Raw genomic sequence first — 144179 nt, 5'->3', positions numbered from 1 at the left:
AGGCCTGGCTGGCAGGGCCACAGCAAGCAGCACTGCAGAGAGATTCCTGGCTGTCCCAGGAGGCTGCGATAACTTAGGGTATGTCTACACTACAGACAGTACAGCTACAGTGCTGCACCTGTGCCTCTATAGCACCATATTACAGATATTTGCTCCAGCAATGCAGGTGGGGGGTTCTGTCACTGTAATTAATCTACCCTTTGAGAGGCAGTAGTTAGGTTTATGGAAGAATTCCTCCATTGACCTATCACTTACGATAGTGAATTACATCTCTTGGGAGTGTCAGTTTTCGACACTGCTAAGGAACACAGCTAGATCGACCTAAGTTTTAGCTGTAGACCAGGACTTAGGAGCATGTCTACACTACAAACTTTTGCTAACACAAGTTATGTTAGCATATAGCCACCCCAGTTATTATATTGCTTGTGCATGTGTGTACTTGACTCCTTGCATCAGCCCTATGCATACTCTCCAACAGTGCTTGTTTTGATGTACAATACGGTGCACCCTGGGAAGGTATCCCACTGTGCAATTCGCCACCTTCCAGCACACTATCTTTTGGGAAGTTTGGGGAAAGCATAGTGGGGCAGAAATGAGTTGTGTAGAGGTGACTGGGATTGCAGGGATAAAGTTCCATCATGCTACTTCCTCCATCCCAGAATACCATCTTTATCCCATAATTTTCATGCCTATTTTGAAAATCCCACAAACCCGCACAGGAATCGTCTCTGTCCGCCATCTCTGGCGGAAGCATGGAGCCTTCACAGCTCTGCACTAGTGTCATGTCCATTGCAAGCACAGGACACACAGAATCACAAGAGCCATGGGGAACATCATGATTTACTGGAGGCCAAATTGCTGAGAGATGTAGCAAGAACCGATACAAGGTTGTTAGCCTTCACTGAGTAGCTGCAAATGCTGCTTCTGGGCCCAAGAAATGAGCACTGACTGGTGGGATCCCATCGTAATGCAGGCTTGGGATGAGAGTGGTGGCTACAGAACTTTCAGATGCGCCAGGCTACATCCCTGGAGCTGTTTTCCGAGCTCTCCCCAGCCCTCCAGCACAGGGACACCAGAATGAGAGCTGCACTGGCAGTGGAGAAGTGAGTGGTGATCTCATCATGGAAGCTTGCAACACTGGATTGCTACCAATTAATGGAAAATCCATTGTGGGAACCACTCTTGTGCAAGTGTCCAAAGCCTTTAGTCATCTGCTGTGCAGATCTTCGACTCTCAGCAATGTGCAGGACATAATGGATGGATTTTGAGCAATGGGGTTCCTGAACTGCAGTGGAGCAATAGACAGCATGCTTATACCTATTTCAGCTCCAGACCACCTTGCCACAGAGTACATCAACAGGAAGGGCTACTTTTCTATGGTTATGCAAGTGCTGATGAATAACTGGTGATGCTTCACCAGCATCAGCATTGGCTGGTCCAGGAAGGTGCATGACACTCACATCTTTAAGAACACAGGATTGTTCAGAAAGCTAGAAGCAGGGACCGTCTTTCCTGACTGGCAGATTACTATTCGCGATGTTGAAATGTCAATAGTGATCCCTGGGGGACCCAGCCTGCCCCTTAATCCTCTGGCTCACGAAGCCATACATCAGCCAGCTCAACAGCACCAAGGAAAGATTTAGCTACAGGCTCAGCAGATGCAGAATAATAGCTGAATGAGCTTTTGGTAGATTGAAGGGGCACTGGTGTAGTTTCCTCACAAGATTGGATCTCGGTGAGAAAAATATCCCTGCCTACTGTGTCCTGCATAATATTGTGAAGCAAAGGGGAAAAGTTGCTGCCGGGGTGGAGGTGGAGCAGCAAAGAATTCAATGCAGAGCTGTATGCCTCAGGGAGGCTTTGAAAGAGCACTTTAACAGTGAGCCACAGTAATGCATCGTGGTGTGCCGTGCTCTACCCAGCCCTGCAGTTTGGGGGCCTGTTAGGAATTGTTTGGTGCTTGTGTACATTTATGATTATAACACTGTGTTTGTCCCTGATCCTCTAAGCTATATCACAGTATACAATAACTACCACCACCAGGCATTCTGCAGCATATGTTGGGAACTAATAAAGATGAATTGTTTTCCAAACAACAGAGTTTTATTGAATAATAATAATTAATGGAGATATCCCATCTCCTAGAACTGGAAGGGACCTTGACAGGTCATTGAGTCCAGTCCAGCCCCCTGCCTTCACTAGCAGGACCAAGTACTGATTTTGCCCCAGATCCCCAAGTGGCCCCCTCAAGGATTGAACTCATAACCCTGGGTTTAGCAGGCCAATGCTCAAACCACTGAGCTATCCCTCCCCCCAACAAAAATACCTAAAAATGTGCAAGTTAAAAGCTAATATATTAAAGCCTTAACCAATTTATGGAAGAGAGCTTAAAGAAGGGGAAGGAACATTCATGTCTATTTTAGCTACACATGCATCAACCATGGGTCTCACATGTCAGTGTATGTGAAACTGTGGTTGTTCTTAATGTCCCCCTGGCGTGGAGTGGTAGAGACAGGGATGCAGCCCCTGATGCCATATGGAGCTTTGAGGGAGGGTCTAGGGAGGTGATATCCTAGAGTTCTTCATGAACTGAGAAGGGTGAGCCCGAGACTGTTGAATCTGGAGGTCCACAAAAGTCTGCAGCATCTGTCTTTGCTGCCAGAGAAGGCCCATTATGTCCTGATGCATCTCCCGCTCCTGCTTCTGGGCCTTTCTCCATAGTTTGCACTATTCATTCTCCAGGCCCTTTGTTTATTGTCTGATAAAGCACTTGTTTGCAGGATCTTGCTGACCATGTCATCCTGAGTCTGCTTCTTTCTCTCATTTGGCTCAAGCATTCTGCGGGGATGGAGCGGGAACCTGTCAAGGCCACAATGGCAGCAGCTACAGATAAAAACACAGAGATATCATTGTCCATTCAATCAAGCTGAAAAGCTAAAGTTAAGATTCAGAATTCTCTTCCCTTGCAGAATACCTCCATGAAAGTTTCATTGAGATCTCTCAGGAGGATTCAAGGGACAGCTCTGTGTACATAAAGGAACTGCTCTCTTGCCCTCCCCCCACCCCGCACCAAATTCTACAGGGAATGAAAAGCAGATAACTCTACCTCTTTGTAGTATCATGGCAGTTCCTTTGCTTTCATGCAGCACAGCTGCTGGTCCCTGTCGTACCCCTGCTCCTGCATCCCTCATGCAATCTGCTCACAGATGTCCACATTTCTAGAGTTGGTCTGTAGCTGTACCTACACAACTTCCTCTCCCCAAAGGCCCAGGAGATCCAATGTCATCTGTCTACTCCAGACCTGAGTGTGACATCAACATGGTCAGCTGGGCAGTTGCACACAAAAATGGAGAGTTGCAGGTGCGCCCACCAAGATGGACAATCAGGCAAGGGCATGTCAAAAATTTACAGGGTTTTAACAGGGGTGGCTTCTGGTCTCTATGGCCCAGCTTGAGAAGGGGACCTAGGAGGGCTTATCTTCTTCAGACCCACCACCAGGGTTTCATATGTCAGTTGGTTCCCTTGAACAGCTTCCCAACAACTCCGGCCCACAGAGTGAGTCGCTTTTTATCTTCTTAGTTTCCTGGGCTTGGACTCTGGTGCTCAAAACCAATCTGATAAAACTCCATGGGCGACTGAGCCAGCCCCTTCCAAACCAGTTGTTCTTCCTTTGTATTGTAAGAATCCTGCAAGTGTTCGTTGAGGGATGTCTTATCCCAAGTCATTGGTCTGCTTCCTCTTTGTTTCTCCAGTATAGCCATACAGTGAACTGCCAATAACTAAGACACAATGCAATATCCATAAGTTACAGAGCAGCTCTACGTCCTTCACAGTATATATATCCCACACTCACCAGCCTGATTCTGATCTCACAAGTATAAAGCAGGAGAAACTGTGTTAAAGTCAATAGAGTTACACCAGGGTAAACTGATATAAGTGAGATCTGTGTCAAACTCTGTAAATAAGCCTGCGGATGTAGAGATGCATAGCTCCCGAATCGCCAGTCCACAGGCGCGGCAAACTGCTCCCATGGCTACGAGGCAGGAGTGACCTTCAATCCAGCGTTTGTGTTTGGGAAACTTATTTGGCTGATTTGATTGTACCCTCGCAGCTGGTGTTCACGCGCTCAAGAGATGGGTTCGTTATCTTATGTGCATGTATACTGCCTGGCTCTTCTATGCGCAAGAATGTAACCACTAAGAAGAGTTGTAAACAAAGTAAGGAGAGAAATAAAAACCCCAGGAAAAGTTTTCCTGGGAGGCTTTTTGCAAGAGGCTTGTAAAGCTCTCTAGCTACCACAGACCTGGCGTTCTGTTTCCTTTCCTGCGTCGTCACCACAGCTGGTGACCCCGACGTGATACCCCTCTACTCACTGGCTGGATACGCCGAGCGCGCCCGCGGCTGTTTGCCGCCCCTTATTCGTGAGTATGGGGGGGAAACTTTCCAGTGCCCAGAAGGAGCACGCAAGAGAGTTACAAGAGATTATACGACAGCGATCATGTGTCGCTGTCCCGGTCGCTCATATTGAGGACCTCCTAAGGGAAATAGATCGCCAGTGCCCCTGGTATCCAGACTGCGGGTCATTGCAGCTTTTTGATTGGATACAGATTGGGATCACCTTGTATAGTAAACCCCGTGCCCCAGTTCAGTGCCTGCTGCTCTGGCAGCGTTGTAAGGAGGCACTGGAGGGGATCGGCCCCAACAGCCCCAAGCCGGTCCCCCTTTTGCCCCCAGGTGATGGGCCACCCCCCTCCTGCCCACAGCTGACCCTCCCTGCGCCGCCGCCCGTGGCGGCGCCCCCCTGCCTACCGGTCGGGCAGGGGGGCTCTGTCGCCGCGGCGGTGCGGCAAGCGCGTGAGGCCGGTCTCTTGACCGATGAGGAATCCAAGTGTGGGTTCGAGGTGTTTCCCGTCTCTTGGCGGGATAATGGAAATGGGGGGCAGATAGTGGACTGGGAGGCTCTCCCCTACTCAGTTCTGCGCGAGCTCCGCAAGGCAGTTCGTGAGACCGGGGTGCGGTCCACTTTCACCCTGGGGATCTTGGAAGGTGTGTCAAACGGTTACTTCTTGCTCCCCCAAGATTGGAAAGACATGTGTCGCATGGTGCTGTCTCCCGCGCAATACGTTGTGTGGGATAGCGAGTACCAGCGAGAGGCGCTTGCAGCAGCAGCGCAAGGTGGGGGGGCTTATCTTGCTGAGCAGTTATATGGCACAGGGCAGTTTTCGAGCATCCCCGAGCAGGCGGCGGGCACGCCCCGGGTAGCTTTTCCCATCATTGGCCAGTGTGTCCGTCGCGCGTTCCGCAGGGTCCCCGCTGCAGGCGAGTCCTCTAAGTCCTTTGCGGTTACTCGGCAGGGTGCCACCGAACCATTCCACCAGTTTATTGACCGCCTCCAAGAGGCAGTCCAGAGGCAGATTGATAACCCGCAAGCCCAGACTGAACTAATGATAAAATTGGCTTACGAAAATGCCAATGCAGACTGCCGCCGTGCCATGCAGGCAGTGGTCGGGCGCCCCGGGTATACCCTGGCAGAATTGCTGCAGGCGTGTGCTGACGTAGGCACTCAGACCCATCAGATGGCCCTGCTGGCAGCTGCCCTGCACAAGGGGCAGAAGCCTCAGGGGAACTGCTTTAACTGCCAGAAGCCCGGACATTTTTGGCGGGAGTGTCGGGCCCCTGCGGGGGGCATGTGTAAAAACAAACCCAAGCCCCGGACAGACCAGAGGCCCCGCACGCTGTGTCCGAAATGCAAAAAGGGCTACCATTGGGCTGCGCAGTGTCGCTTGGCCGGGGGTGACAGCCGGGTCTTGGCTGCTAACCGAGACAACCCCCCGGGAAACTAGTAGGCGGGCCTGCGACCAGCCCGAGACCCAAGGCCGCGCCCCTCTCCGTGCACGACGCCCCCGCCGCCACAAGGGGCAGTGCGGGGATTGACCTTGTTAATCAGGAAAATATGGATATCACTCTCCCCGGGGAGGTCCTCCTCATGCCGTCCCAGATTCAGGGCCCGCTGCCGGAGGGCATGGTGGGCCTTGTCCTACCCCGCTCGTCCGCCAGCAAGCAGGGCCTGTTTGTGGTGTCTGGGGTGGTGGATTCGGACTATGGTGGAATTATCCATGTTCAACTGTGGAGTCATCTCCCGAAACGGCTGTTTCAGGGAGATGCCTGGGCGCAACTCATACTTGTGCCCTACTCCCTTCCGGCAGGGGGAAGAAACGTTCCCCGAACCGGAGGCTTCGGGTCCACCGACCAGCGCACTATTCACCCACAAGTGGCAGCAGTTGTTAAAGACATTGGAGCACCCCAACCCAAACGCATTTACTGCCTCAACGATCAGCCGTTCGAGGGTGTTATCGACTCTGGGGCAGACATTACCGTCATTGCCGCTGCGCAGTGGCCCGCCCATTGGCCCACAGAGCAGGCTCCGGCAGTTTGGGGTGTGGGCGGGGCACAGGACTCACAACGAAGTGCCCGATGGTTGGAGGTTAGGGCGCCCCAAGGCATCCGCCGCGCCCGTATCCGGCCTATCATTCTCCCCGTCCACCTCAACCTGTGGGGCCGTGATTTATTGACACAGTTCACTGCCACCATCCATATCAATGATTAGGCATACGGCCCTCCCCCTCCGTTGGCTCACTGACGAACCCGTATGGGTTGCGCAGTGGCCGCTTCCTTTAGAAAAGCTGGAGGCCCTCCAGCACTTGGTTAATGACCAGCTGAAGGCAGGACGTTTGGAGGAGTCCACTAGCCCCTTTAATACCCCCGTGTTTGTGATTAAAAAGAAATCTGGCAAGTGGCGCCTCCTGCAGGACCTTCGCGCCATTAACAAAATTATACAGCCTATGGGTCCCCTGCAGTGTGGTACCCCTAATCCCAACCTTATTCCCTGTGATTACCGGTTATTTGTAATAGATTTAAAGGATTGTTTTTTTACCATCCCCTTGCACCCTGAGGACCGGGTGCACTTTGCCTTCACTGTTCCGGTTTTGAATCACTCCCAGCCCACTCCACGCTATCAGTGGAATGTGCTCCCTCAAGGCATGTTGAATAGCCCCACCTTGTGTCAGCATTTTGTTGCGCAGGCCCTACGGCCCTTCCGCGCAGCACACCCAGATGCCTTAATTTACCACTACATGGATGACATCCTGGTGGCTCACCCCGTCCTCCCTGATGACTGGCTGGACGAACTGCGCCACCAGCTTGCGGCGTGTGGCCTGGTTGTGGCACCGGACAAGATCCAGCGTCAGCCACCCTTTTTGTATCTTGGTCACCGCATGCTCCAGTCATATGCCCGTCCAGTTTGTCCCGAGTTGGTATTGCCCAACCCTCTTACGTTTGTACAGCTTCAACAGTTATTGGGGTCCCTTAATTGGATTCGTCCTTTTTGCCCTCTGACTACCTCCATGCTGTCCCCTCTTTTTTCTGGCCTTCGGCAGGGCCGTCTCCCCGGAGATATCATTCCCGTTTCCCAGGAACAGCGCCAAGCGGTCACCCTCATTAACCAGACCCTGGCCCAGGTGTGGGTCGACCGCCGAGAAAGGGAACAGCCCCTTTTTGCCATTTTGCTTCCCACACTCTCACAACCGACAGCTGTCCTCGCCCAGGAGGGGGCGGCAGCGCGTCTTCGTTTAATTGAATGGATTTATTTGACCCACTCCCCTCCGCATACTATTCAGACACTCCCTCAACAGGCCGCAGAGCTGATTTTTAAAGTGCGAGAACGGTCCCGTACCCTCTTGGGTTGGGACCCCGTTGCCATTATTGTCCCCATCCCGGCTAAAGACTGGGAACGCACTGTCTCTTGCAGTGCCACCCTCCAATTGTCTCTTGCTGACTATGTTGGGGAAGTTAAATATCACATTCCCCCTGACCCCCGTCTTTCATTCCTACAACAACGTTGCCTTCACCTCCGGCCGTCCTTGTCAACCGTCCCCATTAAGGATGCACTTACCCTTTTTACGGACGGCGGCCCAACACGAGGTGCGGTCAGCTGGCAGGTGCAAGGCACTTGGCAAGTCCGCTTTACCCTGCCTCAGCGCTCCCCACAGCGCGCAGAGTTGGCTGCTGTCATCCTGGCCTGCCGATGCTTCCAGGATGACCCTTTTAATTTGATTACTGACAGTCTTTATGTTACTAATGTTCTTAAGTCTCTTCCAGGTTCCTATGTGTCGCCCTCCTGTGATGACAATTTGTTGGCCCTTTTTCTTACCCTGCAACAGCTCCTTTCCTCCCGCTCTAGCCCACTGTTTGTGGCACACATTCGCAGTCACACCACACTACCGGGCCTATTAACAGAAGGCAACACGGTGGCCGACCAGGCGGTCAAATCGGTGGCCTCAATTTTTTCCTCCCCAATCGAAAGCCACGCCTTTTTTCATCAATCCGCCAAGGCCCTTGCCAAGCAGTTCACTCTCCCATTGTATCAGGCGCAGGCCATTGTTCGCCAGTGTGACCTTTGCGCTTCTCTCTCCAATAGCCCGGAGGTAGGGGTTAACCCTCGTGGAACCTCGGCCAACCAGCTCTGGCAAATGGATGTTACACATTTCCCTCCCTTTGCCCCCTGGCAGTATCTTCACGTGTGTGTAGATACCTTTTCCCATTATGTGTGGGTCACCCCCCAGAAGGGTGAGGCCTCTCGTCATGTTATTAATCACATGATTCGCGCTATGGCAATCATGGGTCACCCATCCCATCTTAAGACCGACAACGGCCCCGCCTACTGTAGCTCGGCCTTTGCCTCCTTCTGTACCACGTGGGACATTGTCCACACGTTTGGTATCCCGTATAACCCCACAGGCCAGGCCATTGTGGAACGAGCCAATCGTGCGCTCAAACAAGCCCTGGTCCGCCAAAAACAGAAAGGGGGGATTCCCGTAGGCCTTCCTCCCCGCCAGGAATGGCTGGCTGCAGTGCTTTTTACCCTGAATCATTTGAATTTGACTGACAACTACTCTGCAGCAGAATGTCATTTTCGCAGCTACCAGGCCTTGCCCCGCCCCTTTGTTAAATATCGCAAGGCCCCAGACCCTCAGTGGCATGGCCCAGTGCCCCTTATAACGTGGGGACGAGGGCATGCTGCCGTTTCTCTTCCTACAGGTCCGTTGTGGGTCCCGGCGCGTAACGTCCGCCCGTGGCACGGCGATGGCCTGGCACCAGGGACTATCGAACCCCATTCCACAGTTCAACCTACATCTGCAGGATCCCGAGCGTCCTCGCCAGCGCCCCCCGCGGGGGCCCCCGCAGCGCATAACCTGGGGACAGGTTAAAGCCCTTTCATTGCAGGCCGAGCAGCTGCGAGTGCAGCAGCAGCTAGAACCTACCGCAGAAAATTACCTTGTGACATTGTTAGCTTGCCTTAATGCTAATTCACTCCTTATTTTGTGTGTATTGGGGAGTTTCCTGTTGGCCCCTAGCTGCCAAGGCGAACCCCAGATGGAGCAGCGGCTGCAGTTTAACACCTGGGTCCACCTGGCAGAAGTATTAAATCAATCTGATTTCTGCCTGGCCGTTGCCCCGGAAATGCAAGGTCTGTTAAGTACCTGCCTTGTTCCTGTCTGTAAACCACCCAGCAACATCTGGGGTGTGAGACAGTGAAAGAAATGTGCTGTTTTAAGCTTGCTGATAATAGTTTTGTATGCAATAGCAAATTGATATGCTGAAATGCTATGCTTAAGTCATCCGCCAAGACGTTTTTCTTCCTTGGTAGGATTATATTTAGTTATAGCCACCCTTAGAGTGGATGAAGACCCTTTTATAGTATGGGGTCCTAGTTTTGATGTTTGACGTTTTACTTTGCTGCTTTGTTTAATGTATACCCAATCTAGTGGCATTGTGTATGCTACCCTGCGAGAGTGTTTTGTTTAAACACCGCATTTATAAAATAAAACAGGGGGAGATGTAGAGATGCATAGCTCCCGAATCGCCAGTCCACAGGCGCGGCAAACTGCTCCCATGGCTACGAGGCAGGAGTGACCTTCAATCCAGCGTTTGTGTTTGGGAAACTTATTTGGCTGATTTGATTGTACCCTCGCAGCTGGTGTTCACGCGCTCAAGAGATGGGTTCGTTATCTTATGTGCATGTATACTGCCTGGCTCTTCTATGCGCAAGAATGTAACCACTAAGAAGAGTTGTAAACAAAGTAAGGAGAGAAATAAAAACCCCAGGAAAAGTTTTCCTGGGAGGCTTTTTGCAAGAGGCTTGTAAAGCTCTCTAGCTACCACAGACCTGGCGTTCTGTTTCCTTTCCTGCGTCGTCACCACATGCGGAGATTTTAAAAAATAAATGCTTAGTCTCCTAAGTCTGTATTTAGACACCTAAAACATGGTCTGATTTCCAGACTCAGTTTTCCCACTGACTAAAAACAGACATAGGAACCTAACTGTAGGCATTTATTTTAGAAAAGTATTGATCATAAAAATATTCAAAACACACATTTCAATTATAGAAGTTTAAAACTGAAAGGACCATATTAGCTACTGTATACCAGTGCCAATGGAAGTGCATCCCTACAATATATTCTCTAGTGCTTTGTGCCCTACTGAATTTTATGTATCTGTTATTCATCTCTAAATGCAGAGTTTTGAGTAGTGACAGATATATTCTATAGATACTGGTATAGCTTCAAATTAGCAATGTGAATCAATATAATTCCTAGATAAAATGTAACCTCTACATAACCATTAACACAGGGATTGATTCTTCAGTGATTCTGCAGAGAAAACTGCCATTGATTTTAATAGTAGTATCTTGTGCAGGTCATCTATAGGACTGGGCCTGTAGTCAACAATCTGACTATAATGCAAACCAAGTTTGGATTTTTTAATTTTAATTTATTTATTTAATTCCTATACTTTCTGGGTCAAATGGTCAAACAGTGACCTTTCAAATATGCACCTGCAGCTGTGCATGCATTTAATGAGCTTGCCAACTAGGTAAATGCACATGTGAACTGATACCACTGAATCCAACTACTGAATGTAAATGATTAGTAATTTGCTGATTTAGGCTCCTATTCTTCAAAGACTTACACATGTGCATACTGTGAGTAGTCCCACTGAAACTAATGGGGATAATCACAATGCACTGAAGATAAGCACTGAGCATATGGCTTCAAAGTTTTGGGAAATGTGCACAATTGTGGGAATAGGGTTGTGTTCACATTTTTGTGCACAGACTTCCACCTGCATTGTTTTGAAAATTTGGCTCAAACTTTCCTCAACATGTTATTAAAAACTTTATAAAATTTAAATTTAATAATTTTAAACTTTATAGACCACAGAGATAGCAAATACCATCCTGGCTACTGCCTGCCAATAATGCTTTCCTTGCAATCATAGAGCTTAATTTTTTTTGTTTAAAATCTAGTTTACACACATTAATTCTTAAAGTTTAAAAAAGAAAAGGTGCCAAAATCCAGCAACAGCACTACTGCAAAAAATACCTGTTTAAATGTGAAAAAGGCAGCTCCTTCTTTCACTACGGCTAAACATATGTCTGGTCTGCTTTTTATCTGATTTTTTTTTAATTTATAAGGTCAAATAAAATATATAAATAAGACACCCCTTATTCAGTCCTTTCTGATGTTTAGATAATATGGTGGTGAGTGAGGTCTAACATCTAGATAGATTTTTAAAACATGACAGTTAGAAGCACCCTGAATGCAAGTAAAATGCAGTTTCTATCTTAAGAAAAACTGCTTATCCTTTAGATTTCTAAACACATCCATTTACAGTACTTGGTAACCATAAATACTCCACCAACACTATATTTATACATTTTATTGACCTGCTTTTGTTCCAACTCATTCAATACAGAGTTGCTGAAGAAAATGCACTGATTGCACTGTGTGTAGAGCAACCAGACTGGCTGAAACTAATGGGCTGACTAGTTACTTTAAATACATCATGGACCAAAGCCATCTCACCATATGTGATTAGTCTCTGTGAGACCAATGATTCTACTCACGGAGGTAAGACAGAAGAATTTGGCCCTAGATGGTTAAAAGAGCAGTTCTATAGCTGTTGCCGGTCACAGAAACATTGACAATATTGAGAAGCACAGCAGGTGATGAAAGCTTCTTACCTAATATAGATAACACAAATTTTATTTACAGTATGAGTCAGGCCCCTCAAAATCATGAAATTTGTACATGTATATTGGGTTCTTTTTGTTTGTTTTCTGGTCTATTAACCTTTAGGGTACATTTGGGTCATGTTCTCAAGCTTTTTTCTACAACTACAAGTGTTAGAAACTTACTTTTATTTTTAAATGAAAGATGAGATGCTCACATAGTCACATGACTCCAGCAACTGGGGCTTTAAGAAAAAACCCAAATATGATGAGACTCATAATCAAATAGTCAAAAATTGGCAACTCTGTATCTACCTTACATACATTGTGGCTATGACTGTATGGTTAGATGTTATGCACAGAAAGAATATGCATGAATAGCCACTGGGCAACATTAATATTTAAGCTATTCAATTGCATATTCTTGCCAAAAAACTTCATTTTTTGTATAGTGTTGTTACAACCATGCTATCCTAACCAGCAAAATAAATTGCTTGAGATTATACATAATCTCCTTTCCATCCCTGTTGGTAGCAGGTCCTGCATATAGCTAGTAAAAAAAAAAAAAGTTTGCAAAACTGTCAGGTTTCTTAATTAGTTTTTTAATAGCAAGTTAGTGAGGGATTTTTAAATGAAACTTTTGATTTAAAAAAGTGATTTTTGGCAAACAATGAGTTCTAGTCCTGTGATGTTTGGGAGGAAATCCTGCCTCCAAGTCATGCTCCACAGCTGCTACTGCAGCTTAAGGGTTACTCTGTTGATTGCATCACTTGCATGTTGTTCGAGAGTACCTGATGGATCCATGTACTTGTGGATCCATTGGCCCCATTCCCACTCCTCTTCTGCTCACATGGCTCTCCTAGCATATTGGAATGCAGAGAGAATGTGTGGGGAACACCAGTGGCATGCAAGGGGCATGGAACTCTTGCATGAGACCCTCAGGGGCCATCAACTCCTTCCCACCTCCCTCCTGTGCAGCTGAACTGTGCCACTCTGCTGGGTGCGAGCCCCTTCACGGCAGGGGAGAAGAGGGTAGGTTTTGCTCCCTAAACACCAGTGACTAGACTTTTATTTTAATATTCTGTAAAGGATGCTATAAAATCTTGACTAATGAGCATATAATGGTTGACTGAACACAAGTTGCACATTTCGGTTTAAACACTCAGCTAATTACATGCATAAAACAACAGTATCTTAAAGGTTAAATGCATTTTTAATAACTCTTTTGCATGAGCAAAGTATCTCAAGAATTGGTTATGGATACATTATTTTTGTGCTTTATTGATGAAAACCTCACAAGTGGCAGAGGACCAAAGGCATTAGTGACTCAGAAATAATGTTGCCATGGTCAACCCACGGGGACAGTATCTGTAAAAATAATCATCTGAAGAAAAAAAAATCAGATTTCTGAGAATCAGTAAGTCACTGCAAAACAAAAGGAAATGCCCAACATGTAACTGTATTTTTGATAGGCTGGCTTGGTGAGGAAACTCACTGTGGCCAGGCTTTTGCTGAATGCTAATATAAGAGGTTCTCACATGATCTTGTAAGAGGGAATATAGATAGCTTTATAGGCAAATCTGAGGTAGAAGAAGCCCTTTGAGTTCTAACCTGTGAACATCTGATCTGAAAGTTTGCTTTTATTGTATTTTTGGATCAAGTACTTACTGCCCTAACCTTTATTAAAATACTTCTAGAATGTAAGCAAAAAAAGGATTATATCTGTGATCAATAATTGGGTAAAAATAGATACGTATTGTACAGAGAGAACTGCAAACATACATAATATGTTAACCTGTCATTCAAATCAAACTTGTGAAATAAACATTCAGGCAAAGCTGATTCTGATTTTATCATAACAGCTATCTGAAAATTTACTATGTAAATATTAAAATGAAAAGTGTGTCTGAATATACATTTACTTCTCATTTATAACTCCATCTCAAAGAAGCCCTTCATAATAATAATAATAATATAATAAAAGTGCTGCTCATTGAAGTTTCCAGTAAAAAAAACAGTTGGGGGAGGTGAAGAAAAGGAAACAAAGATTTTTCCATTGTGCTACTCTCTCTTTTGTAGCATGATGCACATAATAGCTAAAGTAAAATCTGAGCTCTGCAGGTGTTCGGAAGAGATAAATACTGTCTGTAACTCTAGACTCTGAAGAAGTTTCTAGTTAGATTACCCAGAAGCAAGCTGTCCTGTAAGGATCTATACATTAGCAACTGCAGCCAAAAACTCACTCTCTCTGGAAGTTTCAGGCTTTTAACTCTAGGATTCCATCCAACTGGAGGCTCAGCAGTGATGATAAAGCAAAGCTTACAATCAGCTAGGCTACATGAAAAGTAATCTCAGAAATGCAAGCGAGAAAGGTTTCTTGTCTCAGACAATAGCACTTCTTGAGATTTTCTGTGCTTCTCTATCACCATCCATACATTTTATCTGCACCAGCAACACTCAGAAATGCGATCTTTCTCCATCCCATTTCTCTTATGCATGACAAAGTAAAATCATTTGCTATTTTCTTATCATGTAGCTTATAAAAATATATATTGATATTTGCTCATTACAGTTGTATTTTTGGGAGCCAAAGTAGTTTATAGAACAGTATTTTCACCCAAGTTCTTGAATTTTCCATCTTATCTTCCTTTAGCTCTCAGTATTCAGTCTTAACACTTGTGCTAGAGCAATATTAGGCTGCTGAGGAAGGTTCTCACACAACAGATATTTGTGCCTGAGCATATTGCAGCACAATGATGCAGCACAACTTAATTTCCTCCTCTCCTAAGGACAGAAATCCTGCCTTGGAAAAAACCAACCCCCACCAGGCATGCCCAGAAGCCATACATTGCCCAGTAATTAATGTCAATTTTCCTTTTTAGTCTGATATCTGAAGCTAGGAGTCAAGTTGCAGCCTCTCTCTTGAGTGCAATACAGAGGAGCATTGCTTTTCAGTTCCGCTGTGCTTTAAAAACATTAGCAGTCAATAGCATTTAGGCAGCCTCTTCCCTGCCTCCAACATACAATCTCTCAACCCACATCGGTATCACTGCATACCACTTAAAGGTAAAATTCACCCCAGCAAGGAGGTCACACATTAGCTCCCACCCCCACAGAATGGGCTGTTGGGATACTTTGTGTGGCACTGCATGCGGGCTTATGTGGATCCTTGGTGATAATAAAATGTCGAATAAACTAGACTTTGGTATAAAATGTAACAAATCACATCATGACTTGCAGGTCTTCTCTTCTGAAAGCTAAGGAATGTCTTGAACACTAAGTCTAGGCTTTCCCAATGTGATTGTTTTTAGCGCCGTTAGGTTAATTGTTAATGTTCATAAAGCATTTTTAAGACAAAGGGTGCTATATAAGCGGTAAATATGATTGTGTTATTTAGGGTTACCATACGTCCCCTTTTTCCCGGACACGTCCGGCTTTTTGGCACTCAAACCCCCGTCCGAGGGGAACTGCCAGAAAGCCGAACATGTCTGGGAAAATGGCGGCTCTGCTCCTCCCCGACTCTTCGGCTCTGTTTAAGAGCTGGGCTGCCCGAGCGCTACCGGCTTCGGGCAGCCCCCATGCCTCCGGACCCTGCGCCGCCGGAGCCCGGGAGGGGAAGTGCCTGGCTGGGGACGCAGGGTCCGGAGGCAAGGGGGCTGCCTGAAGCCCAAGCGCTACCGGCTTCACGGTTTGCCGGGCAGCCTCCAGACCCTGCGCCTCCGGCTGGGCGCTTCCCCTCCAGGGCTCCAGCTGCACTGGGGAAGCGCCGGCTGGGGGCGCAGAGTCTGGCGGCTGCCCGGCAAACCATGAAGCCGGTAGCGCTCGGGCAGCCCTTTCCGCGTGGCTGGGAGTGGGAGGGAGGAGGGGCGGAGTTAGGGCGGGGAAGGGGCGGAGTTGGGGCGGAGTTGGGGCGGGGCAGGGGAAATGGGCGGGCCAGGGCCCATGGAGGGTCCTCTTTTTTTATTTATTAGATATGGTAACCCTAGTGTTATTGAGATGGGCTGATACTGCTTCTGTAGCTTTGGTTTACTTCCGAACATATTTGAGTGTCTGGCTGCCAGTAGTGAGGCTAGGTAATCTTACTGCTAGTGCAGCACACGCTGACTCGCTGTAACGGTTAGACTAGAACTACCACATTCATGGTACTGCAGAAGAAAAACAGTCATTAAGAACTTTTAAGACCTAATTAAGCAGGCGGCCTTCTGAGGAGAACAATAAAGGGCAGAATGTTAAAAGTTACAAGATTAAAATTAATCTGAATTTTCTTCTTTGAAAATACTGGCGTTGCTCCAGCTATCAAGGGTAGAATTTGGCCCGGGGCTTTTCCAGCAAGCTCAAAAAGAAGCAGACAGCTCCCTGGCACTAACTAGCAGACAAGTGTATTACTCATCCATTTCAGCACCCTGCAAAATCAAAGCAAGGCTGACATCAAAATCACAAATCCTTCAGAGGGATGCTGGTCTGATAGTTCAAATTCCAAATGCAGGTTGTGTCAAAACAGCATTTTCCAAAACCTACATGTTTGTTTGTTCCTAGTTTGTTCTACACATAGAATGTTTTTCATGGTTTATTTTAAAATTTTATTGAAAACAATTTATTGGCATATTTAAACTTCCCGGACAGTATTGGAAATAAATCCCAATACCATGCCATTATGTTACTCCATGAGAACTAGAAACTGAATGTTCTATTTTTCCATAGCAAATAGCTTTCAGTCTAAATGGCTCATTTTGGAATAAAACACTTAGGAAAGAAAGAAAGAAATATAAAGCCTCCATGAGGGAGCACAGTGTGTATGAGTCACTCTGTATCATCATCCATCTTGAACTAATTCTCATGGAGTGCCCTGAAAATGGGCATGGGCCCTACTGTTTAGATAAAGAGAGAGTACCTAGACAACAGCTTTGAAATTACATAGCTTTATATACACCACAAGAAGTGACTATTAAAAATACAACATTCAAAGGGTCCAGTCTTCTAAAATGCAGATTGCTCTCAACTTCCACTAAAGTCAATTCGCCCTTCCTCTTTCTGAAAAATGTACACCAACTAAACACAAGGATTGCATTTTAGGCCAAACTCTGACTTCAATTACAATACTTCACTGGGTAACCAAGGCCAAAATTTTGCCCAATTATTCTTGTTCTCCAGTTCAGATATAATGGCAAGAGTTATATAGCTTCTCTTTTCTTTTGTTATGGTCACTTTTATACCCAGTGAAGTATTGACAACATCTTTAACTTGGATCTTTAGATCCTAGACTGATTTAGCTACCAACTCTTCTTTTCTGATCAATGCATATCATCCAGTTTGGCAAACTGAATCTTGGCTATGGGGAAAAAAACAGTTTTGAGTATTTGAAATACAGTTCTTGCAAAGTGAGGTAGGCACAGAAGTACAGATAAGATAGAATTTGGCCCTCGGTTCTGCCAGTGTGAATCAGGGTATTTCATTGGAATGAGAAGGATTACTCTGTTTTCACTGGGGAAAATGAAAACAGAACTGGGCCACTAGTGCACAACTGCTCTTATCTTTAGATCCATAAGGCCATAAACTAAAACCATTCTCATGAGATTAAAAATCAAACCATTTTTAATTAGTTTATTAACTTCATTTTTTCAATGTGATACACATTAGACACTCTTCTATATACTTGAAAGTCAAAGATAACTAGTCAAACTAACATCAGATCCAACAGAATCATTCAATAATTTACCTCCTTATACTGCCACTAGAGGTCAGACAATATAACATCAGCATGAATACCGAAAAAAGTATTTCCTTTTCACTTCTGCCCATATTACACTTTCAAATATACCAAACAAGACACATGCTATGGGCATAATTTTCCTCTTGCTTACACCAGTTTTACACCAGAATAATTCCAATGAGTTCAATTCTTCCCTCTTATCCACCCTATCCAATGCTATAGAATTCAGTGGGGTTGCATGAGGCCCAAGATGTTTACACTCCTCAATCTGTGTACACCATATAATCATTTATCAGAAAAATAAATAATGTAACTAAAATTTCAGGTTTCGTGAAGATAAAAACTTTAATATGGATTAACTGTCAAGATGCAGAAGGTCATTTTTGACAGCTTCCCCCTAATTTGGGGTGGTGGTGACTTTTTTTGGGTGGGGGGAGGAGGAGGGTTGGCTAGATATCAGCAAGAGCCTTGAAATGACTATACAGACCATTTTGATCTTTTCCTGAGTCAATTTAATGATATCCCAGAGGACTGATGTCAGGATTTCTTATGATTGTAGCAGGTCATTCCATGTGATTTTGATTTTTTATACCCTCCAGGCATATGCATACAATCTAGGGTTATGTCCTGTGTAAAGGGAACACTTCCATACTCCTGCCTTATACTCTTTCCTCCTAATCCTCCGCCACATCATATTTTGTAAGAGAGGAACACATCCTTTGCACTGCTGTTTTAATTGCATTTTTGTATGTTATTTAGCACAGTCTAACACACATCTACACATTACAATGCGCACCACTTATCAGTTATACCAAACAAATAACCCCTCATCAATTCTGTGAGTTATTTTCTGGTCATTTTCAATTATCATTTTGAACCCTGATGGCATAAGAATAGGTTTTCTGATTTGCAGGTTTTTTTCCCCTCATATCATTTCCTTATGCACCACAGTCATGTTTTTCCTCAGAGAAAAACAACCTAGTAGCACAGACAGTTTAATAATATATTTTCTAGTTCAGTCCAAACAGTTCCTCTCCGGAGAACATACCCTCCTACACCATGATCTCTCTCTAAAACCCAGACATTTTCATGTCATCGTGGTTCACGTTCTGGTCTCATTTGGAAATGCCAGGAATGTAATAAAAAAAAAAATCAGGAGCACACAAGGATCTACACATAAGTTTCTTGTGTTGGTTTTAGAGCTGGATAGTTTATTCTGCCATCCTGTAAAGGAGAATGGTATTTACTTCTCCTATATAATGCATGGAGATAAGAAAGAGGTCAAAAACTTTCTGATGGCACCTGTTCAAGAAAAAAGGTACAAAACAGTAAAGCTTAGCTCCAAAACACATTTACTGTTTGCTCTAAGACTGCATTTATGCACATATGCTTTCTATCATGCCAGTAATTAATCCACAAGGATGGCAGTTAGTGTGATCATGATGCTGGGATAAGGTGGTAAAAACTTTCTATCAAAGATTATGCCCCCCCCCCAAAGTTGCCCATTAGGGGTACGAGAATACAATAGGGGTACCCAGAAAAGAAACGAAATGAAGGTAACAGATACCTTCACAATGATGTCCTCTTTTTTTAAGCCTGTTTAGGACTCAATATGTCTAGAGCATTACACCAGAACTGCTACACTGCTGCAGCACTTCAGTGTTGACACTATCTATGCCGATGGGAGGAGTTCTCCTGTTGGTGTAGGTAATCCACCTCCCTGAGACCAGACCCCATAATATCGCTTTAATGTGGATGAAGAAGCACCGTGCTTGTTCAGGTTTTTGGGTGGCTTATTTGGCTATAGTGAGATGTAATATGTAACTATCCATAGAACAGTCCATTTCCTCCTCACCAAAACAAAAACCAAACAACTTCCTGTGTGGTGAGGATACGCCAGATTCCAATACTGGTCATGTACACTAGTCAATGGAGTAAAGTCAGTGGAGTTATTTTGGGTCCACACTAGTATAAATAAGATCAGTATTTGGCCCACTGTAAATGGCGATGCAATCAATACAGCTTGAGGTATTATACTAAGATGAAAATGAACCTGTGCCCTATACACCTTTTAAATAGTTAGTGCTCAATAGAACTGCGGTAAAGTCCACAGAGACCCAACAGCCCACATATCATCTCAAAAGCTACAGTACATTTTTTAAAGTGTTGGGACAATTCACTTTGCCAGGACCTTATACGTAGTGCACTAATAATCCCGTTGTGGTTTCTAAAGATAATGACAAACAGGATATGTATCTGCACATATTTTTCTCCTTGTGCTCAGATAGCTAACATATTATTCTGCAGTTTTCAAAAAGAGTACCAGTGACCATGTTTCAGCTCTATTCTGCTGACAGCATACAGGTGGTGTTTGTTCTGCAGGACACAGGAAGGTCATATACAGTATACTGGTTGCAAAGCAAGATACATGGCGATCAGCCTCCACATTACTGGAGTGGTCCAGAGGAAAGGTCTGCCCTGCAGGCAAGGCTAAAAAAGAAGAGAAAAGAAAAGTCAAGTCTCCATGCTTGGGAGCTGTGGAGCCGATCAAGGGTTGAGACGCTCATTTGAGTGAACCCTCTTACTGGCCATGTACCATATCTATCTGTTCTTGGTCTTGTGCTTTCCCCATAGTTGGACTGTGCAGCATACAGGAGTTAGCAGAACCCCAGGGCTGGAGCCTCCTTTCACAGTGCCAGGTGAGGCACAGACAGCTCAGTCAGCAAAAAATAAAAATAATCATCTGAAGTGCTGGGTAACGGGGTCGTGTAGAGGAGAGGGGGGCAGAGAAGAGCAGTTTTCCTAGCCTTAATCTTAGTAAGATTGGTGGTTTCCTACCTCTGATTGCTAGAGAGAGAGAGAGAGATAGGAGACCCTCATAACCCTAATCACCACTGTGGATGCTGATCCCCATGTCAGAATGGGGAGCTCATTTACCACTCTCCTATTATGTGTAGTTTGGAGGATGATAGGGCTTATGTGTGATTTGTAACCCAATAATTCCCCCTCTTCACCCAGATTCACCTCAGTAATGGAGCTCAGCCCTCTACGACCCTTTTCAAGTTGATTTCCTGGCCACGACATTTTTAGCCATGGAAGAATCAATCAGTCCCCTGGACAGTATTGCAATGTACAGGGAAGTACATAGCCTGCAGATGTCATTCCCATGAACCGATTGCTTGCTATGTAACTCTGGTCCTGGGAAGGAGGCAGGTTTGGAATGACTCAAAGCTGAAATCTCCATCATGCAGACACTTTCAAGAAGCAGCCCCTTGGGCTGTGTCTACACTAGCTGTTTTCCCCCTAAAATGTCTCACCATTGGACCATTACTGCTCCAATGATGGCAACACTAGTATAACAGGCAAGGCACAGAGCCTGCTGACATCTTTACCACCATATCATCAAGCCCTGTTCAGGCCAAGTCAAGACACCAGAATAACAGAGTGCTAGTAGCCACTGGCTCTTTGTCCACTCTAGAGTGGAGCTGCGCCAATGTTAGCAACAGTGGGAATTTTCAGAGAAGAAAGACTGGTTTGGACAAGACCTGTGTGGAAGAGTGTGTAACGACCATGGCTGTGTAGATCAGTCCACTAGAGGCCCTGAAGCTGCAGATGAGAATTTCACTGTGCATTCTGAGATTTGACTTACATGGGCCCTGATCCAACTCCCAATAAAATCAATGGAAGGACTCCACTACAGAGTCTTCTCCAAACACAGCTCAGACACAGGAGACTATCTGTCCCAAAGAGTTTGAAACAGCCTGAATAAAAATTGCATCCCCTCACAATGAAGGACGTTTTATAACCTCACTTATTAGTTCTCCAGTCATCCATAAATTCTGCCAGGATAGACAAGACATGAATTTTTAATGTAAAAAAACATAAGAAAAAGCAACACAGGTAACAGGCCCATTTTTCCCCCTTTGCTGGTCACCATTAGAAAAATGAAGCACTTTTAATTGTAAATTACTTTTAGTTTTGAGGTTGATCATTTAGATCCCATTCAATTTGCAGATGGGATCTTAAAAAATAGGATCTCTTATTATTAATTATTTGTATTACGTTAACATCCACCAGCACCAATCAGTTCCCTTGTGCTAGGTGCTGCAGAAACATGCAGTAAAATGACAGTGACTGCTCCAGCAAATGAAAAATTTTGGACATGACAAAATACAGCAGGTGGATGAAATAAACAAATGGGCAAGAGGGAGGACAAAGGTAGCAATAATAGAAGTATGTGTTTGCATAGATCAGCTGTGTACATAGAGTAGCTCACCACCTGCCTCATCATTAAAGGCACATTAAAGATAGTATTGCACTTTTCAAGGGAGGAAGGATTTTCCTGATTTGCTTGGTCAAAATGGCCCTCTCCCCACTATGAAGATGGCTGAATTTCAGTGGGGCCAAACTATATCACATACCTTTCCCCAAGTGTTTTAGGATCCTATAGGATAAAAGGTGCTATATCAATATATTATTGTCAAATCCTAAGGATCTTATTTGGTTTTCCCGCCTCCACTGAGAGTTTGTCATACTATAAACTAAGTAAAAATCCACTTAAGAATTCTGTATTTGACTCATTACTTATTAACTTAATAAATTATTAATTATTTATTATTATTATTAACAGAAGCACCTTCTTTATGGGGAAAATATCTTTCTCCAGGAACTGATTGAAAATTAGCAAGCCTTAATATATTTAATGCATGAGTTGCTTATGTAGCTGTATATCAAAAGGAAAAACAAATATATTGACTAGCTCCTCTTAAAATTGCATTTGAGAGTTATTGCTTAACACAAGACTTTGGCTAATTTTTTTTAATTAACACCCAGTTATGGGTATGACTCCTGTTTCAAATCTTCTGACAGGGATTCAGAATGATCGGTCTGTGAGGATTGTATCTAAAGCTTGTTACACAAGGAGACCCCCAGAAAGGAATTGCTTTTCCTATTATAAATGCAATCCAGCCCCACCCCCACTCCCTCAATCAGATACTGCCTTCTGATCTTTTGTAAGGAGTCTTCTTATTCAAATAGATAGAAACATCTTTGCAGCTCTGAAATATGAATGGCTAGGAAGATTTCTCCTTCAGGTCAGATACATACTTGGGTCCCAGTCCTGCAGACACTTAACACATGTTTAACTTTAAGTACATGCACAAGTGTTTGTAGGATATGGGCCATATGGTAATATAAATATCACATATTCAAACCTATATAGAATATAGGGATTCCCAGACATGCCTCATTCTCACCATGAAGCTATTGTGTAAGTTCATTCCCACCTCCATCTTTTCTCTCATATCCTCCTACTCCTCTGCTCTATCCAAGCCCCTCAGTTTACTGCTCCTTTGGGCCTCTCAACGCCTCCTCTCATGTATACTAATTTTACTCTGGTGGAACTCAGTTGACTTCAAGGGTCTGTGAAATGAAACAATCCATTTTCAGTGTGTTAGCCCAGAATTTTTTTAAGAAATAAGACATCACTTTGGCATGAACTAGTGCCGTCGTACAAAATTATCCAAGCCAGATATGTCTAAACACTATTTGCAAGGTCAAATTTTTCTCCCTTTTTTTGTTTAGATAATACGGACACCAAATTCTGCCCTTACTTTACATCCACACCACCTCATTGATGTCAATGGGGCAGAGCCGTAACTAGCTATTTTTGCGCCTGAGGCAAGAATATAAAATTGCGCGCCCGCCCCCCCTTGGCTCCTCCGGTCGCACACTCCCCCCTTGGCTCCTCCAGGCGCGCCATGGCCATGCTGCGCCTCCCCACGCTTCTCCGGCTGTGCCCCCCTTGGCTCCTCCAGCCACACCATGCCGTGCCCTCCCTTGGCTCCTCCGGCCGTGTCCCCGCCTTGGTTCCTCCGGCTGCGCTACCCCCGCTTGGCTCCTCCGGCCACGTTGCAGCCATGCTGCGCCCCCCTCCCGTCTTGGCTCCTCCGGCCGCGCCGTGCTCCCCCACCCCCTCCTCCGGCCGCGCCGCACCCCTTCCCCTCCCCCCCCCCCGGTCACTTTTTTTTTTTTTTGCTTGGGGCAGTGGCAAAAAAGTTAGACCCGGCCCTGCGCTCCCCGCCCCACCTCAACTCTGCTCCGCCTCCACCTCCCTGGGCCTGAGCGCGCCGCCGGTTGTTTCTCTGTGCTCCCAGCCTTCCCGTGCGAACAACTGATTCGTGGGAAGCGAGGGCTTGAAGAAGCAGAGCGGGGCGGAGCGTTCAGGGGAGGAGGCGAAGAGGAGGTGATTGTGTCCCTCCCCTTTGTGCGCCCGAGGCAAGTGCCTCACTCGCCTCGCCCTTGTTACGGCACTGCAACGGGGTTTCACTTGGTGTAAGTCAGAGGCTATGTTGCCCTATGTTATGAATTTACTATAAGCATAATAAGCTAAAAGGATAGACAGTCTGAGGTTGTAGGATCTTTTCCACAGTAACCCTCTGTGATGGGATCCCCGGGGTGCAGCCTGGGACTGTGGGACTGCTGTGCCCCCTTAACTCTCCCCAGCCTAGGCTGTCTTTCACAATGCCTTGCTAATGACCAACAGCAAATGCCTCCAGGTGCAGTTATCACTCAGCACTACCGCATGTGGAGACGCCCGCTCAACCATATTGCATGAATGCTCCCAGAGCCACTCATGAATCACACAGGGAAAGGCACCAGATGCCACAAGCAGAAGGCTGATATTCTTTTTTGGTGGTTCGGGTTCTGTAGTTTCCGCAACTGAGTGTTGCTTTTTTAAGACTTCTGAAAGTATGCTCCACACCTTGTCCCTCTCAGATTTTGGACGGCATTTCAGATTCTTAAACCTTGGGTTGAGTGCTGTAGCTACTTTTAGAAATCTCACATTGGTACCTTCTTTGCATTTGCTCAAATCTGCAGTGACAGAGTTTGTAAATCAAACTACATGTGCTAGGTCATCATCCGAGACTGCTATAACATGAAATATATGGCAGAATGTGGATAAAACAGAGCAGGGGACATACAATTCTCCCCCAAGGAGTTCAGTCACAATTTTAATTAATGCACTCTTTTTTTAAACAATCATTAGCATAGAAGCAAAGACAAACTTGTTTGTCTTAGCGATTGACTGAACAAGAAGTAGGACTGAGTGGACTTGTAGGGTCTAAAGTTTTTTTTAAAATTTTGTTACATAACTGCACTCTAAAACAAAACAATCTACATTTATAAGTTACACTTTCACAATTTAGATTCTAGTACAGTACTTGTATGAGGTGAATTGAAAAATACTATTTCTTTTATCATTTTTACAGTGAGCACTATACACTCTGTATTCAGTGTTGTAATAGAAATCAATATATTTGAAAATGCAGAAAAACATCCAAAAATATGTAATAGATTTCATTGGTATTCTATTGTTTAAACAGTGAGATTAATTGCAATTATTTTTAAATCGCAATTTGAGTTAATCGCATGAATTAACTGCGATTAATCAATAGCCGTACTTTATATGCAATATCACAATTATATACAGATGAGGAATATGGGGGGTTACAGGGTGCTTCCCCCAAGGTTCAGAATCATCATCAGTGATCACCTTCCATACCAAGCAACCCCTGCTTTGAGAGTCAATAGAGGAGAGCTCCAGGAATCCTAAAAGAATTGTGGGGGCATGAGGCCGCTGGCAGATGTGTGGGGATCTCATAGGAACCTGTACCCCTAGCTGGAGCCCTCACTTCCCCTGCACCCCAATGCCCTGCCCCAGCCCAGAGCCTTCTCCTGCACCCTGAACCCCTCATTTCTGGCCCTCTCCCAGAACCCATATCACCCTCCATACCCCAGCCCTGTGAAAATGAGCGAGTGGGTGAGGGACAGCGAGTGATGGAGGGAGGGGGGGATGAAGTGAGCAGGGGTTGGGCCTCGGAGAAAGGATGTGAAGGGGCGATAAATTTGTCATCCAGATTTCTGCTCCTGACTTTATTTATAGGGTCACAAAACATTCATTCTCTTCAATTACTGTTGATACCTCCCACTTGGCCCAGGAAACAGCATTTTCTAAACCTGACACTAAAATCTTTTATTTCTACACAGTGTGGCATTAAAAACTCAACATTCGCTGCCCCTGAACCTACAGTAACAGTGGTATCTCTTACACTAGTATACAAGTATCAGAGGGATAGCCGTGTTAGTCTGGATCTGTAAAAAGCAACAGAGAGTCCTGTGGCACCTTTAAGACTAACAAGATACAATAACAGCTTCTACAGCATAATGGCTGAGTTTTTAATGTCTCTCACTGGAAACTCTTAATTTAATTTTTATCAGGCATAATCTGTGAATCCTGTGCAGTGTCAGCTGCTTCTACAGCTCTAAACGTTTAAGGACATATTGTCAGCTGTAGCCACTAAACCCACACCACCAAAATCATGAATGAAACTGGTTTGTGTGAAAACCTGTATTTCTATATGCAAAGGGTATTTGTATGCCCAACTTAGGTAGTTGTTACAACCCTACTATTCTGCTTTCATGCACATACAGATAAAAGGTTAAGCTTTACATGTGCAAAGAGATACAGGCACAACATATGCACATACGAAATCAAAGAGCAGTTTGAAGCTCACTGATGATTTGACCTTTGATGATAGCAGATTTCAGTTCCCAGGCAGAAGTGCACAAGCAAAGAGAGGGGGAAGGACTGCCATCATAGTTATTTCAAAAATATGCACTTTAAATGAATCTACCTTGCTGAAGTCAGACTATAATTTAAGCATTGAGATAGTGAGGCTAACATTTCAAAGTTAAGATATTTTTGAAGGAAATACAAATTACTGCTAACCCAACTGAAAGGCACTGGACAAAACTAACGTTTTTGAAAAGCCAGAATGGAAAGATAGTAACATTTTTCTATTAACACAGCTCTATTTGGGTCATATAACTGATCAAATATTTGCAGCACCATGCAAGATTCCCTGCTTGATAAAAAGCAGATAACCTCTAGACTAAAATTAAGAAAATGCCAGTCATAGCAAGCTCAAATAATCAGGATTGGAGCCAGTTCTACAGTAACTAGCTTGAAAGCCCTCTCCCACTCATCACCTGTTATGCCACCTCAACTCACCCTGGATTTTACAAAGATATTTTTGGTTCCTATCTGAGCTATCTTACTGTTCAAAGTCTCTGTGAGGGGAGGGGATGTGGGGAAGCATGGTGCTTTTAGTTGTCCCTGGAAGGCACATAGATGAAAGATGTCCCTTCTAAGTAAGAACTTCTGCCATTGTGGTTTCAAACCACTGTGATACAACAGACGCTGACAGGCTTAAGGTCTTTCTCATGGCTCTTCAGAGATGCTAGTTGAAAAGCTGCTTTTTTGAAGCTTTTTGTTATCTGGGCTTGCTTCCAGTATTTACATTACTTTACCAATATCTGTTCTATATTGTCTGTCACAGAGGTTCAGATACTGTACACTGTATTTTATAGCCCTCCTGTTTCCTTTTAACTTATGACCTTTACCGAGAATGAATGCATTTGTCTGCAGACTGTCAGTAGAAAGGGTTGAATCACGTGGATTTGGCATCAGTAGAAAGTGCTCAGTTGCTTTGTAATCCCCTCTTTGGGTTATTTAAAAAGAAAAAAAATGATAGAAAATAAGAAATGCAGGAGATTAGAAAGCTTACTCTGAGCCTTTGCTCCTGAACCACCAAGCAAATTTTAAAGTTTGACCAAAATTTTTAAAAAGTAAAACAAGGTAATCTGAAAAGGGATTTCATTATATCCATTGCATATGCTTCTTCATTTCTTTTATCATAAAAATAGCTCCCCAGCCCCCATCTATACTGCTCACACAGGCCGTGATTCTAATTGTATCTGCATGTGTAGAACCCTATGCTCACCTTGAGCCCCAAAGAATTACAGGACTGGGTCCACTATCTGTTTCATAACATTTAGGTTAAAAACAAACACACAATTTTGCTTCTCTCTCATTGTTTCAATGAAATCTATCAGATTTTTGTACTACACCCATCATTGTAGCACTGCATCTGAGCACCTTGAAACAGGAGTCAGGTTAAAAATCACATTAAAAATACTCATATACATAACTAAAACACCTTCAGTTATTAAAAGTGTGTGAAAGGGTCAAATTTCAGAAAGAGAGGCTAATGGTCCCTTTGTAAAAGTGAGCTTGTACAGTAACTGCTTGCCTGCATTTGTTCACAGTTGTACATGCAAATTAGGCATATCTAAATGATGAAAGAGGTCAGGAGAGCTGGCAGTTTCTGAAGGAGAGAATATTAAAGGCACAACTGTAAACTATCCCGATGTGAAGGAAAGAAAAGATGATTAGTAAAACACCAATATGGCTGCATCAGGAACTCTTTAATTATCTGAAAAATCAAAGAGGAACCCTACAAAAAATGGGAACATGGAGAAAATTGAGAAGGATAAGTGCAAGAGAATGACAAACACGTAGGGACAAAATTAGAAAGGTTAAGGCACAAAATTAATTACACCTAGTAAGGGACATAAAGAACCTCTGCTTATTGCCTTTTAAATACATTAGGAGCAAGAAAAAGATGAAGGAAAGTGTAGATCCCCTACTAAGCAGGAAAGGAGAAATAACTGATGACATCAAGAAGGCGGAGGTTTTTGGTGCATATTTTGCTTCAGTCTTCACTAAAAAAGTTAATGGTGACCATATACTCAACACAATATTGATAACAAGGGGAAGGAACAGAACAGGGAAAGAAGGTTGAAGAATATTCAGATAAGTTAGATGTATTCAAGTCAGCAGGGCCTGATGAAATTCATTCTAGGTACTTAAGGAACTAGCTGAAACAATCTCAGAACATTAACACTAGCAACTATCTTCAAGAACTCATGGAGGTAGGTGAGGTCCCAGAGAACTGGAGAAGGGCAAACGTAGTACCTATCTTTAAAAAGGGGAACAAAGAGAACCCGGGAAATTATAAACAGGCTTAATCTGCAGCAAGGAGAATTTAGGTTAGATATTAGGAGGATGGAAATCTTTCCATTTCTAAGGGTAGCAAAGCTCTGGAATAGACTTTGTAAGTAGGATGTGGAATCCCCATCACTGGAGGATTTTAAGAACAGGTTGGACAAACACCTGTCAGAGATCGTCTAGGTTTCCTTGGTCCTGTGACAGGACAGGGGGCTAGATTTAATGACTTCTCAAGTTCCCTTCCAGCACTACATTTCTATGATTCTATGCCTTGAAGTGTTTATATCACTTATATTTGGATAAAAATATATAATTGCATGTATTAAATATATATGTGTTTAATCATATTGAATTCAACCAAGTTATTGAGTTCATTTATACCTTTTGTCAGCAAGTTTCATAGGTTAATTGTTGTACACCACATAAAAGTCTTTGAATTCTCTTTTCAGTTTTAAGTGGCAAGATTAATGTAGATAAAGTTGTTCAAAATTAAAAAGAAACTGCTTCTCTAAGAAAATTGTATGTATCATTGATCGGTGTATTTATTTCTCGGCCCTTGCATTGCAGCTGAAATTGTTCTCTCCTTTTTTTTTGGTCATCGCACTGACCATGCACTTCTGGGCAGACACATCTTAATCTAAAAAGCCATCATAAATATCCCAGGTTCAGATTTGAATTGCATTAACTGGAAAAGGCAGATCTCTCAAATGTGATACTCCAACAATCAATATATTTTCCTTTCAGAACTGGAGAGAGACACCCAGTCCCTCTTTTCCCCCCAAGAGAAGGCAGGAAATCTTGCAACATAAAAGGAAACCACATAATCTGCATGCTCAGGACATCTATCGGCATTGCTTCCTCCCTTGGCAAAATCATCCATGCCACACTATTGTTGCAGGTACTATACAAAGACAGTTTTTGGCAAGTTAATTCAAATAGCATAGGCTGAACATGGTATGCTCACCAGTCATCTTGCTGGTTTAATACAATTGAAATGTGCCAAACCTACATCAATCACTTGTCCAATTTCCTTTAGCTCTTTCCTTGTTATGGGACTATAGTGTTTATTTAATGATGCGTTTCAGTGTTTTCTAATTTAGAAACAAAGGATTTCCCCCCCGCCCCCAGTACATCAAGAACAGACTTCCATTTTGGTTCTTGTCTTCTTGCTGTGTAGCTGCTATTACAGAATTGCCACTGCGGACATCTGGTCATGCCAAGTTCTCATTATGAGGCGTTTTGCTGCATTAAACTTGTTGCAGGATATTTTGTCAGTGACAGCTGGTCACAGACATTTCCTCTCTAGCAGCATATATAATGGGGCATGGATTTATTATTTTGAACTCCAGGCCCCACAGATACCAACACAGATAACATTTCATTGCCATTATGATTCTGCAGCTTATCATACAAGATTCCTGCAATAAAATTTGACTTGAGAGCATTAGCGGGGGGTGGGGGGGGAAAGGGAGGGGATCTCTGGTTTCAAGTGTAGGAGCTCTACCTTCTGCTCTAAGAGAAGAGCTTTAATCAAAATAATTGTCAAAGCAAGTTATTTATTCTTAAACACATCAGAATGACAGTTTTGCTTTTCAGTGATGCCATAGGCAAGACTGGTTACATGTTTCATTTTTTTCCCTTTAAGTCTTTGGTCCTGATTATTTCACATGTGGTTTGGCAAATGTGCCTTGCTCTTTAATGAGGGATATAATTGCTTGGAAGCCTCATTCCATCTTTTCCTTTGCAGTTCATATGATCAGTACATATCTCTAAATACAAAAAAAAGTTAGCAAGTGAAAATGCTGAATTAAGATCAGTGTCGCTTTTATTCTTAGCAGCCTTTATCACCTACGCTATGGTCTGGCATACTGGAGACTCAATGAAATCTAATTGAGCATTAGTACAGGCAGAGCATCCAGTACAATTACTCATGCTAACTGCCAGAATAATTCCCCCACACTCTACCCCAGCAACCTGCAGTCCTAACTAAATCACTGTTGAAACCCAATGGGAGTTTTGCTAGGTGAAGGATCCCAGGATTGGGTCCACAGTGACTCAGTCAGAAGAAACAACAGCAGAGACATTTGATTTTTTAATTTTTTAATTTTTTTTAAACATAGAAAGGAGGACAGGCAAGTACAAGACATTTCTTACACATTTAACAAAGTCCTATGTTTTTTTTTTGTTGTTTTTTTTTTAAATTGTGTTGTGTTCGTACCAGACCTGTGGGTAGCATTTAGTGTCAAAAATTGCAGAGACTGTTGTAAAGCAGTTCAGGGGTGGGATTTTTGGCCATTGATCTATAAATGAAATTATCTACCATATTCAGGCCTGCTCCTGCAAATCATTACTCCCATATGGAGTTCACTGGATTCAGAAGAACTCATCTAGGAATTGAGCTTTTATTAGAATTTTTTTAAAACAATTTTACTCCCCCTTCCCCAAGGCAAATAGAATATAAAAGTGAACATAAACAAGAATCCTCATATTATACACCATAATTTACTGAGGGGCAAATTCTATCCACTTCCCTCACAGCGGGGTCTATCGATTATGCTATGCAAGGCAGAGACAGGATTTGGGCGGCCACAGGGATGTAAACCCCTGTACGGTGCAGAACCCACAGCAGCTGGGGAGGAGAACAAGGGCAGGGCCAGAGAATCAGTTATTCTGAGGGCTTGCCTTTCCTCCCCACCCCATAAAATCCAAACCTAGAACCAGATCAGAATTTTGTCTATCAAGGAGTGGCCCAAGAGCCTAGATCTGAAGCGTAGATCCAAGTTTTGCAACTTGAGCCTGTCTCTGGTTATAATTCACATTTGTTTATAATTAGAAGATTCTGTCAGTGTCTTCAGATAGTAAGTATGGTCTTACTTCAGTTTATTGCTTCCAATAGAGGAATATTTCCATGTGGTTCTCTCTAACCACTAATATTTCAAATCTGAATATTATTTTTCCCCTTTAAGTCAGCTAATTTTTCCATTTCTATAATTTATCAGAACTATTCACTGTTTTTAATTAGCAGAGGATAAATATGCCTATCAACACAAAACCGTTGATATCCATGAGAATCAATAGCAGAAAAATGAACTTCAAGATTCCTCTCTCGTTAAGAAAATAAATGGCAGTCTCAGAAGGCAATTATTCAGCATTATCTGTGAAACATTGCTGCTAATTCACATGAATTGTTTGCACACTAAAGTATTAAATGCAGGCAGATTAATGTTTTATTAAGGAGATGGGGATCCCCCCCCACCCACACACCCCTTCAAATCAGAATTTTTTCAAAGTTTCTCTTTCTAACCTAGACCAAATAGATCTGCTGGTACCCACTCTAGAAGAGAGAGTTGCTGCTGGTTTGCAAAAACACACACCACCACCACACACAATCCCTCACAAAACACTCATTAGAAGGGTGTCAGACTAGGACTGAGCAAGTATATTAGGGGAATTGTGTTTGCCTACACCAGCCAGAGCTGAGTTTACCAAACTGCATCCAGGACATGCAGCTGTTTCCTAGGACATGCTTGCTTTCATTGCAATATTGAGTCCTTGTGGCACCTTAGAGACTAACAAATTTATTAGAGCATAAGCTTTCGTGGACTAGAGCATAAGCTTTCGTGGACTACAGCCCACTTCTTCGGATGCATCCGAAGAAGTGGGCTGTAGTCCACGAAAGCTTATGCTCTAATAAATTTGTTAGTCTCTAAGGTGCCACAAGTACTCCTGTTCTTCTTTTTGCGGATACAGACTAACACGGCTGCTACTCTGAAACCTAAATATTGAGTCCGTGCATATTAAATGCAACTGGGGATTCCCCTGGTGTAAAGGAATTCCCAGGTGACAGAGCTACAACTCACCTCATCCTCCACCATTTCCAGTATAAGGAGTGTGACTGGAATGTGCTGTGCTCTGGTGGTCAGGGTCTGCCACAGCAGACCTTGGGGGCCATTGAAAGTGGCCCTGGAGACTGGGGAAGCACAAACCATTTTTATTCTCTCCAGTTGAACCTATACCAAGCACAGTTTGGCCAGACACAAAGACAGACTCAAAGAGCGCAAACTGCTTCCTTGCAAACCTAAAATAGTGTGCAGCCCCAGAATTCACAGATGTTTGGATCTCAGCTTTAGTCTCAGGCTCATTTTGACACTAAAATGAGTAACACCACTAATTAGTCCTTTAATTCCTGTGATTGCTACTTCATCTCGTCTAGGTCTTTTATCAATTTATTGTTTGAGAAAGTTAATACAGGGTCCACTTGGTTATGTGGAACACCACAGTATAGCTGTTAGCTCAGGGTGGCACTGATAATGCTGCTTGCCATTCTGGAAAGTATTCTTCTAATGAACTCTCACCAAGCAGACACAGAAACATAGGACTGGAAGGGACCTTGAGAGGTCTTCTAGTCCAGTCCCCTGCATTCATGGCAGGATTCAGTATTATCTAGAGCATCCCTGACAGGTGTTTGTCTAACCTGTTCCAATCATGGAGATTCCACATCCTCCCTAGTCAATTTATTCCAGTGCTTAATCACCCTGACAGTTCGGAAGTTTTTCCTAATGTTCAACCTAAACCATCCTTGCTGCAATTTAAGCCCATTATTTCTTGTCCTATCCTCAATGGTTAAGGAGAACAATTTTTCTCCCTCCTCCTTGTAACAACCCTTTATGTACTTGAAAACTGTTATGTCCCGTCTCAGTTGTCTCTTCTCCAGACTAAACAAACCCAGTTTTTTCAGTCTTCCCTTTTAGGTCACATTCCTAGACCTTTAATTATTTTTGTTGCTCTTCTTTGGACTTTCTCCAATTTCTCCACCTCTTTCCTGAAATTTGGCATCCAGAGCTGGACACAATACTCCACGCTGATTAGGCCTCAGCTGGAGCAGAACAGAAGAATTACTTCTTGCGTCTTGCTTACAACACCATCCCAGAAGGATGTTTGCTTTCTTTGCAACAGTGTTGCACTGTTGACTCATATTTAGCTTGTGAGCCACTATGACCCCCCCAGATCCCTTTCTGCAGTACTCCTTCCTAGGTAGTCATTTCCCATTTTGTATGTATACAATTGGTTGTTCCTTTCAAAGCGGAGTGTTTTGCATTTGTCCTTATTGAATTTCATCCTATTTACTTCAGACCATTTCTCCAGTCTGTCCAGATCATTTTGAATTTTAATCCTATCCTCCAAACCCTCTCAGCTTGGTATCATCTGCAAATTTTATAAAAGTGTACTCTCTATACCATTATTTAAATCACTGATGGAGATATTGAACAGAACTATACCCAGAACTGATCCCTGTGGGACCCCACTCGATAGGCCGTTCCAGGTTGACTGTGATCCACTGATGATTACTCTCTGGGAATGGTTTTTCAACCACCATATAGTAGCTCTATCGAGATTGTATTTCCCCAGGTGGTTTATGACAATGTCATATGAGACAGTATCAAAAGCCTTACTAAAGTCAAGATATACCAAGTCTACTGATTCCCCCCATCCACCAGGCTTGTTACTCTGTCAAAGAAAGCTATTAGGTTGGTTTGACATGATTTGTTCTCGACACATCCATGTTGTCTGCTACTTTATTATCTTCTAGGTGTTTGCAAATTACTTAATTATTTGCTTCATTATCTTTCCAGGTACTGAAGTTAAGGTGACTGGTCTGTAATTCCCCGGGTTGTCCTTATTCCCCTTTTTATAGATGTGCACTATATTTGCCCCAGTCCTCTGGGATCTCTTCTGTCTTCCATATTATAGAACTGTAACATGCACCTCTAACTCAAAGAGCTTGACAGTGGGACCCAGAGTAATAGACATGATACATCCCTCTTTTGCCCTGCTTTCTTGTGTTCTTTCATATTTAGCCTAGATTGTAATTTCCTTGGGGCAGGGACCCTGAGGTTTATTCTCTCTGTAAAGCACTAATGTGTATCTAGAGCAGTATATATACAAATATTAAATAATAAATATAACAAAATAATTTTGCTTTTCCACTTTGTTTGGCTAAGCTTTGTTAATGACTAAGGGTTCAGCCCTGCAAAACGCGGAAACAATGAAAGCAGAGTTCTCTCAGCTGTGGGCTAGGAAAACGAGATTTCAAGGAGAGAATAACGTCTGCACACACAGAAATAATGCAAGACCTTACAATAATGCAGTTTTCTGGGTAGTTTCCCCAGGATGTAGTAAAGTGGAATATAGACCCAGACAGATTTTTAAACAGTAACCATAAAAGCCTTACTTCTCCCTTTTGTGTTAAGAATGCCTGCATTTGTCATTAGTGCAGTTGCAGTCAAATAGGGAAATGAAAATCAATCCATAATTTGCCTGAACAATACAGTCAGTGATAGGGCACTATGCTGTGCAGGGAGGGACTCTTGTTGAGCTCAGAGAGGGAACAAGCCAGAAACACTGACTCACTACAGCTGCAAAAATGCTGAGATAGCGGCTTGCTCCTGAGGAGCAGTGAGCGCATGAGGTTACAGAGCAGTCAAATGAGTAGTACAACAAGGCCTGTTACAGTATTTGTGTTCTGTAATGTCCTTTGGATTTACAACAAATCGTTTCCAAGACATAAAACACACTATTTCCACACAAGGTTTTTCCATGTGCAATTTTTGATTAAACTTGAATTCTTTCCAAGGTTCCCCCCGTCCCGTTCCCCCCCCCACCCCCACCCCGCTGGCATGCAGATTTTGCAAATACATCTATGCTTATGTAAACTCATTCCAGATTAAGAGTTAGGCCAACAGAGAATGCTTTTGAAAATCCCAGCCTTAAATGTTAAACACATTCATGTTATGCACTTTGAGCCTCTCAACAGCCCTCCGGGATAGAGAAGTTTTATTGCAGGCATTTTGCAGCGGGGGAGTTGAGGCACAAGAAAGTTTAATGACTTTCTTAAGGTCACATTGGGATCACATGTGATCCCAGACTCGCAGTCCTCTGCTTTAGCCACTGATTTTATATGGCCTGCACTATTATAGCATCTGAGCATCTGATAGTCTTTAATGTAGTTATCCACCCTGCACCTTGAGATAGGGAAGTATGTTACAGATGAGGAACTGAGGCACAAAGCAGTTGTATAATTTGAACTGTCTCTATCTATAGTTAGAGTGGTATAACACCCACAGACCCTCACCCCCAGTGTCATACAGGTGCTTATACTAGCATAGCTTATTCCTGTATGGAAAGGGGATAAGCCATACCAATCTATGGCCACTTTACACCAGTATAACTGCATCCATGTGAGCGGTTGTAGGGTACCAGTGTACCTGTATCAGTATATCCACACTAAATCTGTGGCAGAGAAGGGACTTGACCCCACATCTCCCAAGTCAGTGTCCAAATCACTGGACTGTCCTTCTTCTCCTGTACATACACTTAAATGTGACCACTTTTCCTGTACTTCATGTAAGCTAACATATGGATATTTCAAGCCCTTCTCTCTGTTCCAGTAATACACGAGCCAGAGTCTGATCTCATTTATAAAGGTATAAAACTACCAGTAATCCCACCAACTTCAAGGGAATTATTCTATATTTACACTGGATACAATAGCTGAGGTCAGAATCTAGTCCACAAGTATCTAGTCCAGATCCAGAATAGACAGTTACAATATCAAGTATGACTGAACGTTAACTGCAATAATCTAAAAAACATACATCACACCATTTTCTTTTTTTTAGTGCTTTTGTCTCCTTTCATAAGTGACTATTAATAATACAGCAGGTACAGGACTGTCCGTCCTACAATATATCTTCATAATTATTTGCAGTTTTAATATCAGAACATTTCAAAGTAATGATATTAATTACCACCAAGAACAATTACGGTCAACATTCAAATGTGTTTTTCCAATGTGTTATTAAAAAAGGTGTACAATAAACATTTCTCCTAACATTTGTTGAAGTATGCTCTCATCCCTTTAGTGTTCATTTTCCCATTATCTCTGAGCAATCTGGTTTTATTTACACAATGCTTGTGCAAAGCAATTTTTAATCTCACATATTTGAAAACTCAAATGCCTCTTCCTAACTGCTACCTCTCCCAGTCCTCTAAATACGGGTTACATTCATCAAAGCAGGGAATGAAAATAAGATCCGAGTTCATCTGGCATTGAATACTGGAGACTGAATTCTGATAGCAAAATGCTCACATCCAATCCACAAAGTGTGTGTAAACAAATAAATAAACAAACAAACAAATAAAAGCGCAAAACATTTGAACTGAGCAAATCCAAATAAATGACAGGAAATTAAGATCGTCTCATGAGCATTCTGTGAGGAGAAAGGCTAAATTAATCAAGTAAATTATACAACCTTGAATTATTTGCTCAGCATTAGTCAATAAATATTTGAAGCTATAGTCCTTTAGAAGTGACATGAAGCTCATTATATTGCTAACTGTCTATACCATCAATGTTTCACATTTCTTTTCCTTAGTTTATTCTTTTTCTGGGTTGAAATGTTGTACCCAGACACCTTATCAGTTAGCCTTGGGGGAGTCTCTCTTTGCCATTCAGAACTATGGTGGGGAGACAGTGCCAACATGCTAGGAACAGCCATAAGGAGGAGAGGAAAAAGCCATTGTCAAGCCTCTTTCTTATTCTCAGTTCTCTAATTAGCATTCAGAGAAACAGTTTCATCAAATCAACTGAAAACCTACTGTATGATTCAGTCCATATAATGTTGCTCATTGCACTGTCAAAGTTCTTACAGCAAGAGGCTGAAATGTTGCCACTGGACTGCTATGAAAAGAAGAAGGAAAAGGATGTTAGAGAAGCACAAAGGGCTTTAAAGGGAATGAAGGATTCAGTGTTTCAAACTACGGGTGTGCATCTCCTGGGGTCTGTGTAATTATGTGCCGAGTGTCACCTCACAGAGCTTACTCCACACATTTTTCAGGAAGAAGCAACAATAATGGTGAGCCTCTGATGCTTTTCTTAACATTATCTCGCTCAGTGATTTACTAAGTAAAGAGTAAAGAAAAAAATCAGTAATTGTTTTGGTGCCTTAAGAAACACAAATGAGCATGTCTCTTCAGCAACATACCACTGACAACCAGACTGAAGTGAATGCAGTAATGAAAGATTAAGAGCAGAAGCCAGTTAAGGTAGTTTTCTAATTTTCTGTTCTCCATGCCACTGTTCAGCTGCTGCTGAAGACTAGCCCTTCCTTTCTTGTCTGTAACAAAGAGTCTTTCACAGGGAGGGGCACTTCCAATTCAAGTGCAGAAAATCTTTATATTCCATTTTTTTAAAAAAACCAACATCCCAGCCAGTTGCTTTGGTTTTGTGTAACTACTTACAGTGCTTTCACATAAAAGAGTTGTCACTATAGAAACTGCCACATCACATGGTATTTCTTCTCTCTGAGTTACAGAATACCTGTTTAATGAGACATTTGTATTTCTTGCAGTCTATAGTAGACATACTCTCACCAAGTAGCATATCTATCAGTTTTACTTCTTAGCTGTTGATTGGAACTAGAGAATAGACAACCAGTACCACTGCTTTGTTTATTTATTTATTTATTTATTAATTCTTTTGCATCCAATGGAGTTGCATGTATGAACATATTTGCCTATTTGAACTGCACCTTATCAGCAACATCAATTCTCATAGCATTGTGGAAGCTTTGAGATTATAGGATATGGATAGAGAGAAAAAGGAAAACATAGCAAATCTGCTCTTAAACACTCAATCCACAGTTTATTTGGGAGGAACAAGGGGATCATGAAGCGCTTTATTTACCTACATAATCTAGCACGTCCCACTCAGATGACAAATAGTCTTAGGGCAGACCTCTCTGTTAAAAAGTTATATATTTTCCTAGACCTGAATGATAGTAACCTTGCCACATGAAAGACTAAGAACTCTCACAAACAGCTGATGTGCAAAATATTATGCTTATTTAATTTAATCTCAATAAATCACGTTCAGAAAAAAAACAGTAAACATGACCCAGTACTAACCATTCACCTGTAGGCCATAATAATCTATGTTTATTTAATTATTTCCACTACAACAACAAAAACTGATCTTAGGTGGGCACAAATCAGCTAAGCAATCGTACCCTTAGAAGTCTGATAACAGCAAAGCCAGTAAATAGTCTCCTTTTTCAAGTGTTCATAGCAAAGCACTCAGTTTTATCTTTCTTTTAAAACTTTTTCCAGAAAGAGAGAGAGGAAGGTCTCCGAAGATATAAACTTCCCCCACTTCACAGGGTGGAAAACTGCTTGCAGAGAAGGCTAGTGCCATAACTGCTTCCTTGCCCAGGATCAGTTTGTCTCTCAAATTACTTTTCTGTCCCTCAAAGGATAATTCACTTTATGTTTGGAGCAGCGTCCTCCCTGAGTTTGCCACTCTCCAACTCAAGATTGCCCCATTAATCCATGAGCCCACGCGCTCGATCCCACCCCTCCCCTGCAGCATCTTCCACCCCATCCTCTGTCATCTTTGTCTCCCAATCCTCAATCCCACACCTGTGTCTCCAGTTACCACCCTACTTCCATACTTTCCTTTGCTTCCAAACTTTCTCAACTGCACTGGCTGCTCCCCCTGCCTGGAATACCTGTCCACTCCCTCTCCCTTTGATCTATTACTATCTGGCTTTTGCTCATTTACTCCAATGAAACTTCCTTTACCAGAAGGTACCAACTACAACTTCTTGACCAAGTCTCAAGGCACAGTCTCATCCTTCATGATCTAGTCACTGCTTTCAACACACTTACTACTCCTTCCTCCTAAAAACTCTCTCCAATTTTGGCTTTAAAGACTCTAAAGGACCAATGATTAGGCTCATCAGAGCAGTGCCTAGTACATCTGAATGGGGACCAAGTTGATTTTTGCTTCCATCTTCCTTGAGACCACTTGGGACTAATACTAACACAAAGCCAGAGTCTTGTCAGTGAAAAAATAAGGTTTCAAATGTACTCTTGTTTCAGAGACAGACTAGTTCAATTCTCTGGAGCCAGAGATTTTTAAACCAGATCCCTTTCTTATACACAGCTTTCTCCTCCTTATGAGAGAATCATTGCTTACTGAACTCTCGATTTTGTCAGTGACATGGTTCCTCACAACAAATTGTAATTGAGAGGCTCACGTGTTAATCTCTTACTGTAGGAATAGTGTTGTAACCCTCTCTCCACCAAACACCAGCTGGAGGCCTTGTACCCAGGGCCGGCTTTAGGCCAATTCCACCAATTCCCCCGAATCGGGCCCCGTGCCTAAGAGGGCCCCACGCCCAGTGGCAGGGCTGCCGGGGGGGAGGGGAGAAAGAAGTGGCCGAGAATCCTTTCCCTGGCTAGAGGCTCCTTTTTAATTTTTACTCACCCGGTGACGCTCTGGGTCTTCGGCGGCACTTCGGCAGCGGGTCCTTCACTCGCTCCGGGTCTTCGGCAGCAGGTCCTTCAGTGCCGCCGAAAACCTGGCGCGAGTGAAGGACCCACCGCCGAAGACTAGGAGCGCCGCCCGATGAGTACAAGCCCCACGTGTTTTTTTACGTAGTTTTTTTTTTAGTGATCCCTGCCGGGGCCCCGTCAAAACTGTTCCAATCGGGCCCCGCACTTCCTAAAGCCGGCCCTGCTTGTATCGCAGCATGCACACACACTAAATATACCCCTAATTAAGTCCAATTCCTCTAAAATGATTCAATGTTCATCAGCCATAGAAGAATTGGCTATGGTAAGAGGAGCCTGAAGATTGGAATGAATTACAAAATGCACAGATCCCTGGATTGGTACCAAACATTACTTCAGCAAAGCTATAAGCCTGTTTTGAGTCAGAAACAGTGTAAATCTTTACCCATTGCTATAAATGGTCTCAGAAGTTACATGTGTGTGTGTCAGCTTTGCCTTGTGTTCAGATGTCTATCTAGTGAAACAAAAATGAGTAGTCAGTACATTTTACAAGGCCTTTGTATGAGAAGATAACTGTCAGTGCATCATACGAAGTGTTATCAGAAGAAAATCCTCTCTACATTAGAAAGGTTGATATTTAAATTTTTTTTTACAATAGACATGTATTTGTATTTGGTTTCTATCTTCTTACAGGACATATTCATGAATCTCTCTAATCAGACCATAGCCTAACGCTTCTTAGGACAACTTTGTACAAGCTATTGGATGAATGTTGTAGTCTTCCATAGAGATTTCTCAGTATTGATCAAATTCAAAACAGAATGTTGTGCTCAGAATTCTTTCCTGGACAATATAATTACTGTACATCCCAGCATGTTTGTAAGTGGCACTCACAAATTAGCTTCTATAAAGTGATCCACACTAATAGGGTTACCATCTTTTAATTTTTAAAAAGGAGGACACTCCATGGGGCCCCAGCCCCGCCCCAACTCCACCTCTTCCCCGCCCCCAGCCCCGCCCCAACTCTGCCCCCTCCCCTGAACGCTCTGCCCCCTGCTCCTCCCCCTCCCCTGCTTCCCGCGAATCAAATGTTCGCGGGAAGCCTGAAACAGGGAGGCAGCAGGTAAGCTGGGGCTGGGTGCAGCGCGGCCCAGTCCGGCCCCCCTGGCCGAGCGGCTCCCTTCGGCGGCTGGCCGGCCCAGGCCAAGAGGCTTTGGCCCCGGCGTCTCCCGCCTGGCTTGGCTCAGGCCCTGGGCCACTGGCCCCTGGCCCCAGCCGAGCACCGCGCCCCTGGCTCCCGGCCCCAGCCCCTGGCCAAGCACCGTGCCCCAGGCTCCCGGCTCCCAGCCGAGCACCATGCCCCAGGCTCCTGGCCCCGCACCCCCGGCTCCTGCCGAGCACCGCCGGCCCCGGCCCGCCCCGCACCCAGCCCCAGCAGCCCTGGTGGAGCACCGCCGAGCCCTCCCTCCCTATTTTTCCGGACATGTCTGGCTTTTTGGGATTTCCCCCCGGACGGGGATTTGAGGCCCAAAAAGCCGGACATGTCCGGGAAAATCCGGACGTATGGTAACCCTACACACTAAAGAAAAGAGATTGGATATCTGGGTTATGCCGAACTCCAATTAGAATGTCCATGTGTGTGAGTGAAAAATAATGGTATCAGCCATTTGCATCACGAATTTGAAATCCATAGAGCATCTTTCAGCGATTAGAAGTCTAGTGGCCGGTTTCTAGTAATCTGGGAAAACAGGATACTTGATACAAATTATGACAAGAGACAGCTTATAATGTGGCTTCTGTTCACTTACACTGATAATGGAGGGTGTTAATCGCACCTCTGCACCCCAAACAGAAAGTCACCCCCATCCCCAGGCAACGGCAGATGGTGTTTACACTACTGACCCTCCCTCAGGGTTTTTGCTTCTCCAAAGCACCCTTGCTGGAGCAGGCTCCTGGGGAACATGCTGTGTGAGTGCATTCTTCAACTCTCCTGTCCATATTTCCCATCTCTCACCAATGCTATTCAGTTTAGGAGGCTGCATTGGCTGGAGGCCAGCCTCTAGCAGCTCAGAGGTTGTTGGTGGGCTGTGCCACTGCAACCCCTACCCAGATGGACTTTCCATCACCACAGACCCATTTGGCTTCTGTCACCATGCCCTACAGCTGAATTATAAGCCCCGTGCCTCCAAGTTCTCCATTTGCATCCTTTGTTCTCCACAGTATAACCACCATTAGAACCCTGCTCATTCATGCTTTGTGCATGCTGAATTCCCATGGGTTTCAATAGGAGTTCTGGTTATTCAGGGCGGGTGGGATCTGGTCTAAAGTTAATGATTTGGCTACATAATTCCAAGTCATATTTGGACATTAGCATATTTTCCCCTTTATGTTCAATGCCCAATACTCAATGGGAGTTCCCTATGTACATTATGAAGAGAGCATATACTCTACATGGCCATTCATTCCATCTAAATTGTTATGGTTATATTATAGTAGCACCCACAATGTCCTAGGGGCTGCACAGCCACATATCCCAATCCATTCCCACAGTTGTGTAAATGCAACAATGCACATCAGCTAGGCAGAGTGATCCTTTAAATTAAGGCTTTGTTCCCTTCGCTTTCCCAGCAAGGCAAAAATTAAAGTCAGGTGCATAGCAACTTTTCCTTATATTGCTTATGAAAATAGCTCGGGTTCCACCTGTTTCTTAAAAAGTGTTTGGTGGAAAAAGCACTGACCTGCAACCTCACTCTGTTCCACCACTTCAGCCTATCAGCCAGCTCTCATCACACAGGGCTAGACTGTGCCCACCCATGCCTGCGTGCATCAAGTCAGGAGGGGCATAAGGAACCTCCCCTTTTGCATCCTGTGACAGCACCAGATAACAATGAAGATTTTCATCTTTCCCTGACTGCCCACAGCAGCACTAGAGCTTTCTACAGTGGTGAAAAGATGTGGAAAGCCCAGCTCCATTCAAGTTGTCTAGCAGAGCTGGTATCTTGCAAAGGAACACTGCCTGCTGTCAAATGGTGGCATAGCAGCCTCACATCCCTTGTGCTCCAGGTGGCATTCAGCCTGCCTAAGGCACAAAGATTCCTGGAGTTCCCACTATGGCATGGTGCCTTTTTTTTTTACCCCTCCCTTTCTCCCCCCCACCATAGGCTGTGTCTTCGAGGCACTAATTAGCCCACAGCATGATGAGTCAGAGCACAGAGGTCAGCATGTTGTAAAAGCAGTATAAGAGAATGCCAAAAAACTTGATCTTTGATTTAACCTTTAATTAAAAAGATTTGTATGCATACATCTTCTCTCACTGAATTGCACTGGTCAAGGTACAGCAAATTAATTTGCTTAGTTAAAGTGAAGCATTAAAAATGAAACACAAGGAAAGCATATGGGTGCTTTTGGGGCAACATGTCCTTGGCCTGGAATCACAGGACATAAAGAGAAATTATGTATCACCTTTAAAAGACAATAACTTATCAGTAGAGGTGACAACAATAACTACAACTCAACTGATAGGTCAATAGAGATCAATATAGATAAGTGAAGAGTAATATGAAAGACAGAGGGCATTAAAAATACTATTAGCATAAATAGAGAAATCTGATAGAGAGGTTTGAGAATAGGAAAGGGAGCAAGGAATTCCTGAGTTCTAAGACCAGCTTTGAAATTGACTCCTTGTATGGGTTTGACAAAGTCACAAACTCTCTGTTGATGTTAGGGTTTTATACAGTCACCCATCACCAAAGATTCAAGCACCTTCCACATAGCAATAGCAAAGTCCCTTGTGGGTTTCTGGGCGCCTCTGACATTTCTCCTTTTGAGGGCAAAAACTCTACTTGAGATAGGAAGATGCTGCTGCAGCTGCTGTTTTTAAGATTGGTAAGGGTTTATTAGGTAGAAGGGGGAGTCAGAGGGACCCTACTTTTCTTTGGGGAGAACACACTACTCAAGCCTCACAGTAGGGATGTTTGAAGATTCATTCACATTTGTAAATCACCGTGCATTTGGAAAACACTGTAGTATTTTTCAAAACTAAACAGCAAAGGCAGAAGATTGGGAAAGTTCCAAACTGAAACAAGCTAAATAAGATAAGAACAATCATTTAAATATAATAAACAAGGAACTGGAAATTTGAGAAGAGATCAGTTAGTATAATGGGTTTTACAAATATGTACAGAATAGGCAAAGGATAAAAAAAAAATCCACTGGTTTATTTCAAAGTTATCTTAGAGAAGATAAATCAGGAGTAAAAGTACCTCTGCCATTTCTTTACATTATTTGCCTCTTAGGATAGAGACTGTATTCCAGTGTTGGGAAAGTGCATAAATATATTTAGATAATGATAATACACCTAGAATGTGGTGATCTACCAAAGCTGGGGATCAATATTTTGTAAACAATGACCATCAGACAACAGGATTGATTCTGAAAAGGTTAAATTTTCTTGAAGTAGACATAACTTCAGGTCTGGCAACATACATGTAGGAACATTAAAAATATGAAGGGGAATAAAGCTCTAACTGATATTTTTAAAAGTTGTCAGGTTTTGAGAGAGATTCCTGGTCTGGAAAACAGGAAAACATAAGAATGGTCAGATATAGAATTGACGGAAAATGGGAAAGATTCATAAAACTGTCACTTTTGGTCAAAAGCTTTTTGAAATCTGAAATTTTTTGAGCAGCTCTAGTCAGGTATTGAACCAGAAAACTAGAAATCACAGTGTAACATCTGTTCTTCAGAAAATCTTGGAAATCATCAAAAAGGCACCCTGAACATGAAAAAAACAAAAAACAAAAAACAAAACACAAAAATGTGCTAGCAGTAAAATAATGTGTGAATATCCCCAATAACCAAAGTAACCAAAGTAAAGCAGGGAAGTTTCTAGCACCTATGATCACATCTTTAACATCTTTGATCCCAGTTTCTCAATCCAGACTCTAGTCTGTGTAAATTTCACCTGTAATTCTCCAGTCCAGTCATGTATTGATGGACCCTACAGAGCGCCACTGAAGTCAACGGGCTCCAGACAGGTGCAAGGGCATGCTCAACATGGCTCTCTTTGCAGGATCAGGGCCTAATTTCCCCGAATCTTTCATTCAGCAAACTAACTTCCCAACTCCACAGAGAGATCATCATGATTAACTGAGGGCTTGTCTACACATTGCTTTATTTCGCACCAGAGGAGTGTAAATTTTAGCCTGTACTAGTGTGTCACACACTTAACTGGCCCATATGGACCTTGCTGGTGCACATAAAAATTCCCTACTCTGTGAATATAGTCCTGTTTCAAAAACTACTGTGTTAGTGAGCACTAGGGAACGTTTAGTGAAAGCCAGAAGGGTCTATGTGGGCCAATTAGCATACAACATGCTAATACAGACTAAAATCTACACCGCTCTGGTGGAGACTAAAGCACCCTCACTTGCAGGAGTACTTTAAAGAGTTTATTACCAGGGTGTCCGAGAGAGTTTGTTCTGTTTAGGTGCCTGGACTCGCAAAAGGAGTCAAAAGCATAAAAATATAATTACATTAGGAGAAAGGTAGTGAGTTAAAGATTATTATTCTGTATTTTGTATATTCAATACAATAGCCATCTAGCACGTGCTCATGAAAGGTATCTGGGATTACTATAGGGAAAAAAGATTGAAATCATCACCTCAGTGAATAGTTGCAATAAAAAAGGCAAGAAAGATATTTGATTGTACTGGCACATGTATAGTATGGAGAGAAAAGGATGATATTTTCACTGGTAGAAGTCATTTGTATTACACTCTGCTTGGAGAACTGGTTAGAGATCCGGAGTCAGATTCATAAGGGTATTTAGGTGTCTAAAGATGCAGATATGCACTTCGTGGGATTTACAAAAAGCACCTAAGTGAGGTAGCTGCCAAAATACCTGTGTAAATTTGGCTCTTAGTCACAATAGAATATCGTTGCCTTGCAGTATGAGGTACATAACATACTGGGCTAGATGGGCCTTTGGTCTGTCCCAAAATCCTGTCTCCAACAGTGGCCAGTACCTGAGCTTCAGGAGGAGTGTACAGAACAGGGTAATTTTGGAGACACCCACTCCTGTCTTCCCCTCCCAGCCTCTTACAGTCAGAGGTTTAGGGTCAACTGACTATATGATTTTATGAAAATATGCTAATGAGTGTGAATATAATGTAACTAGAATATGCTTCGTGCAAAAAGTCTCTTGTAAGGTATCATTACAAAGCTTATAATCTACTGAGTGTGGTAATCCTGTTTGTATAAATGTATCACTCTTGTATCTGAAACTAGAAATATGAAATATAACTCTGATGTCCTATTGTAATTATGCAAAGTGTGGGCCATTAATGGTGGTTTGGAATCTTGATGGCTTCCATCAACCAGGACAATTGACTGTGGATGGCTCTGTTTGCTTGCAAGCCTTCCTATGAGTCAGGCTGGGAGGAATAAGGGCTTGGAGTCTTACAGTACATGTAATCATGTCACCTGAACTGGAATCCATCTTTAACCTGGTGCTTTTCCATTTAGAAGGAGAGGTGGGAATCCAGAGAGGAACAAAGGATTCCCGCCTCGTGCAAAAGATATATAAGGGAACAGAACAAAGGTGGCTGCAATCATGAGAAATCCCCTAGCTACCACCTGAGCTGGAACAAGAGCTGTACCAGGGGAAAGGATTGTGCCCAGACTAGGAAGGCGTCCAGTCTGTGATAGAAGCTTATTGAAACATCTGAAGGTGAGGTTTTATCTGTATTCAGTTTTCTTACTGTACTACTTGTGTTTTATTTTATTTTGCTTGGTAATTCACTTTGTTCTCTCGGTTATTACTTGGAACCACTTAAATCCTACTTTTTGTATTTAATAAAATCACTTTTACTTATGAATTAACCCAGAGTATGCATTAATACCTGGGAGGACAAACAGCTGTGCATCTCTATCAGTGTTATAGATGGTGAACAATTTATGAGTTTACCCTGCATAAGCTTTATACAGGGTAAAATGTATTTATTTGGGGTTTGGACCCCATTGGGAGCTGGGCATGTGAGTGTTGGAAACAGGAACACTTCTTAAGCTGTTTTCAGTTAAGCCTGCAGCTGTTGGGGGACGTTGTTCAGACCTGGGTCCGTGTTTGTAGCAGGCAAGCGTGTCTGGATCAAACTGGGCAAGGTTCTGGAGTCCCAAGCTGGCAGGGAAAATGGGATAGAAGTAGTCTCAGCACATCAATTGACAGTGCCCAAGGGGTTTCTGTGATCCAACGCATCACAACACCCACTCCTGTCTTCCCCTCACAGCCTCTTACAGTCAGAGGTTTAGGGTCACCTGAAACAGATTCCATCCCTGACCATTCTGGCTAATAGCCATTGATGGATCTATCCTCCGTGAACTTATCTAGTTTGTTTTGAGACCAGTTTTACGTTTGACCACCACAACATCCCATGACAATGAGTTCCATAGGTTAATTGTGGGTTGTGTGAAAAAGTATTTCCTCTTGTTTGTATTAAACCTGCAGCCTATTAATTTCATCCACTGACTCCTGGTTTTTGTATTGTGAGAAAGCATAAATAACACTTCTCTATTCACTTTTTCCACACTGTTCATGATTTTATAGATCTCTGTCATATCCCCCATTAATCATCTCTTTTCCGAGCTGACCAGACCTAATTGTTTTAGTCTTTCCTCGTGTAGCAGCCATTCCATATCCTTGATCATCATTGTTGCCTTCTCTGAAACTTTTCCAATTCCACTCTAGCCTCTTTGAGTGGGTCAATCAGAACTGGACACAGTATTCAAGGTGTGGGTGCACCATGGATTTATATAGTTGCATTGTGATGCTGGCAGAACAGGTGCTAGCTCATGCCAGAGCCCCAGACCAATTCACTTGAGAATTAGTATAGATCAAAGTGATTGGTAAATGTATAAGAGTGTTTTTGGTGTTTAAACTTCATGAAAACTAATGGGACATTACTTGCATTGTTTTCGCTTATCTGTATCCTATTATAATGCAGTAGCAAACATTTACATTGTGTAAAACACCTGTAATTAAATAACCCATCAATGAGAAAGAAACCTCGTGGAATGCAAATGAAGAACTATAGCAGAAAAGTGCTGATTTCAAAGCAAGTGATCATTGTGTGTGATGATCAGAGGTGAAAGACTCAAAAAAATGCATTCTTCACTCTGTCAAAGGAAAAGCCCATGTGGGTACTGACACCGTCAGCTTGTTTTCTGTGAGAAGCTACAAGTATGGATTCAAGGAAAGATCCTGCATCTCCGGACTGTTTAGAATCTAACAGAGTGGAATAACTGAATGAGAAGGAGATGCCAGAGTTATTCGGGTAGCCTGGAGAGACTTTTGGGAAACTGGCAGATTACTACATCTATGCTACCATTTGAAATTATATGTACATGTGAGTCACAGTTTATAATTTGCCTACTTTAACCCCTCAAACTGGACTTTGTGATAGAGTTATTGTCTAGGTAGCAAGATAGACTGGAGAAGTTAAGGGGATTGTCTGTGACTCCATGGTAAGACAGGTAAAATGATCCAAGAGTTCACATTTGTTACTGGTTTGGTGAAATCTAATTATAGAACATATCACCAGTTTGGGGTGTCTGCCCTGTTTTCTGACAGTCTGCCCTGAGGTAGACACTCATGGTCACGTGAGCCACTCCAGACAGCATGACAACCGCTATATTTTCTCTCTCTCTTAATAGTTCCTAACATTCTGTCAGGCTTTTTGACTGCTGCTGGGCATTGAGCTGACATTTTCAAAGAACTATCCACAATGACTCCAAGATCTTTCTTGAATCATAACAGCTAATTTAGACCCCATCATTATATATGTATAGTTAGGGTTATTTTTTCCAGTGTGCATTACTTTGCATTTATCAACATTGAATTTCATCTACCATTTGTTGCCCAGTCACCCAGTTTTGTGAGATCACCCTGTAGTTCTTTGCAGTCAGCTTTGGACTTAACTGTCTTGAATAATTTTGTATCATCTGCAGACTGCCACTTCAGCGTTCATTCTGATTTCCAGACCATTAATGAATATGTTGAACAGCACAGGTCCCAGTACAGATCAATGGGGGACACCGCTATTTACTTCGCTCCACTGTGAAAACTGACCATTTATTCTTAGCCTTTGTTTCCTATTTTTAACCAGTTACTGATCCATGAGAGCACCTTCCCTCTTATCTCATGACTACTTAGTTTCCTTAAGAGTCTTTGGTGACAGACTGACAAAACCTTTCTGAAAATCCAAAAATCACCCTCAAAGAAGTCTAATATATTGGTGAGGCATGACTTCCCTTTACAAAAGCAGTGTTGACACTTCCGACATATCAGCCACATAAATGAACAGAATTATTCTCTTCTTTACTATAGTTTCTACCAATTTGCCCAGTACTGAAGTTAGGCTCACCTTTTTAAAAAATTGGTGTTACTTTAGCTACCTTCCAGTCATCTGGTACAAAGGCTTGTTTCAGCAATAGGTTACATACCAGAGTTAGTAGCTCTGCAATTCCATATTTGAGTTCCTTCAGAACTCTTGGGTGAATACCATCTGGCCCTGGTGATTTATTATTGTTTATCAATTTGTTCTAAAACCTCCTCTATTGACACACACAAAAAAGACTAGCTCTGATGGAGATATCTCCCCCACATCCTCTGCAATAAAGACTGATGCAAGGAATTCATTTAGCCTCTCTAGAACAGTCTTGTCTTCCTTTAGTGCTTCTTTAGCACCTTTGTCTTCTAGGAGCCCCACTGGTTGTTTAGCAGGGTTCCTGCTTCTGATGTACTTAAAATTCTTACTATTAGGTTTTTGCATCTTTAGCTCCTCAAATTCTTTCTTGGTCTTCCTTGTCATACTTTTACACTTAGTCTGCCAGAGTTTGTGCTCCTTCCTATTATACTTATTAGGTTTTGACTTCCACATTTTAAGGGATGCCTTTTTTACTCTAATAGCCTCCATTACTTTGCTTTTTAGCCATGATGGCATTCTTTTGGTCATTTAGTTTAACCAAGATTAATCATGTTTTAAGATTGAGCCCTAAGGAAAAGTTATGGGTGTTTGGATTTATTCTTATTGTAGAGAAAGGAGATCACTAAATTACTTTGGGGGTAACCTAATTTAAAATTTTCAGTTATCAAAACTTGACAAAAGTGATGATAAATTGTTCAGGTGGATGAAAAATGCAAAAAAACAATCTAAGTATAAGAAAATGAGCTCTAGCTAGGACACATCAATGGAAATATGTCACACAAAGGATAACATACACATACATTTTTTCAGTAAGTTACCGGAAGGAGCATGCAAAGAAAAATCTGCCTAAATAAGAGAAAAGTGATTAAAGACTATTGTGGAAAACAAAAAGGTAGATCAGCCAAAAAGTATGCAGCCATCAGGATGCAAATGGCCTTTTTCTCTTCCTGAACCAGATACCCAAAAGTGTGTACAGACATTACCTTCCTTTTAACTGGATTGCTAGTGCTATGCTAATGGAAGTCCAACCACTTTGTTCACTTCACTTGCCCTGACCCCAACTCGTGGATTCCATATAATTAATTGAATTGAATTAATCCCTCTTTATAGCAGGAGCTGAAATATTGCCCATTGGGGATTACTTTGGCTTTTCCTCTCTCATTGTAAGATTAGCTAGCATGTCTTCACAGAGGACTCATGACAAAAAAAAAAAAAAAAAAAAAAAAAAAAAGCTATAAAAATTATGAAAGCAAGTGAATGAATTCCTGGACTGGCAGATTCGTGTGCAGACAACTGTACCATGACTTATTGTCATTAACTGCACTGATGTCACAGGCAGTTGTAAAATCTCCTCAGTTGCAGAGGCAGAATGCTTTTGGCAATCAGAGTACAGGTATTAATGCCAAAGTGTTAAATGAAATTATTTCTTTAGATCTACAAACAGTTCTGCTCATTAAAAACATTACAATATTTTAAATGTGTTGAAGCACATACTTTGGGGGTTTCAGCTTGCCGGTTCAACATGATCTTTTCTCCAAACTTCCCATGTGTTGTTGATTATAATATGCATTTTGCATCTCTGAAAGCTGGAATAAAAACATTTCCCTAAAAACAAAGAGAAAAATACCATGTTATTTCTTCAGCACTTCACAATCTGCTCATTCTCTTTGGGAAATCCTCTTCGTTATTATGCAGCACAAATCCTATCCAGCATGCAAACCCAAGCCTATAACCCTTGTTTCAAAAGTAACAGAAATGCTTAGATTTGAACTAAAGTTTGTTTTGTTTTTTGACTGTGGAATAGCCTCTGTAAAGGCAATGCAGTTAGAGCATTGTGCCCACAACAAAACTGTGTTACAGTAAGGTTGAGGTTGCAGGCACATATCAGTGATTTGTCTTTAAAACCATTATAGTTAAAGACTAAAAACAAAAAACTACCAAGCTCAGAAAATTCAGAGATAAGTTAACCTTACAAGAAAACCAAACTCTCTCCTAAAAAGCCTCACTCCACCATGTAAGACACTCTCTCCTGGGAGGTATTCTGTCAATTAACCACTGCACCAAGAAATGGCAAGAGGAAAGAAGAAAAAAAATAATCTAGCTTAATTTGAAAATAAGAAAAGGAAACATTTTGTACAGTTGAGATACTCAAAATCAGCTTTTAAAAGAAGCTGTTTTTGATTAATACTTTTTAAATTGCTCCAAAATTGAGGGATGATATTGTTCATTTTAAAAAGTCATCATCTACCTTAAGTTTTTTTTTAAGAATTGCTTTAAGAAACTCGTGGGGGGGGAGGGGGTCCTCCACATTTATAGTATCAGAGCTAGACATTTGACAGAGCAATTTAAATATCTGTAAGGCAATACAGGGGGTTTTGGAGAGGCACAATAAATAATGGCATAGGTTACCGGTGTAGTCACAGATAAAGCCTTTCGAGGATTTCTTGTTTTTTTAAATCCCCATAGAGCATGGATTGCTGTGACTTTTAAGAAGTGTGTCAGACTTGCAGTTCCCAGGGGGGCCCCCACTTTGCAAGAGCAGTGAAATCCCATTGCCTGGTATAAGAGCAAGAGCCAACAACTGCTTTTAAACCTTTGAGTATTGTTAAAAAAAAAAAATCAAGTATTTCTTTCATATCTGGTGTCAGAATTAATGATCAATCCCTAATTGGTAGCTATAAACACCTCCAACGGGAAGGGTTTTTGAAAAGGATATGAAGCTTGGAAAATGCTTTGAAATGCCTAAAATAGACTGATTGGGGGGTCCTGGTGGTTGGCTTCTCAGAATCCCAGTTTGTTGGGCCTTAGCAGATCCCATGTAAGGGTGTTTAGTCTTTATGAAATGCTTGTAAATTGCTGCATGCATTAATCTCACTTATAATATCTGAAATGTAGCCATGTTAGTCTGTATCCACAAAAACAGCGAGGAGTCCGGTGGCACCTTAAAGACTAACTGTTAGTCTTTAAGGTGCCACCGGACTCCTCGCTGTTTTTATAATACCTGTAACCCATGTTTTGGGTTATACTTGAGTGTGTTCTGTAACTGCAAAAATGTTTGCTCTGAAACTCTAAAGCCAGTCAGAAAAGAAACATCACCAAATGTGAAATACTGGTTTCTAGCCATAAGGAGTGGTTATTGCTGGACCATCAGGAAGGCCTGTTGACTCCAAATGGGCCATTGTAAGTCATCAAAGAACAAAGACTTTGTTAATTGCTCCTGGCACACCCATGAAGAATGGGAAAATGCTCATCCCATCAAGCTTGGCCTTGAGGGAGCTGGGGATAAAAATCCCTTACCAGAAGGAATTAGGGTCTTTTTATGCTGTTTGGACTCTAAGGGACAAAGATTCTTTAACATAAGCAAGAGATCCCCTAGATTAGCCCAAAAGGATTTATAGAGTTAGAGCTGCTGAAATATACCATCACAATTTGAAAACTAAGACTGTATCTCATTTGTATTACCAGTTTTAACCTTCTAAATAACCCTCAGTTCTTTTTCTTTGTTAATAGATCCTGAGTTAGCTTATTTATAGGATTGGCTAAAAGCGTTGTCTTGTGTGTGAGATATAAGGTGCAAGGTTACTTGGGGAAAGTGATTGGTTCCTTTGGGATTGGGAGTAACCTGACTATTGTTTCAGAGTGGTAGCCATGTTAGTCTGTATCAGCAAAAACAACGGGGAGTCCACAACCCACGAAAGCTTATGCCCAAATAAATGTGTTAGTGTCTAAGGTGCCACAAGGACTCCCCACTGTTTTTGCTGAATATTGTTGTGATCTTTGGTGTAAAAGTGACCATCTATCACAGAGTCAAGCTTGCCTGGGTGGCAATGTAGAATGCCCAAGAAGACTGTCTGTGACTCCATGTTAAGGCTGTCTAGTGCCTGAGGAGTTTACAGGTGTTACATGGTTGGTGAAATCTAAGTACAGAACTCACAACCAGTTTGGGGTTTGTGCCTTGGTTCTTAACAATCTGCCTTGAGTTTGGTATTCTCACTTGTGAGCCACTCCAGTCAGCAGGACTTTAATTATCTCCCTTTTCAGCATATATCCCACAATGATCTTGCCTGGTTTACAGCAAAATCTCAGCATCTCTCTAGCTAACAATGCATTTAATAGAATAAAATCACTCTCATTATTACCAACCAGAGTTCATGAAAATTCCTATTATAATTGTGCAGTTACTGTGCATTACTAATTGACCATTGTATCTGCCCATTAGCAACAATGACACTGATTGATGTCTGGATGGTATACGAGGATACTTAATCACAGTATTTGTTTTCTTTTAGAAAGTCAGCACCAATAGTAAGTTATGGCATTTTATTGACCACAAGCATATTCATACTGAAGAATCAGCTCATCATAAAGCAAGTTGTAGACACAGAAAATCACTTTATTCATTCCACATTCTTGCAGCGCATGCGATCTAAACTATCAAATAATCTAGCTGCTAGATATGAGCAGGTCATGATTCCTATATGCTCAATCTGTTATTACCTGTCTGACGAGGAAGGCCTTTGGGTAATTATTTCTTTTTGCTTTTTCCAGCATTACACCAGAAATGCTATCCGTATAGTACGGACGGTATTTCCATTATAAGCCTCTATTTTTACGTGTCTGTAACTTTCCAGATAGAAATATATTTTCATCTGACATGCTGTTTATTCTCATCCCAATCGTTTATTCCCCCACATGAAGAACTGTTGGTAAGATTTCACAGAAACATAAAAAAGCATTTGCAGCAGCTAAGATGCTTTTCAGACTTTTTTTTTTTTAAACATACTTAGCTAAATTAAGATTGTGACTTTATTTTAAAAAGATTAACCTTGTTTAGTCAAAGCTAATGATTTCCCCTATGGGTGACACCTTCAGTGTCTCTTAGCAACAAAGGGTTGTAACAAATTTCTGAAATTTACCAGATGCCTTAGTAAAAGAACATATGGTATTTTGACATGTGTATTGGAATCCTGGCTCCACAGTAGTCAATGGAAAGACTCCCATTGACTTCAACAAGGACCAGAATTTCAGCCAGTGTGTTTTGCAGGAGCGTAGCCACGGGTGGGCCTGGATGGGCAGTGGCCCACCCACTTAGCATCGAGATCCACCCAAATCTGAGCAGGGGTATAGTGCTGTCAGAGGCCTAGAGTGTCACCAGGGCATCTGAAATCCAGGATGGAGCTATGCACCTGCCTTTCAGAAAGCTATGCTCCGGCATCTGCCTTGCCATTTTATGAGCTACCCCATGCATGTGCCCAGCTTGGCAAGTGAAGCCTTGTGTCTAGGGGCTCTAAGGCTAGGAAGAAGGTGTGGGGGTTAGGGGAGAAGCTGAGCTAGCACAGTCTCTCATTACCCATCCACCCAAAAGTCAGGGCCCACCCAGATTTCCACTCCTAGCTATACATCACATCGAAGAGGTGACCAATTGGCTACTTTGGCCAACTAACAGCCCAGAGAGTTCTAAAATGTGGCTTAAGTATGTCAGTCTCTTAATACAGAAATGCAAATGGGGAAGGGTACAGGGCCCAGAATATAATGCTCTGAGCAGAAAGCAAGGTAGAATGGGTGAAACTGGGGAAGAGAAGGGAAGTGGTAGATAATGAAAAATGGCAAAGGGAGATGGGTGAGAGGATTAGAGAGATTGAGAAATGAGAGGGGAAAAGGTGCATGGAAGAGAAAGAAACAAAGAGAGAAGACTACAATGCAAGAGATTTGACAATAGAAATGGATCAGAAAACTGGAGTGTGGAAATTGAACATACTTCTAAGTATCAAAAAGGAGGAAAACAATTAAAAAGTAAAAAAGAGGGGAAGAATGAGAAAAGTTAGATCATGAAGATTAAAGAGGGATGAATCATAGAATATGAGGGTTGGAAGGGACCTCAGGAGATCATCTAGCCCAACCCTCTGCTCAAAGCAGGACCAATCCCCAACTAAATCATCCCAGCCAGGGTTTTGTCAAGCCTGATCTTAAAAACCTCTAAGGAAGGAGATTCCACCACCTCCCTAGGTAACCCATTCCAGTGTTTCACCACCCTCCTAGTGAAAAAGTTTTTCCTAATATCCAACCTAAACCTCCTCCACTGCAACTTGAGACCATTACTCCTTGTTCTGTCACCTGGTACCACTGAGAACAGTCTAGATCCATCCTCTTTGGAACCCCCTTTCAGGTAGTTGAAAACAGCTATCAAATCCCCCCTCATTCTTCTCTTCGGCAGACTAAACAATCCCAGTTCCCTCAGCCTCTCCTCATAAGTCATGTGCTCCAGCCCCCTAATCATTTTTGTTGCCTTCACCTGGACTCTTTCCAAATTTTTCCACATCCTTCTTGTAGTGTGGGGCCCAAAACTGGACACAGTACTCCAGATGAGGCCTCACCAATGTCTAATAGCGGGGAATGATCATGTCCCCCAATCTGCTGGCAATGCCCCTATTTATACAGCCCAAAATGCCATTAGCCTTAGTGGCAACAAGGGCACACTGTTGACTCATATCCAGCTTCTCGTACACTGGAACCTCTAGGTCCTTTTCTGCAGAACTGCTGCCTAGTCATTCGGTCCCTAGTCTGTAGCAGTGCATGGGATTCTTCCGTCCTCAGTGCAGGACTCTGCACTTGTCCTTGTTGACCCTCATCTGATTTCTTTTGGCCCACTCCTCTGATTTGTCTAGGTCCCTCTGTATGCTATCCCTACCCTCCAGCATATCTACCACATCTCCCAGTTTAGTGTCATCTGCAAACTTGCTGAGGGTGCAGTCCATGCCATCCTCCAGATCATTAATGAAGATATTGAACAAAACCAGCCCCAGAACCGACCCTTGGGTCACTCCACTTGATACCTGCTGCCAATTAGACATGGAGTCATTGATCACTACCTGTTGAGCCCGACGATCTAGCCAGCTTTCTATCAACCTTATAGTCCATTCATCCAGCCCATACTACTTTAACTTGCTGGCAAGAATACTGTGCGAGACCGTGTCAAAAGCTTTGCTAAAGTCAAGCAATATCACGTACACTGCTTCCCCTCATCCACAGAGCCAGTTATCTCATCACAGAAAGCAATTAGGTTAGTCAGGCATGACTTGCCCTTGGTGAAAGCATGCCGACTGTTCCTGATCACTTTCCTCTCCCCTAAGTGCTTCAGAATTGATTCCTTGAGGACCTGCTCCATGATTTTTCCAGGGACTGAGGTGAGGCTGACTGACCTGTAGTTCCGCGGATCATCCTCCTCCTCCCCTTTTTTAAAGATAGGCACATCATTAACCTTTTTCCAGTCATCCGGGACCTCCCCAGATCGCCATGAGTTTTCCTAGAAAATGGCCAACGGCTCTGCAATCACATTCGCCAACTCCTTTAGCACCCTCGGATGCAGCGCATCTGACCCCATGGACTTGTGCTTATCCAGCTTTTCTAAATAGTCCTGAACCACTTCTTTCTCCGCAGAGGGCTGGTTACCTCCTCCCCATGCTGTGATACCCAGTGCAGCAGTCTGGGAGCTGACCCTGTTCGTGAAGACAGAGGCAAAAAAAGCATTGAGTACATTAGCTTTTTCCACATCCTCTGTCACTAGGTTGCCTCCCTCATTCTGTAAGGGGCCCACACTTCCCTTGACTTTCTTCTTGTTGCTAACATACCTGAAGAAAGCTTTCTTGTTACTCTTAACATCTCTTGCTAGCTGCAACTCCAGGTGTGATTTGGCCTTCCTGATTTCACTCCTGTATGCCTGTGCAACATTTTTTTATACTCCTCCCTGGTCATTTGTCTAGTCTTCCACTTCTTGTAAGCTTCTTTTTTGTGTTTAAGACCAGCAAGGTTTTCACTGTTAAGCCAAGCTGGTCGCCTGCCATATTTACTATTCTTACTACATATTGGGATGGTTTGTTCCTGCAACCTCAATAAGGATTCTTTAAAATACAGCCAGCTCTCCTGGACTCCTTTCCCCCTCATGTTATTTTCCCAGGGGATCCTGCCCATCAGTTCCCTGAGGGAGTCAAAGTCTGCTTTTCTGAAAGAGAAGTCCGCTTTTTTTTTTTTTTTTTTTAATAAATCAGTTAAATATTTTGTAATGAGTTCACATGACAGAACAATTAGCCTATGGAAAAACAGAAAAGTATGAAGAAGAGGGTACACCAAGGTGAAATGGAGAAAGCAGACTGAATGCAGCAAAAGATAAGAACAAACCCAAGGGGTAGGCACAGCACAGCTGGTAACACTTTATTCTGTTACAGAAAGTTTGATACTGAAATACAATAGAATAAACATAAGTGGTTACAATTGTTCATCATATCAAGAGACAGGATTGTGTAAAGGAGGTGGGGGGCTTTGGAGACTTGAGATGTTGTTTCCATAGTGGGGGGCAGATCTACTGTAGAATAAAATGTTTTGAATGTGGTGGTGCTGCAGTCTTGCTTAGTTTTAAGTCAGTTTTCATCGGAGTACCTATGTCCACTTCAAGTTTGAGGGTTTAGGTGTGATTTTTATTTTTTTTATTTTTTGAAGTGAGAGAAAACACACAAGCCACTAGCCAGTTTTTCTAAACCAGAATTCCAGATAAATACCAGCTAAATATTTAATATTTTGCATAAACTCTTTGTCCTAAATATCTCATTAAATCTTCAACTACAGGAAATTCCATCTTGTACTATAGTATTTTCTACTTATATGACCACCTACTCCCAAGTTGTCCCTTCTATTTTAGTCTACATGCTGCCACATATAAACTTGGGGACATACTGCTGAAATAAAGTAAGGCAGCTTGAAGCCAGTCAATATAAATTAGGTGTGACCCTCACATTGACAGAGTGGCCCTTTATGCAAAGTTGGGCATCCCAGCCACAGTGCTATTATAGATGATTTACCTTTAAGAGGGGAGACAGTTACTGTTTAAAATCAAATGTTATATTTGTCAGACTCCAAGAAACGTTAGCTCCGGTTTAATAGAACAAGCACGTATGGCGTGGTAACAGAGGAATATATATATTAAAAAAGCAAAATGTTTAACATCTTTTCAGAGCTAAGGTGCCTTATGAAAAACAGCCTGCCAGCAGCCTGGTACATCTAGGCCAAGAAGACACACACTATCCATGGCTCAGGAGAGTAAGAAGCTATTTGCACAGCAAGTGATTTTTCAGTAAGGACCCCCTATGATATCCCCACTTGTAAATGAGGAAGTGGATCTTGGATCTACACGTGCATGGCTCTGATGAGACACAAATTGCTGGTGGTGGTGCTGTGCTGATTCCTCTCTGTGCAGAGCCCTGATGAGAGACAGAGCATGACACACCACTTATAGATTCAGTGCTATAAAGGCGTAAATAATTGAAAGCTTTTTGATATTATTAGGCCTTCTTATAGCACATCTTCAATAAATAATTCATAGGGATCTTTAGAAAGTCTTGCTCCATACCTTAAGCCACTCTCAGTTTTGCTTATTATCCATCTAGATCATTGGCAATTGTGTACATGCCCTTTCCATATGATGTGTTTATTGTGCTAAGGGGGTTTTGTTTTATGCAGTTGTAACTCTTTTGGAATCTGTCCATGTCTAATGCCTACAATTGCCATTATTTGAGTTAATAGCTAATGTATCTCCAGCATTCAGTGCTTCCTCATTGTTATTTAATTCAGGCTTCAGATTCTGCAGTTCCTTCCCCTTGTTTATTGGATAATTCATCTGATTCTCACAAGTGTTGTAGAATATCTCAGTCCTCATAGTCAGGTGACATCTGATACAGGTAGCATCCTCAGACAGCCAGATTAGATCTAGTTTAATTAACCTCTTATATTGTATGGTCTCTTGAAAACCATTTTTTAAAAAGGCATAATTTTGCTTTTAACATCTTTTAAATATTAACATCTTATTTATTATTAATTATCATCATCCTTCATGTTATGCAGAATAACTTACCTAGTTAGAAATTCCTTTCTAGCTTAAAAATGTGCTGTGAAGCTCCTACACGCTGTTGCATTTCCTTCACTCACCACCCTCTCTAGTCTAATTTCTTCTGATCGGTTTACTAGAACCAAATCATGCGCCCATTCAAATCAGTAGGCATTTTGCCATCTACTTGAGTGAGAGCAAAAACTGGCCAAGGAAGGTTTATTTTATTGGTTTTAGACTTAACTCCACCATGGTGGTTGTTTCTTTTCCACTGCATTTCTTCTCTAATCTAGATTTTGCCATGTTTTACATCCTGTATGGATGGCTTCACTTGTCAGCCACTTCAAACAGAAAAGTTTCATTCTGTTAATACTTGGTGATAAAAGTTTCGGAATTATTTTCTTTTGACAACTCTCTTACTAATTCTTGTTGCCTTTATTTCCAATTATCTTATAAAAAATGTGAAGGAGCAACATGTAATGGGGTGATTAGTCAAAACAGAGAGGATCAAACACAGGGTTTCAAATAAATTTTATGGAGGGGAAAAACCAGTTTCCAAATGTTCTGTAATCAGCAGTATACTAGCCTCTGGAAAGAAAGGGCCTAGAAGTGCGGCAACATCCAGCCTCAACAAAAGAGTAAGGAGAGTATACATAAGTGATTGTCTTAAAATACTGCTTTTGCAATTTGACTTGTTTTGATCATATGTTTTGCTATAGCCTGGATAGGTCTCCGATTACTTGCACACATTGTATCCACTGCATTCTTGCATATACCATACTTTAAAGTTTTGCCTGGTTCTGAATTTGGCACCAATATCCTCGCCCTCTTTGGGCGTGCAGAGGTGAGGGAAGCAATGTTTTTAGTCTTGACCCAAGGCAACAGAAATAGTTAAGCCATAATTGGTTGAAATAACCCATATTTTCAGAGTCTCTAATCCAAAACCAACTTACTAATTCAAAAGTTTTGGCAGATAGTTGTTTTGTTTGTTTAAAGCCGTATGTTTGAGTTCCTTAGAAATTTTACAGCATCACATTGTGCTGAACATACTGACATTCAGGACCAATCATTCAGCGAATCTTGTCCTGCCTCTAAATTTGCAACTATACATATTTGCATGTGCAGTTCCTTGTGAAAGCATTACTGCTTTTGTGTACACCTGAGTAAATGTACACAGAAGATAGCTGGGTTCTTAATTACCACATTTATACATGCAAATATCTTTTATATGCTTGAATGCTTTCATTGAATGTCCAAGTTTAGGGTGACCGTATTTCCCAAAGGGAAAATCGGACACTGCATGGGGCTAGCCCACGCGAGACTGGGGCTAGCCTGAGCCCTGCCTCTGTCCGTCTCCCCCACCCCCTGCATGAGACTGGGCAGGAGATGCTGCTAACCCCCGCACATTCTGCCACACCCCACTTTAACAAAAAGCGGGCATTTCTCCAGTTTTCTCTTGCCAACTGATCAAGTTAGCAAGAGCAAATGGGACAAACACCCACTTTTGCCAAAACAGTTGGGACAGGGCTAAAAATTAAAGGGGCTGTCCCAGCCAAAACAGGACATATGGTCACCCTGTGCAAGTTGAAACACTATTGTTATGGGATCCCCGGGGTGCAGCTTGGGAGCGCTGTGCCCCCTTAACTCTCCAGCCTGTCCTGTCTCTCACAATGCTTTGCTAGTGACAAGTAGCAAACCCCTCCAAGTGCTGTTATCACTCAGTACAACCACCTGTGGAGCCCCACATCCAACTATATTGCATGAATGCTCCCAGAGCCACTCAATCACACAGAAAGGCACCAGTCAAATCCCCCCCACTCCCAGCACTGTACCTCAGGAATATACCCTCTAATAAACCAAATTTATTAATTGGTTCACCACTTCGATGGAAAGTAGATATACACCAGCCTTTGTAAGCCTGAGCAGACACCTTTACCAAACACTTCAGGCAAACCCCCGGATAAAGATAAACAGTTAAACGAATTTATTGACTACAAAAGATAGATTTTAAGTGATTATAGGTGATAGGCAAAAAGTCAGAGTTTGTTACTGAAAGAAAAGAAAATATAAGCATGCAGTGTAAACTCTTAACCCAATTAGACTGGACAACATCTAGATTAAGCAGTTTCTCTCATCCCACTGTATATTACAGTCCTTAATATACAGGTTTGCCCCTTAAACTTGGGCCAGTCTCCTCTGTTGGAGTCTTCAGTCTGAGTGTCTTTATTGCTTGCAGCACAGGTGGGGGCAGGAGAAAGTGGCCACAAGCTGGGCCTGTGTTCTGTTTTATACCCTTAGTCCATGTGCTTGGAGAACACAAGTCCAGGCAGGTCTTGTGGGCCTTGCTGAGTCCCCAGGCAAGTTTGAGCAATTCCCCTGGTGTGGCCTTATGCATGTGAGTCATTGAATCGTAGCTCCCTTGCTGGACAATAGCTGTTGATGTGTTGGACAAATGCCGTGGTGTTGGTTACTTTCCTTGGCACTGTCAAGAGAGTGTATCTGGGCACGTCCCAAACCCACAGCATATTTTAGTGGCAACCATACAGCACATTCTCATAACTTCATATGCATTTGGATGGAACAATGGATTTCAGCAGATCATAACCTTTTCCCATGGTACCTCACATGGCATTCTTTATATGCAAGATCACAATTATATGTAAATGAGGACTATGGGGGTTACAGGGTGCTCCCCCATGGTATAGAATGTCACAATGAGTTAAAAAAAGTTATGGACCAGTAAGTATATGCAGATCACACAGATTGTCTGGAAAATCTACCATTTTTAATTAATTCTGTGGTTTTATTGTGCGTTATGTACAATGCAGGTAGACACTCAGGCCAGATTCTGACCCCCTGCTATGGCCCTTTTGCATCTCTCTGCCACAGACCTTGTGTGCTATAACCCACTTCAATCCTTCCCTAGAGTGGGGGAATCCCTAGGTGGCATAGAATAGCTATGTCGGGGCTGGTGAATTGGCCCTTGGGAATCTGATTGCAACACATTTGAAGCTTCTTGTTGCCATCTGAAGTTCTGTAGAACTTTGCCTGTCCATAAGAACGGCCATACTGGGTCAGATGAAAGGTCCATATAGCCTAGTATGCGGTCTTCTGACAGTGGCCAAAGCCAGGTGCTTTGGGGAAAAATGAACAGAACAGATAATCATCAAGTGATCCATCCCCATCACCCATTCCCAGCTTCTGGCAAAACAGAGGCCAGGGACACCAGCTCTGCCCATGCTGGCTAATAGCCATTGATGGACCTATCCTCCATGAACTTATCTAGTTCCTTTTTGAACCTTATTATACTCTTGGCCTTCACAACATCCTCTGGCAAGGAGTTCCACTGGTTGACTGTCCATTGTGTGAAAAAAAATACTTCCATTTATTTTAAACCTGCTGCCTATTATTCCTCTCTTGTTGAGCTTTGCATCACCCTCCAGCCCCCTTGCTATTCTGCAATTTTTTCCCTCCCTCATTCTCATCTCAGCTTCTCACACAATCACCTTTGTCTTTTTCCAAGCAGCCTCCTATACTCATCCACAAAATCCTCACTCTGTTTGCATTTAAGTCCCTCTTAAAAGGCACACACCTGCCGAGCTGCCTACAGTGAGCCTAGTTCAATTCTAATAAAAGCCCCTAATTATTATTGTTCTCCTTCCCCTAACTTCTGTTTACTTGTCTGTTTGTCCTCAGAGTGTGAGCTTCTCTGGGCAGGGACCATCCCTTCTTGGATATCTGGAAAGTGCCTAGCACCTTCAGAGTGCTATTACTACTACTACATCCCTAGTTAAAAAAAAAGATCTCTGGCTTAAATGAAAGCAGAAAACCAGAAATACAGAAGCAGTAATTATAAGTAGATCAGCATGAAGAACATTACTAACATTAACAATTAACCAGGAAGACACATCTGTCTAGCAGACCGCTCCAACTTGGACCCAAATGAGCCATTTCATACCATTCGTAACAAAACCACTCTGCCACAGATGTCTGGTGTGAGCTTGGGCAAATCACAATCTCTGTGCTTCAGTCCCACATCTTTAAAATTAGGATTAATTCTAGATCCTTTATCTATCTTCTTTGTTTAGTCTGTGCCCTGAAGAGGTCACAGGCTATCTCTTACTATGTATCAGTGCCTAGCACAATAGGGACATGATCTTGGTTGGACTGCTAGGTGCTACTGTAATAAAAACAAAACAAGTAGTATGTGCATTAGGTACAGAATAAAACCTTTTATTTATATCCCATTGAGTCATGCTACATATTTGAAATAATGGTCTGTTTTTACTATCTCTCATACAAATAAACTCCTATTTCACTTAATTATATCTGAACAGATAAAGGCAGAAACGCATGGGGTGGGGTGGGGAAGCACGTTATTTCTTAAACATGAGGAAGGAAGACAGTGATTTTCCAATGCCCAAGAATAGTTTATATACATTAGGTCTGTTTCAGCAGCAGCCTGGCAAGAATCCTGTAGTACCAGACATGCCTTAATTCAAAGAGCAATTAATGCACTCGTTCAGATGCTTGTACTAAACGTAGAGTGGATATTCAGTGCCACATTGTCTTGAAAGAAACCGCAAAAGAGCTCTATGTAAAACTAAATGTTACTTACCCTATGCCTTTATTAGTCTAACTCTCATTAATCACAGTTAGTGGGTCTGGTATACTGGAGACATAATGGGATGATGAATACTGTCTCGGGCAATGCTACAGTCTCAGGAAATTAGCTAGAGCCTTACTAGCGTTCACTTGCTCTTTTTATTGGTTTTGAGCAGTACTTTCCTCTAAAAACTAACTCATCTCTGTGGAAAAATCATTGTATGAGAAACAAGCCAAAGGATTGGGGATATTTTTAATCCCAATTCTGAAAGACAGTGTTTGAGCCAATTGTTGACGATTCCTACTGAAGACTAGGAGAGTCAAGAGAGCTCAGCAACCCCAAGGATTAGGCCCAGTCTATCCTAGGAGCAAAGGTATAAGAATTGAGAGAGATTAAATGGGACCCTACAAGGTCACATGGAAGTACAGGTAGAAGCACAGACAATGGGTTTGTTAGAACATGTAGGGGGAGAGGGATAGAAGTTATGCTGGTGGGGGTAGAAAGCAAACAAGCATAGAAGGTGGACAAGATCTCTGGTTTCAGAAATTCTGTTTGTCTTTGGATAAGCATTGGGAATTCTTATAGCCAAATATTCAAAAATGGCCACTGATTTTGTGTGCCTCCGTTTTAGGACATTCAGTGTAAACACACAAAGCCAGGTTTTCAGAAGTGCTGAGGCCAGGGAGTTTCTAGTGAAGTTAATGACTACTGTTAATATTAACTGCCTTTGCACAACAAAAGGCAAGAGGGTGCCTCAGGGTATGTCTACACTTTGAACTGGGGGCGGAGATTCCCAGCTCCAGGAGACATCCCTGCAGTAGCTCTAATGGAGCGAGTTTGCTAAAAAAATAAAGTGTAGCCACAGCAGCAGGAGGGACTAGATGTCCCATCAGTACATCCCCGTCCAAGATGCTAGGTAAATTCTTGGGCTGGCTAACCTTCCAGCATTCGCGCCAAGGTGACTACACTAGTCTTAGCACACTAGCTTGATCAGAGCTAGGGCAGGGATATCTCCTGGAGCTGGGAATTACTGCCCTAGTTTGAAGTGTAGACATACCCTTAAATTTTCATCACCGATTGTTTAGCGCTCCTGCTGTATTGGAAAGCTCCTCCCCTTCTGGGATACTGAAAGTAAAATGTGTCATGTGTCCGGTACTTCCATTCCTTCAATTGATACGCTCATTAGTTCATTCACATGATCAGGCAGAAGGCGACTTCTTTCAGAACACAATTCTATTCAATGATGAAAAAACACTCAACTGTAGCTGTTGTGAACGGGAATAGCAAGACATGAATTTCTACTTCTTTATGCTATGTTTCCTGGGATGAAAGAGATCAGGTCAAGCCACTAATGATTATAAAAAAGAGACGTTGAAGTCAAATCTTCATTCATTTGTCATATAATATTCCACTCAATGTTCAAATTCTCTAGTCTGTCCTGAGCACATGGCAGCCGCATTGCTGGTAGTGCCTCACTCCACTCAACTGTCAGTGTTTTGTAGGACAGGGATCTGTAAAAGCTATGTAGAGATTGAGTAGAATCTAGAAGTCGCTGCTGTAGATTTTTAAGAATCAAGTCTGTGCACTTTTTCAGTTGTCTTAACAAACACTTCCTGTCTTCTTCACTTAAGGATTCAATATAAATGCCTTCATTAGTCAACTTCTGAACTGAAGTCTTTGCTTCTTCCAGTACTTTTTCAATGGATAGCTCTGATTGATCCAAATGTATCTTCTATTGCAGGACAAAGATCTACTACTGTTGTAGCAGATGCCTGGATGGCACTGTTTAATGACCCAAGTGGTTTCAACAGTAAACTTACAAGAGAGATAATGGCAATAGTCTTCTCTGAACGTAGTAGCAAAAGTAATCCACCAGCCTCACTATTTAGATCCATCCCATCTTGGTAGATACTTTCCAAAGCCAGTAATAATGGCTGGAGTAATTTTAAGACAGCCAAGGATCGCTCATGAGAAAGCCAGAGGGTTTTCCCAGGTTGGACTAACCTGAACTTCAGTCCCAGTGTTTCTATATTTTCCAAGTTATTCAATCTTTTTGGACTCTTGCTGAAAAAAAAGACGACATTAAATTTATAGCTTTTTAAAGGTCTTTTGAAGAGTTTGTAGCTTGTACTAGCGCTAGTTGGAGTAGATGGCCTCTGCAGTGCGTATAGGAGAGATCAGAGTTACACTTTTCTCTGAGCAAAGCTTGTACCCCACCATGTCTTCCAGAGAAGTTTGCAGCTCCATCAAATGCATAAGCAGCCATCTGTTTGGGGTCCAATTGACAAGCATTTAACTCTAAGATGTGAATTGTCACAGATGCAGCCGATGTATTTCTAAATGTTCAAATTATAGAACATACATCTACTGGCCTACCCCTGACATCAAGATAACGTACACAATGACTTAATACTTGATGCCCATTTGCATCAGTGCATTCATCAGACATGTATGCAAATTTTTTGAATGTGGCGAGAGAGTTCTTCACTTTTTCAACTGTTGAGTCTTTCACTGTGGCACTACATGCTTCTAGCCATGAGTTTCTTGCAGAAAGATAGCGAGCATTTGAGGTCTTGTTTGGAACCAGTGTTCAACTTCAGGATGAACAAGTTACAATGCACTTAACATTTTCCTCCAGTTTGTGGTGTGTGGTATCTCTTGCTTAAATAGAAAGTATGATGCCACAGCCATGTTTGTTCTCAAACTGTGTTGTGTTCCAGCATTCTTAACAGCCTCATTAACACTTACCGGTGTTGTACTTGGTTAGTGGAGACTCAGAGTTCAGAGGTAATTTCACATGAGTTCACCTCCCAGGTGGGGGCAAGAAGGCACCTTGCTTGTTCCAGCTGCTCACTGTTCGCTCTGGCCACTGTTTTTCGTTGTGCCACTGTTCACACCATCGCTCTGTTGCCAATGGCACTGCACAGTCACTCTGATCTCTGTAAGTTGGTCTCTTGAGGTTCCACCCAGCTCTCAGTGATTTCAGCTGAGCTCTCAGTGGGGGAACCTCGCTGCTAGTGCAGACTTGGCAGTCTCTTCCACAGAAACTGTCCCACAGCAAGTCTAAGCACTTAGACCTGATTATTAGTGATTTCAGCTGTAGTGGTCACTTAACAAAACAAAAAGACTATCTATGGAGCCTAATCAGCTCTGTCTTTAAACAGCGGAGAGGGGCAGGTCAAATAGTACTTGTGACTCAGGCAGACCATCAAGCAAAACACCTGTCCCCACCCTCTCTTGATGCCCTCAATCAGCACAGGCTAAGTAAAGTTCTACTGCCTTTTACTCATACAATAAGAACAACATTTCATTCCCTGCCCCCCACATTCAAGTGGTTTGTAACCCAACCCCAGCCAAAAATCTATCACTTGGGCAACACAGCTCTGTTTTGTGGATACCTTGGTAGATTAGGTGTGAATGTAAATACAATCTGGTCCTAAAGCCATTTCCCCCCAGCTCATCACTAGCTGTCAGGGAGAGCTCATTTAGACTTGCTTACAAATCATAATTTCAAATTATTAAATTGGCCAACATCATCAAAATGAATGCACTGACATTGTCATATAAAACAACAGCTATATAAAAGGAAGCTAGTCTATGTTCATAGTTTTCAAATCTATTATACTTTTTCAAATACACATATTTTATCATACACTTTAAAAGCATATAATGTTTCAATTTCAATTCAAATGTCCAAACAATCACTAAATTGGCAACACTACATGTAACTAGTTCACAAAACTGGGGGAGGGGAGGAGAGAAGAGAAAGTCAGGAGAGGTGTAGGGAAAACCCTGACCCAAACCCAGTACAGTATCAGGGGGTAGCCGTGTTAGTCTGTATCTACAAAAACAACAAGGAGTCTGGTGGCACCTTAGAGACTAACAGATTTATTTGGGCATAAGCTTTCGTGGGTAAAAACCTCACTTCTTCGGTTGCATCTGAAGAAGTGATGTTTTTACCCACGAAAGCTTATGCCCAAATAAATCTGTTAGTCTTTTAAGGTGCCACCAGACTCCTTGTTGTTTTTGTAAACCCAGTACAGGCACTCACAGCACATCTTGTTCCCTCAAGTCTCCCATGCCCTGAGGGAAGGGAGTGGAGCTGTATATATGCAGCCACATTTCCCAGCATTCCTTGCTGAGAGATCTACAATTCCCATTAGTCCTGAGGATGACTGCTTTGAAAAATCCACTCATTCTTGGCCAAAACTGAAAACAGGGTAATACTGGACCTGTAGCCAACCTTGATGAGCCTTCACATATTACAATTGTTGAGTCTGAACTTTTGATGAGCTTAAACTTAACCCAGACTTGATGTCTCTATCTGAACTTTTAACCGAAGCTCTGACCTGCGAACTACTCATGATACCCCCCCCTCCCCTTAAGTAGCCATCTCCCCTTATCTCTTTCTGAATTTACATTTTAACCTGTTTTATCCTGTAGAATCTTGTTTGATTATGCATGACGATTATGATCTGTTAATCACTTTGTTTACTTCTGTGTATAAATATTGATGCTCACCCCTAATAAACTTGCCACACTTACTCTGAAGCCTTTCAAGCTAAGGATAGTGTGAGCCCGTTGATCAACGAATTGGTGTCTGGTCTCTGACAGATTGTGAGCCCATACCAACTCCGCACGAACTCGGGTGCTGGAGAGGTGAGTGAGGACTTGCTTTTTTACCTAACAATTTGGGGGCTCGTCCGGGATTTCCTTCTGGTGCGGTGCCTCTGTCCAGTGGTCAGACCACTCATATACGAATTGGCAGGCGCCACGGGAGATTTCTCCCAGCCAATTCAATATTGAGGGGTCGTGTACTGGACAGCAGGGTAAACGCCAGTTGGAGGGCTCCTGTCAGACACCATGGGTCAAGGGACTAGTGTGCCTCTTGAGAGTCCGTTGGGGATTGTAAATAAGTTATGGAACGAAGGGAAACTCCCAGTACAGACAGGAATGTCTAGGAGAAAGTTGTACACACTGTGTGTAAGGAATTGGACTGGGTATACCGCGGTATTGGCCAACCCGGAGATGAGGTGGCCTTCGTATGGCTCTTTCGAACAGGCTGCCTTAAGAGGAGTAAGGAGCCAGATCGAAAAAGACCATCCGGGACAGTTATGTTACTGGTTTTGTTGGGACACAGCAGCAGAGCTGTGGAGATCTTTAAAAATTATGGCAGTCAGGTATTCTCCCGAGAGTGAACCCCCTCCATGTTATTTCAATGAAGAGTGTAAACCACGGCGTGTTTTGACTCGTCAGTTGGTCCCCACTGCACCTGCCCCTATTCCTCCGCAGGGGGACTCTCTCCAGGGCACAGAGGGGAATCTGCAGGATTCCAGGTCGGAATCTCTGCAGAGGGATGAGGAGGAAATGGAAGGGCACACCTCGGGAGGAAGAGTTACTAGGCAAATGACAAAGCAGATGCAGCAGGCTGCATACCCCGCCCCTGAGAGTAGCCCAGAGGCTGCCTCTGCCAAACCTTTTGTGAGTGATAAAGGTGAAAGCAGAGTACTGCCTTTACAGGTGCATGACCAACCTTTTGTGGGCAATGATGGCCAGTTACAACATACTAATATTGTGGAATATAAAGGATGGCTAGAATGGGACTTGAAAGAGTGGGGACGGTTGTCAGGGTCCTTTGGGGAAAATCCCCGAAAGATCACAGAACTTTTAGAAAGATTGTTTTCAAGTCATAATCCTACTTATACGGATGTAGATCAGTTGTTAAGTAGAGTTTTGACTGGAGAAGAACGTAGTAGATTGTGGATGGCAGAAAGGACATGGGGGGATAGCAATGTGGTTAATATGACTTGGATGGATAGGCGGGATCAAGCTGCTGGCTGGAATCCCCTAGACTGGAGTCAGCCAAGGCTGACTCAGCTGCGAATAGATTGAGAGCGATTGTTAGAGAGACTCAAAGAAATGGCTCGCCGCTCACCTAATCAGGCTAAGTTCATGCAGATTCGGCAGGAATCTGATGAGCCACCCAGAAAGTTCTGGTCGAGGCTATTGGAGGGGGCCCGAATGTTCACTCAGATGGATCCTGAGAGAGAAGCAGACCACCCTACTCTTATTTCGTTTTTTGTGAATCAGTCAGTGCCCCCTGTAAGGGATTATTTCTTAAAGTTTCGCCCTGGTTGGGGAGGTGAGTCAGTCACTTCAGTGTTGGACGTAGCTGATTTTGCATGGGAGAAAGAAAGGGAAAGTAGTAAAAAGAAAGAGAAAAAGGAAGACTATAAGTTGATGGCTTTAGCTTTTCACGGCGGTGTTCGAGGCAGAGGCCGTGGCAGGGGATTTCAGGGTGCTCGGGGAAGAGGGTCCTGGCAACCCCAGCCACCAGGAAATTGTTTTCAGTGCGGACAGCCTGGTCACTTTAAGCGTGAGTGCCCCTGGGGACGCCCAGAGGGTCCAGTTGCATCCGCAGATACTTACACCAGGGACGAATACACCCCTGCACCACCAGCTCAGCCCGTTCCCCAGGCCTGGATCAACTACGGGCAACAGCAGCAGCTGCAGCAAACTCAGCCTCCTCAATGACGGTACCCCGGGGGCGAAGGCAAACAATGTGATGGTCTTATTTCCTTAATGTCTTTAGCCGGCTCCTTCCTCACTTTCTCCCCTCCCAGCAAAGAGCCTCATCTAACCCTTTCAGTCCAGGGACTGCCTGTCTCCTTCCTCATTGATACTGGAGCTACTTTCTCTCTTTTAAATCATGCCCCCTCTCCCTGGCTATCCTCTGAGGTTAAAACTGCAACTGGGGTGGAGGGCAACCCACAGTCTCTGGGACTCACTTTGCCTCTAAATGTTATTTATGCTGATAAATGTTTTTCTCACCGTTTTCTTTTTTCCCCAGCTTGTCCGATCCCTTTGATGGGCCGGGATTTACTCTGTAAGCTTGAGGCTACTTTAACCTGCACTCCTGAAGGGGTAGGATTATTGATGACAGTGTTAGGAGATTCGGCCCCAACTCAGGGTAATTGGGAAACCCCCCCCTCTCTCTCCCCTGACCTCACTGATTTGCCTTTAACCCTCTGGGGAATTTCTGACACTGATGTTGGCCTGCTCCTTTCAGCAGAGCCAGTAAGGATTCAAGTGAAACCCTCCTTAACCCCCCCGTCAGTCCCTCAATACCCCCTGTCGTTGGAAGCCCGGGAGGGCATCCGCCCCATTATCGAGGGATTCATTGCACAAAAGCTAGTCCGCCCTCAGCGCACCCCCTGTAACACCCCTATACTGCCTGTCAAAAAGCCTCCTAAAAAGGATGGAGACCCTATTCGTTGGCGCTTTGTACAGGATCTACGGGTTGTTAATCAGTATGTGGTCCCTCTTCATGCAGTAGTTCCTGATCCAGCTACTATCATCAGCCAAATCCCCTGGGATGCTGAGTGGTTCACTGTTATTGACTTAAAATCAGCTTTTTTCAGCATTCCTGTGCACCCAGACTCTCAGTATCTCTTTGGTTTCACCTGGGAGGGACAAAGTTATGTCTGGCAACGACTTCCTCAAGGCTACAGAGACAGCCCCACGATTTTCAGCCAATGCCTCCGCCACGACTTGGAAGGCTTCACCAGTCCGCAGGGATCCACATTAGTCCTATACGTAGATGACATCTTATTAGGTAATCGCGAAGAAGCTGCCCTCCGCATCGATGGTAAGGCACTTTTATTATACCTACACACCAGAGGCCACAAGGTAGACCCTAACAAGATTCAGTGGGTCTCACAGAAGGTCCGATATCTGGGCTTCCTGTTAACCCCAGAGGGAAGATAAATGGACCCAGTCCGCATAAAGACTATCCAAAACTGCCCTCTGCCAAACACCAAGAAACAACTTCGAGGTTTCTTAGGATTAATTGGCTTCTGTCGCCCCTGGTTACCGTCCTGCGGGGAGTTAAGCAAACCGCTCCACCGACTCACTGCTAACCTTGCTCCTGACCCTTTGCAGTGGTCCCCGGACACAATCCAAGCCTTTCAGTTACTCAAGGACAGTGTGGCCTCCTCCATGTCTCTCCGCCCCCCCAATTATAGCAAACCCTTTCACCTTTTTGTCCACGAGAGGGGCGGAATTGCTAGTGGCGTCCTTACCCAGCTGAGCGGGCCCCACCATTTCCCGCTTGCTTTTTACTCTCAGCAGATCGACCCTGTCGCTCAGGGAACCCCATCCTGCACCCGGACTCTGGCAGCAGCCGCCCTGCTGATCACAAAGGCAAAGAGCCTGACCCTGGGTCATTTTACCACGGTTTGGACCTCTCATGCCTTGTCAGCCCTTCTGCGTAGGGGCACAACCCAAGTCTTTTCGGCCCATCGCCAGCAACAGCTAGAGGCCGAACTCTTGGAAGACACTAACCTAATTTTTGAAAGGTGTGGGCCCCTTAATCCAGCTACCTTACTTCCTGACCTGCCAGTCCTCCTGGACCAGCACGACTGTGTGGAAGTAGTTTATAGCATCTTACAGATAAGGGACAACCTGTTTGACGTGCCACTGGACAACCCTGATTGCATCCTCTTCTCGGACGGAAGCTCCTTCTATGTTGATGGCAAGCGTTTCACCGGTTATGCAGTCACCTCTGAATGGGACATTCAAGAGGCCGCCTCACTGCCAGGCAACTGGGGAGCCCAAGCCGCCGAACTCTATGCCCTGGCCCGAGCTTGCCAGTTGGCCGCTGGTAAGACCGTTACCATTTTTACTGATAGCAAGTATGCTTTTGGAGTTGTGCATTGTCACATCCACCTCTGGAAGTTTCGAGGTTTCCAGACAGCTGCCGGTAAACCCATTCAGCACCTCCCCCTAATCCACAAGCTTTTGGACGCCCTCCAAGAACCCTCGGTCCTGGCTGTAGTTCACTGCCGGGCCCATACTAAAGATGATAGCCCCGTCACCCGCGGGAATGCCCTGGCTGACGCCTCCGCCAAGACGGCTGCCGTCTTACCCTTAGCCATGCCCACGTTGGCTATTGCAGCCTCCTCCTTTACTCCACCGTACCCCATACCAGTACCCGCTGCTGAACTACAGTCGTGGGAGAGCCTCGGAGCCACTCTGGTCAAAGGGACCTGGCTTATGCCAGATGGCCGAGCCTGCCTCCCTCGCTCCACATACCCTGTGGCAGTTCGCTGGCACCATGATAAGGGGGGTCACTACGGCACGCACGCCCTTGTGGACACCATCGCTCGCTTTTGGTATGCTCCAGGCATTCAACCCTACTGCCTGTCAATAGTGAAAGCATGCAGCACATGTCAGCGTAATGGACCTGCTCCGCCTCTTAAAAAAATTAAGGGTGGAAGACCTCCGCCTGCTGCTCCATTTCAACATCTTCAAATTGACTTTGCAGATATGCCAAAGGCTTTTGGAAAAAAGCACCTCCTTGTTTTGGTTTGCCCTCTGACTTCCTGGGTCGAAGCTTTTCCTACTGCTAATTGTACTGCTGCCACAGTGGCGAAGATTCTCCTTAGAGACATTGTACCCCGTTTTGGCATCCCTCTCGTGCTTGACTCAGACCGCGGACCTCACTTTACTGGTCATGTCCTTGGCCGTTTAGAACAAGGACTGGGTATTTCACACTCCTTTCATACACCCTACCACCCTCAGTCTAGCGGGAAAGTTGAGCGTATGAACAGGGAGCTTAAGTTTACATTGGCTAAATACTGTCAGGAAACAGGATTAAAGTGGCCTCAGGTACTTCCCTTGGTCCTGTTTCACCTTCGTACTCGCCCAACCCGTGTATTGGGATTATCCCCCTTTGAACTGCTCTATGGACACCCCCCTTTCAAAGGCGGGGCGCTACCACGTGCTGATGTTTCACTATTGGGAGGGGATCATATGACCGCGTGCCAGTTTCTCTCCCTACAGGCTCGCCTCCGTACCCTTTGGAAAGCCTCGCAGTTTTCCCAGACCGTGCCGCTGGAAGAACAGATCCACCCATTCCAACCAGGGGACTTCGTCTGGGCCAAAAAGTTCATTCGTGGCGACACCCTCCAGCCAAGGTTTAGTGGACCCCACCAGGTTCTTTTAACAACCCAGACTGCAGTGTTCCTGGAAGGACGCAAATCCTGGATCCACCACTCCCACGTCAAGCCAGCCGTATTGGACCACAGTGACGGACCAGCAGCTCTTGACACCACTGAGGACACTGCCTCCGACCAGTGGACCAGCTTACCTCTTTCAGACATCAGACTTAAATTGACTCGGAAAAAATGAGAGGACCTTTTATTCTGACAACTGTATGTTTTTTATTGTGCCTTTTTCGTTTATTTTCTGCTTATGAAGATAATGCTTTTATTAGATATTCCCACGAGGTTAAAACTCGTATTTTAGGAAATAGAAGTAATTGCTGGGTATGTACTCAATTTCCAGTAAATGTAGAACAGGGACTCCCCTTCACACCCATTCCCCTGACCACTGCTAATATGACTTGGATGCCACCGGCTAAAGTAAAAGATCCAGTCCAACACAATCTTACATGGGACAAAACAGGAGTGCCAATTAACAGATATCTCAGGGTAACCAATCAGACAGGATCACTGTGTTTTGTTAAAGAAAAGGGGTCAACTTTTGTGGGAACAAGTAAATGCAACATGTATTTTAATGGCACCGCTTTTAGTAAAAATCTTGACTTCAAGCCTTGCGCATCCCACTTATCCCACATGTGGATCCCTCACCCCGATCCAACTTTTTCATGGGTGGGCAGGCCTTCAGAGTCAGCTTTTAAGAAGCCCTGCTCAGATCACGAGGGTGTCCAACTAATTGCTAAGGGACATACGATTGCCTTCTACAACTGCTCAAGCAGTACTACACTGCCCTTTGAAAACACCACTACCAAATTGTGCCTCTGCAGTTCGCACAACGACCCCTCTGCATTACCAGGGGAACAGTGGTCCAACGGGTGGTGGGTTACCTCCTACTTTGAGAAATGGAATACCCGAAACGCATTGTATGGAACATACTGGGTGTGTGGGCCCAAAGCTTATTACTTTCTCTCCCCTGATTGGGCAGGGTCATGTTATTTGGCATGGCTAGCACCGCCTTCTCGCATCTCCCTCACTCCCCCTCATTTTCCCCACGTTCGTAACATCCGTGAAACCTTCAGAGATATTAATATCCGTGATGGTTTGTCGTGGCAGCGGTGGGCTGGTCTCATTAGCTTGAGGGGTGGTGTCATCCGTCTACAGGGACTACTAGAATCTTTAACCAATGAAACTGCGACCCTATTTGAGAATCAGGCTGGGGAAATGTCCCAGCTGCGCCAGTTAGCTTTGCAAAACCGAATGGCTTTAGACATAATGTTAGCAGCCCAGGGAGGAACTTGTGCCCTCATAAATGAAGAATGCTGTGTTTTTGTAAATGACACCTACTCTGACACTTTTCAACGTACCAAACATCTAAGGGAAATAGCTAAGAACTACTCCTCTGGCCAGCCACCTTATGATTGGTGGGGAGCCTTATGGAATTGGCTGCCTGGATTTGGGTGGGTTAAAAAACTCTTGGTGGGTATTGTTGGGGCCATAGTAATCATTATAATACTGTGTTGCTGTATTCAGTGTGTCCCCTCCCTCATAAACTCATGTAGGTCAGTTTATTCTTTTCCTACTTCAGCCAAGGGCCTTACTCTCTTCGAGTTGGCCCAGGCTGAAATTGCCAAGCGGCCCTTGGCTCCTTTAAATGGGGTGTAGCTTTTGGTAAATAGTTATCCCAAAGCTACAAATGGAGGAATGTTGAGTCTGAACTTTTGATGAGCTTAAACTTAACCCAGACTTGATGTCTCTATCTGAACTTTTAACCGAAGCTCTGACCTGCGAACTACTCATGACACCCCCCCCTCCCCTTAAGTAGCCATCTCCCCTTATCTCTTTCTGAATTTACATTTTAACCTGTTTTATCCTGTAGAATCTTGTTTGATTATGCATGACGATTATGATCTGTTAATCACTTTGTTTACTTCTGTGTATAAATATTGATGCTCACCCCTAATAAACTTGCCACACTTACTCTGAAGCCTTTCAAGCTAAGGATAGTGTGAGCCCGTTGATCAACGAATTGGTGTCTGGTCTCTGACAGATTGTGAGCCCATACCAACTCCGCACGAACTCGGGTGCTGGAGAGGTGAGTGAGGACTTGCTTTTTTACCTAACACAATCATATGTGAAGTAGAAATATGCTATATAGTGGTGATGAAGCAGTATGTGGTTTGTTGTGAAGTAAAAGAAGTGTCCCAGTGCCTCTCTCCCCCAAACTGATAACTCCAGCAAAATCTCCAATACCACCACCACCACCACACACTGTATTTGGGCTTTCATCTAGAGCAGGGGTTCCCAAACTTGGTTCGCGGCTTGTTCAGGGTAAGCCCTGGGCAGGCCGCGAGACGCTTTGTTTACCTGAGCATCCACGGTTCACCATTCCCTGCCAATGGGAGCTTGGAGCGGCCGTACCTGCAGACACTCAGGTAAACAAAGCGTCTTGCAGCCGCCAGGTGCTTACCCTGAATAAGCCGCAAGCCAAGTTTGGGAACCCCTGATCTAGAGCCAGGCAATAGCAATAAGTAAAAATCTGTTGAAATCTGTGAATCTTAGTTATGCTCGCTCACTCAGGATAGGAAAGAACAAACATATTTATCAAGGGTGGTGCAGATCTCTCCTTCAGAAAGCCCAGCCATTTTCAGCACATGTTCACAGGTGATTCAAGATTTTACAGACTTGCTGTGGTGATAGAAAGAGCTAAACAAAAAAACACAAGAATTTTCATTCAAAACAGTTTAAACATTAAACACTAGCCTCTCTAAGAGGAAGTAGAAATTCACCAGAATTTCTCAAAGCAGATGGATCAACAAAAATAGTTATTAGGATATATAGTGGCATCAGTGATTAAACAGAACTCACTGATTCTACTGGAGACTTCTGCTGCAGCCTCATTCTGTAACACTGAGAGGCAACATACATTACAACTTTAGATGCATGGGCTCTCACCCAGAGAGTTTTGGGAAGTCAAAATATGGCCAGGCATGCAGAAAAATCAGCAGAGTAATATTTATGCATGGCATTTGCATAACAGTAATACTTCTATTCACAACATTTATCATCATCTACTGGATGGACATATGTAAATCAAAAATAATTCTGAGCAGGCATTAAACCATATGGAAGTAGAGAAGCAAGAGCTTTACTTTCTTCCCCCATACTATTAACTTGAGTACTAGAGTTACTGAAACATGGTGTGACATGACAAATACTGAAGTCCTCTAACTGCAAATATTTAAATAGAACTTACCCAACTCCTACTGAAGTCAATTAAAAAACCTCATACGAAAGTCTTATGAAAGACTTGTTTAGTGGTGGTGCCAAAAAAAAAAAAAAAAAGCAAAACCAACAACCACACACACAAACTTTCCATGTGATCTACACCAATATTTCTCAATGATGGGTGCCTGAGATCTCCTTGGCAGCTTAGGAAGGCAGCAAACAAATCCCTGGTATCAAAAAGGTTGGGAAACACTACTCTACACAACTGTATGAAAAAAGGGGATTTCAACCACGAAGTTCAGAGTCAGATCCCAACTTCCCCAAAGTTCAAGGGTGGTTTGGAACAAGTGTTTTAGTTTTGGATCAAGCTGTTAAGTTTGAGTCTAGATCTAAATTTCTGCATGCATAGAGAACAATTAGAATATGGCCTGAAGTAGAACACTATGATCCAGATTCCCATTTGCACCACTTTACACTCCCTTTATGGGTGAAAGGGGCCTTAATGTTGAGACGGACTCATAGTGTTCTGGTTCAGGCCCTATTCTAATTATTCACCACCTTAGTCTACTCCATGTGATCTTTGGACTTGCCTGTTCATTGCTTTTTAATGTTGAAATGGAAGCAGAAAACCTGTAGAAATAGGAGCATCTAGCTGAAAAGAATATATTCCACTGTCTTAACATTAAGAGTTAGAAAACGTTGGTGTACAAATTGAAACATCTGGTGATCTGAGTTATATACACTTCTTCCCACTCATGCCCTCAACACACTCTCATTCTGACATCATTGTTAAGATCAGTATAATTAAGATCATTGTCCTATAAAATGTTTCTTGGGGAAATTTACAATGGAAACAAGGAAACGTTTTAGTTTAGGAGAGATGAGTATACCATGTCTGGCTGTCCAAAAGGACCGTGAATGTAAATTAAGAATTTGAAGTAATCCCTTTGGTAATTTAAAAATATTCCCACAAATCATTGCTGATATGCTAGATACAAGGGATCAAATCCTGAGGCCCCTGCTCAGTTTTTAAGTCACTCCTTACCCATGTCAATTCAGGAATTTCCCTGAGAAAGCATTATATAAAAACTGAGTATCTCAGGAGTTAGCCAGGATTAGCTAATACAGTTGGACAAACATATTGTGTGAACATGCTGCGCTAGGGAATACAAGGTTAACAAGTATACTATTCGAATATTTCATGTTCTCTTGGATTTCAAGCTCTGCAGTAGTACAATACATCACTGTCTCATGAAAGACAACATGAAATCATTGGAGTTGGATTTCAAGAACATTCCATCCAAACATACTGGAAGTCTATAAGCGTAGATACAAAGGGCCACCTCCTCAGCTAGTGTAAAGCATCCCTCTGTAGAAGTTAATGGAGCTATGTTGATTTACACCTACTGGGAATCAAACCCATCATGCTTCTAGAATGAAGCAGACTTATCTAGGCTATAGGCCAGATGCTCTGGTCTGGTCAAGTTTCATTCAGCTGAGCACAAGAGAGTGAGCAAAGATGACTTACCTACATTTGGACAGCACAGATCCTCAGACCAGCCACTCAGCTGTCCAGTCCCTGGTGTAAAGGAGCCTCATCGTGTCCTACTTTACATACAACTGCCTATGGTCCCAAAAGGGGCATTCTGGCACCTAGGAATCACAGTCTCTTGCACTAGACACCAAGATAGGGGTTACTTATTCTACTACAGGGAATTTAAACTGGCTTTAAAGCAGGGGTCAGCAACCTTTCAGAAGTGGTGTGCCGAGTCTTCATTTAGTCACTCTAATTTAAGGTTTCGCGTGCCAGTTAATACATTTTAACGTTTTTTAGAACGTCTCTCTCTCTCTCTAAGTCTATAATAAATAATTAAACTATTGTTATTTGTAAAGTAAATAAGGTTTTTAAAGTGTTTAAGAAGCTTCATTTAAAATTAAATTAAAATGCAGAGCTCCCCCGGACCGGTGGCCAGGACCTGGACAGTGAGAGTGCCACTGAAAATCAACTCGCGTAGTGCATTTGGTAAACCAGAAGGAAAGAAAAAAAACACAATTATGAGTAGTTTCACTATTTCTGTGAACCACTAATGAATTAATTGGTAATGAACAAATGAGCAATTAAATGGAGTTTTCTTTTCTGTTTGATAGAAATGGCATTTTCAACATACTTTATGAGATTCATCCTCATGGGAAACAGAGCAAGACAAGGCAAAAATCACTCACTATCCTTCAGGTATGTGGTCTTTCTAAAGGATAGGTACAAAGGAATGTTATCTGGAAAAATTTTATGTTTCCACTAGGGCTGTCGATTAATCGCAGTCAATTCACGCAATTAACTCAAAAAAACAAATCGTGATTAATTGCAGTTTTAATTGCACAGTTAAGCAATAAATTACCAAGTGAAATTTATTAAATATTTTGGATGTTTTCTACATTTTCAAATACACCTCTACCTCAATACAACGCTGTCCTCGGGAGCAAAAAAAAAAAAAAAAATCTTACCGCGTTATAGGTGAAACCACATTCTATCGAACTTGCTTTGATCGACCGGAGTATGCAACCCCGCCCCCCCAGAGCGCTGCTCTACCACATTATATCCAAATTCGCATTATATCGGGGTAGAGGTGTATATGGATTTCAGTTACAACACAGAATACCAGGTGTACAGTGCTCAGTGTTATTTATTAAAAATATTTACACGGTAAAAATGATGAAGAAATAGTATTTTTTCAATTCATCTCACACAAATACCGTAGTGCACTCTTTATCATGAAAGTGCAACTTACAAGTGTAGATTTTTTTGTTACATAACTGCGCTTAAAACCAAAACATAAAACTTCAGAGCCTACAAGTCCACTCAGTCCTACTTCTTGTTCAGCCAATCACGAAGACAAACAAGTCTGTTCACATTTATGGGACAGAAGGATACCCGCTTCTTATTTACGTCACCTGAAAGTGAGAACAGGTGTTCGCATGGCAGTTTTGTAGCTGACATTGCAAAGTATTTACATTATACGAATGTTTAGCATATCTATGCTCCTTCATGCTTCGGCTACCATTCCAGAGGACATGCTTCCATGCTGATGATGCTCATTAAAAAAAATAATACATTAATTAAATTTGTGACTGAACTCCTTGGGGAAGAATTGTAGGTCTCCTGCTCTGTTTTACCCACATTCTGCCATATATTTCATGTTATAGAAGTCTCGGACAATGACCAGCACATATTGTCTGTTTTAAGAACACTTTCACTACAGATTTGACAAAACGCAAAGAAGGTACCAATGCGAGATTTCTAAAGAACAGCACTTGACCCAAGGTTTAAGAATCTGAAGTGCTTTCCAAAATCTGAGAGGGACGAGGTGTGGAGCATGCTTTCAGAAGTCTTAAAAGAGCAACGCTGATGTGGAAACTATAGAACCTGAACCACAAAAAAGAAAATCAACCTCTGCTGGTGGCATCTGACTTAGATGATGAAAATGAAACATGCGTCAGTCTGCACTGCTTTGGATTGTTATCGAGTAGAACCTGTCATCAGCATGGATGCATGTCCTCTGGAATAGTGGTTGAAGCATGAAGGGACATATGAATCTTTAGGGCATTTGGCACATAAATATCTTGTGACACCAGCTACAACAATGCCTGTTCTCACTTTCAGGTGACATTGTAAACAAGAAGCATGCAGCATTATCTCCTGCAAATATAAACAAGCTTGTTTGTCTAAACAATTGGCTGAACAAGAAATAGGCCTGAGTGGACTTGTAGGCTCTGAAGTTTTACATTGTTTTGTTTTTGAGTGCAGGTTTTTTTTGTATTTTATATATATAAAATACACACAATTCTACATTTGTAAATTCAACTTTCATGATAAAGAGATTGCACTAGAGTATTTGCAATGGGGGGATTGAAAAATACTATTTCTTTTGGTTTTTACAGTGCAAATATTTGTAATAAAAAATAAATAAAAACTGAGCACTGTTGCAATTGAAATAAAAAATATTTAAATAATTGGTATTCTATTGATTAATTTTTTTAATCGCTTGACAGCACTAGTCTCCACATGTATTATTCAGTTAGCTATGCAACAACACAGTGGAGGCCTGTTCTATGCTTAAAAGTTAGGTCAATATAGCTACAGCACTCTAGGTTGTGAAAAATCCATACCCCTGAACAGTGTAGTTAGTGTGACCTAACCCCCCCCATGTAGACGCAGCTAGGTCATTGGAAGAATGCTTCCGTCAACCTACCTACTGTCACTCAGGCATGTGGTGTTTCTACACCAATGGAAAAAGTCATTCTGTTGCTGTGTCTACACTATGGGGTTATGCCAGCATAGCTAGGTGCCATAGCTATGCCACCATAGTTCCCATAACATACACATGGCCCGAGATGAACTAGAGGCTGGTTTAACAGAGATAAAGTCAGGGAAGGATCTGCGTAAATGCTAGTTTCCGTCAAGCACTTCAAGTGCATGACTACACTGAGGTTCAGGTAGAGGTATGTTACAGAAGGGATGTGTTCATTTTAGGAAATGAAACATACAGGTATGTTACAAAGGAAACAGAGAACTTGGAAGAGGTTCCTAAAATGAACACATCCCTTCTGTAACATGCCCCTACATCAGGGCCGGCTCCAGGCACCAGCGAAGGAAGCAGGTGCCTGGGGCGGCCAATAGAAAGGGGCGGCAGTTCGTCTGTTCCTGGGGTGGCATGTCCGGGTTGGCGGCGGCAGCACTTCGGTGGCAGCTCAATCGGTCTGCTTGAGTCTTCGGCGGCGGGTCCTTCACTGCCTGGCTTCCTCTTCGGCAGCAGCTCAAATCGGGTTTTCCCCCCCTTGGGGTGGCAAAAAAGCTGGAGCCATCCCTGCTCTACATCCATCCAGAGGAATGATACTGTCTTACAGACTATTATCCTAGCCTTCTAGTAGAAGCATCATCATTGTCCTTTCCATAAAAGGAAGCACTGAAACCACCTTCTGCCAGAGCAGACGGTAAAGTCAAACAAAAACAAAGTAAGTACAAAAATCCAAACTAAATATTTATAAGCCATAGAAGTGCCTCATTTAATATGATTCTGCTCCAAACAACCTCAGTTCCCTTGCTTACTTGGCAAGCGATTCTCAGTATACATGTGCTGTCCTGTTCCCTCACTGCTTGACTATCTCCTGCAGGTCAATCTACTGCAGTTGCTTAATTAAAATAGAAGTAGATCACGTACATACACTCAGGGCCGGCCTTAGCAAGAGCGGGGCCCGATTCCTGGGGGCGGGCCCCGCTCGGACTGGGGTCGTGGGGTTTGGGTCCGGGCCGGAGCCGCTGGGGCTGGGCCGGCGCGCCGGGGCCCGAGCCAGAGCCACCGGGGCCCGAGGGGCTTGGGCTGGTGCCCCAGGGCCCGAGCCGGGCCGGGGGTGCTCGGCCGGCACCGCTCGGCTGGGGCCAGGGCCGGCGCCCCGGGGCCTGAGCCAGAGCCGCTGGGGCCGGGGCCTGAGGTGTTCGGGCCGGGGCTGGGCCGGCGCCCTGGGGCCCGAGCCGGGGCCAGGGGTGCTCGACCGGGGCCGGAGCTGTGGGGCCGTGCTGGGGGTGCTCGGCCGGAACTGGGGCCGCTGCCCCGGGGCCCGAGCCAGGCCGGAGCCAGAGCCGCTTGGCCGGGGCCGGAGCCGGCGCACTCGGCCGGGGCCGGTGCCCGTGCCGGGCTGGAGCCAGAGGGGCCAGGGCCGCTCGGCCAGGGCTGGACTGGGCCGCGCCGCGCCTCCCAGGAGCCCTCCTCGCGCCCCCCCCCCTTACCTGTTGCTGCTGCCGCCTGCCCCTTTTCAGACTTCCCGCGAACATCTGATTCGCGGAAAGCAGGGGAGGGGGAGGAGCAGGAGGCGGAGCATTCAGGGGAAGGGAGGAGGGGGAACTGAGCTCAGGGCGGAGTGGAGAGCTGCGGGGCCCTCTTAGGTGCGGGGCCCAATTCAGCCGAATCAGTTGAATCGGCTTAAAGCCGGCCCTGCATACACTATAGTACCAATATATTAAATTGCTGCAAAATGTGAAAGCCTCTAATAATTCCATTAGAGTACACATCAAGGCAGTGTCCTTCAAGAACGCTTTTCTTAAAGCTTAGATGAAATTAAGGAAAGCACTGTAGTTACTAATGGCAGAATGAGACAAAACCCAGTGAGCACTCTTGGGGAAAAGTGCCAGATTGGCAATACTATAGGTAGGGCTAAGGTTTAGTCACAGGTATTTCTGGTAAAAGTCATGGACAGGTCATGGGCAATAAATAAAAATGTACAGCCCATGACCCATCCATGACTTTTACTATACATACCCATGACTAAATCTCTGCTTCAGGGGGTGGAGGGGTGTCTCTCTGCTTCTGGGGGCCGGCCAAGCATCAGCTCGTGTGGCTGGCTCTGGGACCGCCTGAGTGTAGGGTTGCCAACTTTCTAATTGCACAAAACTGAACACCCTTGCCCTGCCCCTTCTCAGAGGCCCCACCCTGCTCACTCCATCGCTCCCTCTCCCTCACTCACTTGCACCAGGCTGGGGAGAGTCCCTTTTTGATGGGTGTTCCAGTTGTGTCCCAGAGCCAGCTGCTCAGGCGGCCCTTGAGTCAACCGCACCCAGGGCCGGCTCTAGGTTTTTTGCCACCCCAAGCAAAAAATAAAAATAAAAAAGGTGGCCGGAAAGCCGCCCCTGAAATTGTGCCGCCCCAAGCACATGCTTGGTTTGCTGGTGCCTAGAGCCGGTCCTGGCTGCACCAGCAGCTGCGGAAGTCACAGAATCCATGACTTCTGCAACCTCCATGACCGAATCGGAGCCTTAACTATAGGTCTGTAACTGACTCACAGAATTCAAGGTTAGAAGGGACCTTTGTGATCATCTAGTCTGACCTCCCGCACATTTCAGGCCACAGAATCTCACCCACCCACTCCTGTAATAGACCCCTAGTCTCTGGCTGAGTTACTGCTTAGTAACAGGAAACTAAGTCAAAAGAGAAAGCCAGCTTCTATCATGGTGTATAAATAACCACAGTACAAAGCTCAGATTCAGGGGGGGTGGGGGGGAGATTTTAAAGGTATTTAAGCCAAAAATTTGAGGGCCCAGAACCCAAATGGGGGAAGAGGTGTGTTTGGGGTTTCTCTTTTCCCCTTTCTCTCTTTTTAATATAGCTCAAACTTTGACAAGAATTAATACTCATTTCCACTTGCACCCAATGTTTAGTAGGCATTGCACAAACACAGAAGCCATGCCTTTCTGCCCTGAAAAACTCACATTCTAAACACACATGGGAAGTGCACTATATTTTCCCTTGTAGAGACTTAACTTATTTCACTGGTGACCTATTCAGTGTTTGAAGTTATGTGGTCACTGTAGTCTGAAGTACAGTGATCACACACCAGACTACAAAGAACACCCCCAAAATACCAGACAGTTTGACCCAAGTGACAGTCTCTGCTCAATGATGGGTCTGTTGCCAGTGATGTGTAACTGGAAACAGTCAGGAAACTCCAGCTAGGGAGTTATCTTTCAAGTGTTACAGGTGAAAAGTGCTTGAGAATTATTTCAAAGGAAAGAGCAGCCTGAGGGAGTGTTTTTTTGTGTGTTCTGCCTCTGACACTTGTTCAAATTCTGTTAATAAACACTCAGTACCTGTGACAGTCACGTAGGCACCTTTCCCCCAGTTAGACAAATCAAATCCAGGTTCACAAAATATATGAGCCACTTTTCTGCTTCCTGCAAATACAACCCAGAAGCTAAATTTGAATCTAGGACAGTGTCAAGATGATGTCCTGAGAGACAAGAAGTGAAACCCTGGCCCCAATGAAGTCAGTAGTGAGGTGTTTGCCATTGACCTCATTGAAGCCAGGATTTCACCCAAGGTCTATGATAGAGTTTGTTTCCATTATGAATACAGCTTACAGTTACTCTTTCTTTTATACTGGTGGATGGTAGTCATGCTTTACTTCCACATCCTCTGTGGATGATCTACCAGCAAAGTATAGGATGAACCTACAGCCACACTGAGGCTTTTATTGAAGCTCAGAGGAGACAGCCTAATTTTATGACACAGGAAACAGAATTACTGATGAAAGTCACTAATTTCTGATGCCTTTTTTACAGGACGGGAGTACTAGAGTTAGCCCCTGCAAAAAAGCCACACATGTAATTAGATCTACCAAGTCTCTTAGCCACAATAAGAGAAGTGTGGGAAAAAAAGATATTATACATGACAGATGAGACCTCTGGAGGCTGATGCAGAGAATGGTGGGGGAAGGGGGGGAGAAAATACCAGCAATTGAAGGAGGGCCACCAGCCATACCTCCTAAGGCTAATGGAGAGACTGTCCCAAAACGAGACCACCTGTTGTGTGAAGAACTCCTTTATGGTATGTCCACAAAAGCAGTAAACTGCCACTAATGTGAAGAGAAATCTACTCAGATCTACTGCTCCTCTTTTCTCAGCAAGTGAGATCTATGGTCAGATAGCCATCCCTTCAGGCCACACAGAGTGAAGAGGAGGTAAAAGTAATTTAAGGTGCATTTTGCCTCAAGTTAGCGCCTCAGATTAAGGCAATGAGGAGTGGAGCCATGACTACCTCCACCCTATCATCTTTGTAGCATCATACACCCCACCAGGGTATAGGAATGGATCAGTTCTGCATTCCCCTGAATGCATGGACTGGGTTCCCTCTGTCCTCCACCTACTGTGCATCTGTACAAGGGCCAGACAGAATCTGAGATTATGTGTTGTGGTTTTAGCTCAAAGCAGATGCCTGATCATTAAGTCAGTTGTTTTTGGCATCAGAATCCCCCTGGCTTAAAAAAGTGGCACTGCAATGCTCAGCATTATAGTTTATGGGCTAATTTTTCAAGGAGGCCTCTACCTAGTTTTTTTTGTATTATTATTATTATTAAATGCCACTTGCATGTGCAAAATCCCTTACACATGCACTCTTTGCTCACTATCATTTGCATACTCAAATGAGATAATGTACATGTGCAAAGCCTATCTGCACTCAATTTGTGCACAAACAGGTGTTTGACTATGTACATCCTATCCCTGTTTGTGAAAGTGAGACTGGGCAATATGCATAATTCATATATAAATAAAGACACAGTTTGAAAATTTAGCCCCAGAGGGCTGCAGCTATTTTAAGTAGTTTAAATCTGATTGTGTGTGCGTGCACACATGTAATTACAGTTCCATTTAGCTGCTTTCAAGTATATTGACAACAATTTCATGAATGGCTTGCCACAACAGCGGAGGAATGAGACATTTACAGTAGTTGCTTCCATTGAGTAGAGTAATGAGTGAAAAACATGAGGAGTTTTTCAGGCATTACAGAAACTTTTCATTTGACTACAGGAGAGCAACATGTCATCATGATCATAATACACCCTAACAAATGCATTGGAACTGTCAGTGAGCCCATCTAACACCCACCCCTCACTACAAGGTAGACCATTTCTTTTGGACTCAAGTTGATAGGCCTCCCATCCAAACCTGGCATTACTTCCATGTTTATTCCTGTACATTTACAGTGACATTAATAAATACTTCATAGTGGTATCTACACATCACCCTCCTTCATCTGTGTAGGGTGAATAGCCAAAAGCAACTGGGGGCCAGGCCAGAGTTCCTTTGCAGTCCTTGACAGTTGATGCAGCTTGTTGGGACAGTTGGCAGCTGGCACAGATTACAGCAGCCATTTGGCTGCTCTAAATTACACTAGGGACTATCCCAATACACGGCTGATCCCAGAACCAGCACACAAAGTTGGATGCAAAGGTAGTTTGAACTCTCACCACTAAGTTTAATGAGCTGAGGATGTGGCCCCATATCTATTTTAACATCACAGTCCAGAAAGTTTCCATCTGAGTTGATGTGCGAATGAATTACTCACTTCTGTACAGGGCCGGCTCTAGGCACCAGCAAAACAAGCTGGTGCTTGGGGCGACACATTTTTAGGGGTGGCATGGCCGGCGCCAGAATGCCACCCCTAAAAATGTGCCCCGGCCGCCCTAGCTCACCTCTGCTGCTGCTGCCACGGCACGCGAAACAGCTGATTCGCGCGCCGCTACTCGCCCTCCCTCCCAGGCTCTCAAACCTGGGAGGGAGGGGGAGATCCCGAGCAGCTGTTTCGCGCGCCGCTGCTCCCCCTCCCTCCCAGGCTTGAGAGCCTCGGGGGAGGAGGCAGGGCTGGGGGTTTGGGAAAGGGGTGGAGTTGAGGCAGGGCCGGGGTAATTAAATAAGGGGGGGCAGCCAAAATTGTTTTTGCTTTGGGCGGCAAAAATCCTAGAGCCAGCCCTGCTTCTGTAGCATTTATAATTTCAAGACAGACTATGGACATTGTATGTGGTCTACAGACACAGACTCCTTATTTTTAAGAGCTGCCAGTTGCCAATTGTTTCCCCTTCATGAGATCAGACTTAACAGTTCAGGGCTTGAGTTAACACAAGTTAGTTACAAAAAGGGAAACTTTATTTAATGTATTTCATTAGCTTAACAGTGTTAGTGCGGAGCTGTAACTAGAACTGGTCAAATAAAGGAAAAAAGTGATTCACAGTAAACAGTGGCAGACTAGGTTCACTGTTATTTGTGGTGTTATAATATTCATGGTTTGTGAGGGATGCTGGGGATTCATGAGAGTGTTTATGGATCCTAGACATTTCATTGTTTAAAACACAAATGATTATTCATCCAAAGAGTCATACCAGAAGGTATCGTATTCATGACTGCATAGTCATTATTTGTTCATCTCCTGTTTCAAAAGGTTGTCATTAAGGCAGGGAGCAGAAACAATACCATGTTACTGAGGTGATCAATCACACTCCACAAAGAGCGAATGGTTGAATTAAACAGTTCATGGGCTTTAACAAATCCAGGCCCCCTGCAAAGGGATTTGATTGGAGCCCACATCTGCAAAGCCCAAGATTCAGCATGTGGCTCTCTCCTTCCACTTGTCCCACATACTTCTGCTACGCAAACTGCAAGGGGTCAACACTGCAGGGGCAAGAGAAGAACACTACAAGAACTGAAATGACCTGTATCTGTGAAAAGATGGAGAATTCCTGTTATACAAGAAGGACCTGCAATGTACCCTAGCCAAAGAGTAAAACGAAGGGGGAGACGTCCTGTGTCTCCAAAGGCTCAAGCTATCAGTCCCCGTAGATCTCTCAGCTAGTATAAAGCAGTTCGTACTGCACACCATGTGGAACTGGAGCATAAAGTAGCAAACATTATACTGGCGTCGATGAGGGGCCACTGCAGTTGCTGGTTTAGCAGCATTGGCTGATCCAGACCTGTGAATAGCCCATAGGCTAAACTTGGTTAATAAGCTACTCAGCAAATACTTCTCAATAAGTCAGACATTTGCAGAAATCAGGCTAGATTCAAAAGTGATTTTTGAACAGAAAATGTTAAATCACAGTGAATATTATGCATAACAAATAATTTGACCAGCTCTCACTATTTCATTGCTTGTCTCTTTTAGACACCACTGCTCTGTGACAGCGAGATTCATATTATGCCCATATGATCCCCATTCCCTTACAATTTATAAAAAATATAAACAGCAGAAAGAGACTTTATTCCTATCAGGCTAGCTGTATCCCAGCTGTAAAGAGGCCAATGGCTACTGGATGACATTCCAGCAATCACATGCACTCCACATGACCCTACTTTGAGCATGAAAACAACTTTCAGGAGCAAACCTACATTTTCCATACACAGAAAAATGTTTTATCCAGCCAGTGGAGAATATCTTAAGATAGAGAATATCTTATTGCCCTTATATAAATCCATGGTACCCCCACATCTTGAATACTGCGTACAGATGTGGTCTCCTCATCTCAAAAAAAAGATATACTGGCATTAGAAAAGGTTCAGAGAAGGGCAACTAAAATGATTAGGGGTTTGGAACAGGTCCCGTAGGAGGAGAGATTAAAGAGGCTAGGATTTTTCAGCTTGGAAAAGGAGGAGACTAAGGGGAATATGATAGACGTACTGTATATAAAATCATGAGTGATGTGGAGAAAGTGAATAAGGAAAAGTTATTTACTTGTTCCCATAATATAAGAACTAGGGGCCACCAAATGAAGTTAATGGGCAGCAGGTTTAAAACAAATAAAAGAAAGTTTTTCTTCACACAGTGCAGAGTCAACTTGTGGAACTCCTTGCCTGAGGAGGTTGTGAAGGCTAGGACTAGAACAGGGTTTAAAAGAGAACAGAATAAATTCATGAAGGTTAAGTCCATTAATGGCTATTAGCCAGGATGGATAAGGAATGGTGTCCTTAGCCTCTGTTTGTCAGAGGGTGGTGATAGATGGCAGGAGAGAGATCACTTGATCATTACCTGTTAGGTTCACTCCCTCTGGGACACCTGGCATTGGTCATGGTCGGTGACAGGATACTGGCTGGATGGACCTTTGGTCTGACCCAGTACGGTCATTCTTATGTTCTTAGTGGTTCACATGGCAGTGGCACTAGAACTTCAAGGGTCATTATTTAAAAGACCAAATCTCCAAGAAATCTAGAGCCATCCAGCAAGTCTATCTACATGCAGGGAGTGTTCACTTCAGAGATGAGATGAATCAGTAAAGAATATTTCAATACTTGCCATACTTCAGAGTCCTGCCATAGCGAAGGGTAACATGTCTTCAGTTGAATTTAACTGATTTTCAAGTGAGGGTATAATTTCTTTTTTCAGAACTCTAACAGGCTTGATGTTCTGAAAACATGTGCATCACAGCTTACATCTGGAAGGTTAGATTCTCATCAGTTACAATAATAAGATAAGTAAACACGGCAAAGGTGGTGCTGTTACTACGAGGTGTACAAAAGCAACCATTCAATTACAGGTTAGGCATTAAGAACATTCTGAAAATATTTGATATTACTGCAGGTAACAAAAGTTCTAACAGCACTGCTAGATCAGAAAGCCATTGGTACTACTATAGCTTTTTTGAAATATAGAATACACACATTTCCAATAGGAACGTGCTAACCATATGGCAGAGACTGGCCACCTAACGAAGAGAGGGAAGAGCATCTTCGCAAGCAGGCTGGCTAACCTAGTAAGGAGGGCTTTAAACTAGGTTCACTGGGGGAAGGAGACCAAAGCCCTAAGGTAAGTGGGGAAATGGGATACCAGGAGGAAGCACGAGCAGGAGAGTGCAAGAGGGGAGGACTGCTGTCTCAGACTGAGAAAGCAGGACAATCAGCGAGTTATCTTAAGTGCCTATACACAAATGCAAGAAGCCTGGGAAACAAAGCAGGGAGAACTGGAAGTCCTGGCACAGTCAAGGAACTATGATGTGATTGGAATAACAGACTTGGTGGGATTACTCCAGTCATGTGAGTTGTCATGGATGGATATAAACTGTTCAGGAAGGACAGGCAGGGCAGAAAAGGTCGGGGGAGATGCATTGTATGTAAGAGGAGTATGACTGCTCAGAGCTCCGGTATGAAACTGCAGAAAAACCTGAGAGTCTCTGGATTAAAGTTGCTCATGCTTCCAAACAAGAGTGATGTCATGGTGGGAGTCTGCTATAGACCACCAGACCAGGGAGATGAGGTGGACGAGGCTTTCTTCCAGCAACTAGCAGAAGTTACTAGATTAAAGTCTCCCATGGGAACCAGGGCCTGCAATCACCCCAATATCTGCTGGGAGAGCAATACAGTGGTGCACAGACAATCCAGGAAGTTTTTGGAAAGTATAGGGGACAATTTCCTGGTGCAAGTGCTGGAGGAACCAACTAGGGGCAGAGCTCTTCTAGACCTGCTGCTCACAAACGGGGAAGAATTAGTAGGGGAAGCAAAAGTGGATGGGAACCTGGGAGGCAGTGACCATGAGATGGTCAAGTTCAGGATCCTGACACAAGGAAAAAAGGAGAACAGCAGAATACGGACCCTAGACTTCAGAAAAGCAGACTTTGACTCCCTCAGGGAACTGATGGGCAGGATCCCCTGGGAGAATAACATGAGGGGGAAAGGAGTCCAGGAGAGCTGGCTGTATTTTAAAGAATCCTTATTGAGGTTGCAGGAAAAAAACATCCCGAGGTGTAGAAAGAATAGTAAAATATGGCAGGTGACCAGCTTGTCTTAACAGTGTAATCCTTATTGATCTTAAATGCAAAAAAAGAAGCTTACAAGTGGAAGATTGGACAAATGACCAGGGAGGAGTATAAAAATATTGCTCAGGCATGCAGGAGTGAAATCAGGAAGGCCAAATCACACTTGGAGTTGCAGCTAGCAAGGGCTGTTGAGAGTAACAAGAAGGGTTTCTTCAGGTATGTTAGCAGCAAGAAGAAAGTCAAGGAAAGTGTGGGCCCCTTACTGAATGAGGGAGGAAACCTAGTGACAGAGGATGTGGAAAAGCTAATGTAATGTAATCAATGATTTTTTGGTCCCCGTCTTCACAAACAAGGTCAGCTCTCGGACTGCTACACTGGGCAGCGCAGTATGGGGAGAAGGTGACCAGCCCTCTGTGGAGAAAGAAGTGGTTCAGGACTATTTAGAAAAACTGGACGAGCACAAGTCCATGGGGCCAGATGCGCTGCATCCGAGGGTGCTAAAGGAGTTGCCGGATGTGATTGCAGAGCCATTGGCCATTATCTTTGAAAGCTCATAGCAATCGGGGGAGGTCCCAGATGACTGGAAAAAGGCTAATGTATTGCCCATCTTTAAAAAAGGGAAGGAGGATGATCCAGGGAACTACAGGTCAGTCAGCCTCACCTCAGTCCCTGGAAAAAGTCATGAAGCAGGTCCTCAAGGAATCAATTCTGAAGCACTTAGAGGAGAGGAAAGTGATCAGGAACAGTCAGCATGGATTCACCAAGGGCAAGTCATGCCTGACTAACCTAATTGCCTTCTATGAGGAGATAACTGGGTCTGTGGATGAGGGGAAGCAGTGTATGTGTTATTCCTTGACTTTAGCAAAGCTTTTGATACAGTCTCCCACAGTATTCTTGCCAGCAAGTTAAAGAAGTATGGGCTGGATGAATGGACTATATGGTGGATAGAAAGCTGGCTAGATCGGACTCAACGGGTATTGATCAATGACTCCATGTCTAGTTGGCAGCCCGTTTCAAGCGGAGTGCCCCAAGGGTCAGTCCTGGGGCTGGTTTTGTTCAATATCTTCATTAATGATCTGGAGGATGGCTTGGACTGCACCCTCAACAAGTTTGCAGAGGACACTAAAGTGGGAGGAGTGGTAGATATGCTGGAGGGTAGGGATAGCATACAGAGGGACCTAGACAAATTAGAGGATTGGGCCAAAAGAAACCTGATGAGATTCTACAAGGACAAGTGCAGAGTCCTGCACTTAGGACGGAAGAATCCCATTCACTGTTATAGACTAGGGAACCGAATGGCTAGGAAACAGTTCTGCAGAAAAGGACCTAGGGGTTACAGTGGACGAGAAGCTGGATATGAGTCAACAGTGTGCCCTTGTTGCCAAGAAGGCCAACGGCATTTTGGGCTGCATAAGTAGGGGCATTGCCAGCAGATCGAGGGACGTGATCATTCCCCTCTATTCAACATTGGTGAGGCCTCCTCTGGAGTAGTGTGTCCAGTTTTGGGACCCACACTACAAGAAGGATTGGAAAAATTGGAAAGAGTCCAACGGAGGGCAACAAAAAGGATTAGGGGGCTGGAGCACATGACTTAGGAGGAAAGGCTGAGGGAACTGGGATTGTTTAGTCTGCAGAAGAGAAGAATGAGGGGGGATTTGATAGCTGCTTTCAACAACCTGAAAGGGGGTTCCAAAGAGGATGGATCTAGACGGTTCTCAGTGGTACCAGGTGACAGAACAAGGAGTAATGGTCTCAAGTTGCAGTCAGGGAGGTTTAGGTTGGATATTAGGAAAAACTTTTTCACTAGGAGGGTGGTGAAGCACTGGAATGGTTACCTAGGGAGGTGGTGGAATCTCCTTCCTTAGAAGTTGTTAAGGTCAGGCTTGACAAAACCCTGGCTGGGATGATTTAGTTGGGGATTGGTCCTGCTTTGAGCAGGGGGTTGGACTAGATGACCTCTTGAGGTCCCTTCCAACCCTGATATTCTATGATTCTATGTTTGTCACTTTTAAACATAAATCAGTGACACAAGGAAATCCACCTTGGACTGTGGTTAAACCTCACAAGCTCTGCTGTCAGGATTTATGAAGTCAGCAAGATCTCTTGCATGGGTTTTGCTCATTGGTTATTATGCTGCATATTACTTTATTGTAATATAATGCCACCACATGGGGGAGGGGGGAGTTCACTTTTGCATTACTAGTTTTTCCTCAGCTAAAATACTTGAGTGTATCTATGAAGCCTATAGAATTGCCAAACAAGGTTGCTTGGCAAGTTTCCCCATGTTTCCTCCCCCCCCCACCACCTTTTTTTCCCCTCCTTTAAATATGAGATTACATAGTGATTCTTGGCAGTAGAGGGGAGGCCAAAGTCCTAGTTGAGTGTGAGGAGAACAATTGTTTCTGTTCCAAATTTCAAATCTGCCATGCCATTAATCATCACACTGCATTGGGCTCAGTGGAATTCCAGTTTGTGGTGGGGTAGGGATGGGAGATGCTACTATAACTTTTAAAGTCTTATATTTAGTTCCTTTCATCCCAAAAGCTCTCCAATAGCTTTACAGGAATCTATCCCCCATATTTCCCAAAGGGAAAATGGAACATTCTGTGGAGTTAGCTCAAGGGCCACCCCCACCAAGCCCGAGCTGCTCGCCAAGCCCCCCCACTTGCCCAAGCCATTTGCCTGAGCCCTGCCTGCCCCGCCACCCCCCATGGGACTGGCATCACTGCTTGCCCAAGTCCTGCCTCCCCACTGTTCATCTGCACCCCACTTTTGCCAAAAAAAAGTCTGGCTGGCTGGGATAGGGCTTAAAAAAGGGACTGTCATGGCCAAAACAGGATGTATGGTCACCCTAGTCCTCTACCACTCACATAAAAATACAGTGTGGTATGTAACAGTACATGGCAATCAAAGAATCAGAAATGCAGAACTGGAAAGGACCTTGATAGTCATCTAAGTTTCTTGGCCCCACTCCCCAGCAACTGGGCCCCAGTACGGAGCAGAGGGGACGGGCTGCTGCCGCATCCCCAACAGGGGTGCTAGAACCGTTTGTAGAGTGAGGATTCTGAGTGCCCTTGAATCAAAGCTATGAACCCTGTTCATCAGGGCCAGCTCCAGCTTTTTTGCTACTCCAAGCGGGGAAAAGGATAAAGCTGCGATCGGCAGCACTTCAGCGGCAGCTCCACCACGCCACTTCATTCTTCAGCGGCGGGTCCTTTGCTCTGAGAGGGACCTGCCGCCCTTTCCATTGGCCGCCCCAAGCACCTGCTTCCTTAGCTGGTGCCTGGAGCCGGCCCTGCTGTATATAATGGAAACCACTTCAAGTTATGGGGTGTGTGTGGCAGCACCCCCAGTTCCTGCACCTGTGCTCCCCAGCTGGGCTCTCTCTTGGGCAGATGCTGCGCTGCACTGCACAGAGGCAGGGACCTAGAGTGGCCACCCTCAACCAGTGTCAGAAGTGGCTCTGTCCTGCCTACTCCATTCCCCGCCCAGGGCCCGGCTGCCAGGGAGAGGAACCGATCGAGCTGGAAACATGCTGGGAGGGAAGGACGACAAACACCCCCACCCCAACCGGAAGGCCAAACATAGCAAGCCCTACAAAGGCAGCACGGTGCTTGCAGAAATGGGGCGGGGGGCTGGGGGAAAGACATGTATAACCAGGGCCAGCTCCAGGCACCAGCCCAGCAAGCAGGTGCTTGGGGCGGCCAATGGAGAGGGGCGGCACGTCCGCCTCTTCGGCAGCGGGTCCCTTGCTCCCTCTTGGAGCGAAGGACCAGCTGCAGAATCGCCACCGAAGACTGAAGCAGCGGCGGTAGAGCAGATCGCGACTTCCCCCCCTGGAGCTGGCCCTGTGTATAGCCACCTCGTTCTACACATTCAGATAGCCTGCTCTAGTGCCCTTAATAACGTCTCTTAAAAACTACCAAGTCTCCTGAACTCCCCCTTGTTAGACTTGTTTCCTGTGGGATCTTACCTACCAGTGTTACACATTAGGATGGTAGGGGAAGAATAATATTAAATTCCATTGTAAATTTCCCCTGTAGCTTCAATGACCCAAAATGAAATCTGGCTAGCATACCAGAGTTAGTGCCACTATTCCTGTGAAAAATAGTGGATCACTAAAAGCATCTCACTATGTCAGCATTTCATTTACTTCTCATCTACATGATGGTACCTACCACAAAACAGAGCACCACTAAAGGTGTGGGTTATTCATCCCTGTCACCTACGGACTCACTCACCACTTACTAGGCTGGCTGTGAAAATCTCTGATCAGAGTACGAATTAGACCAACCATAAACTTACGACATGGGTTTGGACTACAGCTCAAAATGGCCTATCCAAACCATACAGTGAAACATGGCTCATGAACAGCTGCCAGACCAAATGGAGATTTATTGTATTAGCCAATTGTCTATAGGACAAGGTTTACACTTGGGCCACAGGCATGTCAGCAGAGGATGTGTTATTCTAGGTACTTATGGCCCTCATCAAAATAGTATCTAAAGCCTCACGTCAGGAATGCTATTTATCCTCACAACACCTGATGAGTATTTTACAGATGGGGAATTGAGGTACTGGAGATTACATCACCTGCCCAAGCTCACACCATAACTTTGCTGCTGAACTGGGTATTGACCCCAGCTCTCTAAAGTCTTAGTCCACTGCCTTATCTGCCAGAGCACAGATAATTCAGGCCATTTTGTAACTGGGTTGAAAAGACAGCAGATATAGTAATGCTCACAGCACCAGGTGTAAGGTCTGAAATGTATAGTACCTGATAAACAACAAGTATCAGTGTTAGCAATATCACACTACTGTATTACATGCAATGAAAGCACACAAATGCTGTAACATACGGGCTAGGCAGTGATGTCCTGTATGTCAGTGCTTCTCAAAGTGGTGGTCCGCGGACCGGTGCCAGTCTGCGAGCCATCGGCTGCTGATCCGCGGCGAGTTTCCTCATAAGAGTGTCAAGTAGGATAATATGACACCGGTCCCTGGCACATTGGAAAAAAAAAGTTGCTGGTCCCCCACATCAGATAGCTTGAGAAGCACTGCTTTATGTGACCTGTTCAGTATCTAATAGAGAAAGTCTCTCACTCCTAGCCCATGTCCAGTGTGACCTATCAGCCTCAATGCCATATCAGAAGTAGCATATAGATAATATGGGTGGTAATCATTGAACCAACATTGCCAGAACATTTTTATATGTGTATGTTTGCTCTGATTACAACCCAGTAATGATGTAAGCGCGCGCGCACACACACACACACACACACACACCCCTCTCAAAAAGCAGCAGCGCTCCACTTTGTCAATGGGCCAGTACAACCAGACACATGGCTCAGGAATGTAGAACATCTACTGTAAAAGTGTTATTGTGTTATGTGCCAAACGTGTGTCTGTACATATCACATGGTCCTCTCTCCAGCAACAGGAAGCAAGGACTATATGGCATCCTTCCATATGATGGATATAACTCCCCACTATCAAACACACAAGCATATAGAAAAAAAAATAGTCCAGGAGACAAGAGTGTGGATGTGTACCACACCGTTCAACCAAGAGGATGGCTGTATTTTTCTATGTGCCATGATAACATCTGTGATCTACTGACAACTGGTTTACTTACTATACACAGTAGTACCTTTGCCGCATAATGTAAATGTTACCTAGCAGTGTGGTGGTAATACATTATCCTGGATATCTGCACCACTGTTATATTGTTGTTGGATGAAGCTTTGTTAGTTTGGATAGCACTGGTCTACAATTTTTGAGAAGTCATCTGCTTCAGAGATAAAATGTGCTATTTATTATGTATTTTGATGTGCTGAATTCAAATATGACAATTAAAACAACTGATTGCCTACTGTTTCTAAGATATTTTTGTTTTTACATTTTAGGTCTATGTATATTGTGTAGATAGTAGAGTTTTAATCATAAATTGTAAACCTAGGTCTTTTCATGTGTTTATGGTTGTTTTACATGATAATATTTCACCTGTCCTGTTTATGTAACACTTCAAAAATCAGCAAAAGGGTTATATAAAAACAAAAAGGCAAAAAACTATTATGTACATAGTTTAATCCTATTCAGTGTCTACTCGGCGCTTCTTGGCTTGTCTCTTGTATTCATTAAATGGAGCATCTCTTGTCACTGTCCAGCAATAGTCTGCAAGCATTGATGGGCTCCATTTGCCCTGATAGCGTTTCTCCATTGTTGCAATGTCCTGGTGAAATCACTCGCCGTGCTCGTCGCTCACTGCTCTGCAGTTCGGTGGGAAAGAAAAAAAAAAAATCTAGATGAAAGTGCAAAAAAATGCATCTTTAGTGACATGTTGCAACCAAGGCTTTTGTATGCCTTGAGGAGGTTTTCCACCAACAACCTATAGTTGTCTGCTTTGTTGTTTCCAAGAAAATGTATTGCCACTAACTGGAAGGCTTTCCATGCCGTCTTTTCCTTGCCACGCAGTGCATGGTCAAATGCATCATCTCGAAGAAGTTCACGAATCTGAGGACCAACAAAGACACCTTCCTTTATCTTAGCTTCACTTAACCTTGGAAATTTTCCACGGAAGTACTTGAAAGCTGCTTGTGTTTTGTCAATGGCCTTGACAAAGTTCTTCATCAGACCCAGCTTGATGTGAAAGGGTGGTAACAAAATCTTTCTTGATTCAACAAGTGGTGGATGCTGAACACTTTTCCTCCCAGGCTCCAATGACTGTCGGAGTGGCCAATCTTTCTTGATATAGTGGGAATCTCTTGCACGACTATCCCATTCGCAGAGAAAACAGCAGTACTTTGTGTATCCAGTCTGCAGACCAAGCAAGAGAGCAACAACCTTCAAATCGCCACCAAGCTGCCACTGATGTTGGTCATAGTTTATGCACCTCAAAAGTTGTTTCATGTTGTCATAGGTTTCCTTCATATGGACTGCATGACCAACTGGAATTGATGGCAAAACATTGCCATTATGCAGTAAAACAGCTTTAAGACTCTTCTTCGATGAAGCAATGAACAGTCTCCACTCATCTGGATCGTGAACAATGTTGAGGGCTGCCATCACACCATCAATGTTGTTACAGGCTACAAGATCACCTTCCATGAAGAAGAATGGGACAAGATCCTTTTGGCGGTCACGGAACATGGAAACCCTAACATCACCTGCCAGGAGATTCCACTGCTGTAGTCTGGAGCCCAACAGCTCTGCCTTACTCTTGGGTAGTTCCAAATCCCTGACAAGGTCATTCAGTTCACCTTGTGTTATGAGGTGTGATTCAGAGGAGGAGGATGGGAGAAAATGTGGGTCCTGTGACATTGATGGTTCAGGTCCAGAAGTTTCATCCTCTTCCTCGTCTGACTCAAGTGAAAATGATTCTGGTGCATCGGAAACTGGCAGTCCTTCTCCGTGGGGTACTGGGCATATAGCTGATGGAATGTTTGGATAATACACAGTACACTTTTTCTTCTTTGACACACCTTTCCCAACTGGAGGCACCATACTGAAGTAACAATTGCTGGTATGATCTGTTGGCTCTCTCCAAAATCATTGGCACTACAAAAGGCATAGATTTCCTTTTCCTGTTCAACCACTGGCGAAGATTTGTTGCACAAGTGTTGCAGCATATGTGGGGGGCCCACCTCTTGTCCTGATCTCCAATTTTGCAGCCAAAATAAAGGTGATAGGCTTTCTTAACCATAGTGGTTATACTGCACTTTTGTGATGCAAAAGTCACTTCACCACAAACATAGCAGAAGTTATCTGCACTGTTCACACAAGTACCAGGCATCTCTGCTCACTTTGGCTAAACAGAAATGTGTCCCTTTGCAAAATCAAACACTGACAAATAAGAGAGCACGACACTGTATGATTTCTAGAGCTGATATAGGGCAATTTGTTCAGCAGAGTGATGTAAGCTTCGTTATGATTGCATCATCCATGACTTCTAGGAATAACATGATGCAATTCATATCATGTATGACGCAATACCAGCTTCAGATTGCATCATTCATTGTTTTGCCTAAAAAGCAAGTACTGTCCAAACCCTGCCATAGATTTATTCATAGATCCAGTCAAAGATGTATTTTAGTCATTTCTGGTTTAAATTGAGATCCCTTCCCTTTATAACTCACTTATCCTCCGCCATTCCCAAGTCAAGGGTCGTATATACTGACCCAATAGCATATCTTGAAAACTAGAGCCAATCAACAAACAATTTTAAGCATCATTCTGGTTCTCAGTGACCCAGAATTAGTAAAGTTTGACTACATTTATTTCAGAAGCATTTTGACTGTAGAGTAGTGTAGTCAGGTCTATGGTTTACTTTTTTGGATGAGTGGAGAACATTGTCCTAAATTTTCTATGGTAACTAGCAATTTTGGGTATCCAACTTGAAACAACTTAAGTCACTTAATTTTCACAACTGCTAAGTGCCTATCTTAGGGAAAAAAACAACAATTCTACATTAAAGGTGTCAAGGTGGGCTACCAAAAACCTGAAGTGTCCAAACAGTCACTTTTGAAAGTTTTGTCCATTACTTCTGATGCATATGGCCATATATTGTCTATGTCAATGTATTTAGATAGAAGGGTGCATGGCATAAGATGAATAATTTCTAAATAAAAGGTTTTCCAAAATTGCCCATGCAGCATCAAGTTTTCAGAAACTCTTAAAGTTATTTTGTGGGTACATTTATCTTTATGCCTACACAACCTAAAGCTGTTGCTTGGTATTTGCTAGCTTATTGTTCAGGTACTAAATAGGTGTAGATTACCAGATTACCAAGTCTCCCCAGAAGGTAGTATTTGTTGATCCTACTTAGATTTCTTTCATGCCAAAAACTGGCACAACTCCCCCCCAAAAAGAAGAGACTTCCAGTGTGTCACTTGAAATTGTACAGCAAGAAAACCTAGCACATGAAAGGCATCAAATTGTCATTTACAGTAAGTGCTTCAATTTGGTGCTCTAAAAAGCAAATAAATATACGGTTGTCATTTGAATGGATAAAATATGATAAAAAGAACTAAATCTAATTTATATAACAGTGAAGATTAAATGGTATAAGGGTTTCATTAATACTATTGCCAAAGATGGCCTCCACAAAGAGATATAGTAATGGATGTGCAGCTCTGTATGCCCAATGAGCTCAGGAAACCATTTTACCACTCTGAGGCAGACTGCTTCCTTCTTGTTACTCTGAAGTAACTAGATTCTTTTTCTCTCTCTCCCCCCCCCCCACTACTTATCTGGGGATACAAATATAACCTATATCAGCTTGAAGTTAAGGTTAAATACATACCAGTAACTGAAGGATAAAACATTACAGCAATGTTGTATATTGATATTGTATCATTAGAATGATTTAAAAATACACACCACACACCAATGGAGCTCATATTAAAAATTGACTGATACCTATAAGTGTGGAATCATCATCATCAAATGGGTAAATGAAAGTGAGGTGGTATACTGAGACATTCTTGGTAGCATTTTGAAAGATCTAAATTTATATCAAGAAGATGAAAATAGGACTGGTAGTTGGCTCATACTGAATCTGTGAGAAAACTCACGGTTCTTTGGTTCTCTTCTCATGCACAGCAGTTGTCAGAACTGGCCCTGAAACATGCTTCCTCTGATACTGAAGAAAACTAGACTTAGATTTACTCCTGCTTCCAAGTTGATCATCATCATCATACAGTGGAAGTGACATGAGGGGGAAAAACCCTAGGTGCTGAGAGAGAGAGACCCCATAGTCTCTGTTTCATGTACATGTCACAACCTGAACCTAGTGATCAAGGAATCAGTAACTGTCATTCCTTGACTGCTTTTTCAAGGTCTGTAAATTTGCCTCGGCTACATCCTCCTAGCACCTGATCTTTGGCACAGCCTGTCAGTGTGTCTGTGTGGATAGGCACTGTCAGTTACTCAGCTGGAATGTCAGGCAGAAAGCATAGCAGCCACAGCATTTCATCAGGGACCAACAGAACTTCTTATGCTTTGAAACAGGGCTGCTGGTGGTGGTGGTGGTGGTGGTGAAGACAAAGGATGCATGCAGCAGCTGATCTTAACGTGAAGCTACTGTAATCAAGATGCCCGAGAACAACATGTGATCTCTGTAATAAGAATCAATTTCCATGTGATTATCTTATTTACAGGGGGAAGCATGTATTGCAGTTTTCTGCAGTGCCAAATGAAAATCTTTATTAGCTATTCACCACCTTTACTTTTTTCCTACGCATGCTCAGATCATGTGCAGACTACACAAGGTCAAGTAGTTCAAGAAATGGTACAGCAGTCAAAAACAAAAACAAAAAAAAAAAAAGGGGCATTCAGAATTCCAGGAATTAGGTGCCTACACCCCAGTAAATGAAAAAGTACGTTACTGATTGTCAATTTATGCCAACTGAAACTTTTCTGTCAATAAACCCTTTTGAAATTATATTAAAGCAGAAAGGAGCTCCAGCTAGAGAATTCATATCAGTATCTCAAACACTCCAAAGCTTTGTGGGGAAGGGTTGATCTGGGCCCAAGTGCAAACACTATAAAAGAGGGGCCTTTTACCATTTCTCATTCAAATAAAAATGCCAGCAATATAAATAGGTGGCAGACTTTCCCTACAGCTCTGCTCAAAAAGGAAGCTTAGAGTTGCGTATCATAACACCGCAATCCTATCAGAGTGTGATCCCCAATAGCAGCCTCATACATATTGAGCAAGCAGAAGGAAAAGAATGGCACTTTGTGTCAATACATGAGAGCGCTCCTGCATTTCCCACCCCATTCCCTCAAACAAGAGCTTTTGGCCTGGCTTGACCTGAGCAGCTGTTAAATTCTCTCATCCCCCTAAATGTGCTAGTATGGGTGAGTTATGGCAAATCAAATCCAAGGTCATAAAATGTGTACAAGACCCCCAAAAGGGTCTAGGGCTGTGAAAACCTGAGTTTGAGCCTATCATCAGAAATCTCATAGAAGCATGAATCACTATTATTTCATGTTATATCATTTTAAAAAAATTGTATAGACAAGAGTGGATTGTGATGATACATTGCAGGAAATGACTGAAGTAGAACTGTACTAAGATTTCCATGTCTTATTATAATTAAGGCTATTAAAGTTATATCCCAGAAACACAAAGAACCTGGATTTGAAAGTTTATTGGTTGATGCTAGTGAGGCAGTGAGATAAGTCAATGAACCATATAATTTTCTGCAAACAGGAGCTGAAAGGAATAAGGCAAAAAACAACTGTTTGACTTCAAGGAAGCAGACAAAGGAAAACTGATTGTGCAAGAAAACATGCAGGGGATTTCTTCTTTAGCTTTGTTTTTAAAGCAATATTTAAACTGATGGGTGAGAGACTCCAACAGTGGTGCAAATCTTAAAGCATTCGATTTCAGTCAAGGGCCAAAATTAACTCTTTACTATAAGCTCTGTGTGGCAGGATCTCTCTTTACATTCTGTACACCTAATGGGGCGCTGATCCCCAGGCTAATGCTAGGTGACAGAGAACATGAATTGTGGTAGAGTTTAGTGAAGGAAAGCAATCAAAAGAAATTAGTTATGGGAAAAGATTTGAAGAAGAGGGAGCTGTTAGCAAATAGGAAGAGGATGGCTGTTACAGATAAGAAACTGCATTGGCTTTTATTGTATTTGTACTACAACAAATACCTTATGGTTAAAAAAGGGAATGTCTCTCAGTCATCTTGAAATTTCCAATCTTATACCTATCCATTTAAATCTAAGTGTGTATACATTCTGGATGTCAAAGTGAGACAAAGAGCATTCACTGGTGAATCACAAAGAAACCTTTCAGTTATCCAGGAGTTATGTATACCGAAGCATAAAAAACCCCGAGATGGTCATTAGAATGCATAAATATCACTAGAAGATCTTAATCATGTGGTCATTAAGCTTATTTCATAAAACATAGGACTTTAGGGTTGCATTTTCAAGAGGCCTACTACTTCCCTGTGCCTACAGAATTTGATAGCATAGCTATTTTGCATATGCAAACGATGCATTTATCCATGCAACACAGGTAACTGTGTAATATATGGATGCACCTATAAACCAGTTTTACGGAGGCAATCCAGGACTCCTGCAGAAAAAGACACCCTAGCTATCAGACAGACATATGAAATGCTATTTCTTGTGTGATATACCAATAGAATTTTAGAAAAAACAACAAAAACCTGACATTTGATTTTATGTATTATAAAATGTAGTGAAGGAATAGAGAACAGTGTGCTGCAGATAAAGATCTGTGTTAATAAATTAAAGTCTCTTTAGAATATCTTTAATATCTATGTGGAGAAATGAAAAATGTTCAAATGTGATACTTCATATAAATGTGTGATTTAAAGATGTACAAGTGATTGCAAATCTCAAGAACTCTGGAAGGCCAGCTAGATGCTTTAACTAAATGTCTTTAGCCTGCAAATCTTACAAGGAAAAGCATTTGTTCTCAGAAAACTTCCAGTATGCTCTATTTTTGAAGATCCTGGAAATATACTTATTCAACGCATTTCAGCATCTCTGCTCTCTAATGTAGGCATTGCAGAATTTTGGGGAAAGTCAGTCATACTACCATACTTTGAGCTTCTAGCTATAAATTCAGTTCAGAAAAATGTAACAAAGGGTTGTTAGTACACTTTAATGATGGACAAACTGTTTCATATAAAATAAGAACTATTTTTTATGAAAAATGCTAAGGCACAGATTTTTAGAATTAGGATCCTAATTCAGTAAGGTATTTAAGCACATGTCTAATTTGAAGTATGTGAGTAGTCCCATTTACTTCAATTGGCTTAGTCAGGTGCTTAAAGTTAGGTATGTGTTTCAGTAGCTTACTAAACTGTGGCCTAGATCACTATTAGAAAACCTAACCCAGATTTTCAGAACTTTTAACTGGTCAATTGCCCATGCAATTCTCAAACAAATTAGGCACATGAACAATGATGCACAGTATGGGAGTGCAATTTCTACAGTGCACTGACATGTTGTGCACTAAGTGGTCTATATAGACCCTGCTGGCGTGAACTAAAAATTCCCAAGTTTCAAACAGTACTACATTAAAGCAAACTAGGGAACTATACAGTTAAAGCTCGTGAATGTTTTGCGCACTAAGAGGGAAAAAAAAAAAAAAAAAAACACACCACACTCCTGGACCATGCATTGCCCTTTTGTGGAGCCATGCCATAAGTGTGTATTTGTGCATGCACATTTACATGTATGAAATTCTAAAATCGTGGACCTAGGTTTTGTGCTATTAACTTAATGAACTAGAGCCAATAGCTGTTAATGGAAATAGGTAGTCAAGTGCTATGTAGTTCAATTTTCTTCCCTTTCAGTTACCTATGTAGAATTGCATAACTAAATATTTTTTCCAAAACTGAAATCTAAAAATGGGACAATTTTACACCAGTGTAACAGCAGAAGCAGTGAGTATATCCAAAGCTTAAGAATGTTAGAGTCCCCTGCCATCTCTCAGGTCGTACTGCAACAATGGGTGTGATCCCTAATCTATTTTGTACAGAATTTTTATATTATTATGATCACCACAAAAGATTCCAGTTTCACTGCAAAATTTTCATTAAAAGCTGCCTGGGTATTACTATAAAATTAGGATGAATCTATATCAATCTGACTAGCTCTAAATGTCAATAGAATTTACTCCAAGTTTTGAAAAGAACAGGAAATTTTATATTTGTCTTATGTGATGTCTTTTACTGTGTGTATCACGCAAGGCTATTTATTAGTGTCCAGTACGAGACCTCCATATTCTGCATTTGATTGAAAGAACAGGTGAGGCTGGCTGGCCTTTTAGTACACCTACTTTACTGAGCACGGTCCCATCATGATGAATAAATTTCAGCAGAGTGTTGATATTCCAGGTGTTGAAATATCAGGGTGTTACTGAAGTTGATAGACAACATAATTTATTAGGTGCTGATATTGCAAGGGAATGGTGCAAGTGGTTAAGTGCAGATTGGTACTTTGACTTCTTATATGGTTTAATATTTAGATAGTGGTAGCAGCTAGGCTCTCCTTGCTGTGTCTTGCCACAACGTGGAGGGGAAAAAAAAAAGCAAAAAAAAAAAAAAAAACAAGAACTCATTCATCCTTATTCAGCATGCAGAAAGCCAGCTTCACCATTACTAAACTACATATAAAACCAGTGATGGGGAAACCTCAAAGTTTGACTTTGTTGTGGAAGGACATCCACAAGTTTGGGTGCTTAACTTAGCTAGGTCTCTCTAAAGGCTCGTATACATGTTGAGTTACTGTGCAGCAAGACAGGCTGTGACTCTACAACTCACCAGCTTACTGCTCAGTAACAGATTATGTGGACATTGCTCCACTACAGCCACACTCCAGGCTTTGCATGCTGTAGCAATGTCCAGAGAGGATGCTACCTGTGGCAAGCTAATGCACTGTAGATTCACACGCCTGGCTTGCCAGGCAGTAACTTGCTGTATAGACCAGCCCCCCACAGTCCTCTGTGTCCTGTGCACATAGTCCCCTCTTCCAAAACATTCATTCTGAGACTGTATCAGGGCGGTAGGATCTCTGACCCAGGATAAGGATACAGAGCTCTGCTGTTAAGCTACCTTCATAGTGGTAGTTTAGAATCATGCATAAAAAGAAATAAGTAATAAATACTGCATATTATTCCAAACTATAATAAAGGTGGGCAAGACCTGATCAGAGAGAACAAGGAACAGAAACAGGAGAGGTCATGCAAAAGACCGCAAACAGTTAAATTGAGGGAGAAGGTAAATTAAGTCTGTTTAACAAACAACCACCAAGTTGCCAATAAAGCCAAATCCTAGGAATAGTGGAGTTAAACATACTACTCTAAAATCTGTGCTATAAAAACCCCACACATCTCAGAACACCAAACTGATCAATCATTCTAATTTATTCATGAAAAGTGTTCTTCTACTCCACCAACATGACTCTATGCTACATTTGGGGTGGGGGGGGGGGGAAGAGAGAGAGAGAGAGAGAAGAGGGAAAAACCATATAGCACTGACATCATGTAATGCATCTTAAGACAACACTCATTTTAAAGCCTTTACTAGGCTTTTAATAAATAAAGAAAAAGCATATTTCCATACAAAACAAAGTTAAAGTTTGGGTGCAAGTCAAGTGGGGTGAGGAAAGATTATATGGTGGCGGGGAACAGGCTGGAACTCTTAACTGTTCATTTCTAGATTTTGTAACATTTGGGAGTTTTGAAGAAGTGCAGAATTTTTCTGAAGAGAAGTATTTGGCCTGCTTCTCCACTGCCTTGCATCTTGTGCAGCCATTCACACCTGTGCAGAGGCACTCGATCTAGTAGTGTCTCACACCTATTACACACATGGGGAAAGGCAGTGGAAAAATCAGGCCCATTCTATTTTTGGGTTACCCTGAAACACTTTCAACCTTAACTCATTTAAAAAAATGAAACAAACAAACAAAAAAAACACACAAATGATTTGTTTGTAAATATAGGTTTTAAAATATGGGAAATAAGGACAATGTGTAATTGATTTAAGGCCAGCTGCACTGTGATTAGTACTGTATCTGATTTACAAATCATCTATTATAGGAGGAGACTAATAGCTAGGAACCAATATACTAGGTAAACTGGAGCAAATTCTCTTACCACCACCACGCTTAGACAGTGGAGGTCCATATGTTGAGTGTCTATAACCACACTGGACAGCTTTATTACAGTTATTTAAGAATGCCACAGGTTTATTACTAAAGCTAAGATTTAGTCATGGGTATTGTTAATACAGTCATGGACCGGTCAAGGACAAACAAAAATTCACACCCCCTGACTGGTCCATGACTCATTATAAATACCCCTGACTAAATCTTAGCTGCCCCCAGAGCCCCACTGCTCTGGGGAGCCCCCAAGGCTGACAGAGGAATGCTGTTCTGGCAGCAGTGGCTCAGTGCCTCTAACCACCCCCAGGGCCACTGCTTGGGTGGCCTGGCGGTCAGCCGCACTGGCTGCTGCAGAAGTCATGGATCCCATGACTTTTCACGGCCTCTGTGACAGACTCACAGTTTTATTTGTTATTGATCAAGTGCAGGCAGGTTAATTGCAGGTAACTGTGTTGCTGCCACCACTGAGCAGTGTCCCCTCCAGACTTCAAGTCTGATCTTCAGAGTTCAGTGTGCAGGGACTGTGTCTCCAAGGCAGGCAACATGACCAAGAAGGGCCAGCAGATGATGGCCCAAGATTACCTCAGTCCTCAAGGCCAGTTCTCAATGATACAGCCACATTACTGTGGAAGTCAAACCATCTTATACCCAGTAGACAGTGCTGGCAATGCATATGAAATATCTCCAGCCTCCTGCTGACTTGTTCATATTTCAGATCCATATAGAGGATCAGAATTATGCAGGTTTGATGAAGCTGTACTTTTGTATATACAGTTTCCACCTTTTGGCTCTAGATCCTATGCAGGTCCTGCTAAACATGTTCTCAGGATGTCTGGCTGGCTGTGCCTATTTGCTGGCAATATACCACCCAAATAGATTAAATCACTCACTACTTCCACAGTTTGTCTGGAAGCACAGATTTCTTGAAACACTGACAATCCGGAATTTTTAGTTTGGTTTTTAAGAAAACCAGAGCCCAAGGTCAGCTGCTTCATGGTAGAAGCTCCCTACTGCATTTTTTAGACGGTTTGCGTCCTTACCAGAGAGGATTACATCATCCAAGACTGCCTTTTGGTCTATGTATGTTGCTGTCAAAGGCTTATTAAATTCACAATGGATATCAGATAAAAACAGAGAGCAAGTATAGAATCCATTGTAGATCAACTAGCAGAGAAACCAAACTGCTCTAAGCAGCAACATTTCACAGGGAGGCTGGAGCTGCGCAAGTACGACACATGAAGCAGAGTTATTGGCATATAGCTGCCGCACTCAGTGTGTGGGCCCCTGATAAAGCAGGATGATGATCCCTTCCTTTCACTCCACTGGGTTCCAAGCCTGAACAAAAAGCTGCACTTGTGAGCTCTAAGATGCACCTGAGATGTTCAGGAGTTACACTGTCTGGTCTGGCAGCATGCCCGCATTGTGTTTCTTTATGGCAAAGCAAACCTCTTACAATGGAGGTGCCTCTACACAAGTTTCAGGGTCAGGGATTCCATTTACTTCTAATGCATCCAGGTAAGAACATGGATTTGCTTTAGGCTGGTTAAGTGCAGACTCAATATTCTTTCCATCTTTGCTGGATTTCTTGGGTTAAGCATGTTATACCCTCAGCCTTGTTTACTGGCATAGACCCTGTGCAGAGTCCAATTCTGGACTGAAGGGATTGAATAGCTTTGAATGCAGGTCATAAATTACTACATCTCATTCCCTCTTCACCAAGTTCTCAAAACAAGCTTCATAGTCCACTTTTTTTTTTAAAAAAGCAAAACACACACACACACACCTTGTAAACACTTCTATTCAGTGTCTTAGCAGTGCGGTCTGGCCTCTGATATCTTTTGCAAAATTTGAAATCGTCTATCAGATAGTCAGGGCATCACTTATAGCATTTTTATTCTGGGATGGCATCTACCACTTCTCAAAAGACTGTACTTTAGGCTCTCCAGGCTAATTCTATGTTATTCAGGAGAGAATCAAGTGCATCACATTTGTTTTTCTACTGTGACAGAACTTTTTAGCAAGTGCTGAATTTTCAGATGCATTGTACCTTATCATCATAACAGGCATGTTCTTATGCAATGAAACATAACCCACGTTTTAGGCCAAACTCCATAATGCCCATGACATCCATGATTGACATGAGAAAATCCACATTTGCCACCTGAAATGTACTAACCTTAAATAAGGTTGGGTACCAGATTTCACTGGTCAGAATGTTGCAGTTACTGGAACAGAGAAGAGACAAGACTTGTGAATAATGGTCAAGAGTTTGTGGCGGATGCACATAACTGGGCGTGGCACTTGTCATCTGACCACTGTTTAATGAATCACTCACAATGTGGCAACCTATTTCTGATAGCGATGTGTCAACCTGGCATATAGCAAGGGACAGCAGTCCCTTGGTGGGAACATGAGCTACAATGATGAAGCTACAGATGCTAACAACAATGGCTTATATCAGCAGATAGCAGCAACACAATCTGTTCTGCCATACAAAAAAAAAAAAAAAACCCACTTATGTTTGGCAATGTGAACACCGCATTAAGTTGTCCCAGAAATGGCTTTGAAACTATCCTCAGACCATTTTGTTCCAGAACAATAAATGACAACTCAAATTATTCTCCTCTCCTTTTGCACTTCTCAACATTACCATGACGGACGGTCAGTTCAGGCACTTGGATATCTATCAGGAAATCTGGATATCCAATGATGGCCAGACCAGGAAGGAGCTGGACCATATATTGATCCAGAATAATAGTATAGTTAGGTCATACCAGGTCTACAGAAGTGCAAAAGTCCCAGTAAATGCTGACCCTCATCTCTTTGTTGCTAAAATGGCAACTACTGCCCAATTCCAAATATGTTAAGCAATAAATGACAAATCATCATCAAGATTTTGGTTTCTCAGGTGATTAGGTTTTTTTTTTTTTTTAAAAGAGTAAGATATAAATTCTGCTCAGCTCTACCATAGCTCTATAAATGGAAGACAATTCTGCTTTCACTGGAAAAAGAAAATAGCAACATGTCAAACTCGGTGCTTTGAGCAAATTCATTAGATGTGCTTTCAAAGCAGCAAAGAAATGTCTCCTTGTGTGTTTCTGTATAAAGTATTGATTGTGTGTTTTGTTCTATTAAACCAATCATCCAAAAAATATAGCACCATTGTTTTTACTTTCAACATACAGTTTTCAGAGTCCAGAGTTGTTTGCAAAAAAGCGTACATACAATTGCACATCTTTTGTGCACATTTACTATGTGTGTACATGCGAATAGCTAATTAGATGTTATTCTAAAGTGACAAATTGGCTGTAATTGTGCCCACAGTTGCATAAACACATTTGCACTGCCCTGAGTTCCTGGCACTGTTCCGATCACTGCAAACAAAAAAATATAATTTTTCAACATAAAATTAAAGTCCTAAGAAAAAAACCTTAATCAGCAACTAAGAATCCATCTCTTTATTCCTTCCGAATAGATATGCCTTTACTACTAAAGCCTTAATCTAAAACAAAGACAGTCTGAGCCTCCAGTTCCTAGCAGATGACATTTAACTGTAATCAGTCTCTTCTAAATCTAATAAATTTAGTCCTTCAAAAATTCTACCTAAGTTACCACCAATTTCTGGCATTTGTGTATATACTTCAGGAAAACCTTCAATAGAAATCTTTAATTTATGTGATTTTTGGTTGCTGTCCTTTGTTAAGAGGACCATGCAGAGAGCTGCACTCAGGAAGCCATTTGCAGTGCACAGCAACAGCTTTTATTGGTCCTACAAAACCTATATATAATGCTGCAGAATCTTGAGTGCCATCTGCTGGTATATCATCATCAACATATAGACACAGGTATCTTTTGTAGAACACTTAGTCATACCTCCCTTGGTAGTTTGGCTCCTGCCTACACCTTGAATCCCTTTGGCCCTTCTGTGGTTCTGTTCTTGAGGAAGACAGCTATTTTGTCCTCTCGACCTCTACTCAGGATTCTTATTTCCACCTTTCATTGCCTCCCTGGCCCTGACATGTATTTCTTTGGAGAGCACCAGCAAAAAACGTTTCCCCAGCAATAAAGTCCAGTTCAGATTAGATAAAATAATAGCATGTGGTGGATTTTTTGTTAAGAGTATAATAGGGACAAACACTGCAAAGTTCCTATTTCAATTCCTTTCCCCCTTACCTATAATTCTCCTACCTTGAAATATACAACTGCCTTATTACTACATGGCTCATTGGCAAGTATACAGGGCCAGATTCTCTCCTGCACAGATCTCTGTGCATGAACCATTGGGGGGGAGGCTCTCTGGGGACTTATGGCACTCTGATTCTGTGGGCCGCTGCGGGCCAGCTCCAGCCCTGTTGTAGAAAGGGCAATTGTGCCTCTCCTCATACTTAAAAAAAAAAAATTAAGTAGATTGAGCACTAATATAAGAACCTAGATAAAGGAGTCCTGTTTTTAGAAACAAACACTTTATATTCTCTCATTTAGACAAATGGAACAGGACCCTTTTCTCAATATGAGCCACTATGTAGTGTCATTATGAGAGTGACTACATGGACATCTACATTGCTAGGTCAGTCAAGCAAAAGTTAATGGGCCAGTATTCTCTGTCCCACACCAAGCTGGCTTACTTGTGCTACTCATTTGACACAAAGCAGCTGGAATCTAATGATAACTGGCAAGCTCAGAGTTTCCCCTACTGGTGGATGGGGAGAAAGGATCCAGGTCTACTAACTGGGTCTATACCAGCAACTTTACTCATCACACTTTATTAGGGGAAAGTCAGGGGCAGTGCACAGCTGAACTCTACCAGTTCTGACCTGGGTTTGGTCCCAGGTGGTCCACCACCATCCCTTCTGTGCCGAGCAGATCTCTGAAGGACAGACTCTATTTTGAAGGGGGAAGGAATTGAAACATGAACTTTGAAGGTGACTGTATGAACAACACTGCATGTAAGCAGGTTAACACAGTGTATTGTGCTATTTGATCAACAAATGGTTAATTGGCATTAACACATTATGCTAATTGTTACATTTAATACAAATAGGATGTTTATAGCTACTACAAGCTACAGTTTCTTTGCTCTTAGAACTTAAGGTATACAAATCATTCACTTTCCACTGCCCTGTTCTGTGTTCTTCTATACAGACAAGTAGTAGTGCTTTTATAAAAAGTACTGATCTTAAAAAAAAAAAAAAAAAAAAAAAAAAAAAAAAAGGGCTTTTACCTTTTCTTCCAAACTATGTGCCTAATGGTGAAATATTGAGAATTTTTAAACCCTAAACCACTAGATTACTCCTTTATTCTCTTTTCAAAGCCTCAGAGTAGCTATGAGTCATCAATTCCTTCACCTATGAGGCACACAGTTCAGGAAAGTAGAGGACTGTGCTGTATTTTTGGCCTATGTGAGCACTTTCTTGAATAGGAACGAAACCCTTTTAAAAATTCCACTAAGAACTAATGAAAATCACTCCTACATTAGAATCATAGGGACTCCATTGAAAGATTTTTCTCTTCCATTCTTTTAAAACTGTCATTTGGTTTATGGGTCTGCTGCTCTCCCCAGGTGGGTGGAGGGGAAGAGAACATATTAAAAGAATTTGGTCAAAAAACGTGTCATTCTTATTGCATTATAGGCCAGCATTGGACCTACTGCAGAGCTTGTCAAGTTCCTAGGACATTATCAGCCATTTGGAGAGCTGATAGCTCTCAGCAATATATGGGGAGCAAGAAGTGCTTAGGAAATGTACACAGTGGTTTTAGGAGTTTAGAAATAGACATGGGGAAGGGGGTTGCAGAATTGTGCTGTGAGCCTGAGTGATAATGTTAGAACAATACTGTATTTATTCTGACCATACTGCAGATGGAATCTATCCAAGTTTCTCAGTAGCTGAGCCTTACTGTGAGAATCCTAATACATGTTAGCTCTTCTCCCTCTTGGTGCTTTAGATTTGTTTTGCTTGGTCATTTGGAACCCCAGCTATAGAACATCCAAGAGAGCAGTGACCTGGGAGTGCAACAGAATTTTTCCAATTGCAATTTGGTGCAATTGAAAAATTTGTAAGGGTGTGGTTCTAAAGAGCTGGTATAAGGTTTGAACAGCCTCTTTGTGTGCACTTACTGCCTTTAATGTTTTTCTGGACTATCCAATTTTTATAGCCCTACTGTCTTGCAACTAATGTGTGATACAAGAGCAGGAGTTTCTTCTTCCTACAAGTAAATTCTCGGGGGGAGGGGGGGAAATAAGGCTTCTAAATTTCATCTCGGAGACTGAACAGTTTATAAAGTCTGTGTATTTAATATATCTCAGGTTGCTCCCATATTAATTCCTGCCCTGCCTTGGAAGCAAATATATGACTGATGATCCCAGTTGTGTTCAAAAGGTTTCCATTCCCTGGCACAACTGTGACATTGTGAATTATTTACAGTGCGACAATGCAGAGCTCACTACTTCCTTGCTAAAAGCTTAGTTCAAGGAGATTGTCAAATCTGTAAATTGGGTTTGACTAATATTAGAAAAGCTGATGTAAAAACATGATCAAGAGTCCAAATGCTGCTTGCTGCCACAGCAGCTGATCACTGACATTTCCTTGGTATGCTAGAACCTAGACAGTCCATACAGTCTCATTGCTAATAAAGAACATTATGCTTTTAAGAAAGGCTGACCTCCCCAAAATGTAAATTTTATATTAGCTGTCATATGGGAAAGCTGCCAAACGCACAGTGGGACACTCAGAAATCAAACAGCTATAGGATCTGCTGTGAAATTCTTGTTATTAGTCCTTTGGCTGTGAAAATGCAGAAGTCCTGCACTTTGCAACACTCACCCCATGAGACTGATTCAGCTGACATTTTCTTCTTTATACTAATTTAATGCCACAAAGAAAAATGGAGGAAGCCTTCTTGGATTGAGTGGTCTTCATATGCATGTGGACAGCAGTTAGCTGTTAGGGAAAGATGTGAGATTAAGGTCCCTGGGTATCTAACTTTAAGCACTTGAGTAGTCTCCTTTCCTTTGTTGAATAAGAGCCTAAGTGACTTGCCTGAGATATCACACACAAATCTGGGGGAAAGCTGGGAACAGAACAGAGGTCTGATGACTTATAGAAATGCTCATAGCTATCTGCCAACTTTTAAGTGATGGGGCTAATTGGTCAGCGAAAGCTGGCAAATCCAGCAAAGATTTAAGCACTTTTTTAAAGTGAAACACCTTCACATTACATGTTGATGATTCAAATGTTTCTTATCACTGCAAACTACATGCTGTGAAAGGCAGTAACAAGGAATTAGAATAGGTTTATGCTGATGGTGGCTCTGAATATGAAATGTCACAACATGGAAATTAATAATTTGCACTCTATGGTCCTGCTGTGCCACTGTAACAGATGGGGTAGAGCAGTAATTGAGTCAGCGAGCATGAGGAAACTCTTAGCGGAAGACAGCAGAAATGATCTTTTAACATCTTTTTGAGGAGGAAGGGGGCAAGACTACTCGCATAGCAGAGCTTTGTGACAGATCAATTCTAGTTGTATTCTGTATATTGGAAGTGAAGATGATATACCAGACATTTTTCTCTAGGACACCAACTGGTGGGTGTTTTGACTTGTTAGTACTGTTAAGAATTAATTACCAAATTAGTACTGGTAAGAATGCTCATTTTTGAGATGATAGTGCCAGTACATGGGCAAACTATTACCCATGAACCTTGAAAAAATCAAACTACTCTATCAGTAAATGAGTCATTGTGATGGAAATTTCCTCTAAGTATAGAGCAAGTGAATATAAAACAAAGAACAGAATCAGTTGTTTGAATAACAATTAGAGCATGTTCTATTTTCTAATGTACTTCTGATTAGAATAGTGTACAAGGTCTGAATACAGGGGTGCATTCTGTCACACCCTGATAGGGTGACCAGATGTCCCAATTTTATAGGGACAGTCCTGATTTTGGTGTCTTTTTCTTATATAGACTCCTATTACCCCCCACCCCCTGTCCTGATTTTTCACATTTGCTGTCTGGTCACCCTACACCCTGATCATCATATCATTAGTGTATTTACCCTAATATGTGTGAGGTAAGAAAGTGGCATTATCCCCATTTTATAAATGGAGGCACAGAGAGATTATAGGTAAATTTTTCTGAAGTGCCTAAAGCCCAGCTTATTTAAGCGTTGCTCTACACAGCACTATATCAATTTTGAAAGGCTTTTGACACTTTTGAAAATTTTACCCCAAGTGACTTGTCCAAGATGACACGGGACGTCTGTGGCGAATTAAAAATTTGCACCTGGGACTCCCAAATCCCAGGTTGGCGTCCTATCCATTGGACTATCCTTCCTCTTTTCAAAAATTTTTCAATAGAAGTAACTAGATATAGTATACACTGGTCTAGTGGTTATCTAGGAGTCAGGAATCTGAGGCTCTATTCAGAGCCTGGCCACTAAACTGATGCATGATTTTGGGTGTCACAAAAGTGCCTCAATAAGCCCAGTGGTACAGTAGGGGTGCTGTGAGCCTGGCCGACTCCAGCGTTTTTGCTATCCCAAGCGGCGGGGGGGGAGCCGTGATCAGCTTTTTACTCTTCGGCGGCAATTCGGTGGCAGGTCCTTCCCTCTGAGAAGGACTGTGGGACTTACTGCCGAATTGCCGCTGAAGAGCTGGACCTGCCGCCCCTTTCCATTGGCTGCCCCAAGCACCTGCTTGCTGGACTGGTGCCTGGAGCTGGCTCTGGCTGTGAGATGTAACTGATTGTAAAGTAACTTGTGACTCAGCTGAGCCGAAAGCCACTAGATGAGAGCAAAGCAACATTACCATTCTACAAACAATTTAAACCAAGACAAAACTTAAAAAAAAAAAAAAAAAAAAAAAAAGCGCGCAAACCTCGCTTTTTTTTATTTTATTTTATTAAATGCGATGGACTTGTATGTACTCCTATTTGAAATATATGAGTAACAAGTTTCTCCCCATACTTAGTAAATACTGTGGGATACAATAGTGCATTGAGTTACACAAATATAGAGTTCAAATAGACCCTCAAAAAACAAGACAAAAACCACTGTCATTTCTACAAATTGAGAGGCAGAAAAACAGATTGTTGAGCTGTAGCTTGGATGGTCAGTATATATAGGGCCTGATTCAAAGCCAATTGAAGTCAATGGGCATCCCTTCAGTGATGTCAATGAAGGTTGAATCAGACCTTCCTTTGCCTTTTGGAATAATACTAATAGCATGAAATGGGAAAAAAAATAATCTAGGTTTTCAGTTAGGATCACATAGATTGTGCACATCTACATTTGTGCACAAGCACTAGACCACACAAGCCAGAGTGCATGCATACGTGCACTCAGAACAAGTCATACATGACTTTTCATGAGCACATGCAAATACCCAATTTTTCTGCATACAGTTTTGACAGTCTTGCACTCAATTCCTTCAAAAGAACATGAAGCAAGATATATTTTGTATACAACTTCAGCTAGCAAAATTGCACTACATGAATACACAATATAATTTTTTTTTTAATAAAGAAAATGCAAACACCCTCTAGTCAGTGAGGAGTCAATGGACTAACAACCTCCAGCACAGAGCAGAACTGACTTGCATAGAAAATGTTTCGAAGTTCTGTTAACTATGGTTTCTACAGCATCATCTATGGAACAGTTCTATTCTGCAGCAACACTAGCTGTGATAGTCCCATAGTTTATACAGAGTAAATCTTCTGTCTGTAGCTCTATCCATGTGATACGATTCTCTGTGAAGGGAACTTTAGGCTTTTGCTTCACTACACATATGAATGTTATTTCTGCTAGAAAACTGGACAGAGGTAGAATATGGCAATGCAGAAAGAAAGATTGCAAATCAAGAATGTGAAAGGGTGTAGCAGTGCTAGACTCACCACCATGGTGCCTCCTGCTGGCCATTCTGGAATTATCTCAAGTCCCTCTGCAAAGTGCCCTCCTCCAGTAGTATCTTGTTCACGGTTACTCCCACTTTGCTGTCTCCACCACTCTGTGACCCACATTGCTCCTCAAACCGCAGCATCCTCTTCTGGATATAGAGCTGTGCCCCGCTCCGCTTTCTCCCCCCATTTCAGGGGAATTAGCAGTCTATAATCCAGCCACTCACCTCAGGAGCCTGCTGCAGACACCAGTCTAGTCCCTTGCTCCAGGGGCAAACTGCAGTCTGTGTTGCCACTTCCCTCAGGGCAAGTGGGGGCAGCCCTAGCACCTTATCTGCCCTTCCTCCAGGGCCTCAGTCTGGCAGCAGCCGGCCAGCCAGAAGCTCCTTCTTCTCTACTACTCTGCCCAGCACTGTTTTAGCCATAGTGCTTGTAGGCAGCCATCCTTCTCCCTAGCGAGCCAGGGAGAGATTGCCTCTGCTCTGTTGAGAAGTCATTTGTATATGTCCCCTGCTGGCCCTGATTGGCTGCTGCAACAAACCACCTCCTGACTGGCTCGCTTAGCGAGCCCTCTAATTGGAGGGTTCTGTGCAGGCTCCCTTTGGCCCGCTTTAACCCTTCCTCCCTGTGTGGGGCAGCTGCCTAACTACAAAGGGAAAAAGAAAGGCTTCCTACAGCTTCACACAGAACACAGCTGGAGGCCTTTCCACACCTTCCTACACTATCAGCAGTACAAATGTATTTCAGATACAAAACACCAGGGAGAAATCACTGAAGAGGAATGTTGGCATGCAGTATTTCTAGCTTCCCGGGTGAGCTGCAAGACGAGCAGAGTTTATCGTAGCCCATCAAGAGTCTTTGCACATGGGACCAGGCCTTTGCACAGATGAAAGCTCATGCTATTCAGTCTCATCATGAAACATTTCATTAGTGATGCAAGATGAGCTATCAGGCACTGTGGATGTGGTATTGGCTGAATAGAATCATCATGGGAACCAAGCGTACAAGTGCAGAAATCCTCTTTTGACTGAGATTCTCCTCTAACAAAGCCAGTAAGGGGCTAGAATCCATTTTAAGCTGAGAGAGATTCCCCAAATTCAGTTTGAAGGATGAATAGTGGGTCTATAGATGGAAGAACCGGGCATGGAGGCGTCTAAATCATGGAATTAAGAGCCCTAGGCCATGTCTTGGCTGGGATAGATTAGCTCCTGAAGAACAAGGCTGTGGTAACTAGATTCCCAAAATATGGAATTCTTCTAAGAAAATAAATACTTAGTGAATTATAAGGTGTTTTCCGGTTGCTGTGTAGAGTTATTGAAGTGTTGTTTCTCTTACTTTATGGTTTGGCAATTACTTTTGAAAGACAAATTACTGTGACTGTTTGCTTTGCAAGCCTTGCAAAATTGTGAGCTAAATACCCATGGTCTTCTCTTGTCATGAGGATTATGAGCTCCATCCAACATCCACGGATGCCACTGAAGTCTTCCCTTTGACTGGCACTGGTGCTCAGACTCTCTCTCATTAATGCACTCAGAGGCTACACTGAGCACTAAAAAAAAAAAAAAGTTCTGTGTGTGTATATACACACACACACACACATACACACACACACACACACGTTACCTGCTGGATGCTGTGTCTAATCTCAAAGTATTAAAAAAAAAAAAAAAAAGACAAAAGCCAAATCCAGATGAAACCCTAAACATATCAAAGAAGTCATGGAGCGAACACTCAGCCCCAAGATTCTTATCTATATTTAAAAAGGTTAAATTAGTGTCAGCATTTTTAGTTTAAGCAGCAAGCATAGGGGGAAGCTTCATAATCTCCATGCTCTCTCAAGCAGCAGAAAGATGAGGGGGGGACCCAGGGCACCTGACCAAGCTAACACTCTCATTCCAATCCCAGATCCATGGGTGAGGGACAAGAGTTCAAACACCACCATCCCCAGCAGGCAAAGCTGGAGCCAAGTCAAGGGAAGAGAAACTTCAGCGTTTAAGACAGCAATAAAGAAGACTGAGGCCCGCCTAGAGCTGGCACATTATGACGGAGACAGGGCCGGCTCTGGCTTTTTTGCCACCCTAGGCAGAAAAGCCACATGCCGCCCCCCCTCCGCCAACGCGGCAGGGGAGGGCGGAGAGCCCGGCTGGGGCTCTCCGCTCTCCCCAGCGGCCAGAGCGCCAAGAGCAAGGCAGAGAGCCCCCGGCGGCCAGAGTGCCGTGAGGAGGGCGGAGAGCCCGGCTGGGGCTCTCCGCTCTCCCCGACTGGCTGGCGCGCCCAGCCGGGGCCCCACTCTCCCCGACCGGCCGGAGCGCTGTGGGGAGGGCGGCGAGCCTGGCCAGGGCCTGCTCTCCCCGACCGGCTGGAGTGCTGGGGGGAGGGCGGCGAGCCCAGTCGCGCCCCACTCTCAGGCCGGAGCGCCCCGCCGCGCCGCCCCCCTCCAGGTGCCGCCCCAAGCACATGCTTGGTGGGCTGGTGCCTGGAGCCGGCCCTGGATGGAGATCTGACAGTGTTGTTCTGAAAGGCTGTGTGAAGTATCAGAGGTAAAGACCTAACTACTCCTTCTGGCTGCGTGAGGGTTCACAGGGAGATTTGGAGAGAATCTTTATCAGAACTGGGCAGAAGTATTGCGAAGTTTTACTACAAGAATTACCATCCTTTGCCCTTCAGGCTACTTTATGCTTTTGAAATTTCCCTTTTCCACAAAAATTTGGAGAAAATCGGTAGTTACAATTCAAAATCATCATGGAGACATCTCTACATTGCAATTGCACCCTATGACCCAAGGCACCCCGTATTCACACCCTACTGTAATGGTAAGTGTACAAAATATGCCTGAGCTATCATAGGCTATCCCAGCATTATGGTGGTTAATAGCATGTAAAATGCATGTGTTCATAACTTCATGTATTAGGTTATGAATTCCCGCCGTATATTGTTGCTAGAACATGTTTAAAACAAGGCAATCTAGCCTAGCTAAAGGGAATAAACAAGTCTGTCCTAGAAAAAGAAAGTGGGTTTACCTCAAATGTACATAACCGTAAACAAAGCTATTGAGCTAAACCAGCAGGAGTTATCCTGTCTCTGAACACCAGGGGTGGGTGGGAAAGAGAGGAGAGAGAGAATTAACATGGCTCTTACACCCCAGAGTCTGAATCCCCAGGAGGCCTTCCTGACTTGTAAGACAAAGACCCCTTTGGGATACAAGGAACTGACACACTCCATTTTCATCCTTCACCTCAGGAGACAGAGAAACCAAGTGATTTGATCTCTGTAATGGGTCCTGGCCAGGCCGGCTAGTAAATAGCTGGAAAGGAGACTGTGGATAAGAGAAGCCATCTTGAACAGAAACTGTATTGTATTAAGTGAAAACATCTAAAAGTCTAAAAAACTTAATCTATTTGCTTGTAACCATCTCTATCTTTCTCTTTTACTTGTATCACAATCCAATGGTTCTCAAATTTCATTGCACCGCGACCCCCTTCTGACAACAAAAATTACTACACGACCCCAGGACGGGGGACCGAAGCCTGAGCCCTCCCAAGCCTCACCACTCTGGAGGGGGCACAAAGCCAAAACCCTGAGTCCCACCACCTCGGGCGGCAGGGGGTGGTTTCAAAGCTCAAGAGCTTCAGTCCCAAGCAGGGGGCCTGTAACCTGAGCCCCTCTGCCCAGGGCTAAATCCCTCAGGCTTTGGCTTCTGCCTTGCATGGTGGGGCTCAGGCTTCAGCCCCAGACCTCAGCAAGTCTAAGCCAGCCCTGGTGACCCCATTAAAATAGGATGGCGAGCCACTTTAGGGTCCTGTTGGAGAACTGACTTAATCCATGCTCTTTTGTTAGTAAACTTGTTTTACTTTCACTATTAACCAATTCTGTGCGGTATTTAAGGAAAAGGGTATATGTACCTCAGTTAAAATAATAAGCTGTGATGTACTGATTCTAACAGTAGCAAACTCAATATCTTGTGTGAATTCACAGTGGTGGGGCTGTGCATCTTAGAGAAACATCTGCGGTACTTCAGGGCTGGAGTTAGATTGTCACCTGCCAAGCAAGGTTTGGGCTGAGAAAACCTTTAAGAGTTTGCTCGCGAACACGACTGCTGTGACGGAGCTGACAGTCTAATGACCAGCCAAACTCATTCTTGCCAAGGCAGAGATGTAACTGTGGCTCACAGCTCTGGATGTCCCCAGCAGTGTGTCAAACAACGATAAAAAAAACAAAAACAAAAAACCACCAAATAGGGATTAGAATCCCATTATGCCAGGCACAGTACAAACATATCCTCAGACAAGGCCCAGACTCAAAGATTTTACAATCTATTTACAAATTGTGTGCGTGTAGAGCCTCTTGAATTATTATAAGTAGGAACAGACATCACTTTTCCTTTTGTATGTTATAGTCAAGAAGAATGGGTGGGTGAAAAATAGATGAAGTAAGGGAAAGATGATTTTTAAAATATACTTTTGTAGCTGCTGCTGTTGATTCCCTTCCCCCTTACCAAGCTTTGTCCACATATACATAGCTAGCTTCACAGAATGAGGCAAGTTACAATGTGAATAAATGTATTTTGTTTTGACTTTATGAAGTTTTTTTTATTCCAGAGTCTGACTAATGACAATTTGATTGCAAACAATTTTGCAGACAGCAGCAAGGGCTCTGCAATGCCACCCTTTGTGGGCAGTCTATTAATGTAATAAATGCTTATATACAAAACTAATATAACTGCTGCAGTTCTCCTTAAATCAATAGGCTAAGGACATTAATATTTAATACAAGTGCTTGAATACAAGTGTGCCAGATTCATTCCTAATGTAAATTCGTTTGATTCAATAGAGTTACTGCAGAAATGAATTTGGCCCAATGCATTGATTGTTTGGGGGGGGAGGGGTTTGGGTCAACTAAAAAAAACAAAAACAACCAGGCTACTTTAAAAAAGTAAAGCTTCATTGTGAAGAAAAAACAATCCCTTAAAATAAAACCTTGCAGATTGCGCTACCAGGCAGTACTTTCAAACAAATATAAACATTTGTTTTGGTCAATGTTTAATCAAACGTTGCAGTTTAGGGAATTATCAGAAAGTAACTGTAAAGTTACAGTTCCCTTTTCTAAAAACAAGCAAAGAAAACTTTCCTGTAGGAGGGCTGACTATCAGAAATAATCAAATGCACTGTGCATACACACCTCCAGCAGCTTCTTATATAAGCTACAGTGACCTTGCGATTTTTACAAGTGCAGATAAAATTAGTTTCACAACATTCTTTGTTGTAAGGGATAGACCCATGTGCATATATTATCCATATAATGAGCTTCAGAAAAGCAGAAATCAGGATCCCATACCTGAGTCCATTAGCTCTCAGGTGATCTGGGTTCAATTCTCACCTCAGCAACAAGCTTCTTGTGATAGCTTGGATGAGTCACTTTGCTAAACTGAGAGCTAAGTACTTAAAACACCTGCAGGAGGTAAGCCCTGGTTTGATAGGGCCTCAAAAATCTGTCAGCACAGGGCTTCCTTCCTGCAGATTTTACATGCTAACATATTTCAATCTTGTGATGATCATTTAAAACAAACAGGGAAATTCAGATAAAAGCTCCATTAATAGGAGTTAAGGTTGAAAGTATGTTTTAACAGATCCAGCTAACACTCCCAAAACAATGCTTCAAAAAAGCCAAATATATAGAAGACTGGAAATGAAAAATTAAGGAATCCATCCAATTCCCCAGAGCTATGTAATCCTTCATCACTCACTAGTAGCCCACCCAACCTCAATATCCCCCTTTAGTTTGTGAATCTATATTCCAAGTTTAACAAATTACATGGATATTATAAAAACTATTTCCAACATACCTTGGCACTAACATATATTACAATTTACATAGAGCTTGTAAATTTGTACTTTCACTTTTGTAGTGAATGTATATCTACATTGTTAGGGGGCTTATTCCTTCACGTCCCTGGTCCTTCTCACATGAACAGAGAGCAATAATACCCGAAGTCCGAAGGTGCAAGCAATTCAATGTTTATTGGGGTGAACTTCCAGCAAGCATGATTCCAGTTTCCTTCTTTAGTGACCCCCTTCCCAGCTCTGACAGAGCCTTGCCTGTGTCCCTGTTCCCATTCTCCCCGCAGCGAAACGTGATCCCAATTCCCCCAGTCCCTGTTCCCATTCCCTCCTTACTTCCTGATTGACTGCAGACTATATAGTAAATCTTGAGTTCAGCTTAGCTATACCTTAACCAATCATTTTACTGAAATTTAACTAACCAATCCTAGCATATTGTAACATGGTTATTTAACCAATTATATCCCACTGTTGGTGTCACTAGGCATAGCTACCAGGTAACTCGGGAGGGTGGAAGGCCATAAGTGCCGATGAAACCCCCCTGCTCTGGGTCTAAGTGAGCCAAAGCAACTCCATCTTGTGAACTTTAACCAGCCTCAATGCTAACAGCCTAAAAGCAGAATATGTAACAGCTTTTTTTTAGCAGACAGCTGCAGTTTCGCTCAAGCTAGCAAAAGCAGTAGTGATAAGGAAGGGGGAGGAGGAAGTCTACTACGTATAGGCCTATGTCAGGACTGAGATCCCCACTTTGAACTTTAGGGTACAAATGTAGGGGCCTGCATAAAAACTTCTAAGCTTAATTACCAGCTTAGCTCTGGTTCGGCTGCCACCTTTTTAATGGATTCCCTCCCTGGGAAACCTTGAAAAACCTTCACCAAATCCCTGGTGAAAACAAATCCAACCCCTTGGATTTAAAACAAGGGGAAATTAACCATTCCCCTCCTTCCTCCCACCAACTCCTGGTGAATCAAGATCCAAAACCCCTTTGGATCTAAAACAAGGAAAAAATCAATCAGGTTCTTAAAAAGAAGGTTTTTAATTAAAGAAAAAGGTAAAAATCATCTCTGTAAAATCAGTATGGAAATCAACCTTACAGGGTAATCAAACTTAAAGAGCTCAGAGGACTCCCCTCTAGTCTCAGGTTCAAAGTACAGCAAACAAAGAGAAACACTCTAGTAAAAGGTACATTTACAAGTTGAGAAAACAAAGGAAAACTAACACGCCTTGCCTGGCTATTTACTTACAAGTTTGAAATAGGAGAGACTTGCTTAGAAAGATGTGGAGAACCTGGATTGATGTCTGGTCCCTCTCAGTCCCCGAGAACGAACACACTCCCAAACAAAGAACACAAACAAAAGCCTTCCCCCCCCAAGATTTGAAAGTATCTTGTCCCCTTATTGGTCCTTTAGGTCAGATGCCAGCCAGGTTACCTGAGCTTCTTAACCCTTTACAGGGAAAAGGATTTTGGAGTCTCTGGCCAGGAGGGATTTATAGTACTGTACACAGGACAGCTATTACCCTTCCCTTTATAGTTATGACAGCCTACAAGGCCAAAGATAAACATGCGGACGGGACCTTTTCTAACACGCCACAATGTAGTGCCTACTGTAACTGCTGTTGGGAAGGGAGGGGTGGAGGGGAAAACGGAACAAAAAGACATACACAAACAGCTTGGAATATAAAATGGGAAATTTGCTTGTATTTGTTGCGCTTCTGATTTGAGACATGCTGGTCTCTTGAGTGCCTTTTCGAGATCTCGAATAAACTTGGTTTGCTTCTCCACCCTGGTGTGTCTATTGGTGCGACGCACATCGGGCAACGAACCCCGTTGCCCCCTTGGGCCCTCTGGGCCGGCAACACCACCACCTTAATTGGTTTACACCCAACAAAATTAATTATACAGCAGACAATCACAGAACCAGACAGAGATTATACAGACAAACAATAGGGAAGTGGAGACTACAGTGATAGAACAATACAGAAATGAGGATTTCACATCCCAGCTATTGATAAGTGAGTTCTTGCCAGACAAGATGCTATCAAACTAAGTTTCCTTTTACATCTTCTAGGCTCTTCCCTTTCTCTGGAGGCGATAGGAATATCAGGACAGGATTGTATTCCTAACAGCCCAATAGCACCTTATTTCAATGTGACTAGTTTGGAATGTAAGGATGTGACCCTACACTTCCCAGTTTATGGCTGGCCTCTGCTGCTTAGCTGAAGGCCTTGGCCTAAGAACCAGGCCTCAGACTGTCACAGTAAGAGATGGCCCTTACACCGGCAGACAGTGATTTTGATTCTCTTTCTTTCTTTTATACCTCCATAGCTAGCTAAGTGATAAGAATACACCTAAATTCTTAAAGTATAGGCCTTTGAAGACAGGCCTGAATATCTATATCCTAACATACATAATTCTAAATCACCATACAACTAGTTCACTCCTTCCATCTGTAGTCATAAAAATATTCTATTCCACCAATACATCACACTGGAGGGTGGGGAAAGGGCTTACAGAACAGACATTGTGTGCCTTGGGCCTATATTCCTGCAGAAGTGTTTAATGCTGCCCATTTAACAATATATAAAATTAGCAGTATGTGCCTAGAAACTTCTCATGAAATAGTATATTCTTGTGTACTGCTCTTCTTTTATGTGTTGATCAAGTTAGCTTAAGACTGGTTCTTGGTGTTTATGTCTCATACTGTAGCTTCTCCCCATGAAACTTAAGTCCACAGACAAGGATGGGATTCCTAGATAAGTAATGCATATTAACATTTTCCCAATCAGTGAAGACAATAGGAGTTGTCAGCAATTTTGGTTAATTTTGATTTAAAGAAAGAAAGAAAAGAAAGAGAAAACCAGTCTTAAGATCTTTCTGGGGCTAGACATAGGTTTAGCCAGAACTGCAAATTTGGATGCTGCTGTGAGGAACAAGATAGATCCGGTAAAGAAGGTCTTATCCTACAGACTTTAATTTTTAAACTGTTACAAAAATCATTTTTTCTAGACCTTGCTACTGTCCTACATCCTCTCTAAATCAGCTGCTCCAGAAACATGAGCAAAAGCCTGAAATAAAAAAGAAAGCCAAGGTGCTTACAATTTCAGATGAAGTGCTTGTGCATTATGACTCAGCATTTCTCATGCTTTATGATTCAGCACTTCCTATTACACTGGCTAGTGATGTCTCACCGCATAGCAAAGGAGCAGTGTATCATGTTCAGTGACAGGTGTGAAAGTTGTATTTGCATCTCATTTGTTAACACCAGCCAAAGGAACTATGCACAAATAGAGAAAGATGTCCTTGACTTGGTATGAGAGGTTAATATATTTCATTGCTATTTGTACAGACAATTTTTTACCTTAATAACAGATCATCAGCTTCTGACATCTCTATTCAGCCCTAGAAAAGGTGCTCTCATGAAGGTTACTGTGCATATTTGGAAGGCTAGCATCTGTGCCTTAGCAAGTACCAATATGAAATAGAACGCTGAAGCAGAGCAAAGCACTCAAATGCTGATGGACTCTCTCAATTAGCACTGGATAATTATTTTCCACAACAGAGTCCATGGCTGTGTTTGGTATATCTTGAATAGAGACATTATCAGTCTCCTGTGCAATGCTGGAGAGCAACTAGCAAGTATTCTTTCAGAGCCAGTATCTGAGGCTACTGAGAAAGGGTGGAGGATTGAACACAAGTGTAGTCTTACTCCAGTCTGCAGTTGAAAGGAGCATGCTGTTCATGATGAGTATTTGTGGTGGAGATCTTAAGCAATCATCCCCTAGAAGCAGGCCCCAGGGCAGAACAGTCAGTGGGCCCCCACACACGCACAAGCCGCGTGGATGCGGTCCACCTGACATTTGGGCAGTGCTGGCTGGTGGCCAGCGAGCTGCCAGCTGTGCTGCTGGACACGCTTTTCTGGCATGGCCAGGCCTTGTACATGCCCACCCAGTAGGGTTGCCAACTGTTTAATCGCGCAAACCCAAAGACCCTCTCCCTGAGACCATGATCCTGTCCCGCCCCTTCTCTGAGGCCCCGCCGCCTGCTCTCTCCATCCCCCTCCCTCTGTCTCTCTCCCCCCACCCTCACTCACTTTTACCAGGCTAGGCCAAGGGGTTGGGTGCAGGTTCTGGGAGGGAGTTTGGGTGCGGGAGGGGCTGCGGGCTCAGGCAGGGGGCTGGAGTCAGGGTGACGACCCTGACCTCGGGCAGCTCCTGAAAGCTACCAGCACACCCGTCTGGCAGTGGCTCATAGGCAGGGGCCATGGAGGTCTCCGTGCACCGCTGCCCACAGGCACCACCCCCACAGCTCCCATTGGCCACAGTTCTCGGCTAATGGGAGCTATGGAGTCAGCGTTTGGGGTGGGGGCAGTGCACGGAGACTCCCCCTCCCCAGGGGCTACTGGCACATGCTGGCCACTTCCAGGAGTGGTGCAGCCTGCCTTAGTCCTGCTTCGCTGCTGGTGGTGGCTGGGGGGCCCCGGGCTCTTTTAAATTACCCAGGCCCCTAGGCAATTGCCCTCTTCCGCCCCCCCCTCCCCCACACACACACACCCCGTTGGCGGGCCTGCCTATGAGGCTGCAACAAGTGACAGGAGAGCTGCAGTTAAGCTATCTAAGGGTGGTTAAAATTAGAGCTGATCAGAAATTTGCCCAGTGGAATATTTTCCTGTTGCAAAGCATTGATATATTGAAATCATGGGTCTTATATGCTACTGGTTACCCTAGACTGTTTGGTCCTTGAGGAGGTACAATATGTGAGAGAGACAGACAGACAATATATATCTTCACATAAGCCAGAAGGGACGGGAGCAGAACCGAGTGAACTGTTTAGGCCCCTCCTACACAGCCACTAAATAAAGCTGAGAGCACTATCGCTGAATTAGGGGGTGGAGCCTCAGGATAGGACCATGCAGCACTTCCCAGGAGACCAGAGACAGACCTGCCAGCATCTCAGGACTCTGGGACCATGCTCATCGCTAATACCAAACCAAAAGTGTGGGGTTTAGTGGATGGGGAAAGTTATGAGGTAAAGGGATATTTGCCTATTGGATGTTCACATTAACTTGGCTTCTCTACTGACAATGAGGCTACTGCTAAAGTTACCATGGTGGAATGTTTCCTTCAACATACCTATATGAATAATGGGGGGGGGGGGAGTTTTCACTGTATATCAGTGCTCAAGAACAATGAGACCTCTTCCTGAGCCAATATAGTAATGAAACTTCTACTGTCCTACCCTCTATACAGAGCTGTTTTCATTTGTTAAAATTCCCCTTGTGTATAACATTAAATCTTCAACAAATTTAACACAGAGACAGTACATTTGGGCAGCTATCCACACATACATTTGAACACAGGATTTTAGTGACAAGTCTGCTCTGTTGTTTTCATTTATGCTTTCCCTGAGTTAAAGTTGCTGTATTTTAAAACTGTGAAATGCAGTGACCCACATTAACCTTCTGTATGCAAATCATTTATCTTGTTATTTCACTCCAAATGCTTTGCCTTCAAAGATAGATTTATAGTGAGAGACATTAGTTGGTCAGTAGCCATATGATTAGAACTTGATCTTAGACAGTATATAAATCTGGCACATTTTTTCCTTTATGTTTGTGATTAAGGATTTCTTTTCTTAGGGGTTGAGAACAAATGAAGGGAAGAGGACTGTTTCCTGGAATCGGTCCTATTCAGAAGTTCTTAGTCTCATCAGGAGAAGTAATTTCTGATACCAATACCAAAGAATACAATTGCAGATAATTGCTTGCTTCAGGCTTTGCTAGCACTTCTTAATGAGCTTCCAAATTATGCAGCGCCATGATGCTGCAGTGATTTGCCTTTGCTTTCTGGACACGCTTCAGTGCACACACTTGGGGAGTGTCAATTAAAATATGTCTGCGTCTCAGAAAAAAGAATCTCCTCACATGACAGCAATGCATCAAAATAGATGCTTTTACAGGCAGACATGGGGGAGGGAAGTGGACAGAGGTTAACGACATGTGAGGTAACAGGCATGGCTTACTAGATCATTTGCCCCTGATATTTGAAAGATATTTGCACTGAAGTGAGCAATAAATGAATAAGGCAGTAGAACACCTGTTAAAACAGAATTACACTGTTGAACACACTTGGCTGGGAAATGAAAATATAAGTTAATAGGTAGTTTTAATGCTCAGGAGTTGGCTTCCTGAGTGGCTTAATTTGCTCAGGTTTAATTTGTAGAAGTAAATAATTTTGCCTTTTTAAAAACCACCATGTCTCCTGAATTATTCAGGGTTTGGGGACATTTACAAAATAAAGTAGCCTGAGCAATTTGGTCAGAAAACAGGTAGACTCCACCATTATCCTCCTCCTCCAAAGGGTGTTCTTAGATGGGATATGTCAAGCCCTGGATCACTGGAGAGAATTGAAGAATTTTCGATAGTCCAGGAGATATGAAGGCTTTTAGTTTGCTTCCTCTCAGTAGGCCTTTTTGTGGCAGTTCTCACTAATTGTAGGTTTGGATCAAAACAGTAGAAACAGATATTCTCTTCCTAATACTAGATTAAAAACAAGAACAGCTATGATACTGCCGTGGTACTCAGGGGCTTTAGAATCCACTCCACAAGTTTTCCCCTTTCCAAGATGGGACATTTGAACAGGTCTGTGCTTCTTGGAGGGTTTAGGCTAGATTCCTGGATTTAGCAATAGTAGACAAACACTATATATATATAATTAGTGTCTTTGTTTCCCTGTTTCAAGCAGAGCAATGTTTCCTCAGAAGCAGCTCTGCTTTTCTGAACTTTCTGCACTACCCCGTGGTCCATTTGTTGAATAATTTAACACTGTCACCCTCAGCAGAACAATACCAAAAACACATTATTGTTACTATATTCTATGGAGAGTTTTGATTATTTTAATAAACCTCAAGGCAAATCCTACACTGATCTGACAAGAGGAAGCAGCATTACTGGCAGTTGCATTCATTTCTCCCTTGGCAAGTCCTGAGAGTGAATCTGGGAATACCTGGTCAGGTATCCCTACTGGGTGTTCTTAACAGGAACAGCATGCTTCCCCAGACAGCACATGCTACTGACTTCAGTTCATGTGCTAGCCATTTGGGGGGACTAAGCACGACTCAGAGCCAAACATTCCTAGGAACGCAAGGCCAAGATGATCAAAAATAGCTACCTGAAGTTAGACATGCTCAAAAAAAAGATTTGAGCAAGTATCAATTCCTGCTGGAGGTCATCTCTATTAAAAAAAAAAAATCAGGCTATGTGGGATGTTTAAATATGGATTCATAAGCCTAGCTTAGGTACCCATTTTTGGGCATTTTACCTGTGGCATCCAGGCTGGCATAGTGGCCTGCTCTCTTCCCTAGCACTCTCATGCTTGCACAGAAGAACAGGATTTCCCTACACTGTCTCCCTCCCAGCCAAGCCTCCACACCAACACTGAAGAAGGCAGATAGTGCATACTTGCACTTTAGTGCAATTATTGGGATTAACACCAATTATATTAAAGTGGATTGTTTTAGACAGTCAGAGCACAAGGATTTTGTACTCTGAGTCATAAGTGTGCATTTGATTCTCATAAGAATGGCCATACTGGGTCAGACCAAAGGTCCATCTAGCCCAGTATCCTGTCTTCCAACTGTGGCCAATGCCAGGTGCTTCAGATTGCTGTACAATTCCCCTCAGATTAGCTCTGGGGTTCTGATTCTCATGATGACTGCATGGTTTCCCAATGACCATATTATGAATATCCTTATGCATACTCTGCAGTGCTCTGGCCCTCATAACTACCAATCTGTGGTCAGCAATGCACTTATGCATATGTTTAAAGTTAAGCACATAAGTTGCTTTGTTGAATCAGGGTCCACGTGCCCAAACAAATGTCACCTTAACTTCTGCACCTCCATCCAACACTCCACCCAGTCCCACATATTACATATGTATTTCATTTTTTAAATGATTACTTGAAATGAGGAAGGATAAGCCTGTCTCCTACCTCTAAGGGGCAGAGAGGATATTGAAAAGCAAGGGGGAAAACATTGAGTGGCACTCAGAAGCAGGAACCATGTTTGTTGTGGATATACATGATAGATTACCTTCTGTCCTCAGAACTCTCATACCTCACAAGTGAGAGGATGAAAGCATATGTCCATCTAAACAAAGCCACCAAATTTAATAATAGCACTAATGGGTTGACAAATTAGAATAAGTCCTAAACTGCTCAAGGGCAATTCAAAAAAAAAATAGAAGCTAAATTTATCTTCACCAAATAATTCTTAGTCTGCATTCACAAGCAGTTTGTTGTCAATATTTGATATTCAAAATTGCCATTGGTTAGTTTAGATTGAATAATAAATCACAAGTCGTTGTTTCAGTTCACTGACAATGTAACTCCTAGAATCAGGTTTCTGGTGTGAATACTTTCATATACAAATTCAAAGTTCTTTCCCCAAGTATTGAGACAGATTGGCAATAATGTGTGTATCAAACTGACCATCAATTGACATGGTAACCACTATTTTGGAGGTGACTTACATTTTGAGTTTGCAATTGTAACTGCCTCCAGATGTCAAGGATAGGACAAGGGAAGCTTATTTTAATGCTCAACACCTCCCTGAAGAGCTAGCACAAGAACAGTATATTGGCCAAACCGGACAGTCTCTATGCAAAAGAATAAATGAACACAAATCAGACATCAAGAATTAGAATATTAAAAAACCAGTAGGAGAACACTTCAATCTCCCTGGACACTCATCAACCAAAACTTCAAAAACAGACTCCAGTGAGAAACTGCAGAACTGGAATTAATTTGCAAACTGGACACCATCAAATTAGGCCTGAATAAAGACTAGGAGTGGATGGGTCACTACAAAAACTAATTCCCCCCTGCTAATACTCACACCTTCTTATCAACTGTTTGAAATGGGCCACCTTGATCACATTGGCCTCATTAGCACTACAAAAGTGATTTTTCCTCCCCTGGTATTCACCCCTTCTTGTCAACTGTTGAGAATAGCCCACTTCCACCTTAATTGAATTGGCTTGTTAGCACTGACCCCCCACTTGGTAAGGCAACTCCTATATTTTCATGTGCTGTGTATTTATACCTGCCTCAGTATTTTCCACTCCATGCATCTGAAGAAGTGGGTTTTAGCCCATGAAAGCTTATGCCCAAATAAATTTGTTAGTCTCTAAGGTGCCACAAGGACTCCTCGTTGTTTTTGCTGATGCAGACTAACATGGCTACCATTCTGAAACCTGTCACAAAAACAGTGAGACTTTTAGGCCTGGTCTACACTAGAAAATGAAGTTGGCTTAATTACATCGCTCAGGGTAAAGAAGCTAAAGAGTTATAATAGTAAGAACTTTAATTTAAAACATGAGTTTTGGAAGGGATATAAACCTTCGTGCCTCAGGCATAAGCCAACCTCTAATTAGCATGTGTTAGGAAGACACTTTCCCTACAGGTTGGTTACAGGGTTTTGTGTATCTTCCTCTCATGCAGCTAAGTGACCACTATCTGAGATGAAGTCATACTGGATCGGTCCAGTAAGACCATTCCCATGCTCCTATCCACACCAAGGTAAACAACTTTTTTTAAATTATTATTTATTTTTAATTTAAGCAAATGTTAAGACTATTTGACATATTAATCCAGTTCTGCTTGGTCACTATATCCTGAGCTAGTACATTTTTCCTTTGTCCTTGGATTTTGTTTAGCCCAGAATATGGTTAATACCTAACAGTAACATTGCATACAGTATTTAATGTGAGTAATCAGTCAATACTGATAAACACGTCAACTTGAATTGGAGCACAGGTCCTCTTGCTTCATAAGCTAGCCATATACAATAACTAGTTGTATTGTCAATTTAGTTATACTAATACTAGAATAGCATAATAGTGTTTGCTTTTACTGAAGTAACAAAGGGAAATATTGGAAAGTGCTCATAGTACTACAATGTCCAGTTGCACAGGAATTGGAAAAAATATGCAACAAAAATCCTACTTGTGGTGACACTGGAGAATTTAACACTGCACCTATGAAATTTTACACCTTTTCACTAACAATGTAGTGCTTTTAGTAATTTACAATACCTATATTAAACATGCTCATACTAATGCAGCTACAGTATAATGCATGTATTAGGTAATGTTTTCCAAAAGGCAGGTATTGAGACATTTTTACCCTTGGAGAATGCTAGAAGAATTATCTTCCCAAGGATAGCTGAAAAAAAAATGTTATGCACTGATTTTTCTGTGTTCAGGAGAGCTAGTTTTAAAGCAGCCAAGGTAAAACATCTCAAATCCATTTTTTAGACAGAAGTGCTATGTTCTAAAATAATCTCTCAGTTCATAGTGTTCTTGGCTTGAAGTATTTACAGTTGGGCAGAAAAAATGAACTTCTACAGTTCAAGAGAAGAAACTGAAAAATTGAAAAATAGATTTGATGCTTTTGGCACATGTTCCAAACTGGTCTTATATAGCCCCATTATTCCTGAAGGTTAACCCTCACTAGCAGTCATTTTTTCCATAATGAAATGGCACAGACTGTGAATTAAATTTCTCTCAGTTGGAAAACGGGGCATATCTTGCTCCAACAGCCACAACTTGGGCTCTGGCTAAGGGATTGACATGAGGTAGGAACGGGACCAAAGACTTGCTATTGAGTCAGTGGGAGCAAAGCAGTGGTACAAGTAGAATTCATTTCTTACCAGTAAGCTGCACCAGCTAAGGGGGCGGGGGGGCATGTGACACCACCCCACCCCCCATGACCCCACGCCGCCCCCAGCCTGGGGCCCCACACTCTCCCCCTCCCCATGATCCATCCCACGTTACCTTGGGGGAGTGCTCTTAGCTGCTGTGTAGACTGCTAAGAAAAGAGGAGGGCTTGCTCTCTGGAACAACAGCTGGCTCAATCATACCTGTTTTAGGAATTGCCAGTAGAAGAGCTTCAAACCAGCTCCCTGGTTTTTTTTCAGAGAATATTTTTTTCAGACACTCTGGCAACCGAGCCCCACGCCGGCAGCTCCTCCCGCATGACTGTGCCATCCCCAGCCCCGCCTCCAGCCCTTCTACATCTGCGTCTCCTGAGGACTGACCAGGGTCTGTATAGCAGCCCCACCAGAGGACAGGGCTGGGCAGGGGGGCAAGGCTGGGGGTGGTACAGCTGCGCCGGAGGAGTGCCAGGGTGGGGTTCCGCTCCTTTCACACTGCGGTTCCCGGGAGAGCCCTGAACCGCTGAGCTCTCCTAGGAACTGCAACAGCAAGAGGAGCAGAACGTGGGACTGCTGGGTGGCCCCATGCCGGCAGCCCTTCCGGCACAGCAGCCCCTCCCCCAGCCCTGTCCTCTGGTGGGGCTTCTGTAGAGACCCCACAGAGGGAGACGCAGGCACACAGCTGCGTGGAAGGGTTGGGGGCGGTACAGCTGCGCCAGAGGAGCTGCCGGCCTGGGGCTGCCCAGCAGTCCCACGTTCTGCTCCTCCTGTGTCTTTTTGGTGTGCCAGACTGGCTAGAAATAGCTTACTGGTACGCCGGACCAGACCGCCCTACTTGCGCTACCGGAGCAAGGTAGGACTCTGGGTTCTTTAGCTGTCATGAAACAATAAATAAAATGGACTAAAAATTGTTTATAACCCACACCACACAGCCACCCTCCGGATGTTATTCAACACCATAAGATCAACACATAAAAAATAAAAAGCTTCATCCCACATGTCAAACAAATACAATAGGAGAAATCCTCCCTGTCTCCTTTTTTGAGACTGTTAATTATTAAGGGCCAGCAGTGGTCATACTAGGACATGGATTTGGAATAAATGTGTGACATTTCTTTTTAAGTGTGGGGAGATAGATCATCCAATCCATCAGGTCTCTTTCATCTCCAGCTTCTATGGTAAGTATGGTGGAATGAGTTATTATCATGCCTTAAATGAACAATAAGGGGTAGTGAGCAACTCACCCCAGGGCCCACTATAGCTAAATCCATCTCCCTGATAGTTCTCCACTTTCCTACTGTTCCTTATACAGAGAGGCATTTAATACATCTCCAGTTGAACTAGGGGTTAGATTAAGGCAAACTGGGCCTACAGCACACTACCATATGGACCCCCTGTGTTGTGGTCTGTTCCCTATTTGGAATGACAGCAAGATGGAAGACCCTCCCCTCCCAGGGGTATCAGGTCCCCTTTTTCCTCCTCCAGTCCCAAAACACCAGGGCCCCCACCATCAAGAGCAGCAACAGTTCTCTCCACCCCTTCAGAACGAGAAGGGTCAGCAAGATGAGGCCCCAGCCCTTCCTTCAGCAGCCACAGAGTATTGGTTGGATAAGTGGACAGGGCCTCCCTCAAGCTTTTTGTGGTACAGAATCTTCTGCGTGTAGAAGAAGGGAGGGAGGGAGGGGGGAGGAGACACCCCTATGAGTGACATAAGTTATACCAACAGAAGCACCAGCATAAACAGCACTATGTTCTCCTACCGACATAGCTACCACTGCTTATTGACAGTGGTTTAATTATGTCGTCAGCATAGAGTGGCTACATGAGTGATCTTACAGCAGCACAGCTGCATCGGTATAGCTGTGGCACTGTAAACTCACTAGTGTAGGCATGACCTAGTTAACACCCCATTAAGATGACTGGGGAAGTTTATACCTCTCAGCCTGAAACAATAGTTCTATCTACAGGTCCAGGCCAGCATAACCTGAGCATAGCTAATGCAGTAATATTTTCAAGTTTTTGTTCATTGCCATGGGGTCTAAACATTTTCCTTTAAGAGATGACTCCAGGAGCAGGAACTCTAGGCACAGGGTTATAATGCCTATGCCCTAATCTGGTCCTGAGAGCTATTAGAACTGGTAGAAATACTAGTCTCTCATTTGAATTCAATAAGAGTTGGATCAAGTTCCCAATTACTGTACTAAATTGCTGACCTGGATTACAGAATCTAGACCAGTCAACTACTGGAAATTCTATAAAGGTATCATTAGAATCTTACCCCTGAAGATGGCCCTCATTGGATGTTTGCTAGTTTCAGACTCAGTCTGAACCTCATTTTAACTCTTACAATTCCACACCCGATAAAGTTTAGTGACTTCACAGACCTGAAGAGATGGAAGTTTGTAACAGAAAAGTGCTGCACAACTTGTATTCTTTTTCAATAAGGTGTTGCTTGTTGCCAGTAGACAGTCCATTTATTTGGAAATTTTATAGACTCAGCATTTTTTATCAAAATCTTACTAAAGATGAACAAAATTTTGTTCATGGAAGACTGCTTCTAGTGGGCCTGCAAGGATGCTCACTGCTGTAGCAATCTGAGCCAGTCTCTCATCTATTCTCCAGCTTAAACATTCAAGTGAGCCTGTAAGGTGGCAATCTTCAGATAGCTTAGCCACACTCAAATGCAGCAGCTCACTTTTTGACCCTGAAAGAGTGAAGACTAGAGTCAGCAAATCCACAATGTCCATGGACTTACACAGCTCTCCTAGTAATTCTTCCTTAAATCAAAATTAATTGGCAATATGTTTGATCCAGTTACTATCCATGACATTGGCCATTTCTCTTAATTTATCAACATAGCTCAGCAACAAATGTTTAGAGACCACAAATGACTATCCTTACCTGATTCCTTGAAATTTAACTGAAATTTTAAGTCTTCCTTTTGTACTTCTAGTAGATTTAGTAGCATGTCAGAAGGACAGCAGATGCCTAGTACTGGGAGGCAAGTTCTGTGCTCAGAAGCCAAGAATCAGGAGCCAAGAACTTTTACTTCTAAATCAAGCTCTCAAGTAAGACACCTCTGTGTTCATGGGCAAGTCATGAAAGTCCAGAGAAAAGCAAAAGTGATTAAAGGTCTAGAAAACATGACCTACAACGAGGGAAGATTGAAAAAAGTTGGTTTGTTTAGCACGGAGAAGAGAAGGCGGGGGAAGAGACACAGCAGTTTTCAAGTACATAAAAGGTTGTCATAAGGACGAAGGAGAACAATTGTTCTCCTTAACCCAGGGGTTGGCAACCTGTGGCTCCAGAGCCCTTTGTGTCTTTGGCTGCCCCCTTCTGGGCAGCCATTTTTTGAGGGGGTGTGAGGTGCAGGCTTTGGCCTGGAGGCGTGTACTATAAGCAGCTCCCAGCCAGCAGCGCAGCAGGGCTCTGGCCCCATGCCACTCCTGGAAGCAGCTGGCTGCTGGCACATCTCTGCACACCCCTTGTGGAGAAGGGGGGCAGCAGTTCCCGGCCAATGGGAGCTGAGAGGATGGTACTGGGGGCAGTGCACAGAGCCGCCTCCTCCCCCACCCACCCAGGGCACACAGAGACGTGCCAGCAGCCAGCCGCTTCCTGGAGCGGTGTGGGGCCAAGGCAGGCAGGCAGCCTGCCTGAGCCCTGCTGCGCCGCTGGCCAGAAGCCTCCTGTGATAAGCACCTCCTGGCCAGAGCCTGAACCTCACATCCACTCCCACACCCCAACCCCCTCCTGCACCCAGACTCCACACCCGCCCCTGCACCCCCATCCCGGAGCCTCCTCCTGTTTATATTCAAATTGCAGAAGTCGCATTAAAAGTATTGCTGAGTAGTAATACATTTAATATGTTCAATTATTATTAGTTGATCAATTCTAACTCTAAAGTAGCTTTGTGCATGATGCACTCTCGAAATATTTTGGTCAAAGACAAAAAAAAAAAAAGACTCTTCTTTGAAAGGTTGCCAACCCCTGCCTTAACCTCTGAGGCTAGGACAAGAAGAAATGGGATTAAATTGCAGCAAGGGCAGTTTATGTTGAACATTAGGAAAAACTTCCTGTCAGGATAGTTAAGTACTGGAAATTGCCCAGGGAGGTTGTGGAATCTCCATCATTGGAGATTTTTAAGATTATGTTTGACAAATATCTGCCAGGGATGGTGTAGATAATTCTGCCATGAGTGCAAGGGACTGGACTAGATGACCTCTCGAGGTCCCCTCCAGTCCTACAATTCTTTGTGAACTCAGTATTCTTCTCCTGCAAGATACATATTAATATGTAAAGGGTCAAATACTAAAGAAAATGATTCTCTCTACCACTGTATTGCCATGGACAATATGCCTGTAACCCCTAGGCCTATGTCATTACTAGAGCTAATGGGGCAATTTTTGACAAAATGTTCTTATCAGAGAATGCCAATTTGTCAAAACCAAAGCTTTTCAAGGAAACATACAGGTTTCAACAAAAAGTCAGGAAAGGTTTCTCAGATTTTTCTATTCAAAACCAGGAAGAAAGACACCAACCTTAGGCTATTCTGGGGTGGGGGTATTAGTTGCCATCTCTTCCTCCGACTGCCTCCCCTTGCCCACGAAACAAATTGAGATGTCTCTGTTTGGTTGTGATGCAGGACAAACACTCTGAAAAGTTTTCACAGAATGGAGTTAGTTTTCCAGGCAACCCTAGTCAATACTTAGGCCCCAATCCTGCATCCTGCCTGCACAGATCCTGGCCCAGAAGAGAAAATAGCAAGGATTTTGCGATCCTTGCTCAACTAAGGTTCTACCTTTTTGGTTGCTGTTTCATCTGCTGTACTGGTTTCAGGATTTAAAGTGCAAACACTCTTAGACCTAGGGTTCCTGGTGGGACGGTTTGCAGGATGGAGATTGAAACATAATACAATGAGGCAACAACAATTAAAGTTAAAAATTTCTTCTATTGCTACTGCCTTCCTGTGTTGCTTTTCCAGATGGGCTATTATCCTGTTAATCCAGCACTACAGTAAAGTATCTCCAGCCAAACAGAAGCAGACGTGTGAAAGGCAGTCAAGATGCTGGGGAAAGGGAGGAGAAGGGGTGGGAGGAGAAGGAGAAAACAGACTGACTCAGCTATGTGCTTACCAAAAAGGCAAAAATTTTAATCTTGGAAACAAAAATCCAAGCCTCAAACACACAAAGCCTCAGACAGACAATACCTAAACAAAAAAGGCACCCCTTTCCTATGACACAGTAATTGCCATTACAAGGTCATTATTTACAACTAGATGTAATTGTTTTTGTTACAATAGCAACACCCTGACACCTCATTCTCTCACTCCCATACACCCTTAAGATAGGTAATAACTATAGTAGCTATTCATTTTTTAAAATATATCACTTCCAAAATTCCAGTCCAAGATCCCCCTCATTTAATCTGCAGGCCTCACCCACCGAGCCTGCTCTTGGTTAGCAGGCTTTATATCTGAATGGGAATTTAATGGGATCTCTCAATCTGGGACCTTGGCTCTTTCATGTAAGAAGATCTCCTTCGCATAGTCACAGGAGATTTTCCCCAACCAGCCACTTTACAAAAAGGAAAGACAGAAGCAAGAAAAGATGGCCTCCCAGCAGAGAAAGACACATTATATGAATGGTATTTTAGCATTCCTGTTTCCAGTTAGTTAACAACCCTCCACAGTAGTATGCCCCTTCCTTTGCCAGCCCTAGCCAACCTTCGGAGAAGGAAACAAAAGGAGAAGACGGAGCTTCTGCCTACATTACTCCAGGAGGTTCATTTTCAAGGACTCAAGATGACAATGCCCTCTACACGTGCCATGAGCATGTTGGTCCAAACCAGAGTGATATCCTTGAAAGTGAACTCTTTCCATAGCTCTAGAAGAGGTACATACCCCATCCAAAGTGGGAAAGATGGAAACACTGCTACCCAGCATTTTATTCATCTCAATGCTGAGTGAACATGAAAATATCAGGCCAAGCGAACTATACTGATTTTTACCAGTTGAGGATCTGACCCTTCAAGGTCCTCATGGGATCATTAACTTATTCAGGTTGCACAAGATTCTCACTCCCTACCAGTTATTGTACAGCATATGCAACATGTGGATGAATTCATATTACTACAAATACCTTAAATCTTCCAACTCCTAGCTTTTTTTTGGCATTGAAATATTTATTTCTATTGCATTAGTCCCTAGGGACCTCGGTCATGGACCAGGACCCCATTGTGCTAGGCACTGTAAAAACAGCAAACAAATAAAAAAAAAATCCCCGCACCAAAGAACTTACCTTAAAGTTGCAATAAATAGGTGGTTTCTCTCCCCACCCAGTTTCTGATTGGTTTGTAGTGCTGAGAGCTCCTTAACCCTCATGAACTAAAAGCGTTAACTAATTATTTACAGCTTTACATAATAAACAGATTGGAAAGATCTACACTCAAGACAGGAGCCACCATGTCAGGAGGAAGAGAGCATGTTTTCAGGCAGAGAAGCAAAGCAGAAGCACAAGAAAAATAAGTTTTGCTTTTATATGTTTAGAGTCGAAGTCTCTTCAGAGCCACCCAGTAGTGCTTGTCATTGGTATTCTTCCCCTCCTACATGTACACAACTTTCATTCCCACCCATTTTGAGTTACAGCTGTATAAAAATAGAGTGATTACTGCTGAATTACTTGCCTGAAGCCCAATGCCGGGTTCTAGCACCTAAGTCTAGGATGACCCAATAGATGAGTCTCATTTTCTTCCTATACAAGGTCTTAGAGTCTGCATTCCTCTGACACTTAGACAACTAAATCATCATCATTTGTATTACAATAGTATCTAAAGACTCCCAAAAGGACTAAGGCCCTGTTCTGCTAAATAAACAGTCCTCCCCTGGGGACAGTGGAGGTTGCAGTGTCCTTGGATCACGCCCCTCACTTTCTCCATACCCCTTGGTTTACTTCAAAGGAGTTCTCTCTCTCCCCCTATCCCCAGCCTCCAGGACTGCAACTGTTACATGCCTTTGCATTCTCCCTCTAGTCCCCCACATAAGAAGGTGTTGCTCTCTGGCTCTCCTTGTGACTGTAGATGGGCCCAAATCAGAGTCTGAATTAGGATCAGAACTTCCCAAATGCCTAGGAGGGTTTTGATCTGGAGTTTTCAGTTCTAAGCAACACTACTTTAGCCAATCAAGTTTTGTGATCTGCAGGAAATTAGTTCTACAAGTGACCGTCAAGCAGCACTTTGCAAAATTAGCTAGTTTCAGACACAGATCTGGCTAGCGGCCTTCTTGATTAGATACAGGAATGAAAAAGCACAAAAAAAGGACTAGAGAACTTCAGTGCCCTAGGCCACAGAATTGAAACAGATGGCGAGATCTAGGGAATGGTAACAAGGATCAGAATAGCCAGCAATGCACCCGGACTAGTATCAAATATCTACTGAAACAGAAGGATCAGTCTACAACCAAAATCACAGTGGCTAAATATAAAGTGAAGTTTAAAAAAGCAATGTTTTGTCAACACTTATCAGGCATGGAGACAAGGCAATCATAATGAAAGAAAAGAGAAATGGGTGTTTTAGACAGGCTGTTTAAAAGGATTTTTGGTGTCAGATTTCAGCAACCAGTTTAAAAACTAAGGCCTATTGTCCCACCAATTTATAGGAGATTAGCGCATATAACCCCCATTAATGCTAATATATGCATAAATCTCTAGCACAGGGATGGGAATATAGACCTCTAAAGTGCCTGGAAACACAGGAGGGGGAAAAACAGCAGATGCCTTTTTATTTAAAAACTTGAAGAGTCAGAGAGCCTTGCCGTGCTTAAGTCATCATAGCTCCATTTAGCTGATACTCTGGGACGTGAGTTATGTCAATTTACACTGGCTGATGATCTAGCCCTTTTGAGAAATGGCCTATCTGTATAAACAAAGATTCAGCGAGCTCTAGTCAAGGCATCTTTTCATCCAAAAGTTCTCATTTTAAAAGGATGTTTTAATAATAAAATTCTGTCAAGGCTACCATAAAAAACCCTACAGGGAAATATTTGTTGGAAACAAACAAGATCTGGAATAGTTTCTATGATGCTCCCAATATCTGGACCTTTTAGCTGCTCCATGAATTTCACATATGAAAGCAGCATAGAACTGATATCCAAAAGGTGTATAGCAACCATGAAAGGCAGTAGAAAGGCAGAGGAAACAAATACATTGAATGTACTACATTTAGAAGAACATTGAAGGTCACAAACACTATGACTTGGTGGATAGCTCAGCTGAGACAGCCCAACATTTATCTGTAAAAGTAATTAATTTAAATGTACAAATAAAGTTCTTAATAATCAAAACATTAAGTGCCCTATCACTAAGGGTATCATAGAATATAAGGGTTGAAGGGACCTCAGGAGGTCATCTTGTCCAACCTCCTGCTCAAAGCAGGCCCAGTCTCCAGGCAGATTTTTACCCCACTTCCCTAAATGGACCCATATTGGATTGAACTCACAACCCAGGGTTTAGCAGGCCAATGCTCAAACCACTGAGCTATCCCTCCCCCACCTTTATCATATATATCTAAAAGAACTAGATTCAAGTTTAATTAGGTCACCCTTACAAACAAGGTAGGTAGTTACTCATGTTTATTCACATTCATAATTTATGCACTCTTTCCGTGGATGATCTTACTCAAACTCCAGGGGTTCAGTTATTTCTATTCTGACAAGTCAAATTCACATCTACTGTGACCCCTCTCCTTCCATCAAGCCTCATTTCTCTCCGATTCACACTGGCACCACGTTGACACAATCAAGGCAGAACTCAGCAGCTTTGTGTCAAAGTGGGTGACCTCACGCTATGTCTACACTTAAACCGATACACAGAAAAAATGGAAGCCTGGATAAGGCCAGACTACAAATATGAATTTTGTGGACAAAAGTTGGTGTGCACTAACCACTGGCTATTGACAGTCTATGCCCCATAAGCACCAGGAACCAGCTTTGAATTCCATTTGACTTTGAAATACTAGTAACTCAAATGCAACAATCCTGACATTCAGAAAGGAGCCCTGCCAAAAGTATCATGCTTATGTTAACATGTCAGTAGATATTTCCTGTGTGCAGGCACAGCTCACTGAATAAGGTGATGAAGCAAATAAATTGCTGGCAGAAAAGCCACAGAGAATCCCAGAACTGAGTCATAATGGAGCCACTTAAATCTGACAAAGAAAACTGATAATGAGCATATACAGTGTGATATTATGAATTTATTGTTCTACTTTTGACAATGGATCTTCTAATACATCTATATATTTAATACAGATTTGCTTTACCATTCACATCAGGGATAAAAATGTGATGGTTAGTCAAGTGACTTGACAAAACCAGGGAATCTTCATAAGTGGCTGCTAGAAAAACCTCCTCCAAATAAGACCAACTGGGAAGTGATCAATGGAATGCTGGGATACTATTCAAAAAATGTGTATTCATTACGCTAAGCAACAGTTCTCAAACTTCATTGCACCGCAACCCCCTTCTGACAACAAAAATTACTACACAACCCCAGGTGGGTAGACTGAACCCCGAGCCCTGCCGCCCCAGGGGGATGGGGGGAGGGGAAGAGAGGGGCAAAGCCCAAGGGCTTCAGCCCTGGACAAGGGGCCTTTAACCTGAGCCCTGCTGCCCAGGGCTGAAGCTGAAACCTGAGCCCCACAGCTCAGGGCTGCAGCCCTTGGCCAGTGGGCCTCAGGGCTTCAGCCCTTGGACCCCAGCAAGTCTAATACCAGCACCGGTGACCCCATTAGAACAGCATCACAACCCACTTGGGGTCCCCACCCACAGTTTGAGAACTGCTGCGCTATGCATTTCAGCATTACTTAATTGTCTCCACCTCATTTCCTGCTCTAAGTTACCTGTTCAACAGTAGAAAGGATAAAAGTCTCAGAAAACAGGAATTAGATATTCAATATAGCATTGTCAGAGGCCATATCTCAAGATCACCTCCTGTGGGCAAAGGTAGACACCTCACTTACCTTGTACAGCATTTCCTGGGCAAGGCAGTCTTGGGGTATGGTGTATCCAGCTATACCTCTTAACAAGTCTCCCCTCTTCAAAGCAGGAGGGAGTATAAGATGTAATAAAACAGTCCAAACCAAAAGGAAAATAGTTCCAAGAGGCTAGTATCCCCTCCCTCACACAAAGGAGGAGAAGCAATCTTTCAGGTTCTGCAGAAATTCTTGGCTCCGACTCCCTTCTATAGCTAAAAACCAAGAGTTAGCCCTAGGGATCACAAATAAACTAGCCCATCTTCTTTTCTCAGAGAACTAGGGATGGCAATGCTCTTAAGCTGTTCTACAGCAAATAACCCCCTACATTGGTCTAGGTCTGCTTGTTTCAGAAAGCCACCTCAACTGAGCTAAATTACTCCCCTTTAGCAGTCCACAGCCAGGCCTGATAAGCCACACAGGTGTGGTGGATTGGGGCTGACTGACCACAGAAGTTGTTTACCACCCACACACCAGTCAAGAAGGGGTTAATCTGTTCCGCCACAAGCATTTTTAACACCAGATGACAAGTGCAGTAGTGACTACTGTGAAGAAACCCTAAGAAAATGTGTGATTGGTGCCTTGAGGCCCTAAAAAATGTGTATCTTAATTTTCACCATCAGATATTTCCAAACCTTATTTTCCCCCAAAGAAGTGACTCAGAAAATAATTAAATTATATTTTTCTTACTAAATGAGAATTTCTATAGAGTGACAAAAAAAAATACTTGTTACTTTTCACTTACATAGTGTGTTTCATGCAAG

Source organism: Malaclemys terrapin, chromosome 6 (assembly GCF_027887155.1).
Source record: "Malaclemys terrapin pileata isolate rMalTer1 chromosome 6, rMalTer1.hap1, whole genome shotgun sequence".
Lineage (NCBI taxonomy): Eukaryota > Metazoa > Chordata > Testudines > Emydidae > Malaclemys > Malaclemys terrapin.
Note: the sequence above shows the minus strand (reverse complement) of the source record.